The following is a 144,179-nucleotide window of genomic DNA, read 5'->3' as shown; positions in this document are numbered from 1 at the left end:
CATATTTTTTTTTTAAATTTTAATGTGGTTTTATGTATATGTCTTTTTAAGTTTATTTAAAGCCGTCATCGTTAAGCTCTCTAGAAGCCTGTTAAATAATTTATATATCCCCAAACAACCTATTTCCGACCACAACCTATTTTCGACCGCCTAAGACTTTGTATGATAAAAATCTTTACAAACGTGATTTATCAGTTGTGATTGTTTCACTGTTTACAGCAGAGACAGAACATACTAGGAACCTATTCTCCTTCAGTTTTGGTACTTGGAAGTTTATATAAATTCCTTTTATGTAGCAGTACCATGTTTTCATAGGTTTTTCTTATTACTTAAAAACCTGCATGTTTTCTTGGCTACTACCTATTCTTACTTAAACCAATATAAGTAATTATATATCTTTTGCACTAAATGTATATTCCTTAACACATGTTTCCTGCTAAAATTTTGAAGCAAACTATTAATAAATTATTTTGAAAATGCAATCCTGATGCCTGTCCATGCAACAGTTTTCTTCATTTTCTAAGCATTTTGAAATATTCGGAGTGTCAAAAGCTTAGCAATAATGTAAAACATTGTCATATGTGACAGCTATCAATGTAGCAGATGTAACACCTAGGTTCTCTTTACCTATTGGGCCCATAATACAATTCCTTAGATAATGCACTAACTATTGCCTGTCATTTACTTTACCCTACCCCCTGTAATCTAGCTGCCAATTCAAGCAAGTGTGTATACAGTATATTGATCTGCCATGTTGGTTATGATGTTTGTTATCAGACTTGATTTGTGAGTGTTATGTTTGCCGCGGTGAAATGAAACTACAGTAAAAATTTTGTGCAGTTTCTTTTTGTTGGAACGAAAACTACCACACATGGTCGGATTTAGGTTGTAAATTTTCAGCATGACCCAACAAACAAAAGACGTCTTTTTTGGTTCTTATGACGTCTTTTTGAGACGTCTTTATGACGTCTTTTTGGTTGTTTTTGAAAGGTGCGTTCAAGTCTTTTTGAGACGTTTTAAAGACGTCTTTTTGCAGACGTCTTCTTCCGTCTTTTCCCGGTTCTTTTTTAAAGGTGCGATCACGTCTTTTAGAGACGTCTCTTAAAAAACATCTTTCTCGATGTCTTTATGAAAGAAAAAATAAGACATCATCGTTTTAAAATGTGAATTTCAACCATAACCTAACGGATAAAGAACTAGTATTTTAGGCATTGATTTTTTTTTCTTCTCTAGCACTTGTAATCAGCATGTATGTTCTGATCTTTATTGCATAGATCTGTTATTGTATTTAATCTCAGTAACATAGTTAGTCCAATAGGTAATCCAGTAAGTGAATCGCAATTTAATAGCTTAGTTCTTAACATCTCCATCACGGCAAAACCACTGATCCTGGTATCACCTGAAATATATTAAATTCGTTTTAAAATTATCCTTCATCAGTGTCCCCTAAATTATATAAAAATGCAAAAACAGCTTTGATAAATAAAGTACTGATAAAACAGTTAATGGAACCATTTCAACTATTATCAACATTTTCTGATTAAAAGTTCTTATATCTATTCAGGGTTTTAAAACGAGATCATAGAATCAAGTCAAATAATCCTTGAATCATTATTTCAGTTCTAGAACCGAAAATCATTCATACTGACAATCGCTTTCGAATAGTGGAGCGTGCTGTAATTGTTCTTTTAAAACCTTTTACTTTCTTCTAAATGCAGAGTAACTTTGATATGCTCTTTTGGCATTCATGCCCCCATCTTTAAATACTGCTGAATAGGACAATGTTGAGAAATCTGCTTCTTACAGCAACATCCATGTCAAGCATATTTCGAGGGTTCTCGATCTGATACTTAAAGCTTGTAAGTTTTCTTTCTAGGTTCACAAGGGACAACTTTGAGAAAACATCTAGGCTTAAGAACACATAATGAGTGATAAGGACAAATAATCCACAAAAGAAGCCACACATTGATGTTGACGTTATAAGTAAAAAAAATCAACCTCCCTACTTGCCGACAAACCTTCTTTCCACAAACACATATGGTGCTGTTGTCTAGTTAGCTCAGTAGTTGCCGGATGCACTGCACTACCGGTCCAAAGGTTACGGGTTTGATCCGGTTAGCGAAGAAATTCCTTCCATGGTCATTTGCAATCTAACTCAGTTCATACGAATGTAGAGCTGTCAGTTCCTTATGAAAGTGTAATGGTAAGTCACTTAGGTTGCTTAGCTTGCCAGGGAGAGAGATCATTTGTTATCATAAGTGACTGTCAGTCATATATGGCAATGAAATTGTTGGAAATAGTGTTGAACCCAACTGAACAACATCAAGAACTGGTACTTGGTCTTTTAAAAGTCAAAGTAGCATTTAGCAGATTTCATGGCTGTACTACGTACAAAGTTTGAAAAAAGCATACTGTTTGTTATGTGCTATTTGTGAGCATGGTGAATTCAGTTATGTCATTTTAAACAAGGACATTTTTATTCAAAAAAGAAAAAAGAAATTCATTAGCATGGGGGTGGGGAATAGAGACAGCAGAGTTGAGCTTATTTATTCTCGTAACATATTGCTTCAATGAGCTTATTCATTTTCGTAACATATTGCTTCAATGGGCATGGCTAAGTGATATCAACGTTTTTGACTAAAGGTTGTGGATTCGATCACCTGTCAAGATATACAAAAGTAGTTGAAAATGGTCAATGTATCAGCAACTGCCCCTGGCATTCAGCTCAAATGTGGAAAATGGACTCACACCTGCGTGGCAATGGTTACCGTCCAGAGTGATTATTATGCCCAGTGTCCTATAAATGGGTCTTGGCAAACAGTGCAGATTGAACACCGCAAAACAGATCAAGTGAGCAGGGTCTCCACTGTTTCCTTAAATGAATTTCAGTCACAACAATGAAAACAAAGAAATACATTACCAACTTTTAGTAACATCGATATATTGGAAAATCGATAAATTTGCCTATATAAACAAAGAAGGAAAAAAATACTTAAACTTAAATAGAAAAAGTTCTATTTGGAAATCAAAAATTCGATACCCCACAAATTAAAGTTTAATTTATTCCGGATATTATGAATATTTTTTAAAAAAAATATTTTAATATTTGTTTGGTCCTTTTTGACATTTAATAGACCCACCTCAGTTCATATAGACTCTGAAGGAAATAGGTAAAAAAACTGACTTTTTCAAATATAACAGATAAAATGAGATATTTTCCGCAAAAAATAAAAAATTCGATACCCCTAAAAATGTAGAAAAATTATTCAGTTTTCGTTATGTGTAATTTATTTTAAATTTTAGAATGGTTTGTTTGGTCCTTTTTGCATTTTAGTGTGTACAGTGAACATTTCTTAAAAAATTCCGGCTTTTTCCGCCGTCATCCGTAAGTATTCGGAAGCTGTTACGGAAAATATTGTCGTCTGCTAGTCTGACTTTGTCGGTACAAATTGTTATAGCTCAAAGCCTATAAATTGTAGGCAACTTCACATTGACAAAAGAAAAACAAACAAACAAAAAAAAAAAACAAAAAAAAAACAGATTGTAATTAGACAATCTAAAACAAATTAATTGTTGAACTCAGAAACGCCGAAACCTAGATCCGCTGTCGTTTAAAATAACGCTATGTAGGATTTAGTATTCAATTCGCATTGAATATACAAATGCTTTTAATTTTCATCGCAAAATATACTTCTCATGTGTTTTCGTAAAATATAGACGGTCAGTAATTGAGTTTCAATAATTTCCAGATACCTATATTATTTTTTGCCGAACGATCTGGAGACTTTTTTTTATTGCGGTAGCGGTCTGGGTCCGATCCTCGACGCGGTTATCTTTTTTTCTTCATATGGGATTTTTTAATAAAAGTTTAAACAAAAACAAACAAAAAAATCATTTTCTATTATTCATAATATGACCGAACTTTAATTTGAAAGATAGCCTTGATGAACTGATAATTCTGCTTCTTTCCGAACCTCCTTTGTATATATTATTCTGTATTCTTAAATTAATGCATGTTTTTGGTAAATTCTTTAATCATTCGTTTTAAAAAATTGCGATATCTATTATTTGATTTAATTGTAACAAATATCTAAAAATAACCCTTTCAATTTTATTTAAGAAATATTCTAACACGATCCGCAGCAATTGCTATATAAACATACAGCAAAATCGCCTACACATGAATCTACGATAAAATATGGTTGGCTGTTACATTTCACCCCCTATGATTGTAACATAAGAGATTCTACTTCAGTTCCATTACATACGAATTATTTCAGGGCCAAACGGTTGAAAACAGCATTTCAAAAACATAAATATAATAAAAAGTCATACCGAGTTATGTGTAGGTCCGTAAAACACGTTCTGATCTCTACGAGCGAATTCAACTAGCTTAATTATGATTCAGCGGTGACGTCATAAATGTATGACAAAGTATGACGCCATAATGATGTGACGTCATATAAAAGTTAAGCTCGTCACTCGTAACACAGGGTCAACTCGCCTAATTTGATGGTTCTGTTCATAATTAGTTTGTGAGCTGTTAGATTACTAATTTATGAATACTTCTCAAAATTCTGATAAAAAAGAAACAAATATCTATACGTTCCATTGGCTGTGCAACACTTTCTAACCATAGGGAGTAAATTGTAACAGCATATGACCCGAATGACGTATTACGCTGAAAATGTAGTACTGTAAAATGCGAATTATTTGCGTTGTTAGAATCGAAATAATAAATATGTTCAAACAATTTTATCAATTAATAAAACATGGGCAGTCGTTTGGATGCGAAAAATTAAATCACTCGTGCTACGCACTCGTGATTTAATTATTACGCATCCAAACCTATTATTTCTTAAATAAATCTGTTCCTATATTTTATCAGTTAATAAAATATGGGCAGGAGTTTGGATGCGTAATAATTAAATCACGAGTGCGTAGCACGAGTGATTTAATTATTCGCATCCAAACGACTGCCCATGTTTTATTAATTGATAAAATTATTGGAACATATTTATTATTTCGATTCTAACAATGCAAATAATTCGCATTTTACAGTACTACATTTTCAGCGTAATACGTCATTCGGGTCATATGCTGTTACAATTTACCCCCTATTGTTAGAAAGTGTTGCATAGCCAATGGAACGTATATATATTTGTTTATTTTTTATCAGAATTTTGAGAAGTATATATAATTTAGTAATCTAACAGCTCGCAAACTAATTATGAACAGAATCATCAAAATAAGCGGGTTGACCCTGTATTACGAGTGACGAGATTAACTTTTATATGACGTCACATCATTATGACGTCATACTTTATGTCATACATTTATGACGTCACCGCTGAATCATAATTAAGCTAATTGAATTCGCTCGTAGGAATCAGAGCGTGTTTTACGGACCTACACATAGGTCAGTATGAGTTTTTATTATATTTATGTTTTTGAAATGCTGTTTTCAACCGTTTGGCCCTGAAATAATTCGTATGTAATGGAACTAAAGTAGAAGCTCTTATGTTACAATCATAGGGGGTGAAATGTAACAGCCAACCATATTTTATCGTAGATTCATGTATAGGCGATTTCGCTATATGTTTATATAGCAATTGCTGCGGATCGTGTTAGAATGTGTATTACAATATTGCCTAGGGGTAAACAATATCCGGTCAGTGTTGTTTCAAGGTGGGTCATAAAAAATATGTTACCCCATTTACTATAAGTGATAGGTATTTTTATGTTTTTATGGTTTTTGCGTTGTAATATGTCTTTCACTTTCTTCTGTCTTTATATAGTCTTTTCCCTTTCTTTCATGAAATTTGTTTTTACAGTTTTTACCCTTATTTCATGAATCGTATGACAGTAGAAAGAATCAGTACAAATTTAGAATTCACATCGTTAACAGTGTTGTTCCGTAAATATCTACTGAGTAAAGATCCTGGCCCAAATTTCACGAAAAATCTTAAGTTATTACTTAGTTAAGTCTGCTATTCTAAAATTGAGATATTGATGAAGTTATTGTTATTTAATGTTGTTGTTTTTTCCTGTAACAATATATTTATAGTTAAAGTATACTATGGTAGTAGTATTCATCAGCAGTACTTATCCAAGTCACGCAAATATGATAGTTCTATTTAGGCACGATATAAGAAACTTAATCCTTACCATACTAAATTACAATAACGAACTTGTCTATCTTTCAATTTGGACAGTACTATTAATCATGAAAAGGGTGCATACCAAAAAGTTACTGGCTGAATGGCAGACAGTGCAGATCATGATCAGCCTGCACGGATGTGCAGGCTGATCATGATCTACACTGATTGCAAAGGAAGAACCAATCGTGTTCAGCATGGTAAGGGTTAAGTATTTCCTTTTAAAAGTATAAGTCTTATTTCTATACTTCTTTTTCTTTAAAGCGACCGGCCTCCAGATCGATCAACAAAAATACTTTTTAGATATCTTGAAAAAAAATGCTATATTTCTTATGAAGGCTTCAAAACTTTATTACTGCTGGAACAACTGATACGTATTAGACCTTCCTGATTACTGACAAACTTTATGTTATGGAAATACATGAGAATTTGCTGTTTTTACTACCATTTACGATGAAAATCGAAAAACGTTAGTGGTTTAGAATTTTGAAAATATTTTAGAATCAAAAGCTCATATTCTAATGTGCATAATATGTAAAGAAAGCGCGTATAGAGGAAGTATAAACGCTTTCTAATATTTTAGATAACATATTCATATTCTTGAATATTTATTTTATTTACAGACAGTTTCTTGTGCGTAAATATTTCTTTTCTGTTCATAGATATACGTTAGCATGATGTTTCATGTATTAAAAAGAAAGTAAATCTATGTGTTCGATGTATAAAATGTAACGATTTCTAAATATTTTAGATAACATTACCAACTTTTAGTAACATCTCGAAACCGATAAAGCGGGACAGATCTACCTATCATAAAAATCAATAAAACCAATAATCCAATATCATCGCTACCGGACGGATTCGTTGATTTCCGTACTAATTGTTGTTGTTGTAGTAACACGGGGGGAAATCGATAATTAACATCTTTGGTCATTATCTGATGCATTTGCAGGCGGGCGGTTTGCTAAACGATATACTTGAATTGAATGAAGTTTTGATAATTTTTAAAGTGAAAATCTGAACAAGTCGAAAATTTATATAATACTTTATTAATTGTCAAATAAAAGTAATATTTAAGAATATGAAAATGTTATCTAAAATATTTAGAAATCGTTACATTTTATACATCGAACACATAGATTTACTTTCTTTTTAATACATGAAATATACCAAACATCCTTTTAATTTGAAATGGTTCGGGGTAGTAGAGTCATGTGTAGACATAAAAGGATTAATGAAAGTTGTAGCTCTTGCTTCTGTAATAATTTATAGTATAAATTAACATAAAATAGAAATATCTAGTCTATAAAATATTATGGGCTGAACATTTATTCCAAGTGTTACTTGATAATGCAAACATTATTTAAGATACACGCAGCGGCAATGTACTCAACTAACAACACTATATCGCATACATAAAACATATAGTCCACTAATTCAACATAATTTCTGATATGATAGTAAAGGCCATTTATGGCCGAAATGCCAAATAAAAGAAAAAACTCGCAAAGAATTGATTTTTTGTGTAAGTATTTTACAGGATGTATGTAACAACATATTAAAAGTATAGGAAAGTATCATGATGCAAAATGTCTATTTTGGGGTAAAAATGTTAAGAAAATAAATGAAACTGTGGATTTCTGGAATCGACCCATAGCACCAGAATTATGCATCTTAAGAGATCCAAATTTGGCACAACATTAGATTACTATATTGTACAAAATATAAATTAATTAGAAATTTTGTAAAAAGCAAGATGGCGTCCTAAATCCAATATGGCCGCCATAAAAATCGACATTTAAACCAGAATTATCATTGATTTTATGTCAAATTGTCTCATATCATTGCTTTTACATACAATAAGTTGATTATTGTTATATGCAGCTTAAGATGGATAACATACTGCCAGAAGATTCAATACGGGGCAATAGTGAAGTATACAGACAAACTTTTTGAGTCATTCAGCAGTAGAAATTGTCGTTAAGCAGCGGTTACAAAACTTCCTTATTAATTAACAAAACATGTATGAGTACAATTATTTGTTTTCTTAGTAGGATCATTTCCCATCTTTCTTAGTAGGATCATTTCCTATCTGATAATCATGTTTTTGAGAAAAATTACATTGAAATTGTTTACAGTTCTGTTTTCACTAAATAGAAAAATGGCGCGAAATAGATGATAGTTGCATAATGGCGGATTCAAATAGTCCTCAGGTTTTGTTTCATTATTTTCTTTTCAATTCTTGCTGAAATCACATGACAGATCTATGCTTGATCTGTAGGTAGCCTTTTCATAATGAAATAATAACATTACAGAATATGCCATGTATACTTAGATCATACACCACCTCTACAATCTGGAGTCTCGATCATTGTTAGCTAATTTTGTAGTTTGAGTGTTTGACTGAAAATATTTTCCTGCATCAAACATGACCCCGACTTTTTATATATCTTAATTCAGAACTGACAATATTCTTTAAGAAAATGTAAGTTGCAGACATTTTAAATTTTAAATTGGTCCTGGTGTGTGCTGCGGCCATTGCAAATACGTGAATTTTATATAGAATAAAGAAAAACAACTATTTAGTGTGTTGTATGTGGTTAATTACAGTGACAACTTGATTTCATCATCACACATGATGTTATATACAATAGTAAAAGGGAACCAACAATTTATTAGAAATACACCTCTGCTTGGTAAGTTAATAAGACAGATTACAATGAAATCATTTTCTATCCAGCGATTGATGTAAACACATTGAGGATTCAACTTATAATTTATCCAAGTACCTTAAATGAGCTATTAATTGCAGCTAACCTGAAATGGCAGATAAATTACATAAAAGAAGATTTGAGACTAAAAAAAGAGTTGCAATATTGTAACTAGGTTTCGAGCTTTAGGGCCAGCACATAGAAATTAAACCTTTATAGGATAGACGATAGCAAATACAGGCTGAGCATTGGAAAGTTGAGACAGAGACGTTTGGTTTGGTAATCTTCTGAGTCAGTAAGAGAGTTCCAGCTCACAGACGGGGTTCAACATTCATACCAATATGGTGGTTTAATGCTATATGTTATAGCATATAAACACTGAGCATCCAAGAGTCAGGGCAATCATACTGAGTTGCAACTTCAAGTAAGAGAACATTGGCTGAACATCTATGTGAAAACACATCTGTGGATGTCTCTGAATTATTTTTTTTGTACTTTTAGCATGTGCAGATGTTGAGTTCTGCTCAACCCGGGGCTAAAGAGCGTGGACGGTAGCATGCATTTTCACTACCGTCCATGAACAGGCTCAATCAAACCGAGCCTGCAACATTTTCGTGTTTGTTGTGTTGATCAACCTGTGGAGTTTCCATTTTTTTCTATTTTTGTATGTTGTCCATTCAAAGACATTGTCTGACGGGAACTTCAACAAAAAGACCTGTCAAATATAGCATCCCCAGCCTATAGAAGTTTGAGCTGACTATCATTAGTTGAAGGTTGTTAGTTTGAAACATTGAGTGATTTTTGCCTGATCCCTGAAATTATCTAGCTCATAACCAGGGATACAAATTAGCAAGGGCCCAGTAGACCATGGCTATATAGGTATTGGGCTGGGCCCCTAAATTGTTTGAGAAAATGCCTATATACCTAATGTTAAATATTTATTTTTGACAGTCTGGGTCCCTAAATAAAAATAGCTAGTTTGTATCCCTGATAACTGCAATTATTTATGAAATATTGGAACACAAATCATTTAGGCGAAATAGTTAGAGAAAAAAAATATATATGAGGTATATGGTTTCACTAGCTCTACATGTTTTAACAAAGGACATTCTACATAGTTTTTCAGTTAGTCTGTTACAAGGTTTAAGATACTAAAGGCATAGGCACTCTCCTGGGTCATATAACTCACATTTGACATACATAATATTGATATATATATGCTAGGTGGAAGTGTTGTTATGATATAGGTTCTTCTGCTTTTGCAAAGCATATTTTTGTAAAATGTTATCAATTTATGTTCTTGGTAAAGGTTATAACACACTTCATAGCCAATCTTCTTTATTCTTTACAAAATTTATATATTTCCAATGACTGTAGCACACATCAGGACCTATTTTAAATTTTTATAACTCGCATTGTTTTGCAGAATATTGTCAAATACTAAATATAAAGAAAAAGAAAAAAGCATGAGTCATGTTTGATGATGAAAAAATATTTTCAGTCAAACACACAATTTTTAAATCAGTTAAAGAATGAGACCCTTAAATTGTAGAGGGTGGTGTATGGTCTAAGTATACATGACAAGTACTGTAGTGTTATCATTCCATTATGAAAATGCTACCAACATGTCAAGCATAGATTTGTCATGTGATTTCAGCAAGAATTGAAAAGAAAATAAGGAAAATAGTTCTACAGAGCAAAAAATAAAATCGAGGACTATATGAATCCGCCATTATGCGACTACCATTTTTCGCGCCATTTGCCTATTTAGTGTCTTTTTGTCTATAAGATAAACTTGTTTCTCTAACATTGTGCAAGTTTCATTTGAAATATACAAACAACCCAGATGCATGTAAAAACACAAGGTTATAGTCTGATACCAACAGGGTCTAAGGTTTTATGGTAATTTCAGTTAACGTATGACAACTCGTCAAATTTTGGCAAAAATAGCTGTCACAACATAATTTTCAATCAGTTATCATAACTGTAGCCTACTTTTGCCCTGTTTTGTAATTTTCTACTCGGATCTGTATACAAATTACACATTTAAGCAGTAACTGTTAAATATGTTGGTTTTACCTCTGACTACTAGAAATCAGTAATATTTAGGATACCAATGTGCAGTTTTTGAGAAACAATACTGTACAATCAAAACATTAAAAATGTGATATTTTTTTAGTTGTATCAATATTTAAGCAAAATTGCAATAATTCTGTCATTTTCTATCAATTCTAGTCAAAGAAAACCTTTCCCATGTGGCCAGATTTCATTTTTTACCAATGTGCCCTTGTATGTTACAGCACACTAAATAGCTGCTGTTCTTCTTTATTCTAGATAAAATTGTCATATTTCCAATGGCTGCAGAACACATCTGGACCTACTTTAAGTGTCTGTAACTTACATTTTCTTGAAAAATATCCTCAGTCCTGAATAAAAATCGGAAGAAAAGCGGGGATCATGTTTGATGCAAGAAAAATATTTTCAGTCAAACCATTTTAGAGCCATTTTCCTATTCAGTGTATGTATTTCTAAATGATCTCTGGAGGCCATTTTGGAATCGGGAAGCCATCTTGAATTTGTTTAAGACTGAAGTTTGTGCGTTTTGAAATAAAATGTATGTATGTTCTATGATGCTAGTCATTTTTCACACTATTTGAAGTTTTTGAAATACCTAAAACGGTTTTCCCGTATAATGAAAATTTAATGGCGGCCATCTTGGATTTTGGCGGCCATCTTGATTTTTTTTAAATAATCTTGAGCTTAATTTTTTTTGTGTTATAATTCTCTACTAACATGCAAAATTTCGCTTTCTAAATAAAAACAATGAAATTATTATGGGTCGATTCCAGAAATTCATAGTTTCAATTATATTTTTTAACGTTTTACCCCAAAAAATGCATTTTGCACCATGATACTTTTCTATACTTTTAGTATGTTGTTACATATGTCTTTTAGAATGCTTACACCAAAAATCAATTCTTTGCGAGTTTTTTCCCCTATTTTCATAAAAGGCCTTTACTATGAGGGATACTGTCTCGTTTGATCAGCTGTTTATTTTGGAAAATGAAGTCATTATGTTTCAAAAGTAGCAACTATTCTTTTTGACTCTGGCCATTTCGCATCTAAGGCTGGAAACTACCAACTGCTACCTATGCTATCGCTTTTCTGAATATTTTAGAATGTATGAATATTATTATTAAAAGTAATTACACAATTTTGAAAATAGAGACAACAGCCTTTAAATAACAATTAAGAATATTGTCGGAAGTGCAAAAAAAAATCATTTACAAGTTTTAGTCCATTTTCATGAATTCTGGAACCCTAGTAAATACATTGTATTTTGGAAATACAATAAAATGCTCTACCCGTCCGTTCTGTTATTAAGTAAGGAAGTTATCGAATTTTCACATTGTATTTTGAAAATACAATAAAAATACTATACCCGTCCGTTCTATTAAGAAGTAAGGAAATGATCAAACTTTCGCTCCAATATACCGGTATATCTAATATCATTTTTTTTCTTAACAGTTCATGTTGTAAATGTTATTTCAGCTTAGAAGAACGAAATCTTGCATTTTCTCATAGATAAAGACGTTTTTATGACGGCTTTGAAACGTCTTTTAAAAGACGTCTTCATTTTGTAGGTAAAACGACATAAAAAGACGTCTTTTTCTGGTCACAAATGTCGTGACCAGAAAACAACCAAACAAAGACGTCTTTTTCTAGTCACAGACGTTTTGACCATAAATTCTAATATGACAAAAATGCTTTAATCATCACAACGATATAATGTTGACGTCACGTCGACGTGATTTTTAGCGCCATGTATACATCTAGGAATAGCGTTTTCAAATTTAATCAAATGTTTTACTTAATAGCATATGTTTAAAACGAAATGACACATTGAACAACTGTTTTGATTAATTTATTTACACACATATAAAGTTGGTAATTCGCTTTGTAGAATAATTCGTCATCTTTTGCGCCCCTACTGCATGAACTCTTCCGCAAGTCGTATTACCATTTCCGGTCATGGCGTGCATAAACAAAGAGCGTGACGACTAACAGTTGGCGCCATGCATGCGCGAAGAAACAGTTCTGTCATATATGATCTAGATTTTACAATAAAATTCATACTAGAATCGAAATAATTTATAGCAAAACGTTGTTTTATCTCTATTTATAGACTCGAGTTGTTATACGTCGTTCGAAATAATTCACTCGGGCTGCACCCTCGTGAAATTAATAGGGGCCTACTTAGGCGCCCGGCGTATAACCGTCCATCGTGGCGTCTTTTGTTTGCTGGGTACTGACGACTTTCAAAATTATAGATCATGCCATTGTTAAGCGCCATTGGAAACTGGTTGTGCCGGGATATCCCAAACAGCGATTTTTGTCGTTGAATAAGACTATTGTTTGTAGTTCAGCTGTGAAGGAATTACATCACATGGGCTTCTATACATGTCGAAAGTTATACTGAAATTATTCAGCAATGAAAGACATGATGGACGGAAAAACTGGGAAATGGGAACTGATATTATGAAATGCTCTTGCGTAAAAGTACACATTTCAAGTATTACACTATGTTTACAAAAACAAATGATAGACACAGCATTGGATCCAGTTTCATATTTATGAAATACATATATACAATATAATTGTTTATTGAGTGCCTATTTAACTGTCTTTTCACGATATTTTTCACAAGTTTAGTAATTTTTGCTCTCATTGACATTAAGCACAATATGCTTCGTTGTCTGTGAACTCACAAGTAAATGATACATCTAAAACATTCTTTTCCCCAGCCGAAACTGGTTCTCTTTAAAACCAAAACATGAAAATAAAACCGTCTACGCAGCTGAGCCAAAATGAAAAAAAAATCCATTTTCCTAAAGATAATCCATCTTTTTTCTTTTTTTTCTTTTTTTTTTTGTTTTGTTTGTTTTTGTTGTTGTTTTTTTGTGCGATATTGCAATGAATAAGATAATTACATTTTTTTCTTCAGTTTGAAAAGATATCTCTGCACATAACTTACATGTGCAGCATTTAATTAATGATATTCCTTCTACTGATATTGGCAATAGGGGTAAAATGACCTGAAGGGGAGGGGTGCAGTCATGACTGTAAGTTACAAAAGGGTTGTTATTGTTATTGTAATTATTAAATTTTTATAATAACTTTTTTTGTTATTATGTACAACGCCTTCGAATAAATCAGTTATATAAATGGCTGTTTAATCAAGTTATTCAGTTTCAGTTTTAGTCTTAATATTGCATATTTATGTTTTTGTGATTTTACTACATATCTGTGATATGTCACATGTTTAATGGTAAAGCAAGCTTGAACGTATATTTCATATGAAAAGTGTGCTCAACAAATCTGGTATAATAATAATAATAATAATAATAATAATAATAATAATAATTCCTTCTTTACATTTTGTATTGTATAAATTGATATACTAGTACGTCTGTTTTACATGGAATGGAAAATAAACGGATTATCACTAGATAGCTAAAAATGGATATCATATAATTACATGTATACCTTTCTTTTCTTTCTGGAAAAAAATGTTGCATTTTGAATTATTTTCGAATGTGCAGATCCTGCAATGCCTTATTTTTTTCGAATTCTGCTGTACAACAATTTTGTTGTTTAGATCTAGCTGAAAACCATATTTCTATTCTTTCTAAACATGGGATCTTTTCACATATTTTATTAACTATCTCAACAACAGTCTTTAAGTGCCGTGTGCAGCTGTAAAACGTCTCCCAGTACCAGGATTCAGTGTTGTTATATTTTCCAGTCCTTTGGAATCATAGAGAACATTCGTTTTTACCATACTTTAATCTCTTAAGCCGATACTAGGGGTCGTGAGAGGAGTTTTGTTCATTTCACACCTCTCATGAATAGATTCAGTCAAACCAAGCTCGCTATTATGTTTCTTAGTTGCGTTCTATGTTTTCAAAGGATCTTTTCAAAGATTTAATTAACTATCACTTAAGCTATCTTTAAGTGCCGTGTGGAAGCTGAAATAAAAGTCTATACGTTCTTGGATTGTCACGTGACATGGTGTAATGGTCAATATTTTTTCTGCTCTGGTAAAAATTAAAAAAAAATAGCTATTAAACGTTGGAAATGGACTAAATTTGTGTTTAAAAGAACTGTGACTTAAGATAATAAGTGTGGAATATGAAAATTTGATTCTATGGGGAAAGGAAATAGGAATAGAGACGGTAAAAGGAAGAAAAGTGACGACAGCGTGAACAATGAGTGCGAGAATAAGGCGGGAAGATTTACTGCAACCCCTGAAGATGTAAATGTTAGTGATATTTTAAGCCAAACGAATCAGGTACTTTATGATCATGATATCAATGATAAAAGTTGTGTCCTAAATCTTACTGGTGTCTTTGAAAAAGAATCTAAATCTCAGACAGAGTATACCCCCACCCACTCCCAGAGACCCAATATGGCCACCAGCGGAGAAGAAAGTAAATCACAGCCTACGAACTCTGATATAATAGCATATTTGGAAAAGATAAACGGAAAGATATCAAGTCTAGATAAACGTTTAATTTCGCTTGAGAAACTTGAAAGAAAGGTCGACAATTTTGATAAAGAAATGAAGAAACTATGGGTGTTTATAGAAGACAAAAGCAAAAAATCAGACGAAAGGATTGAGAAACTAGAAGATAGGACGGAAAGCACTGATTTTTCGTTGGGAATAGTAAACGATAAAATGGTCCAGCTTGAGAAAGAGAAGGAAAGTTTACACGAGGAGGTGATTTATTTACAATCGCAATCAATGCGTAACAATTTAGTATTTGGGAATATAGCAGAGGCCCCGACAGAGGGTAGCGACGAAACGGAGAAAAAACTGAGAGACTTTATCCAGGAAAAGATGAAAGTAGCGAAAGATTTAGCAGACTCAATGAAATTCGAACGAGTACATAGGATGGGTCCAAAAGTTGATGGAAAATGTCGGAAAATTGTGGCAAAATTCACACTCTTTAAAGAGAGGGAGTTGGTGCGAAAGCAATGGAAAACTTTGGAAAGCACACCGTATTTTGTGCATGAACAGTTCCCAAAGGAAGTAACAGAAAAGAGAAAGAAATTACTACCTAGGATGAAAGAAGCACGGAAGAACGGCAAGTCAGCATGGTTAGCATATGATACGCTCTATGTCGACGGAAGACCTGTGAAGGACTAGGGGTTCAGAGAGGATGAGCTTAAAATACTGTCATGGAATGTAAATGGACTTACTAGAGCTAAGCGTGAATGTGACGATTTTACCACAAGCATTGTAAATTACGATATTGTTTTTATGTATGAATCTTGGACAAATAACTTTAGCAATATTGAATTGTCAGGTTACCATAGTTGTAACTTCTACAGAAAGTTTCAACACCGCAATGCAAAGAGATGTAGCGGTGGCATAGTTGTGTATTATAAAGACTCTCTGGCAGCTGGTATTGAAATTGTTAGAAATCATTTTGACACTATAATTTGGTTAAGGTTAGACAAAAGCTTTTTCAATTTTGAAAATGATGTATACCTCTGTGGGTCATATATTTGGGGAGAAGACTCTCCTGCATATAATGTTGTAAATGTTGACTTATTCAGCGTGTTAGAATCCGATGTAAATGACTTCGACTCACAAGGATCCGTGTATATTTTTGGTGACTTTAATAGTCGTGTTAGTGTAAAAAGTGATTTTATTGTTTTTGACCGAAGAAATGATTATACTGATAATGATGACTATGTTCCCGATACACCCATAGCTCGGGCCTCCTTGGATAAATCATGCAATAATTACGGAGTAAAGCTCCTTGATCTTTGTAAAAGCACGAATTTACGCATAGTTAACGGTAGATTGGGTGATGATTATGATATTGGTAATTTTACTTTTGTTAATCCGATTGGAGCGTCCGTTATAGATTATTTGATGACAAAAGAATGTTATTTCAAAAATATTTGTAATTTTACTATTGGTAGCATGAATGAATGGAGTGATCATGCCCCAGTAACATTTTCTTTATCGTGTCAAAAGCAAATAACTAGCACACAATTAGAAGATGAAATAAGGATTAAATGGAACGCCGAGTGTCGGGATAATTTTCGTTCTGGTCTTATTTCCAGATTACCGGACTTAAACCATTTAACAAGTTCTATAGATATTACTCAAAGGTCGTCAATAAATAACACTGTTAACCGTTTTACAAACATTTTAAGAGATGTTGCAGATCCTATGTTTTTAAAACATATTAAACGTAACACACATAGTTCCTTTTGTGATACGCCCTTGGGTAAAAAGGCTGAATGGTTTGATACAGATTGTCAGAATGCAAGGGCACGTTATTTAGAATCTTTGCGATTATTTAATAATTGTAAATCCCCTTCAAATAGAGAGTGTTTTTGTTCACGTAAAAAAGAATATAAGGCAATTTCTCGCAAGAAAAAGAAGTGTTTCGAAGCGAGGAAATTAAAGGAGATCGAACAATTAAAGCATTGTCAGCCTAAGCAGTTTTGGAAATATTTTAGTAAGAAACAGAAAAGGAGCACAGATAGTGGGATTCCCTTAGAAGAGTTTTATGATTATTTTTTCAAATTTAGAAAATGATTTATTTCAATGTAAAAATGAGGAGGCGAAGATTTTTGTTCCACGCATAATTTTGATAATACTGATTGTCCCTTTGAAGAATTAGATTGTGAAATCACAGTTAATGAAGTTGTAAATGTTGTTAAACAACTTAAAAGAGATAAAGCCATGGTAGTGATCAACTGATGAACGAATATTTTTATGGAGAGTATAGATATTATTGCCTCTCATTTATGTGATATATTCAACGCTGTATTGAATTCTGGTATTTTTCCTGAAATAGGTACGATGGTGTTATTATAACCGCTGCAATAAAAAGGGTGACAGTGAGATGTCAAAAATTATCGCGGTATAACCTTAGTAAGCTGCTTGTCAAAAATTTTTACTGCGATACTTAATAATAGAATTGTTGCATTCTGTGATAACAATAATATAATATCTGACGCACAGTTCGGCTTTAGAAAAGGTCGTTCAACAATCGATGCTATTTTTGTTTTAATGTCTACCGTGCAGCATTTCTTAAATAATAATACACGACTTTATGCAGCATTTTTTGATCTAAAAAAGTGTTTTGATAGTATCTACAGAAACGCATTATGGTTGAAACTATATAGAAACGGAATACAGGGGAAACTGTTACGGATTATTAGGAGTATGTATGACAATGTTAAGTCGTGTGTAAAGAAATGTAACTCGTACTCTGATTATTTTTATTATGCAATAGGCTTGCGTCAAGGGAGGTAATGTCTCCTCTGCTCTTTGCAATGTTTGTTGAGGATTTAGAATTGCAATTACAGTCACCTGAAAACCCCGGCCTATGTATAAGATGATATAGCGTTGATTTTACTTCTCTTTGCCGATGATATGGTCCATTTTAGGGAAGACCCCATCTGAATTACAGTCAAGTTTAGACCTTTTATAACTTATATTGCAATAAATGGGGGTTGGAGGTTAACTCAGATAAAACAAAAATCATAGTGTTTAGAAAGCGAGGACGTGTATTATCAAATGAGTGTTGGACCTACAATGGCCATAACATTGAAAATGTAAATGACTTTAATTATCTGGGAACAGTGTTTAACTATACTGGCACTTTTGCATTGAATCAAGAACATTTGTCAGGGAAAGCCTTAAAAGCCTTAAATGTACTCTTAATAAAATGTAATAAGTTAAAGTTAAAACCTAGAATTTTATGCCACTATTTGATGCTTTTGTTGGTGCTATACTAAACTACTCGTCAGAAATATGGGGTTATACAAAATCGAAAGTAATTGAAAGAATTCATCTAAAATTTTGTAAACGTATTTTAAATGTTAGAACTTCAACATGCAGCGTAGGTGTTTACGGCGAGCTAGGGAGATATCCTCTATATATAACAAGATATGTAAGAATAATCAAATACTTGTGTAAGTTATTACACTCAGATAATATCATATTGCAAAAAACATACGAACAAGGTTTAAGAGATTGTAAAAATGGTCATACTAACTGGGTTTCAAATGTAAAAAAGTTACTTAGTGATTTTGGATTTGCAGATGTATTTTTAAACTCTAATATAGTAGATGTAAAACTGTTTCCAATTATCTTTAAGCAACGTGTCATTGATTGTTATACTCAAGAATGGAATGCTGCTGTAGCAAACAGTGCAGTACTTGATCATTACAAACATTTTAAGCAAGATTTATCTTATGAACCATATTTGGATATATTACCCTTTGATCTTAGAATGTACTACACACGATTACGGTTATCTGCACATTCTCTTAGAATACAGACTGGTCGTTATTCACGTAACAGAATACCTAGAAATGAAAGATACTGCTTACATTGTAATTTGATAGATTTAGAGGACGAGTTTCACTTTTTATTTAAATGCCCGTCTTATGAAAACTTAAGGAAGAAATATATTAAAAGATATTTTTACCAAAGGCCTAGTATGTTTAAAATGATACAATTGTTTACAAACACTAAACATGCTGTTATAAAAAACTTAGCAAAATATGTTAAAGCTGCTATGTCTGTAAGACTTTCACTGTTAAATAATTGATACTGTTGTTCATCCTCTATTCTTTGTACCTTTAACTTTGTTTTACTGTATAAAAATGTTTTGTGTTTTTTTGCAACAACCACATCATCACGTGATACAAAATATTTATATTTATGAACTATTTGTATGACGATGTACTATGTACAAGTCTTAAATAAAATTTCTGTTCTGTTCTGTTCTAATTATATAAATTGATGAAACAAAGCTAGGAATGGTAGATCCAGCATGGTTAGGTTACAATATTCAATGTATTTAAAAATGGCCGCCAATAATTCATAAGATGGCATGATATGAGTTTTGAGTTAGTTTGTAAAATGTTGATATCAGTAAATCATCTGCTATTTCAATGAAATATTTGATTGATCACGTAGTATGATATAGAAATATATGTTCACAACGTATAAAACAACTATATATACATAGAAGACGAATTGTGCCTTTCTTCCAAACATTTTATTATTCATGATACTAATACATGTCGTACAGACCATAGCAACAAAACCAATAATGGCTCCTTAAACGGAGTATCCAATGCATATTACTGACTACCAAACGTTGTCAGAATGTCAAAGCAAAATTGCATCTTTATGTGCCCATTCAATATGCCCGCGTGCATCATGTGCTCTAAAGTAGTGAATGGGGAAATAGTGCTTTAGCTTGCGACAACTGTGATGAGTGATGCAATATATCTTCGCTGGCTATGTCAGCAGTAGATTACAACCTCCTCGGGCAAACCTTCGACACCGTTAGAGGATATCACGCAAGATACAATGTGCTATAATCATCAGCTTTTAAACGCATCAAAAACAAGGTTCCTGGCATGAAAGTGATGTGTAGATCAAGATATTATCCTTTGTACAGAAACACGATTGAGTGCATTTTTTTACCCGAATTACTACCAAGTAGTCTTCTGGAAGCACCGGGCATTTGGAAGGACCAGGGCGGCTTCTACGGAGAATAAGTTTAACCAACTAGGAGCTGCAACTCCTCCGCGTCGAACTTCGGTCAGCATATTGATATACATCATACTGTTTTTATTAGCTAGCACTAAGACATCAGACGAACATACACAACTGCCTGTGAATGAACTTATTAGGCTTCGGCAAGAATATCAGAAGCGTGAGCTCTCTGGGAGTAGGGGATATAACGTGCACAAATTTAACTGGCCTTCCCTCATAGTCATCTCACATCATTATCCTCATAGTGCACACGTATGTCAAATATATATACTTTAGCATTCTAAGTTAATGTGAAGTAGAGTTAAAGGTCGCCACAGCAAAGAGCTAAAGAGAACCCCGGCCGCATCTAAACCAGCAACTCATCGTTAGCATTATCAAAGCTGAATGTGAGGAAGATGCTGTTCTAACTGACACACACACCAGAACAGAGTTAAGTCAACAAGAAGAAAAGTTAATCTTCGAAATAAAATTGACTTCAGTTGGGAAGCTGTGTTTTTGGAACGCGGCATTACCTGTTGGATATTCATCCTTGTCTTTCAATAGGCACATGCCAATTTGTAAACTGATTCACAAGTATGCAATTCAAAAATGTTAACATTATGTGAACCAATTTCAAAGACAGCCTTTTCAATATGGCGGTAATATATCCCCCCACAATACTACAATGAAAGCACCTGCTCAAGTCATTCTGATTATCTCTGGATGACTATTTCAACGAGACCTAAAAGGCTAAATCATTAGGCAATGTTTAGGACACCACACGATAGAAAGCAGCTGTTATCTTCTTGAAGAATGAAGACGGGAGATCTCTCTTTGTCTCAGTTTTGTAAACCAGACCTTCTTGAACGGAGGTGAAGCCACTAAGAATAATCAATTGATATATGGCCAATTCTGTTCCACTATTCAAGAAGAATGACAAAAGTAAATCAGCCAATATCAGACCTGTCTCAGTAACTTCCATAGTTTCTGAGGATTACAAATCAACTGAAGACTTTGTCACCACAGTGGTCCCGAAAGGAACAGGGAACTTTCCGCAGGACGTCAAGGCACCACAGGCATACAGTACACTTGTTCGATATGTCTTTTGATGAGTTTCATTAGTGTGAGATCATTGTGAAAGCTAATAAAAAAAAGGTAAGGGTTGGATTTCTCTGAAGCACAGAACACCCCCAAACACAGGCATAGAGCCATGCATCACAAAGTAGGCCAACAACAACAGAAAATATATATCAAACGGGTCGCTATGCATTTAACTGGGAAAGCCACGCTCCAACAACGCATCATGAGCATTACATGCCGAGTCTGAACTCACTGCTTCTTATAATTACCGGACCAGTAACGTGTGATCTCTTACCAAATGGAGCTGTTTTGGGTGATTTTTGGTAAGAAAAATTGTCTTTTTTTCAGTTATTTAGAAATTTTTGTCAAAGACAGAATGTAGCGCAAGATGTGCACCGAACATGAGGAATACTCGTTGCTATTCGTTTTCCAGCAAAGCTAAGCACTTTTCTCGATTACTTTAAAAAATCATGCGAAAATAGCAGGTAAACAATGCCGTGGTACAGAAAAAATATTTTCAGTACGTTCTCCGGCAAAAATACTACATTACCACTTCCATGATATCACTGACAGATTCTTGTAACATGTTTTTGTATGTCATAAATGATGAATTAAATTTCTTGGAAGACCGAAATGAGGCGATTCATGACCGAACTGATCGGTAACGCAGGAGAGCGTCTGCAAAATGCAGTAACGTTTTCTTCTGTGTTCGTTTTCATCACCTAATTTATATATCAAAACAGTGATAAATAGTCGCAAATAAGCCCCACTCTGGTAAGTCACCATAATATGATATGTTGCTACTAAATTAAGGTGTATGAAAATGAATAGATGAACAAGCAGAACGCTTCAACTTATGTAAGAACATGAAATCAGTACTGAGGTTTAATAATTATGCACATTATGCTGGCTGGAATAAAGAAAGCTAGAAGCGTTCCACACTGTGGACATACCACTTGGTTCCCTGTTCCATGAAGGTATCAGCTTGCCGGCTCAGTAGAATGATTTATTACATTTTTTAACTGGAGAATTTCGTCTTTGTGTCTGTACATGTCTGTTCAGGTTTGATTTTGTTGAGCATGTTTGATAGCATATGTAACAAATAAAGCCATATTAATGAAAGAATAAGTCAACGACTCATCCACTTTCTTTGCTTACATTTAAACTCGTATTATTCCAGTAATTAGCGTCGCCTTGGAAGTATCAGTGTTACGCGCATATAGCCAATCTGCGCATTTGGTAAATCGCGCAGCGCAAATAACCAATTTGTTATCTGCGCAACGATTTGTAAATCGGGCAACCTTATATATTTCTTCTATGCGCAGGGCAACTGTCTTGCGCGTTTGGTAAATGAGTCTGCGCTTTTAACATACGGATGATATCTCCCGATAAAATTGAATATCATTAGAGTGTTAGACTTGTAGGCCTACATAAAATTGTAAAGCTGACGGTGATCAGGCACGCGTAAAGATGTGAATTTGTAAAGAAAAAGAAAAACATTTTTTAAAGTAAATGAGCGTATTTATGCGGTAATTTCAATGAGATTCTCACGTCCCTGGTAGTTTATGGCCTATAAATTTCTGTTGACGACGGTATTAAGAGTCATTTGTCATAGGTGTTAAAAAACATTAAAATGATACAAAATATCCCAAGTATATTTAATAACACAAGTATTTTTTTTTATTTATTTTTTATACTTTTTTTAACTTTTAAACGCCGTAGCCTGTGCGGGATGTCGATCCTGCGCTAATAGAAAATCTGGAAATTACTCTGATAATATGCATATCTGCCATAAACCATGCTAACTTTTACATTGTTTAACAATTACAGACTGATATTGCAAATCTTGGTTTTAAAAATGTGTCATAAATTTATTTCAACATCATTAAATTCATGGGAGTCGGTCACCTGTATTCAATACCTGCAATATGATACAATATGCAATAAAACTCAAACATGCGTGAAGGTGTGATTTCCTTCGGATAGCCACACCGTCCTCTCTATTCTTTTTATAACTAAAGTATTTTACTTCATTCGATCACACGCAGTCATTTTATACCGAATATAGAACATAAAGGAGACTTACATAACAGACTGAATTGCCACACACTTACCACATTTCACCATATCGCTTTTCTTTTCATCATATTGAAAAAGCGCAATTCTTTTTACCGACGTAAGCATATCTCTTGACATGGCCAAGATTAAAAATAAAACAAAAATAAGCAGAATTAAAAGACGAACTTACAGATCTTTTATACTTATATAATTGTTTAATGCTTTATAGTGAGATAAATAGAATGAATAACTAATAAAATTCCTCAAAATGTGAACGAAATTTTACATTTTGTAGGTGTGCAAGATGTGTGTCCTGCGCTAATAGAAATCTGAAAATTACTCCAATAACTTGAATATCTTTTATAAACCATTTTAACTTTTACTTCATTTTTCGATTACAATCTAAAAATGTAGCTTTTGAAAATCTGAATATAATGTTTCATTCGTAGCCTGCGCGGGATGTTGTTCCTGTGCTAATAGCAATTTCTGAACTGACGTTGATCTTTCAAACATATTTCAATTCTAAAAGATACTATTTATGTAACTTCATAAAATTGTTTTCGGAGTAGAAAAAAAAATAGAAAGAAGCGTGATTTCCGTCATAACGAGAAAAACCTATAGTTTTAGTCTGTAATCGTAAATCAAAGTAAAAGTTAATATGATTTATAAAAGATATTCAAGTTATCAGAGTAATTTCCAGATTTATTATTAGCGCAGACACACATCTTGCGCAGATAAAAAATGTAATATTTCGTTCTCGTTATGACAGAAATCACTCTTTTTCTATTCATTTTTCTACAGTATTCATTTGAAAGTTACATAAATAGTATGTTTTATGAATGAAATATATCTGAAATACAGTGTAATTTCAAACTTTGCTATTAGTGCAGGACCGACCTGCCACGCAAGTTACAGGTGTAACATTATAGATCCATTTTGATTTGTAAAAAAACCTATAGTTTTAGTCTGTAATCGTAAATCAAAGTAAAAGTTAATATGATTTATAAAAGATATTCAAGTTATCAGAGTAATTTCCAGATTTATTATTAGCGCAGACACACATCTTGCGCAGATAAAAAATGTAATATTTCGTTCTCGTTATGACAGAAATCACTCTTTTTCTATTCATTTTTCTACAGTATTCATTTGAAAGTTACATAAATAGTATGTTTTATGAATGAAATATATCTGAAATACAGTGTAATTTCAAACTTTGCTATTAGCGCAGGACCGACCTGCCACGCAAGTTACAGGTGTAACATTATAGATCCATTTTGATTTGTAAAAAAACCTATAGTTTTTAGTCTGTAATCATAAATCAAAGTAAAAGTTAATATGATTTATAAAAGATATTCAAGTTATCAGAGTAATTTCCAGATTTATTATTAGCGCAGACACACATCTTGCGCAGATAAAAAATGTAATATTTCGTTCTCGTTATGGCAGAAATCACTCTTTTTCTATTCATTTTTCTACAGTATTCATTTGAAAGTTACATAAATAGTATGTTTTATGAATGAAATATATCTGAAATACAGTGTAATTTCAAACTTTGCTATTAGCGCAGGACCGACCTGCCACGCAAGTTACAGGTGTAACATTATAGATCCATTTTGATTTGTAAAAAAACCTACAGTTTTAGTCTGTAATCATAAATCAAAGTAAAAGTTAATATGATTTATAAAAGATATTCAAGTTATCAGAGTAATTTCCAGATTTATTATTAGCGCAGACACACATCTTGCGCAGATAAAAAATGTAATATTTCGTTCTCGTTATGACAGAAATCACTCTTTTTCTATTCATTTTTCTACAGTATTCATTTGAAAGTTACATAAATAGTATGTTTTATGAATGGAATATGATTGAAATACAGTGTAATTTCAAACTTTGCTATTAGCGCAGGACCGACCTGCCACGCAAGTTACAGGTGTAACATTATAGATCCATAATGATTTGTAAAAAAACCTATAGTTTTAGTCTGTAATCGTTAATCAAAGTAAAAGTTAATATGATTTATAAAAGATATTCAAGTTATCAGAGTAATTTCCAGATTTATTATTAGCGCAGACACACATCTTGCGCAGATAAAAAATGTAATATTTCGTTCTCGTTATGACAGAAATCAATCTTTTTCTATTCATTTTTCTACAGTATTCATTTGAAAGTTACATAAATAGTATGTTTTATGAATGAAATATATCTGAAATACAGTGTAATTTCAAACTTTGCTATTAGCGCAGGACCGACCTCCCACGTAAGTTACAGGTGTAACATTATAGATCCATTTAGATTTGTAAAAAAACTCTATAGTTTTAGTCTGTAATCAAAGGCCTACTCTGTATTCAATCGATTTTGTACTATAAAATAATAATAATAATATAGATAAGATCTGTAAGAATTTTCTTTTAATTCTGTGACTTTTTTATTTCATCTTTTATCTTAGACATGTTGAGAGATATGCTCCCGTTGGTAGAAAGAATATTATTGGGAAATTTCAAGAAATTTCAATATAATAAGAACGATATTTTGCTAAGTGTGTGCTCGGGTGAAGTAGGAAATTATCAAAATAGCATAAAACATACCAGGGGACGACGTGTGCAAGATGGAGGAAATCACACCTTCACGCATGTTTGGGTTTTATTGCATCTTGTATAAGATTGGAGGTATTGAAACCTGGTGACCGACTGCCGTGAATTTACTGATGTAGAAAAAAATTATGACACCTACTTTAAGTACCGAGATATTCAGCATTTGACATCTATATTTATTAATAAATTGACCAACTGCATGATTTATCAAACACGAAATGCAAATTTCTGATATATAAAGTTACATTTGTTATTTGCGCTGCGCATTTGGTAAATCGGGCAGGTTAAATTTATCCTGCGCAACGATTGGTAAATCGTTGCGCATATAACCAACGTACAAAAATTTGTTATATGCGCTGCGCGTTTGGTAAATAGCGCAGATTGGTTATTTGCGCTCAACATCAGTAACATTTTGTTTTTCAACTCACCCCATAAAAGAGGTGGAGCCAGTGTTTACAGGCTGTGATTTTGAGAAATTAACTCGTAAAGCAGTGATAATCTGTAATTTTAAAAAGTTTGCCAAGTCCGTAATTATTCAATTTAGATATTGTCAATTTTACCCAACGTAATATTCGTAGTTTGTAGTGAAATGTTTGTGATTGTGAGCTTTTGCCTTAGTCTGAACACGAAATTGTAACAGAATTACCAACGTCCCCAGCCTAGGGACATTTTTCACAAAACATACTGCATGCATATACATTATCTTCTCGGTACTAGTAATAGGGCAACATACTAACAATGTATATAAATCATAACTATATATCATATATAATTCATGAAGACATTCTGAATTTTGAAAATGTTTGAAAGTCTATATATTTTGATTTTATTTTGTTACTGGTAAGGAAAAATAAATAAAAATATAATGAAATATTTTGTATATTAAAGTGGGATAATTAATAAACAAATGGAATGCATGACATATATAAAAACCTTGTTTTTGTATTACACACACAAATTAATTCTACTGTTGCTCAATGCAGGGCTGCACTACATATCAACCTAATGTATTGCAGTCATAGTAATGCTACATTTATAGCTTTATAAAATATTAAGTGATGACTTGTGTCTAGGTTTGCATTCTACAAGTCTACAATTGTGAAATTAACAGCTTTTTTATCTATCAATACCAATCATCTTACTTAAATCATAATTTCAATTTTAAATTAGGTGGAAAAAGCTTAAGGAGGAACCACACTATAACTTTTTTTCAGAGTCCACGTTATTGACTGGTACCAACAAAAACTGGAGGATATTTCTGATTTAGATTTGTGTGTATTTTTACGTTTAATGTATCAGTGACGTTTCCATGACGTCGCAAACATGACTACTTCGCGCACTTTTGACGTCAGATATACGGGGACAAAATCTGCCTTGAAATTATTGTACCGGCAATATTTTTTGACGTAAACCCATAAATAATACATGAAATGAAAGCTGACATGAAATCCCAGACGATGATTTAATCGGAATTGCTCTACGTTTTCGCGTAATAAAATGAGAGCCAAAAAACGAGTTTTCTTTTTACTTAAATTTTCCACCAAAAATAGCTTCGCTCAGCATTAAAAAAAATCCATCCGTAAGTTTTTTACCAAAATTGAATATGTTTTACACTAATACGTCCTGTAAATATGTAGTAAAAACCAGAAAGTTTTACCGTGCCGTTTTGTGGCTATAAGAAATTTTTTAAGCATCACTACAGTAACAGTTTTCGACGCTGAAAAAAATGACGTGAATGTGAAGATATGGCCCTTAAGATTAGGCAAAAAAAGTTTGTTTCTGGTAACATGCTAAACAAATAGGGTAGGTAGCTAAAGTGCCGCCAGTTTTTATTTACACGTTTACAATCAACTATAATAGATTTTTTATTTAATGATGATTTAATCGGAATTGCTCTACGTTTTCGCGTAATAAAATGAGAGCCAAAAAAAACGAGTTTTCTTTTTACTTAAATTTTTTTCACAAACATAGCTTCGCTCAGCGTTAAAAAATATCCATCCGTATTTTTTTTACCAAAATAGAATATGTTTTACATTAATACGTCCTGTAAATATATAGTAAAAAACAGAAAGTTTTACCGTGCCGTTTTGTGGCTATAAGAACTTTTTAAACATCACTACAGTAACATTTTTCGACGCTGAAAAAAATGACGTGAATGTGGAGATATGGCCCTTAAGGTTAGGCAAAAAAAGTTTGTTTCTGGTAACATGCTAAAAACATAGGGTAGGTAGCTAAAGTGCCGCCAGTTTTTATTTACACAATTACAATTAACTGTAATATATTTATTATTAGGTATAAGGCCATGTCACGGCTACGAAGTAGGTTCGAAGTGGCTTTTTTGACCATGTCTGGAAGGTTTTCAACCCAGTTGGGTCCCTTTTGACCGGAACTTGTACCCTTTTAATACATGGTCGACTAGGTATGGGTCCTGGCTACGGATTAAGACCATGTTCGAAAACCTGGGTGAGCCATATGTGTCAGGGTAGGTAATACATGGAGGAATAGTATTGTATTAAATTCATACATATGAATTTCAGCTGATAATGACACTATGTAAGATTTTGACCCTTGTTCGAGTCTCTACAGCCCAGGTACCTACCTATACCATATATGAATATGTTTGTAGATGTCTTAGCTTTACATTTAATCTACTTACAAGTCCATATGATGCCATCGGAGCTCAGGACAGGTATCAGAAAATGACCAAACTTGTTATTTGCAGTAGGGTGCTGGCCAAGACTAAGCTCGCCCGTCCTGGGGAGCCGTGAGAATTGCTCCAATGGCGTCATTGGACTCAGTGATGGTAGTGCTTGAATATTTTAGGACTGCCTTGACTGCTCTGAAAAGATCATATTTTGAGAATATTACCGGAATTTGACACATGACCTTGACCCCTAGTCGACCGGGTTCGAACCTGACGTGGCCTGTTTTCTCTAGGTACTTGCTTGCCCTTCGCAACAAGGTATCATTTATTAAAATCGGACATCAGGTTATGAAGATATGACTCCTCTGACAAGGCCAGCCCCTCTATTTAATATATGAAAGAAGTATGCATATCTTCACGAAAAATGATACATTTTGAGACGGTCCTCCGACGAAATCGTCGGCGATAAAAATATACAAATTACATATCTGCTCAGACAATGTTTAGATATAATTTATAAAAGTTATTTCATTAAAATATCTTGTGTTTGGAACATTCTACAATTATGTGAAGTTAATGAAAAACTCTGCCTTTTATCGTACGGAAAAGTACGGAAATACAGCTTTTATCCTAAATTACGTACAGACGGACGAAAAGATGTTGTCTTTTTTGTCACAAACTTTCAAGTTTTGTCATTTTCTGTCAAAACAAGTTTTAATTTGCAGTTATTTCGCCAAAGTTAATATTTTATAAGCACTTTTTCCTTATTTTACGGCAAATATTTTAAGCCAAAAATGGCAAAGTTCAGCAAATGTTCCCGACGGCGTGCTCATCGGAGAAGACAATTGTTTTTCATATTCGATTAGACAAAATTTCCAACTACTTTTTAAAAGAAATTTCAGTTTGATATCTTACTCTTAACACATGTTATAATAAAAAGAAATTGATGAATTTTTCGAAAAAAATGCGACCAAGATTAGCGTTATACGATCCCTATAGCAAGTCTACAGATCGTACTGACGGACAAAACTTACCTTAAACTATTTATTTCCATAGAAATAATTGATATTCGCCAAAACGTGTTACTTAAGAGCCTTAGTTGATGTAAAATATTTCTTCACAAAAATAAAGTGTATTCTCGTAATGTTTTTGCTTTTTAACTCCCTGGGGCTGAAATGCGACTATAGGCGTTATATTTTCTACCCCTGTAGCGTCGATATGCGACTATAAACGCGTTATCAGGACTCCCTAGGACGGCGATTGACGAGTATAGTCGCGGCACCGAGATCATGATGATTGCGATAAGTACTTGTTAATTTTTGATAATCTTGACAAAAGAAAGATTACTTTGCATACTGGCTATTATTTCTTTGATGTAATAATTACTAGTTGTGCTAATAATTAGTTCCCTTGTTAAAATAAATGTCTGTAACTATGCGGTAATGTAAATGAAATAAAAAGACGATCTCCGCTGTGTTTCGTTCATACTGTATTTCAAAAGAGTAAAATAATGTCGTCGGCCAGAGATCTTTCTTAAAATGATGAAAATATTTATTTATTATCATGCTGATTCTGAAATATTAGTTCCGTCGGATGATGATTCCGACGATGCGATTCCATTATCAGATAAATGAATGGTCGTAAATTGTTAAGTTTTAGAAGGCTGAAATATTGGTACACTTACATTACATACGATACAAATGGATAAAAAAATAACACAACAAAGCATGTTTCATAAAATACAAAAAAGTTTATGTAAATAAACGCATGTTTGTAACTTTAATAATTATTCAAAGATGGATGTAAATATTACAACTTCACTGTCTCAGCGCGTGACACACAACAATTGTGTACATGTTTAGAAATAGATTATGCATCAAAATAAACCACTGATATTCACACAAAAACGGGTGTAAATTTATGTAATGCTGATGTAAATATTCAGTGTTAATGATGCATTTCTATTTATGGGAATTTAATGTTCAAATATCTATTAAACGCAGTAGCTGTGTTAAAATTATGAATATTTCGAAGTGAAAATTTCAATGTATATTTCAGTTTACACCCAAGTTAATCATGTTTCCCTGCATGATTTCAACTGACTGTATGCGAGTGTGATTATGATAAGGTTAGATAATGTTCTTCGACGTCAGGTGGTAATTCTTATCCCGCCGCAGCAGGTATGTTACGATATCGATGGCACCCATGTTCGAGCCCGGACGACCCTTGGGGTCGGGTTTGAGCCTTGCGCTATACCTTTATGAAATAGTTCTTGAATAGTTCTACAAATGAATGTAACTTTCATTAAGATATCTAGAGTAATATATTGTATACCTAGTAATAAAGAAGCGATAAAAATCGTAAAATATACGTCGAGAAATCCGTGCAGAACTTAGCGCTATTATCTGAGTCTACATGTCTTTTTGACCACACCAAGCACGTGATCGCGATCGGCCAATTTGCTCTGAACAAATGTGTAATATTTTATGCTATTATAGACAAATTTGGTCATTTCTGTAAAATTACTATATAAATATGGTACGCTTTATACAAAGTATATAAAATATGTTAATTATTTGCGTTGTTAAGGGGACGCATATTGCTACATTCACAGTTCATACAGCAATGCGGAAGGGGCGCATATTCAAGAAATCGATGGTGGGAAAATAAAAAACATATTCCTAAACTGATATAATACTGATGGACACCTGTAATATTCAGTATTTTGTGGATAAGGATGTGGTACTATGAATGTAATAGGAAAACAGAGGTCTTTGTGAAAGTACATTCAACACAAAATATTAAGCTTTTGTATAAGGAAAAAACAGGTTTTTTACAATAACAGTGTTCCAAATAATGTTGAAGGGATGAGATTTTCTTTCTAACACACCAGGTTTGCTTAAACATGTAAAAGTTTAACGCCACGTCAGTTCATCTCGGGATGGACACCATATTTCTCATTGATAAAAAATGTAAACAAAAAAAATCAGAGTGGGATTAGCATTGCAAGGGCATAACATGACATTCTACACAATGAATACCTTAGAACAGATATCTAAGATGCTACACAGGTCAGGCGGGTTAAATGCATAATGTCGATCACTTGAAATTCATCTTGAAAAGGTGGTTAATTTTAGTTTGTTTACATGGTTTTTAATTTTCCCACGACTTCTCGGCGATTCACTGCAAATGTATTACTGCGACGGACGAAAGGTAACTCTAATAAACAACGGGAGACAACTTAGGTGTCAGCACGTGTACGATTTTTAAAAAAAACATGTCGATGATTATAATTTCTTATCAAATAATGAATCCTATTCAGATAATCGTCTTTAATATTAGAAAATTATTAATTTCTGTGGACATTTGTCAAAAAATATTACTTACAGTGGACTACTTTGCGCATCAAACTGGTTTCCGCTTCAGTTGTGAGGCACTTCCGTTATACTTTTTGACAACAATAACAAAACACAAAATGAATCAATAAATTTATAAAGTCACTTATAAACCGACTGCTACTTAAATCAGTGTAAGTAAAGTTGTTGTTACAACATTATACATGTTCCATACGTTATGAGATAAAGTTTATCTTGAACTGCATAATCCATTAATTACGTTAAGATGATATTGCATTTACAATTTATTTGACCCGTTTTTTTTACGTGAATGACAGCGTTCTCGTGCAACTCGTGCAAACGTGAAAAGTATGGTGGAGAATTCAAGGACAAATTATAAATGACATTAAAGTGAGGATAACTGTATATTCGTCCAGTTTTGATCATTAACATTCCTGCTGTGTATTAGTAAGTTTTGTGAACAAGATAAGAATGTTACTTTTGCACATATACACATTGATTGGACCTCTCAACCAAATTTCATACCTTATTTTAGGGATTTTTAAGACAATACATTTTCAAAAGTTTGTTGAATGTGTTTTGATATTTAAGTGCATTGTAGTTCATGAATACCAAGTTAAAAATTAATAATGTCAACATTTTTAGGCCTTTATTGTAAGCCACTAGACTTCTGTAATGTTAATGTTTAATGTATTAAGGGGAATATACTCTTTCAGTTTTGGAATGTGGCATTCCTTGACCACCGTATCTTTTCTTATGCACTACTTTGTAAACAAACTAAATAATGTGTTTTAGCTCACATATGCGAAATGAAAAGCAATACAGTGAACTTATTTCACATTCTTTCTTTAAATTAGAATCTGTAGGACATTGATAAATGTTTGGACAAAGTGAAGCACTATTATTTTCGCACAAAAAAGTCTTAATTGTTGACTTTGAATGTACACAAGAAGTCTTATGTAATTCAACAATAACTTTCTTGTTTCAGTTTTTCTCATTTTATTTTAGTGAGCAATCCTTTGTGTACTTATAACAGTTGAAACAGTATTCATTTCATTTACCAAAACCTTGTACTTTTTTGCAGGTAAATTTTATAATACCCCACCCACTTTTTGCGTCCCCTTAAATAGGCTCAGGTCTATAACTCTCTTTTGCGGAAAATGTATTAGCAATAATTTTGTATATGTTAGAAGTTTCAAATAATACATGTTTATTACCTTGCATAACTTCGAATATGACCACGCAGATAATGAGGTCACTGAAAGGAAATTTACACTAGTGTTTCCACTGATGTGATAATTATTCTTATCACTATAAACGAATGCCATAGTCTCAGCCTATTCTTTAATTAGTACTTATCCTCGCAGAAACATAATATTTCCGTATTTCGGGTCTGAACGGTAGATATTCGGATCTGGCAGTATGTTAACTAATGATAGCGTTACCGTCTGTGTGATTACACATTCCATAAAAGCTATCACAATTACTAAAAAAAAATGAGATAACTAATGTAATTTCACGTTTATCTGAACGGTGCGTAACTTGTCAATTCTTCAAAAACAATTTGAAACGGTGACGTCGAGAAAACGTAAATTTGTTGACCTAGTATCAACGCATAACAGCTATTTACCTAAAAACGACACCGCAGAACTTTCTAAAATTTGACAGTTTTTCAGAAAACATACTAATGTAAAACATATTCAGTTTTAATAAAAAAATTGCGAATGGATATTTTTTTAATGCTGAGCGAAGCTATTTTTGTGGAAATTTTAAGTAAAAACAAAATTTGTTTTTTGGCTCTCATTTTATTAAGCGAAAACGTAGAGCAATTCCGATTAAATCATCATCAAATAAAAATCTATTATAGATGATTGTAAATGTGTAAATAAAAACTGGCGGCACTTTAGCTACCTACCCTATTTGTTTAGCATGTTACCAGAAACAGACATTTTTTGCCTAACCTTAACTCATTCTGCCCGCGCGACGCATTATTGCGTCGGCCGATTGTTATCTGTACACCGCGTGCCGCTTCTAGGCGGTGTTGTTATCTACATCTGGAAACCGCAAGCCGAATATATGCGTCTTTACAGTAATAGCTCTGAATTCCGCGTAACGCTTTCAGTCGTCACATTTCATTGGTCTTAAACAAAATCTTTTGGTTCTTTCTAACAAATTGGACCAATCAAAATATTTTTGGTGCGTAACATTTTTAGAACATAAATAAAACCGGACATTGTGAAAAAATGAATGCTTTCGCTGAAGAAAGCTGTAAAAGCTACCGTCGTTCAAGCTATAATTTATTTTTTCGAAGCCTGAAAATTACTGATGATTTTTATATGATCGAAACATGAAAAATATAAGTAAAAGATGAATAAATAAATAGATACCAACGAAGATTCACTGAGCAATGGCAATTGAAATTAACGCAACCCAAAAATATAAACTTTTTCGCTCGCCGCTATGCGGCAAATAATGCCATCTGCGGGATTAAACAATTTTACGGCTAAATCGTTCTTACGTTTTATTACAATAAAATAATCATTAAATATTGTGCCAACATTTCATTCAAATCTGTCAAAATTTAGCGGAGATAAAAAACAAACCCCAGCTACGGAGCTAGAAAAGGCGTTGAGTATATTCTTTATAAGTACGGATCTAAACATTTGAGTGCGGAAAAAAAATGTAAATAATTGGGGATTGTTATAAAACACACTTCAGTAAAGACAGACGTACATAATTACTGCACAAAAATAACGTGCAGTCATCATACCGATCAAAATGCAAGAAAATCTCATAAAATTATTTTATATTTTCATACCGCGTGAACTTTGTCAAGTGACGATGCACATTGAAAGGAAAAGAACTAAAATATTTTCTTTTACATATAAGATTAAACTATCTTGCACTCATGCACACCAGACCTTTCATTTTTACCTATGCGATATGACAATGCTCATGTGTGTACGAAAAAGTAAAATCATCTTCGTGAGTATCTATTTAATATTTATTTATTTGTTGTTAAACTTCAAAACTGTCTCTTGATCTATAGAATAAACTGTTAATAATAACTCAATCATTTTGACACTATAGAAACTCTACAAAATTGTTTCAAAATTCAAATTTTCATAAAGTACATGTTTTCTAGATATTAGTCCAAAATAATCTCATTTTCAGGCTAGTAGTTTCTGTCTAAAATAGTTGAAATATTTACTTATTTTCATTTTATTACATCTTCATATCAAATACATACACTACTTTTATGAGAAATAACTTTATTTTGATGCGTTTTGATTGCCTTAGTGCATATAACTGAGTAAAATCAGTGTTAGAAAATGACAATAATATGTATTTAAAATTATTTTTAAGAATTGTTCTTATTTGTTGTTTAAATCTGTGCATGATAAAATTTAGCATTTTATAAATGTTGTTTAGCCCAAACAAAATCTTACACAGCTGCATGAATTAGCTTTGTTGTGTAGCTACTTCAATTTACTTACAAAGAGTGCAAATTCCATACCTATTAACACATATTTGATGTGATATGTCATTAATTAATAAAAATATCCCAAGCAAAAAAACTACAAAATCAATGTTATCTCTCAAAACACCTCTAGGTATTCAGGGGCAGATTGGCTTATCAGCTTCCTAGGTGGCTGAAAGATAAATATCACCAGGGTAGAAGTGGAGATAACACTTTAGGACAGAATGAGTTAAGGGCCATATCTTCACATTCACGTCATTTTTTTCAGCGTCGAAAACTGTTACTGTAGTGATGCTTAAAAAGTTCTTATAGCCACAAAACGGCACGGTAAAACTTTCTGGTTTTTACTACATATTTACAGGACGTATTAGTGTAAAACATATTCAATTTTGGTAAAAAACTTACGGATGGATTTTTTTTAATGCTGAGCGAAGCTATTTTTTGTGGAAAATTTAAGTAAAAAGAAAACTCGTTTTTTGGCTCTCATTTTATTACGCGAAAACGTAGAGCAATTCCGAGTAAATCATCGTCTGGAGTTTCATGTCAGCTTTCATTTCATGTATTATTTATGGGTTTACGTTAAAAAATATTGCCGGTACAATAATTTCAGGGCAGATTTTGTCCCCGTATATCTGACGTCAAAAGTGCGCGAAGTGGTCATATTTGCGACGTCATGGAAACGTCACTGATGCATTAAACGTATAAATATACACAGATCTAAATCAGAAATATTTTCCAGTTTTTGTTGGTACCAGTCAATAACGTGGGCTCTGAAAAAAAGTTATAGTGTGGTTCCTCCTTAAAAACACATGTATTGTACTGTATCATATAAAAGGGAGTTAATTTTATGTACAAAAAAAGAAAGAAAATTAACCCGGGTGCCCGTGACCTTGACCTTTGTACATGCTACAATGTCTGAATATATATCCCAAGTTATTTGAATATAATCCAATGCATATAAAAGTTACAGACCTGACAAAAAGTCCAATTATCTCCAATGGTGACCTTGCCCTTGAAGCTAGGGGTCTCGGTCTTGCACAAGATACATCAACGCTTTATTGGGAACATTTGTGCCAAGTAAAATTAAAATCCCTTGATGAATGGCAAGGTTATGGAGTTGACAATAAACGGACTATGTTAACCTTTGACCTCTAAGTGTGACGATGGAGCTAGGGGTCTGATTCTTGTGCATGACATGTCGTCTGATTATTGGGAACATTTGTGCCAAGTAATTTTAATATCTCTTGATGAATGGCAGAGTTATTGAACGGACACAAAACAGACCCTGCTAACCTTAAACCTCTAAGCTTGACCATGCCCTTGGAGCTAGGGGATTGGGTCTTGCGCAAGACACATCGTTTCAATGTAGAAAACATTTATGCTAAATAATGTGAAAATCCCTTGATGAATGGCAATGTTATGGACCGGACACGAAGCAGACCTTGATAACCTCTGACCTCTAAGTGTGACACTGACCTTGGAGTTAAAGGCCTGGGTCTTACGCATGACACATCGTCTCATTATGGGAAGCAATTACGCCAAATAATTTGAAAAATGGCAGAGTTGTGGACAGGACACGAAACAGACCCTGTTAACTTTTGACCTCTAAGTGTGCCCTTGACCTTGGAGCTAGGAATCTGGGTCTTGCGCATGACATGTCGTCTCATTATGGAGAACATTTAGGTCAAGTTATTTCAGAATACCCTCATGGATGGCAGAGTATGGACCGGACACGAAGTGTGACGACGGAACGGACGGATGGACGCAGCGTATTTCTGTCTCCTTTTTTCTTCGAAAAAGGCGGAAGACAAAAAGGAAAATTTACGTATTACATGTAGTCTAAAGAAGGTAAAATCACCAGGGTGAGAACCATCTGAGTATACTTACGTATCGGTGGACCAGTTCTTATTTAAGAAATCCCTAGAGGTATGCGTGAGTGTTTATATGTCATTGCGAATGTTTTTTCAATTTTGGTAGAAACGCATTAATAAATTTCTGAAAAATAAGATTCGATTTTAGAATGAAAAGTAGTTCCAAGTCACATCATTTTAATTTAGATCTCAGGAAAAATCTGTCGAAAATACCTGACCCGCCATTTTATGACAGTTTTAAAATTATTTATATTTCAACACACAAGCAGAAGTCCAGCTCTTTAAATTTGATATAATCTTTCACTCATAAACACACATTCAGAACTACAAAGAATTATATATTTCTAAAGTCAACAATGTTTCTAAAATTCACTGTACAAATTCTGCAATGTTCTTCTGTTAACACACGTCTATATTGTGAGAACATTTCACAATTTGCATATGACTCTGTCTCAAATAAAGTTCATATAAAGTCCAGTTTAATCTTAGGCAACTAAAATTTAACGTACAACTCCAAAAATTTTATTAAGTCTAAAGTTCCTAAAATTGGCTTTAAATTTCCAGATAATTCCTATAATAAGTGATCAATCAAAGTGTAAGCTAGAAGAGAAAAGAAATAACAGAAAAACACATATTCGTTGACAATCACAAGAAATGCTAAAATCTGAATGGTAGGCCCTATATGACATTATCCCAGATATCCAAAACGTTTCACATCAAAAGCTTATAACAGAATAAAACAAGTGCAAAAAATTTACTAGTATATTTCTTATCACAAATAATGATTTTAAAGTATATAAATCAAGTGTCAAAGAAATGACATACAAATGACACAATTTATCCAAAAAAATCAACATTTCAACAAAGTCTTCTAAAAAATCAACAACTTTCAATATGTAGCAAAACATAAGTAACATCCTTGATACGACAGTAAACTTTCTTTATTTATTTTTTTCATAAATCGTTTTCATTGGCTAGCTTTAGTCACAAGATATTGACAAGAATGTAAACAAGGGAGTATTTCTAAAGATTTCCCAAAGACTTCTGAACGTCGATGTCCTCAGACTTCACATATATTTACAAATGTTGACGATAAAATATGATATGAGGCATTTAAGAACATGCAGTTGTTTTTACTGAACATCGTTCCGATTCAGGAAAATATGCAGTCTGTGTTTGCTTATAAATTATCAATATCAGTCTGATTAACTTGAAACTTCCGCAACAGTTGCGTAATAAGACTCTGTACAACGGTTCTTACAACAATGAAAAGAAGTAAATTTACAAATATATTGTATGTTCAAATAAAGCAATATTTATATATACCACAATGTTAAGACATGTCATCAATAAGATAACAAATCGTTCTAAGTGTTATTTCGGTTAAGATCATCATAATTCCGTCCGCTTGCCTTCGAAGATGCGTATCATACTAGTAGTTTTTAGTTTTATTTACAAAATGTATTTCCATCCAGAAGGTCTGAGGTCCGTGTGGCAATACAACAATACATATAAATATGGCGACATGTAAAAGAAGTATATATCCTAAAGACATATGTAAATTTCTCATAATAATATTATGATTTTACAACAATCTATCCAGTAAGACATTTTGAATATACATGTACATGCAAATACCAACGCACACGCAATTTAAATTTTAACGCTCTGTATATCACATGTACAAACATGTACAATAGCTCTATTTTCCAATAAAATGTTTTCATACATATTTCTTTCATCTCTTAAACTTCCAAAATTCCAGATCGACTCACGTCATATACATACGAATTTTCTGTCTCAAATACAACATGTTTTACTACTAATGAATACAAAACCCTGTATTCAACTCCCATCGGAAATGAAATAATATTAACTCGTTAAGGGATTTGCCAGGCGTCAAAAAGTTCGCCATTTCATACGCGTTCTCAGTTTTTATGTCAGTTTTTTACTGATATAACACGAGAAACATATATTTATATAGCAAAGGGGTAATCAAAACACTACCTTGATTGCAATGAAAATATACATGTGAATGAAAGAATATAGTGAAAACTGATTACATTAATTTGAAATTGATCAGGGTATGTAACTTGTTTTGCAATATTTCTAGGATATATTATTTTTGGAACGAAGTTTATAGCTCTTCTCATTTGCCGATACATTTCAGCTGGCTTATAAAAATTCGAGCTTCTTAATGCCCTAAAAGTCAAGTAATATCTTTATACAGTTTATGTTCTAATAGATGTTCTTATTAATTTTAATCACGATCATTACATGCAAACAATGTGACATCGTTCTGATGCCTCTGTACATGCTTACTTTGGCAACCATCTGACGACTTTCTCCACTGATTGGTTCTTTTTGAAAGTGACTTCTTTAACTTTGAATGCTTTTATACAATTTTGACGGACTTGACCAACATACAGAACATTGTTTGTGTTACAATAACATATAGACCTCGGCTGCCACGGATCCTCCGTGTCATCATCTATCAGTTGTACCTCCGAATTAGAGCGTCGGGGATGGAAGGCATGGACACGCCGTGTACCGCCATCCAGCACGTAAATATACCCCGAACTATCGATCGTCAACCCTTCTGGATGGTAGAATTTGTTAAAGATTTTCCTCACACTTGTTGATAGTATTGATAGTTTTGCTTGCTTTGTTGTCAAATAATACACAGTTTTGAGTTCAGATGCGTCGTAATCTAATCGCGAAGGCGGACTTTCAAGTAGAAAAGTATTTGTCATGTTCATACCTATCACCTATATGTAAATGCATGTATATTCATGCTTTTCTCATATTCTTTGTAATTGTTCAACACCGCCATACAGTACTGGCGATGAACATCGTACATGTTTTGTCAAATAAACTATTGAATTGAACTGAATATACAAATTAATAACCAAAATTGTTTATAGCAATATTGGCCAGAGATAAAATCAGGTTCAGTATTTGTTTCCAGCTTTCCTGCCAAAGATCTCGTATCTTAACCTTTAGCCTGCTGGTGGCAAGTGATTTTGCCTTTGTGACCAGTGCAGACCAAGATCAGCCTGCACATCCATGCATGCTGATCATGGTCTGCACTGTCTACTACTCAGTCAGTAAATTTTCAGTAAACACCCCTTTGAATCATAAGTGGTACTCTGCAAACTGAATATTGGACCAGCGCATTTTAGAAATTTAGCAGGGAAAAGGTTAAGTAAACACCTGTCATACAAATGTGTCATAACTTTGTCTCACATTTTTTATCAGTTCTAGACTCTCAATCAGTTGTTTGACATAATCTGACTATAAGCAGGGTTCCTTCCTTATTATGATATTTTCTTTCGATTTAAAAATATGTTTCGCAAGCAAAGTGCCCATAAGCGATATCTAGGCAACTGGACATTTTCGAAATCTACTGTATAATCATTGGACTTAAGTTAAATTCTAATTCTATGAAATAGGTATTAAGATACATACACATCTTAAAAAAAGAAAAGAAAAAAAGACATTTTGGCATGTTTGACTATTCGCAATGGACAACCTCAAACCAGACGTTAACGTATGTCTCCCACCACTATGTCCAAATGCCATTACTCCAGGGGAAATCAATGAACCATAACATTCCAACGATATACACAACCAGGTTTGGCAGCAGTAACTCTGTTATAATTACGGAGACGTAACACAGATCAAAGAATTTGACTGATCACTCGTGAGGTTTGGTGAAATCAAGTCTAATTGTATAAAGCAAGTAAAGTAAACACTGTAAATTACCACAAAGAAAGGGTCATGACTCTGCTGTTACAAATCACTGCACTGGAACATGCCGATGATATGTATAACTAGGTTTAGCACTGATAACTCCTGTAAAGATTGATGGAAATCTCCCCAGTGGTGTAAGAGAAGTTGCAAAAATATCATAAAATTAAATCAGAGGGCCACAACTCCCCTGAAAATTACCGAACCGGAACATGCCGATAATAAGACTTGGCACTGAGCACTCCTGTAAGGTTTGGTGGAAACCCGCCCAAACATATAAGAGAAGTGGTTAAAACATAATAAAATTTGACGAAGCAAGGGTAATAACTCTGCTAAAAAACACTGGAGCGTGCCTACGAAATGCACAACTTGGCTTTGCAATAATCACTTTTGTTATGTTTGGTGTAATTCCTCCTGATGGTATAGATCTGAGCAGTTACCTGGACAAGGTAAAATACAACAAATCAAGGGCCATAACTCCACTGAAAAAAAGATAAATAAAAATTCGAGATCTATAATATTCCTTAAATGAAATGTCAAAACCCCAAATAAAAAAGTCAAAGTTGCATATAAAACTTATGTTAGACCATAGTTAGAGCACTGTTCCACCATATGGCGTCCGTGGCAAAAATATCTAACCCTCAAAATAGAGCAAGTCCAAAAATCAGCAACAAGATATGTCTATAATGACTACAGTTACACCAGTGGGTAGTGATTCCAAAATGTTGAATGAACTAAACTAGCAAACCACAGAACAACGCCGTAAGACCAGTGCAGTTACAATGTTGTATAAGATCCAACACCACCTTGTTTTTGTTGACCACAGACACTACAGAAGAACTAGAGACCTGGATTATTTGATACCGTATTCAAAGACACATTATCATGCAAACTCCTTTTTTCCCTAGAAGTATACGTCTGTGGAACAGTCTCTCTGTTTCTTTGCAAGCTAGTCCGGCTTAGAAATATCTGCTGGCAGCTGCCACCTTCCTTTCAGTTAAATTCAACTTCCTGCTTTTACTTTTAACCTAGCCTTTACTTTATCTAATTTCTTTGTTTTTACTACTTTTAACAGTAATCCCTGAGTCATAATCGAAACGATTGCCAAGCAGTATTAAGATAGAAAGTCACTTTATCTATCACTGAACCGGAACATGCCGACAACATGCACAGCGGGGCTTGGCGCTGATCACTCCTGTAAGGTTTGGTGAAAATCTACCTATAACGTAAGAGAAGTGGCCAAAACATAATAAAATTTTATTAATCAAGGGCCATTTCTCCGCTGAAAATCATCAAACCGGAAAATGCTGGAGAAATGCACAACAAGGATTTGAAATGATCATTCTTCTGAAGTTTGGTGTAAATCCGTCCAGTGATTCGGAGGAGTTGCGTGGATAAACTTTGCGGTAGACAGACGGCCAGACAGACTGACAGACAGGCAAATGGACAGTACGAAATCAATATGACATAATATAAGTTCCTGTGTTGCAAATTGAAAATAAATTTTGAATAATTATAATTTGATGAAACTTCTGAATTTCAAGTAGTAATTGAGTCTACGAACGTTTTGGATGATACGAACTAAGCAACGGCACAAGGGAACGTATTAATCTGTACCGACAAATAAAGTTCCAAAATATATATGTTAATATGATTTTTGTCGACTTCTATCAGTATCTACAATACTTTTATTTGTCAAAGTCTAAAATATTCAAATGCAGAACACTTACCGAAGTAGTTTTTCCTTGTTTTTTAGTCCTTCGTGACAGGCATTTGTTTACATAGCAACTACATAACATGTAATTGATAGTCAACACGATCACCATTATCTAATTAAATCATATTCAAATACACGGGCTGTAAACACTGGCTCCCACTCTTTATGGAGGTGAGTTGAAAAAGAGCCAGTGATACTTCCGAGGTGGTGCTAATGACCGGAACTACACGAGAAATGTAAACAAAGACAAAGGGTGAGTTTATTTTTTACTTTCTGTAACAAATTTAAGTCTTTATTTCAAAAAAGGGACAATGCTATTCCACTCAGAATTGGTTAAACTTCTTATGTATGCAGATCGATCTGCAAAGCGAATGCATTTTGTTACGTGAGAACTTTTGAAAGTTGGGAAATAGGACCGAATTAAACCGAAAGTGGACATATGTCTATGTATTTCGCCCTAATTTACACAAGGCAGGGATTTCGAAGTCATCGTTCGGATGTTGTTTAAAAGAATGTCTTATCACTGTATAAACTACGTGATTTGTTGGCAGATTACTACTGTCTATGTGTATTTTTGGCTAACAGGAGGAGCCAGCGACATAGAGGAGGCGCTTAGAACCTGAGTGGGAGCCAAGGCACATTTAATATGAGGATGTTAACGCTTTTAAGTTATTAGCAAACAATCTGCTTTCCTTAAACTGCATTTAGATAGATATGTTCTCTGTTCTCTATTGTTACATGTCTACTAGCTCTCGAACATAGGGCCAATAGTTGTATGTAAAGGGAATATCTCATTCGAAAACAGTTTTCATGGCCAATGAATTTTGAAATTGATCTGAGTAGTGTAAAGTATGTCGCAGTGGTTAAATCAACCCTTTTTATTTCGAAGATTAATTTACTTTGTTGTGCGTTTAGTCAAGGGTAAGTTTTACTGAAAGTCTTATGGATGGACATTTTCATTACAGTATTCAAGAACAATTTGAATAGAGAAATATGAAAATAGGTAATATACAGCTAAAATTGGTATGACACATATTTAAAAAGATAACTATCAAATTGCAAATGTCATGTTTTGATGTATTTATTCTCCATTAGAATTTGTAGAGAATAGTTTTGACATTGCCCCTGTCCATTTCTCTGCCGTTATATAGCTGTATATACAAACGATAGCAAATTTTCAACTCAATATAACTTTTGAACACACAGCCATTGCTTCAGAACGACAGACGAACGGATAAGGACAATGACAAAACAAAATTCCTGCGATTTTAATCTGGGAATAAATATCACCAAAACATGCCAATTTGTTTGTTACCTTTCGAATATGTGAAATAAAAACTTTTAGCTGTAAAATTAAATGATGTTGTTTCATATTTTCCTATTAAAACAAGGCTTTTAACAAGTCCATCTGTAAAACTTTCAGTAAAACCTTTAACTTTAAAAGCGTGACTAAAATCACAGCAGCGCAAATTGTTTTCACTACTTAATTAAATTTTAAAGTTCGTTAGTCATGAAGGCTGTTGGCGTAAGGGAAAGTCCCCTCACATTGCAAATATCAAATGTATGCAACTAATGACGCTATGTTCGAGTTCCATTTCACATGTTACAATAGACAAGGGTAACATATATATCGTCGTTGACGTTCGAAATGGACGTATGTGCAAAATCTAAGTTTTTCAGTAGAAACAAAAAAATATATCTTGCTTTCAATAACGGCTATTTTAAGCTAAAATTTTGAATAAATACGATATTTATATATCTGAATACAGCCATACATATTAAAATAATGTGCGACGTTCCTGTATTTTTCAAATGCAGCTACGATACTTTCGCACAATTACGTAATTACGTTATTATTTTTATGCAGTTTATGCAGCAAAATGTAAGTGTTGTTAATATGAAGGATCATCGACAAAGTGACAGATTATGTCATGCATTGACGTAAGGAAAATGCGAAACTTAGGCTAACTGAGTATCAGGCCTAAAAATATTGTTTGTTTCCGGTAAAAACTGATTTACTAAAGCAACATTCGGTTCCATACATGGGTCAGTTATGGTCAGGCTTTCTTATGGGCAGGCTTCGTTCACAAGTGTGACTTATGAATTCCATACCAGAAAGCATTTTCCTTGATAAAGGCGCTTAAATAATGTAAGGACAAGTGTAGTATAAAGTAATCTTTATTCTAAGATTGCAACATCTGAAATAAAAGGAATATTCCTAATTCCATGTCAAATTAGAAAGAACATAACAACAGCTTACTGTGCATCCGTCGAATGCAACCACAGACACGTGGGGTCTAGAACTAGTAACCCCTCTAGCCCAAACTACTACGCACTTGTGTATATTCTTATCATCATCATCGTATATCCAGACCCAAACTATAATCACACAAGCAAACTTAAAACTTACTTGAACTAATTTGAAAATAATTATATATAACCTCTCACTAGCTTAAAAATACATTTTTAAGCTAGTTAGAGATTATATAATTATATTTTCAAATTAGTTCAAATAAGTTTAACATTGCATGTGTGATTATAGTTTGGGTCTGGATATACGATGATGATGATAAGAATATACACAGGTGCGTAGTAGTTTGGGCTGGAGGGGTTGGTAGTTCTAGACCCCAAGTGTCTGTGTATGCAACCAGTTAAACATTTTCTGTAGCGTGTAATACAATCAAGGTCTCAAAAACATCTGTCACTGAGTTATTTTGTAACTGATGAACATGTTTATACATAAGTTCGGCAATCGCTTGTTTTGTTCATTTACTCAATACCGAACTGTACCGTGTCAATTTAACAAGCACATACACATTTGTATAAATCTAAATCGTGTGAAACAATTTATTTGAAAAAAGAAGCTAAACTTAAGAGAAACCGTTACTCTCTCGAACCTAAGCAACTTTTGCCGAATCTCAGCGGTGTTAAACAGTCATTTCTAAAACACTTTTCTATGAAATAACAGTTACATATCACTGTGTTACGAATTTTAACAATTTTCTCAACTCGTGCTGAAATCATTAAACACTCTTCAGATTGGCGTTAAAGTAAAAACGTCAAAACACACACTTAATCAGAGTTAAAACATTTTAAACCTTTTAAGAAGTCTGAATATAAAATGACCAGTAACATCCGTGATTAAACAATTATCTAACAGTAACAGTAAAACAACAAACATACACGTCATCATGTTACCTGTAAAACCACGTCAAACATGTCCAACATATTACTTCAATTTCATCGCCTAGAATCAAGTTATCTTCTCGATTTTGCTGCGATTCATAAGTCGCTGTTTCCTGGTCTGAATCATCACCGTCGTCTTGCATTTCAAACCCACCAATTAACGGATCCAAACTTTTCCGTTTTCTCTTCGGAGGTCTCCAGTCTGGATCGATAACGTCGTCGTCGAAGTCAAAATCATCAAACGCTTCATTGACTTCTTTGAAATTTGGCTGAATGTCGAAAGATGTTGTTTGCGTACTGTCGCCTCTTATATACTCGTTGTCTATAATTGTATCGTCGCTTTCGTAACATGTAAAATCGATGTCTCTGTTTGTTTCTGAAACGTTTGCTTTATCTGGAGTATGTACCTGATTTGATGCTGTTTCTAGTTCTCGAGTTGTCTTACCCTGATTTAATGTTTGAAGACTTAGATTTACTAAATATTTACCTCTGGACAACATACAATTATTCATGTTAAAATTTTTGCAGTTTTCATGGAATTTCATTTCAATAGTTTTGTATTAGCCACCTTTATTTTCAATTACAATGTACCTAGGCGTTGTAACAGGGTATAAACTATAATACGAATTTGTTAAAAATCTAAACTGTTTTCCTTTTAGAGAATAATACCCAATTTCTCGCAAGTAGAGTGATTTTAACATAGGTTCATTTGTCCGGTGATTAAGATCTTCACTGCTTCGAAGCCACTTTGAAGTCGACATATTAAATTCTATAGCAAATGAAATTATTCGGAATCATATGCGCCTGATAAAAACATTCCGCATTTGTCACCACAGTAATAGTCACCATTTGGGATATCTCCTTCTTGAACAGATTTAGGCAGATTATCAACACATTTAAGATGGAAGCGGAATTTGCAGCCGCGGAAAAACAACCAAATTTCACTATTTTTGTCTTTAAGGAACACTTTTTCTCCTTCGATAAGTTGAAGTTCTAGATGTAATGCGTCGATAGGCTTCTTTAAACATAACACACAGTACCACTCGTCAATATACGACATCTGAAACAATATAAAGGAAAGAAGTTCAGACCAAGTTTGAACTAAACTAATCTCTGGACACCTGTTGCCGAATGATGCGAAAATGTCGTAACTGCGACATGACATATAAATGCCGTATTCGAAAATGTCGTATCTACAGAAACTATGGAGGTAAGGGTAACTAATGATTATAATAAGGATGGAATCCGCTTAAATCCAATGCAGCAACATTTAGCATTGATTCTGTGCTACTAATATACTGTTGGGGCTCAGAAAGTGACATTTTACAAGAGTGTTTTTTGATCTCCGTTCAAGATCATTTTAATCTTTCTTGTTTGCATTTATAAACATAGAAGACATTTATCATACGTAGCTTTATATCAAAATGAAAACAAACAGTCAGCACTTACGCTAATTTTCCAAAATATCCATAAAAAGAAGAAAAACTTTTCGCACTATCATGTCGCGCAGTTACGATATTTTCACCGTCAATTTCAAGAACCAATGATTTTACGGCGTTTTGTCACATGACAGTTTCTCAGTTATTTTATTGGCAAGTAGTTACGATATTTTCCCAGATAGAGCGGCAAACCTCAAGTAGGGTAAAAAATCGAAAATACAAATTTCGGAAAATTGCAGTTACGTCCTTTTCGAACGTCAACGACGATATCTAATTGCAGCTTAAGGAAAGAAGATCGTTTGCTAATAACTTAAAAGCGTTGAACACCCCGATATTGAATGTGCCTTGGCTCCCACTCTGGTTCTAAGCGCCTCCTCTGTGCCGCTGCTCCTCCTCTTGACCAAAAATACACATAGACGGTAGATCTAATAATCGGCCAACAAATCACGTAGATTATACATTGATAAAACATTCTTTCAAAAACATCCGAACGATGACTTTGAAATCCCTGACTTATGTAAATTATGGCGAAATACATAGACATATGTCCACTTTCGGTTTAATTCGGTCCTATTTCACAACTTTTAAAAGTTCTCGCGTAAAGAAATGCATTCACTTTGCAGATCGATCTGCATACAAAAGAAGTTTAACCAATTTTGAGTGGAATAGCATTGTCCCTTTTTGAAATAAGGACTTAAAATTGTTACAGAAAGTAAAAAGTAAACTCACCCACTGTCTTTGTTTACATTTTTCGTTTAGTTCCGGTCATTAGCGCCGCCTCGGAAGTATCACTGGCTCTTTTTTCAACTCACCTCCATAAAGAGTGGGAGCCAGTGTTTACAGCCCGTGAAATAAATATAGTATTTATTATTTAGTAGTTGTTCACTGTCGATATCAAGGGAGACAACAGTTATATACGGTGATATTGCGCCGTATGTGTTTATTGCCCCAACGGCGTTTTACTTTCAAAAATGAAAAAAATGGGTGTTCGGATCCCGATTCGTGACGAACGCCCCTAGTGTTAAGCTAGGAACGTGACTGACACAAAAAAACTATTGAAGATTTACATGTTTAAATGTATGCCGAATATTTACAATCAAGAGAAAACAACAATAACAAAAAAGAGAGAAAAAAGATACAAATGTGTGACCCCATCCTTCGAGCAATGCAGCTCCAACAATATGTAGGCTTAATTCTCGCGGAAGTAGCACAGTTCTAATGTCATTGGTCGTAACACCTAGCAACTGAACATAATAAGTGTTCGGCAATGTGTGTAAATAAAATGACCATAGAGTAATTTTGTTACAATAGAAGAGATACAACTGGACGTTGCACGTGCGCGATCCAGTTTGATTCAATATAATAAAAACAACCGGATGCGCAGGGGGCTTGATTTACAAATGTACAAGTTTTAAAGACCCACCACAACCTAATGACCTACTTTTTCCTCCCACAAGAACTTCGTGCGAAACATTCTCATAATACTATAGTATAATACAGCTATTCTACAAAATGACAGTTAGACAATTTAGGCCCTCCCTGAATAAATGTGTTTTCACAACATCATCTGCAAACTTATTCAGTCACTTTCTTTTCAGTTTAACTTTAAAACATAGAATGATAACTATCTTACACTGTAGAAACAAAGTATTTATTAAACTCACCTTAATCCTTTAAGAAATGTTCATAGTACTGAATTAATGTAATAACATATTTAGACATTAAACACATTTTCTTGGCCTGATATATGTCACCGACAATTTATAACGAGACACTTGTTATTTGTCTTTTTTTTTTTCATGCAAAGCATGTATAATTACCACCAAAAGAATAGTTATTTTGAGGCGCGTCTTTGAGATAAAGCATCAATGATCTATAAGGGTAGGTTTAACGGCCTATTTCACTACGATAAAAAGGGACATAAAACAAATTATTTTTTACTAAAACAACATTAATCCTAGTATTAAAACCATGTAACTTTTGTGATAATTAAAAGCACTTTTTATAGCCAAAAAATAACAAATGTAATATTTGCAACAAAAGTCATTTAACATTCTACATATTTTTCATTTAAAAACAATGTATTTTTAATATTATTTGTTTAACATACATTTTTACTCAAATTGTAAGTGGCGATGAACATGTCTGTTTTTGCCAAATAAACTTTGACTTCACTTGACTTGACTCAAATTGAGGCGAATGGTTAGCTTAGTCGGGAATTTCAGCTTTCTACAAGTACCTTTTTTTGTGTGCATGTCCTGACCTGACCGCTTTCTATTATCGGCTGTCCTGTCAAAATGTCAATATATTTGTTACTACCAGCTGGAACCTATGGTGGCTGATTTCTGCCATATCGTGTTGGCCATTACATATTCTACGAGAAAACTCGACATTTAGAGGGCATCGACAGGACAAATCAGATCTCTTTGCACGTCTTGCATATGTGTAGTTGTTGTATATATGTCTAACGGAAGACGCCAAAACAAAAACACAAAAGACATGAAAAATAAGATATTTGTTGTGTTTTCTTGTCAGAGGGACAAAAGCACGAAAACTCAACAAATAACGTATTTGTGATGTCGGCGGTTCGAGGTCACAACAACACGATAGTGCGACAAATAAAGGGTGCCAACACGACATATTCATACCTGCCAACACGAAAACTCAGCAAATAAATATGTCATGTCGGCGCCCTCTAAACGTTTTGTTTTCGTGTAAAATGTGTCGAGTTTTCGTTTTGTCGTGTGTTCGCCACACCAACATGACATGGCAGGAATCAGCCACCATAGGAACCAATAACAATGTTGTCAGTCAAGCACTGGCTGCATCGATGTTCCAACCATAATTACTATACATATTTTGTTTTTATCCTGTTTTTAACCCTACTAATATTTCTCTTTTCCTGCACAATAGCTTATGTATGTACATGTTTTATATTTAGGGCTATAAGGTGTTAGGTTTTGCGCCTTTTTTATCACCAACTGTCAGGGAGTACTAGGTGGACTGAGTAGCTTGGGAAACCTGGTACTAAGTAGTCTTTCACTTTTTAACCTCCCACGCATGGCCAAAATGTGTCATATATTAAAACAGATTACCGTTAGATGATACTAAAAACAATCCGCTTAAAGTTACATAATGCCCAAATTTCAGCAATTTCTGCAGCATCTAATATGCAAGCAGGACATAAACAGGTTTGTACTTATAAACATCATTGTGTGTTAGATTAAAACAATACAGACGCATGAATGTACCAACTAGCCATCTTACGAATATGTTACTAATGTTATCACTCAGAAATATTTGTCTGGGGGCACCAGTTTAGAACAAAGGTGTTACCGGCCGAAAGGGGGTAGGTACAGCGGGGTTGGTTGGGGTGGGGGGGGAAGGTGTGGGGTCTCTCCCGTAATTTTTTTGATATACATGTATGAAATGAGGGCCTCTGGTGCATTTTGGGGTATAAATATTTAGGTACTTGAGGGTATTTGCCTACTTTAGGGGGTGTGGATTAGGGGGCTCTCCCCCTCCCCCTGGAAAATTTTAAAATACAGGTATGAAATGCTGGGCTCTAGTGCATTTTCTTTGTCTAAATTTTGAGGTATGGGAGGGCGTATCCCAGTCATTTTAGGGTGGGGTCAGGGGCTCTCCCCATAGAAAAATTTGAAATGCAGGTATGAAATGGTGGGCTCTGGTGCATTTTGTGTTCTAAATTTTGAGGTATAGGAGGGTTAACCTCCGTCATTTTTGGGGGGTCAGGTGGCTCTTCCCCTAGAAAATTTTGAAAATCAGGTATGAAATGCTAGGCTGTTGTAAAATTTTTGGTCTAAATTTTGAGATCCTGTGAGTGGTATTCCTCCCATTTTAGGGGTCTCCCCCTGGAAAATTGTGAAATATAGGTGTGAAATGGAGACCTCTGGTGCGTTTTGGGGTCTAAATTGTGAGAAAAAATTATTCCTTTGCCAAAATAGTTGGGTGCAACTTTAATGAGTATCTATATAGGTCACTTCTCAGCCAACTGGGGTGGGGGGGGGGGGAGCACGGGCCCCCTCGGCCCGGCGGGCCTGACTAAAAAGGAACTGGAAGTGTTTTTCAAACCATGGCCAACATTCCAATACATTGACCAGTAGTTTCGGCAAAAGTAGTCTCCCTTGAATATACACGGATCGCGGACCCGATAACGTTTATCGATAAACAGTTTTACTACAGATTTGTATAGGAAAATATATTTCAAACATTAAAAACGTATTTCTATCGTTATTTAACAAAATTTTATAACCTCGTGAAGTAATCTTCATTTTTTGCCCTTTATTTCAATATATTTTTTATCGATGTGATACAAAAAGTTATTGCTTCCATTTTTGTTTGAAGTTGATGACTATGGTTTCTATGTATGTCTATATAGAAATTTTGAAAAGATCGATTATGTCAGGTTTTAAAAAGGCTATAAAAACATTTTCTATCAAAATGACATTATTTTATAACCTCGTGAAGTATTCTCCATTGTCTGAACATTGTCTGGGTATTTTTTATTTTAAATTTGAATAATGACAAAGCTTCCAATAATGAAAATGAAGTAATCGCAATCTTGAGCACGCTTTTCACAATATTTACTTGACGGTACGACGGTACAAGACAATGCTTATCAATGTGTTGCATATCTGTTCGAGCATTTTATTTATTTATTTATTTATTTATTTATTATGATTAAAAGTAAAACTTTTTTGAATTGGCAAATTTTTAGTCACATCTTTAATTGGAAAATAAATTGGTCTTAAAACGTCCGCATTAAATTAAAAAGGCAATTAGAATTAATTCTATGTAATTGCTTTACAAACTGTGTGCCGATATAATTTTTGACGATATCACAATAAACTGTTCAATAATTGAAACATTTCGCGAAAATTTTGTTATATATAAGCCCAAAATATTACATACAACCATGGCTTCTTTACGTTCACTTATCACTGCGTGAACGTTAGACTTACAAAGTCTGTTGAGATCAAATAGTCTGTAATAATATTAATTTCTTCACACTGACACTAAATAATTTTCTCAGAAAAACATTTTCTCTCTAGGCTCATCTCAACACGTTAGAGACAGAGGCAAGAGATATTGTAAAAAATTTTAGAAAGTGGTATCAGAGAGGATTGACTGAAATGACTGTTAACAGATGACATTTAATTGTGAAAAGAGCTCTACATACACAGTTAGTTTTAATATTAAGACAAGATGAATATATTTGGTGAAGATTTTTAAATATCTAAGGTTCAAATATTTTAGTGAAAAATTATATCGGCATAGTATATCTTTAAATAATAACTCTATGTATCGTTGTATGAAACTTTTAAAAACAACTCATTAACAGTCATAGTGAGAGAAAAATGAATTTCAAACACAGTTTGACAGAAAATGTATATTTGACATTGAGAAGTAACAACAAAAGTGATAACAAAATTTCAGTTAAGCGCAGTTACTCTGGTATTGTTGTGTAGATTCTAGCTACATTTGCTATAAAACATTTTCGAGTTAATATAAGTACAACTTCTCCAGAGCGGTCCTCTCTTAAGCAAAAACCTCTCATTAACAACATCATCAAAATTTCCCTAAGCTGAAATATACTATCAAATTTACCTCTCCAGAACAGCAACCTCTACACAACAGTCAATATTTGTATCTCCCAAAGGGTGTTGCTCTACAGAGGTTGCACTATATTACAATTTTATATACGATATCCACCATGGCAAAAATATCAGTAAATATTACCATTTTTACCTAATCATGAGCAATATCTCTGTTCACACAATTTGATTTTATAAAACATTTGCATGAACTTGCAATCGCATGAGTAAATCCAAAAACCATTACAAAGATATGGCACCGGATAAAAAATATTGCACGTTAACTTATTAAAGGACAATAACTCTGGTGTTTACTACGCAGATTCTGGCTCCAGTTGCTGGAAACATTACATGTTATTTATTCCTATAATAAAGAAATCAGCAAAAGTGATCATTTTAATCAAATCGGGGGCAATAACTTTTGTTATACTAGGTGGATTTTCATAACATTTGAAGGGGAAGCAGCATGCGGACGGACGGACGAAATACTATCAGACATTCCTGGTTTTGAACAATAGTAAATCATGGAGGTAATACAGAGATGGAGTGCGGACGAAGGCACTTCAAAGGTACACTGTGCGGCACCGCGGCTTTGTTATCCTCTGATAAGTACCTGTCAATCAGTAGTAACTAGGTGTTAATCGCATATCATGTTGTTCCTTACGGAGTTTATCGAGTGAGACCCGATGAACAGCCGGAATAGTCCGATAATGGGATCGGGATGTTCCGATATTTTCCGTTTAGTAACTACCTGACACTTCAAATACACATTCTGATGGCGTTTTGAAATATTGACATCTTGGCAATTACACGGGTACTAAACAGTGCCTGCGGTACTGACTGTGCCGACGAGGATTGAAGGCACCTCGCTTCCTGTACCGCAGGTACTTCGTCAATGTTTACAAAACGAGCGAGATCGGCGAGCGATTTTTGTCATTTTTTGTCATTTTGTTACTGCATGGAGTATTTTTTCAAAAATCGGGGAATGTAGCGGGGTGTAGATGTATCTTATCTACATATCCATGCTAAAATTTGTGGCAAATGATCAATTTCCCAGAAACGTAAGGAAAAATAAGTTGAGAATGAAACTTTGATTTTTTCACATCAGTGACTGTTTAGACTCGATTCTTTTCGCTGATTCAAACGATGTCGTCTCTGCCGTCGTAAATTGTATTTATAAATGACATGTGATCTGCTAAAACATAAAATGTGTCCAGAAAATTCCGAATTTGAACGTTATGCCATTTTTGGAAGAGTGCCGCAGGCATTTTGACGATGCCGCAGCCCCTTCGAGTGCCGCAGGCACTTTCAAAAAGTATCGGGACATAAATTTGGCCGAAATTAGACAAACAGACAAATGGAAGAACAGAGAAACAACATTTCCTTCAAGAAAACAAAAAGAAAAACGGGTGTGAAATAGTATGCAGTGGAATGCAAGTCAACTGGAGTCAGGTACCCTCATATTGTCGCATTTCAGAAAGCGGTCCGTAGAATAAAAACCTACTTTCGTTTTCACGTAAAACAACTCGAAACAAGCGAATATTAGCATGAAAAGTGTCCTATTTTATTTTAAAATTAATTCCACGAGTGGAATGATGCCCATTTGGCTCCCGATTTATGGGAAAATGCGCGAAAAATAGAAAACTTAAGATCTATTTATTAGGGACTTCTTTCGACTACACCTACACCACGGAAGCACCATTTTTGACCAGAATTACTGCATTATAACCTCTGCCACGAGATAGGTAGGTAGCTGTCAGGATACTTCAAGAAATTATCATGATAAAGCGAAGTTTTCTAATAAGAGTCTCAATAGTCAGAAGTTTCCTGTAAATATTATTGCGATGATTCACATTATAATCTCGATACCATTTGTGTAAGAGCCCATTGTGGACAGCTGACATTTACTAGCTAGACAGTTATTACGGTATAAAATCAGAAACTATATCGATGTTTGAAATTTTCTGTAGTTATTTTAATAGCCTAACGTTTCTAAAAATATTAAGTATATCTACAAAAAAAAAAAATTTAAAAATGTTTCAGAAAAATGAGAATTTAAAAAAGTATAGCTCATAAACGACCAAACGGGAAAATTTTTAATAGTTTTTACATGTACGTAAAAACCTATTTTATTTCTGCAAACAAAACTTTGAAAAAAAAAAAAACCAAACAACAACATATCGGCAGCATAGGGTTTTTATTCTGCGGACCGCTTTCTGAAATGCGGCAATATGAAGGTACCTGACTTCAGTTGACTTGCATTCCACTGCATACTATTCAACAACCCCTTTTTCTTTTCGTTTTCTTGAAGGAAATGTTGTTTCTCTGTTCTTCCATCTGTCTAGTTTCGGCCAAATTTATGTCCCGATACTTTCTGAAAGTGCCTGCGGCACCTCGAAGGGGCTGCGGCATCGTCAAAATGCCTGCGGCACTCTTCAAAAGTGCATAACGTTCAAATTCGGAATTTTCTGGACACATTTTATGTTTTAGCAGATCACATGTCATTTATAGATATAATTTACGACGGCAGAGACGACAATCGTTTGGGTCAGCGAAAAGAAATCGAGTCTAAACAGTCACTTGATGTGAAAAAATCACGTTTCATTCTAAATTTATTTGTCCTTACGTTTCTAGGAAATTGATCATTTGCCACAAATTTTAGCATGGATATGTAGATAAGATACATCTACACCCCGCTACATTCCCCGATTTTTGAAAAAATACTCCATGCAGTAACAAAATGACAAAAATGACAAAAATCGCTCGCCGATCTCGCTCGTTTTGTAAACACTGACGAAGTACCTGCGGTACAGGAAGCGAAGTGCCTTCAATTCTCGTCGGCACAGTCAGTACCGCAGGCACTGTTTAGTACCCGTGAATTAAAGTTGACGAAATACATGCATTTTCATGTCATCCACGGCCATGCAATTATAATTGATTTACATCGAATTTGTTCTTTTTGGAAAGACTTTATTGTAAGTGTTACTTATGGCAAATAATGATTAAGAAAACTAAGATTTTGAAGGGATTTTCTTTTCCAATGAATTAATTCAAGTAACAGGGATATGGAGTGATTCTGACAATGACTGTCCACGCGAACACCCAAACGATAGAGAAATGATTAATTGCGAACATGTAAAATGCGAATTTGAATGGTGCCACTATTCTTCACGCCATGTACCCGGATAATCTTAACTCTGTTCAGCGACCCTAACTCAGTGCCAACATGGCGGATGTAAAGCCGATACAACTTTGTTTTCTGTGTAATTACGATGTATAAAGGAATGTTTCTGTTGTTATATCTATCTCCATTGATCAAGTGTATATTTATTTCAAAATGTATCATGTTAAATATATCAGCCTTTGTGTATTCAGGTGGAAAAACGACGAACAAGGCAACTTTTTCAATGAAAACTTTTACAAAAAATCTTTAAAAATACTTCTATGCTTTTGATGCCTCGACTATTTGTTGTTCGAAAGCAAAGATATACTGCTTTATAGGCCCCTTTACACTATGTTGTTAACCCACTACATGTTGACACAATACATGTTCAAATGTACTGACAGCGAGAAAAGGGATAAAAACCTAACTTTGATTTGATAATAAACCCGAACTCAGTTTACATGAGGAATGGATAAAAACCTAACTTACATGAATTGTGTGACGGATAAACACCTAACTGACTAGTTTCTATAGAAATGAATGAGTTGACATGTACATGGTCTGATTATTGTAAACGTTACTTTATAAGCGGTATTGTCTTCAAACTTTGTCATTAATTTTAAAATGTTATATGTATGCCCACTACAGTCAAATATTTTTTCATAATTTTTAATATTATGCAAATAGCAAAGTTTGGAATAAACCCTAAAAAAAAACTCAGTATAAAAGTCAAAATTATTATATTTACATAAGAAATTATTTAATACCACCGATGTTCGAAGTTCTGTAGTCCCCAACCCTCCTTCCCTCCCCCCTCTCACACACACACACACACACACACACACACACACACACACACACACAGAGTTTCGGAAGAATTGTGTTTGTTTCACTTGTATATCGTATAGTGTAAGAGATTTTTATAGAGGTGCTAATGGAATATTTTTGATATTGTTTAAATGGGGTTAGATTTATGATTAATTATTAAATATGATATTTTTCAGACGGTAAATAGGGAAGAAAAGTGTGTGTGTGTGGGGGGGGGGGGGAGTGATGCATGGACTGACGGGACAGGGGTGTGGGTATCCTTACATTTTTCACTTGTCCACGGACACTTAAAATCCACTTGTCCATAGTCAAATTTCACTTGCTCTGATTTGTAATATTAAACCTTCATGAAAGCGCCAATAGACTGGAGATCGAGTTCCTTTTTTAGGACAATGAAAAGAAAAGCATATCACAGTAACTGTGGTAAAATATATGCTGTTGAAATATTTGTCTTTTAACGTTTATAAAAGTCTGAAATCGCGTAAGCAGTGTTCGGGATCTTTTGAGGTCATGCCCGAAACACTGCCCACGCAATGGTGCAAAGCCAGATGAATTCAGAGAAAGACTCTTAAAACGTTCCGACTTGTTTTAGTCATACTTGCGATCTCTGTGTGCTTTTGATTTTAATTTGGCTGACTACTGGGTCAAATTATGTTTACGTTTCTGATGTCTTTAACTGTCCTTTTAGTTCTCTGTGTGTAACCCTTGTTTTCCTTTTTATAGTTTTAGTTACAGAATGCTATATGCTGATGATGCAAATATTTTTCTTCAGCTACTTTAAGTAGTTCTTATGTTCCCTTTAGCATGTATATGGTTTCTTCTTTTATGTTTTTTTTTTTAATGCATGTTGTAAAATGTGACTCTTCTTATTTTTGTGTAGTGTCAGCTAATTTTTTATGTTGCTTTAAATGTGCTAAATCTGTATGTGGTAAATTACTTTTTCGTTTTATTTGCTAGTACATATGTGCTATTTTGTTTTAATGCGCTGTAACATGTATGTGATAATTTGTGATTGGTTTCTTATCTACTTAGAGCCAGATGCTTTATTTGCTTTAATATGCTTTAACATATTTGCATTTTATTACAGCTGTTTTACTTATGTTGAGCTTATTTTACATGTGTTTGTCGGAAATAGCTTTAAGCTAGTGTTATATGTTTATACTTTTCCGACGTTAAATAATTCTTCTTGTATCTAAATCTTCTCTGATATTTATCATAGTCACCGAGTTACAGTGTGCGCGAGACCTAGTCAAAGAACCCATTATCTTTATCACCTCCATACCCCTGAAGCAACACACAATCTAAATTATATTTTTTGTTTTCTCATTTTTTACCTGAAAAAGTATGCTTGTCCGCGGACACACAGAATGAAAAATGCACTTGTCGCCGGCAAAAAATCACGAGTCGGGTAAGTTGGACATAGGAATCCCACATCAAAGAACTTCGAGCATCAGCAGTCCATAAAAAAGCACAGACGAACAGCAGTTTTCGTTTGGTTAGGTGTTTATCTATTCTAAGTTCGTATTTATCCAGCACTGTTTCCTATACCAGTTAGGAATAACCGCAAATTTAAACGCACCTCATAATCAATACAATTTTTAAGCTATAAAAATCGATTTCAAACTCTGATACTGTTAAACATTGTCAAAGAGATATTTACGGAACTAATACATTTGATAAGTAAGGTCTTGCTGCAATTTCTGGTACTTTAAAACAGTTAGAAACATAAAACATGTTCATTTTGAAGACTTTTTTGAGTACATTTTAATGATTTCCAGCCACATAATGTGACATTTCGATTGAAATATTTAGTACACAAAACATGTTATCAATACAGGATATTATGACTATCAAAAGTTTTACGCTAACATTGCATACTCACACAAAAACACGAAAAAAGACAAGGAAATTAACTACATACATCGTCTTTCTGTCAGCCATGTTGGCACTGAGTTAGGGTCGCTGAACAGAGTTAGGATTATCCGGTTACATGGCGTGTTCTTGTGCCAATTTGAAAGCTAAAACTATTCCAGAATGTCCCTGGATATGTTCAGAATGTAAAGACAAGAAAGATATGAATACGAAATTTCACTTTATAATAAATGAGATTATAACGTAATATTACTGACCTACAAATCCAATTTTAGCTGTACAAAGCGTATATGGATATTAAAACATGTCTTGTCAATATGCTTGTACATCATAGTCTAGGCGAATAAGTGAAATGCAATGAATGCACATATTTTTAAAAAAAAAAAAAAATCATGTGCATCTTTACAGGCACTGACCTCCAGATCGTGCGACAAAATTGTAGAAAAATGTTCCACTTTAACAGTGAGATTTGACACCAGCTTCAAATCTGCGAAATAAATTAAATAATCGAATAAATAAATAGATATATAGATAAATACACGAAGAAGGCGTTTAGTAACTGTATAACTACTTAAATAAATAAAATTTAAGTCATATGAACGACTTACATAAACTTGTAATCAAGACCAATTATGTAAAATATGCATTCTAAAACAAGGTCATTATTTAAAATGCTCACAACTGCTCACGTTTTTAATACCCAGTTAATGAAAATTTGATACCTTAACTTTAATTTAGCATGTCTACATTTTTTAGGAAATTTTAGGAAATCTAGAAGAATTTAGTTTAAAATGGATAGATAGAAAACTGTAAACGCTTACTTTTATGAGTCACTGTTATCTGAAGAGTTAAAATATCACAGAAACGCAGGCTTTAAGAAATAGAACATTTATTCTACCGATGAATCCCCCGCAGTGCGCATTGTTTGTATTAATTAGTTTCAAAATATGACACGTGCGCATATGTCACCCACAACTTCCGTTTTGTTGAAATTTTGATGCATCTGCTGATTTACGATAAAACCGCGGTGCCGCCCAGTGTGTTCAAAGGATTATGTTAATTACATGTGAAATGGTGATAATTAAGTGACTGTGGTGATATATCTCGTAGGATTCTGAAAGGAGCTCAGCAAGGAACAACATGTGGTATAATAAATAATTATCACCAATTATCTCGTCCGCACTCCATCTCTATATTACCTCCATGAGTAAATGTAATTATATGTGTATAAGTAACAAAATGTCAAGAAAAATGTAGATCTAGTATATTTCAATAAATTGAGAATTTAACCAAACTTGAAAAAAAATCCTAAAGTATCATTAAAATTAAAACGTAACAGGACAAAGATGTTTATACAATATATATAAATGATACGGTTAATAGTAAGCAAATGTGATTGCGAGCCCCGCCCACCTTTTCCCGCGAAATGACGTTAACGCGATACAGTTCATAGCTCGTGTGCAGAAGGGAAAGTTGTGTATTGTAGAGTGTTGTAATCTGGTGGGATATTTTCGCAAAAAAAATAATTAAACATGGAGGATCAACAGCAGCCAGAAATTATGAGGGTTCATCTGTCCAGGCCCGATTCTGGTATGTCATGGGGCTTCAGACTGCAGGGCGGAGTGGATTTTAATACACAGTTATCTGTACAAGGGGTAAGCGGCATTCTTTTGATGTTTTTCAAGGTAAACAAATCGTAGGTATATAGATTATTGTACAAGGATACGCTACTGTATGTTTACACTATGGATTTAAAGTAAGGATTATACAGGTTGCTTGTGTATTGATTAAATTGGCAACGTAAACAAGTTAGATCAGATATCTAAGTTTATTTTGTTTGAATTTGATCAGTATGATTGACAGTCGATGTAATATAATATCTCAGGAAATAGGTAAATCCTAGCAGCCAGTATACTCTACCAGCCTCACTCTCATACCTGCCTCTCTATATATGGCATACTACCTGATTATAAATCCTAGCAACATATGAAAGTTGACTCCAGGTTTCCCCAGGTTTTTCCTACTGTACTAGTATATTTACACTGTATGCATGCAGTTGCATTTACAACATAGTGTTTTGCATGCCTGATCATGCAATTACATAACTATATACCAGGCCGTCATGTTTTATTTTCAAATAGGTCAATACTACAATGTTCTCATTATTGGAGTTATACTTGTAACATCAAAAGTGATGTACATGTGTTACCTAAGTGCATCCAGAGTTCAAATATATGTTAGTTTTGTTACAAACTTTAATACCTTGGGGATTCAAAAATTCAAATTCCTGTGATAGATAATGATTTCAAATCGATCTAGTAAAACTATTTCAAAATCACATAAAAATCTATTGTTTAGTTGGGCTTAAAAGGCATAAAAATAGAGAAAAAACTGTATATTAAACCTCTAATATAATTACCAACATTTTTAGCAACAAAACTAATGAATTTAAAAAGAAATTTTATGTACAGTATACCTGGTGAATGATAACTTTTTTTTAAATATCAAACCAGTAAATGTGTGTTATAATTGCAACATGTATGCATAAGATCAGATGATGTTTAATATCTTTATTTGCATAAATATAGTTATACAAATTTGAACTCCACTGCTACAGGTGTAAAATACATCTATAATGGTTACTGATCATGAAGTCATTTTCATTGCATGTCACAAGTACATTGTGTATTGAAACTCTCTTGTTTGGAAGAAAATCAATTGAAATTTTAATGTAAATTTTGTTTTAACAAATTCTTTTTCCCAAATTAGTCATTATGTTTTTCTTGTGAGTAAACTTTATTTTATGAAAAGGCTTTAATATGAAAATAAACCACACATTGTGAGGTAATACTCTTGGTTAAATGAATGTGTTCTGTTACATTTTAATATTTCCTGTCCTCTTGTTGGGGCTGGTATAATTTCAAGCACTGTGAATGGTGGTTTTCTCATTGCTAAGGTGTTTAAGTGATTCGGAAAATGTAAACAACATTCCAACACTCACAGCAATTCTGAATTGAATTTTAAGTAGCTAAATATGACAAACTGTTTTATTTGCTAAATTTACCTCAATAAATCCCCCCTAGGCACCTGCTTATGTTTCTGAAGTTGTGTGTATTCTATAATATTACTTTTTTTAATGTCTTTACATGAATTTAACTCTATTCTTCAACAATATATTAATTTTGTAATGGCACTCAGTTGCATGGACAATAATGCTGGATTGTGTACTACTACTAGTTTATTCTCCACATGTATTAAACCAACAACTTCCATAACTTTAATCAGAGTAGGAGAACTATATATTCCCTCCTGTCAAATTTTTTTTGATAAACATTTGTTTCTCCAAGAAAAAAAATCACTATAACGGGGTTGAATTCTCACAAAATAAAAAATATCATCTTTAAATACTTTTTTGCTAAAGCGTGGAAAACGTCTTTAAATGGAAATATTATTGGTAAAGCAAACTTAGGCTTTTGATTTTATAATAATGTCAAGAACTGATGAAACAGCCATCCAAATAGATATTATGCATAATTACAGGGTTAGAAAAGAGCTACTTTTAATATTACACATGAACTTTTACAGTCATAAAGGGAGGTAATCAAAAACAGTATATTCAATAAAAACATTCTAGTATGTTGATCACTATTCAAACCTTTGACAAATATTAGAGAAAAAATAGGATTCAAAAAGAAAATATATTTATGTTTAATAATGGAAATTGTGGTAGTCACTGGAAAATGTGGTAGCCACTGGATATATAAAAGTCTTACTTTACATAATATGATCTGCTTTAAATCGTCAGGTCACCTCTTCCAGGTCATTATTATCTCCACGAAATTAATTTCTTGTTAAACAGAGAAGACTGAATCTGTTACGTTATTGTGGAACAAAATCACTATTAATTTTGTATGTCACAGTAATTTCATAGCATCAGATGTCACAGAAGAAACCAAAAAAAAATTACAGCTAGGCAGATATTTGGTGACTGCCTTTTTTAAGATGTTGATAATAATCCTTGATATCATGTTAGAATGAAAATAATTTATTTTGAACAGTGGTTTTCTCCTTTAGATGCATATTATTATATCACTTGTCCTTGTGATATATATAGTCCTTCACATCTAAACTCCAGATTATGATTTTATTCAATGACAAAATCCTGCTATAAGGATATGTTATTTTTTTATAATCTGAAATTTAGTTCAAGGCATATGGGCTGTTTTCTTTAAATTGTTCTTTAAAATAATCATGGGAATTTTTTTAAAACCTGAATTATTCTCTTTTCAGACTAAAAATGGTACACATTTTGTAGTAAAGTTGATATATAAGTTTTGTAAACAATGTGCCACTACATGCTTTAGTTTTAATATGTGACTATGTAAATCATTGATATTTTATACAGAATAGAGATTTTTTTTCTTTTGCTCAAAATTTTGTATAAATATGGTACAAGAAACAGATGTGCTTTGTGACCTGGTTAGTCACTTCTGATGTAATTTTATACTCTAACTTTCCTTCACACATTTAAAGATAACTGGAGCGGGTTAAGACATTTCATGTGAACAAAAGTGGAACATTGCATTTTGACCAGGACCTGCAATACATGTAAAATGTACTGAGTGTATATGAATAAATTTTGAAATCTTGAAATATATAAAATTACTGTAGTGTTCAAAATGTTCAAAGTGCTTAGATGTTGTATAAAAATATGATTACTAACCAGCTATCATATTATTAAGAAAATGTATACACAGAGAATTTGACTGTTCTAAACACTTTTTATTTTGTCAAAATCTTAATAGTAATACAAAAAATGTATATCAAATCAGAAGCTTTTTTGTCAGTAGTAAATATATTCCCTATTAAATTTCCTAATTTTGTCAGTATTTCCCCCCAATGACTTGAAGTGTCTTGGAACTTTAACATTATATTATATGATACTTTCTAGTTCTGCAAAGGCCAAAGTTTTTCTAAAAGCATCCCTTGGAAGTTTTAAGTTGGAGATACTAATACTATCCTCTTGTTAACCTAACTTTTGAGCCATAAACCTATTTGTTGGAGGAAAAAAGCACTTCGTAGGTCCAGAATCGAATCAGTTATAAATAAGTGTTTCCACCATTGCAGTGTTGTGGGCCAAAATCTCTTGCTGCACTGCCAGTTTTATTTTCAGAATGTTATATATTTACCAGCCTTTAGGTATAATAAATCATTCTGGCATCTCTTTCAATCACCTACTTAACTCCCACATAATTTCAATGCAACTGTATGGATAGTGTTTGATGTACAAATACTATATGTTTGAAGACTCTTTTCACTCAGTGACTGCAGGCTCAAGAATAATCTCTATTGAAATTCTTTCAGAAATTTTAATTATTTCCTGTAGTATTTCACAATAGGAACCAGACAGTCCGCTCCCCTGGAACCCTCCACCAGATGTTTCATTATATTAAAAAGGACAAACCCCTTCCATGCATTTAATAGAATAATCATAATTATGCAAATTATTTATTGAATTAATTTTGTTTTTGAGTATCAGCATTCTGTATTTAAACCTTACCATAACACATATCTGTAAAAAATATACAATTTATGAGAGGGTTCAAAATTCAGTGGGAGGGCTGGGTTTCATGTTGGAGGATCGAGTTTCTTTCTACTGTCTTGCAACACCCTGATACTATCAACAAAGTCAAACAGAGCCTGGTCTAACATACCCATCAACAAATAATTCCATTGCTGTACATATACAGACCCATCTACTTCAGGAGCAGCAGATGCTTCCAGTGCTGTGCACATACATCCAATATACATTGGAAGTAGCAGATGCTTCCAATGCTGTACATACCGTATACAGACCCGTCTACTTCAGGAGCAGAAATGCTTCCAGTGCTGTACACATACATCCAATATACATTGGAAGTAGCAGATGCTTCCAATGCTGTACATATACAGATCCATCTACTTCAGGAGTAGCACGTGCTTCCAGTGCTGTACACATACATCCAATATACATTGGAAGTAGCAGATGCTTCCAATGCTGTACATATACAGATCCATCTACTTCAGGAGTAGCACATGCTTCCAGTGCTGTACACATACATCCAATATACATTGGAAGTAGCAGAATGATGCTTCCAATGCTGTACATTACAGACCCATCTACTTCAGGAGTAGCAGATGCTTCCAGTGCTGTACATATACAGATGCTGCTTCCAGTGCTGTACACATACATCCAATATACCTTGGAAGTAGCACATGCTTCCAATGCTGTACACATACAGACCCATCTACTTCAGGAGTAGCACGTGCTTCCAATGCTGTACATATACAGACCCATCTACTTCAGGAGTAGCAGATGCCTTCAGTGCTGTATACATACATCCAATATACCTTGGAAGTAGCAGATGCTTCCAATGCTGTACATATACAGACCCTTCTACTTCAGGAGTAGCAGATGCTTCCAGTGCTGTACACATACAGACCCATCTACTTCAGGAGTAGCACATGCTTCCAATGCTATACACATACAGACCCATCTACTTCAGGAGTAGCAGATGCCTTCAGTGCTGTAAACATACATCCAATATACCTTGGAAGTAGCACATGCTTCCAGTGCGTACATATACAGACCCATCTACTTCAGGAGCAGTAGATGCTTCCAGTGCTATACACATACATCCAATATACCTTGGAAGAAGCACATGCTTCCAATGCTGTACATATACAGACCCATCTACTTCAGGACTAGCAGATACTTCCACTGCTGTAAACATACATCCAGTATACCTTGGAAGTAGCAGATGCTTTCAATGCGTACATATACAGACCTTCTACTTCAGAGTAGCAGATGCTTCCAGTGCTGTACACATACAGACCCATCTACTTCAGGAGTATCACATGCTCCAATGCTGTACATATACAGACCCATCTACTTCAGGAGTAGCAACATGCTTCCAATGCTTACATATACAGACCATCTACTTCAGGAATAGCACATGCTTCAAATGCTGTACATATACAGACCCATCTACTTAGGAGCAGCAGATACTCCACTGCTGTATACCATACATCCATATAACCTTGGAAGTAGCAGATGCTTCCACATGCTGTAACATAATACAGACCCATCTACTTCAGAGCACCGATACTTCCACTGCTGTAACATACATCGAATATACCTTGAAGTAGCAGATGCTTCAAATGCTGTACATATACAGACCCATCTACTTCAGGAGTAGCACATGCTTCCAGTGCTGTACATATACAGACCCATCTACTTCAGGAGTAGCACATGCTTCCAATGCTCTACATATACAGACCCATCTACTTCAGGAATAGCACATGCTTCCAATGCTGTACATATACAGACCCATCTACTTCAGGAGTAGCAGATGCTTCCAGTGCTGTACACATACATCCAATATACCTTGGAAGTAGCACATGCTTCCAATGCTGTACACATACAGACCCATCTACTTCAGGAGTAGCACATGCTTCCAATGCTGTACATATACAGACCCATCTACTTCAGGAGTAGCAGATGCCTTCAGTGCTGTATACATACATCCAATATACCTTTGAAGTAGCAGATGCTTCCAATGCTGTACATATACAGACCCTTCTACTTCAGGAGTAGCAGATGCTTCCAGTGCTGTACACATACAGACCCATCTACTTCAGGAGTAGCACATGCTTCCAATGCTATACACATACAGACCCATCTACTTCAGGAGTAGCAGATGCCTTCAGTGCTGTAAACATACATCCAATATACCTTGGAAGTAGCACATGCTTCCAGTGCGTACATATACAGACCCATCTACTTCAGGAGCAGTAGATGCTTCCAGTGCTATACACATACATCCAATATACCTTGGAAGAAGCACATGCTTCCAATGCTGTACATATACAGACCCATCTACTTCAGGACTAGCAGATACTTCCACTGCTGTAAACATACATCCAGTATACCTTGGAAGTAGCAGATGCTTTCAATGCTGTACATATACAGACCCTTCTACTTCAGGAGTAGCAGATGCTTCCAGTGCTGTACACATACAGACCCATCTACTTCAGGAGTAGCACATGCTTCCAATGCTGTACATATACAGACCCATCTACTTCAGGAGTAGCACATGCTTCCAATGCTGTACATATACAGACCCATCTACTTCAGGAATAGCACATGCTTCAAATGCTGTACATATACAGACCCATCTACTTTAGGAGCAGCAGATACTTCCACTGCTGTATACATACATCCAATATACCTTGGAAGTAGCAGATGCTTCCAATGCTGTACATATACAGACCCATCTACTTCAGGACTAGCAGATACTTCCCTGCTGTATACATACATCCAAATATACCTTGGAATAGCAGATGTTTCCAATGCTGTACATATACAGACCCTCTGCTTCGGAGAGCAGATGCTTCCAGTGCTGTACACATACAACCATCTACCTTGGGAAAGTAGCACATCTTCAATGCTGTACATATACAAACCCATCTACTTCAGGAGTAGCAAAAGTTTCCCAAATGCTGTACATATACAGCCCCATCTATTTATCAGGAATAGCACATGCTTAAAATGCGTACAATACCCTCTACTTTAGGAGCAGCGAACTTCCACTGCTGTATACAACACCCAAATATACCTTGGAAGTAGCAGATGCTTCCAATGCTGTACATATACAGACCCATCTACTTCAGGAGCAGCAGATACTTCCACTGCTGTATACATACATCGAATATACCTTGGAAGTAGCAGATGCTTCAAATGCTGTACATATACAGACCCATCTACTTCAGGAGTAGCACATGCTTCCAATGCTGTACATATACAGACCCATCTACTTCAGGAGCAGCAGACACTTCCAGTGCTGTACACATACATCCAATATACATTGGAAGTAGCAGATGCTTCCAATGCTGTACATATACAAACCCATCTACTTCAGGAGCAGCAGATGCTTCCAGTGCTGTACACATACATCCAATATACATTGGAAGTAGCAGATGCTTCCAATGTTGTACATTATACAGACCCATCTATTTCGGGAATAGCCGTGCTTCAGTGCTGTACACATAACATCCAATATACTTTGGAAGTAGCACATGCTTCCAATGCTTTTACAATACAGACCCATCTACTCAGGAGCAGCAGATACTTCCATTGCTGTACACATACATCCAATATCCCTTTGGAAGAAAGCACATGCTCCAATGCTGTACATATACACAACCATCTACTTCAGGAATAGCAGTGCTTCCAGTGCTGTACACATACATCCATTACCTTGAAGTAGCATGCTTCCAATGCTGTACATATACACACAATCTACTTCAGGAATAGCAAGCTTCCAGTGCTGTACACTACTTTCAATTATACTTGGATGTCACATGCTTCCAGTGCTGTACATATACAGACCCATCTACTTCAGGAGTAGCAGATGCTTCCAGTGCTGTACACATACATCCAATATACCTTAGAAGTAGCACATGCTTCCAGTGCTGTACATATACAGACCCATCTACTTCAGGAGCAGTAAGCTCCAGTGCTAACAACATAAAACATAATATAATTATGTTGAGGTCGTATGTAGCAAGCCACATACACTTTGAATGCGGTCCTAATGTTGCCTTTTCGAAAAAACATTTTCGTTCCTTTTTTTCTTTTTCTTTTTTTTTTTGGATTTTCCAGGGGGGGTCTGCACATGAATGTTGTGATGTATGTGATGTAATTTGACCTAATTCTACTCGATTTGTGCAATTTGTGTATTAGATAACTAATACACTTTTGATTTAAAAGAACTGAGATGATTTTTATTGATTTACTGTGGAAGTGCTGTGAACTTCGTGCCTACCCAAGAAAATCTAAGGGGAACAACTCTGAACTGACCAATAAACTGAAGCCAAGGCTTAAAATTAAATTAAGTTTGTTTGACCTTTACCTACCGACCCGATAAAATTGCCCCGACTCAAATAATTTTATTGCATTCCAGAGAAAAAAAATTTTTTTATTTTCTTATCAGAGGGAAAAACTGATTTTGCTGCTTGAAACTGGCGATTACTTTATTTAACCCATTCCTCCATACAGAAATATCCATATTAGGTAATAAATACCTATAGTGCTATCACCTTATAGAAAATCAATAACCAATAGAGGACTTATCAGTTTCTGTACCCTGTACATATAGGGGTATATTGGGAAAATGCTGCATATTTATACATGGTCACTTTAAATCAAAATTTCTGTATAATACAGTGATCTGACCTTTTTGTTGTAAATATAAATTTTATAGAGAAATAAATTTCCTTTCCAATGGTACCAGAATTATATGTGTTTGTTAATGTGAAAATCTTGAAACAGGCTTTTAAAGAGAGGCAAAACAGTTTTAGTGAACATTTTTTTAATTTTCAAACTTTTTAGGTTAAATTTTCTTATAATTATTTACATTATACATGTACAAAACTTAACAAAAACATAACAAATAATATTATATAACATATTTACACAACATAACTGTAAACTATTTTTAAATTTATATTCCATCTCTTGCACGGTGTTCTATTGTCAGTTTTTGTCCATAAACTTTTGAAAAATTCCAAGATTTAGAATTAAATAAAATCCACAGATTTACTTTGAAAATTTCACTTCCAGAACCACACATCTAAAATTAATTTTCTAAATATTCCATTAGTACTATTCACAGTTTTCATAATACTCAGTGCTCTTGCGAATGGTACAAGACATGGCACCCGTCCTTACATAAATGCACATTACATACACCACAGCCGTAAACTGTTTCTCTTCTCTTGTTGTGTATGCGCATATGAAACTTACAAGTAGTGCGGCGACCGGGTAACCTAATGTTCACGTGAACTCCCCATGTTCTCCTGAGCAACAAGTGGAAAGTTCTGACCAAGCTGATCACCAACAGATCTCTTCCTTTTGGCGTATCCAGCTATAAGTTGACGCTGAAGTTCAACACGAAAGTCAACATGACGAAATCGCTTCTTCTTCGTCAGCCTTGTTGACACTTCCTTGTACACAATGTAACTGTTCACTACTGCACAGTTGAACAAAAACCAGAACAGGTACTTCCACCACTTTTTTCCATTGCGACCGATATTGTAGTTCACTCTCAACTGATCGTGCAGATCAACACCACCCATATATTTATTGTAAGACCAGACACTGTGTGGTTGCTGCACCTGAACCACTTCTCTGTTCACACGCCTGTTAGCATCCCTGACATCATTTGGATTGCTCAGTGTCGATACATGGTGAACATGCTTTTTGTCCATCCAAGCACTGCCAGTTACGTTAGAATCACCCAACTGCAGAATTTTCATATCACCCCGGTTCTTTACATCGCGTGGTTTTTTCAGTTCTGCAGGAAAGCCGAGTCTGTTTATCCTTATGGTGCCACAAGCGTATAGTCCATTAGCAATCAAACTTTGCAGAAGCGGAAGTCCACTGAAAAAGTTATCAAAAAAAATCCATCTATTTGTATGTTGAATGTGTGATGTGATATCCGTTACTACATTGTGACCAAGTCCGTGCTCTCTCTCGTTGTTAGTTTTCCCAAGATAAAATTGAAATTTTGAAAGATATGCATTGTTCGAGTCACACAACATCCACACTTTAACACCACGTTTTATAGGCTTAGCCGGCATGTATTGTCGGAATGATAGACGCCCTGAGTACCTTATCATGGCCTCATCAACCGATACTTCTCTACCAAGTGTATATCCCTGCATGAAAGTGTCAACAAGAACAGTCATTATTTCGCGTATCTTGAAAAGTCTGTCATACCCTTCCCGTCCGCGTACTGGTTCTTCTTCACGATTACTCACATGAAAGTACTGACTGATTTTCACAAAGCGGTTACATGTCATTGTCTGCTGAATTCCAGTATTGCCTACAAACGGATCGCTTGACCAATACATCTCCATCTGTGGTAGCTGCTGAATGCCCATTACCATGTTGACAGCTAAGAAAGCACGTATCTCTGGTTCAGTTACGTCTTCCCAGTACTTATCGTGACCCTCTCTTGCCTGCTTCCAAGCTGCATAACTGTTTGTGTAACGCACGATCATGGCTATCAGACGGACAGGGAACATAAGCCAGAAATAATCCAGGGGGGTTGCAGACTCAGTATCAAACCCGTCAGGAAGGTTTGGACCATGCTGCTCTACAAAATCTTCAATCTGAAAATAGAAAAGAAAACAAAATGTTCTTATTTCTATAAATACATTGTGGATTTTACTATTTTTAGTACATTCAAGCAGTAACATGTATCTGGCAATCAAAAGCACATGATCACATCTTAGACAATAAAAGTGCTAATTTTTATTATTTTATTTTATTTATTTTGGTTTTTTTTTTTTTTTTACATAACAAGTTTAGTTACCAAAAACTTGATATTCGGTCAAAAATGTATATATTGTAAGTTTTGAACTGTCATACAACGTACCACTGGATCAGTGAAATGAGATGTCCATTCATCATTTCTGACAGGCACATCATCATTGTCATCATCATCTGAGGATTCCTCATGTACCAAAGGAATCTCAACATCAGACCCAATATCCTCGGGGCCCGAAGCCCGAGAAATCAGACGCATCGGAATCGCTATCGTAAAGCTGTGCCATATTGCATACAGATTCAAATTGTGATTTATTGTAAATATAATGAAGTGAAACTTTTGGTGTTCTCACGCGAACTGAAGCAAAGCTGTTTTCGTTTACATGCGTTTTACAAACGTTGTAGACACTAGCCAATCATTAAAATTTAGTTACATGCCTAATTTGCATAGTCTCTCCATCATACTTCAATAATTTTACGCAAGATTACGTAACAACTTCCTGTCATAAATGCTATGTTCCTTACCTGCTAGATAATCCGTAATATACAACTCCATTTTTTTTGTTTTGACACAACTTCAAACACACATGCCGAACAGCCTCGGGTCACGCGCGTGACCTATGGAATTTACTATTTTCGATTGGCCAGTTAATTTTACTTACGACCTTGACTGTCTATTTTTGGTTTTGAGTTGGAAAACCCTGTACTAAAAGCGAAATTTTCCATTGAAATAGGCATGCGCAGCATGTGTGACCTTCATGACCGCCTGGGAAAATTACTGTTAGCCTTCGAAGATTATTGTTTATTTACGACAAAACTTTAAATAGTAACTACATGTTTTTTCTGTTTAGATCATTTTATAAATGAACAAAGCTTACCATATTACCTTTTCGGCGATTCCATTCGCAATATATTGCTTTTAATTTTGATTTGAAAAACGAGGTCCGAGAAAGGCGTATATATCGGGCGACTGATAGAAGCTAAGAAGAGCGTAGCCATACGGCGCCCGATAAGGTACAAACAAAGCGTATCTATACGGCGGCCGATAGAGTACAAAAAAGGCGTAGCTGTGGGGGAATGGGTTAACAAATGCATTAATAATTACGGCAAATAAGAAAGTAACCCGCGGTTAGCTAGTAGAAAATCGATAAAGCGGACTGTTTATTATCTCGTGTATTCCGAAAACGTGTCAACTTTGCCGATAACGTTGCCTAAGGCCATTAGGATGCAGACGACAATCAAACCGCTTATAACCGAAAGGCAATCTGACAAAAGGACATAATTTTACAAATCTAGTATCTAATTTACCCGCGAAACGTAAAGTATACCAAAACGTCATGCCGGTAATTTTCCATTCCACGAGCACGTGCGACCTATCGTAATATCTAATTTCCATCGCTCGACATTACTTTTGTTTACACATACACAAAAAACGCGCGTAGTGCATTCATTTTTTGTTATTATCCATCAATATTTTTAGCACCACTTAAGAAGTAATATAGTTTGAATTCTATAACGATTTTAATAAGATATCGACAGGAATGTAGGCAAAATTCTATAAAAACGGTCAAACTTAAATTTAGTTCTTTGTAAAATTTCAAACAGTGCGATCTTAATTATTTATTTATTTCTAAGGGTAAGTAAATGATAAATTCTATGTGCAGAAAGTTCAGACTTTTGACCAGAAAGTACAAAAAAAAACAGAATAAAAAAAACCTAAATAATGAAAAAGCGTCAGCAATTTAAATACATGGCGTAAAACGATTTTTGGCAAACAGATTTATGTTAGTGCGGCAAAATAGCTCACAGAGGTAGGATATCCACAATTATTGTTCGACACATTTACCTGTCAATTTATACAGGATATTGAATTCGCTTTAAAGAAGAAACTTTTTTATTGATTAATTTAAAGAACCGAGGCGGTACGATCATACAGTGATGTGTCATATGGCGCGAAAACATGACGTAATTCCATGACAGTCTTGGGCAACTATTCCACTTCTGATGCCATGATACCGACACACTTCTTTTAGCTCTTCAAAGGGGGTGTTAATTGATGATGAAAACAAGGACAATGACTAAGTTTATCAACAGAATAATTACCGATAATCGTTTACGCTTTTTATTTCGCTTTCAACCTTGGGTGGATTATGATTATTGTGTCCATATTTTTAGGACACTTTACAAAATAATCATTTTTCGGGAAATAAGTCTTGAGAAAGTGAAAATAACTAGTCCTAACACTTTTGGAAAATACGGTAGGGGCTAGACTTTGATTAATAATACTATCGATGCAGTCATTATGGAGAGCAACTAGATGGTGGAGATTACAAAAATACAGTGAAAAAAAATGTCTGCTGTAAAAAGGAAATTTAAGAAGAACAAATATGATTGATTACAAAGGAAACATAGTGTACATGAGAATATTAGTTAAATTATATTTGAAATTTGCTTGTACAAAATACTGCTTTCATAACAGTGACAGTATTGCAACAATTGACAGGCGAGTGGTGGGAAATTTAATTATCTGCGAAAATATATTATAAACTGACTTAATTGTTGATTTCAAAATGTCTTTAATCAGATATCGTTTTGAAATACATTTGTTCGAAGTGAGAAAATCTTAGTTTTTGAATTTCAAGAAATTGACAAGAGCGTAAATGTGTTGAAATATTACAGGCTAGATAGTTTAAATATTTTAATTTTGTTATGCCAGAACAAAGAGCTATAAAAATCTTATACTTCTTTTGCCAGGACAGTGGCATAATAAATGTCTGATGTCGGAAAACCCAATCTTGTTTCTGTTCTTAGTAACATGACCAATACGTGCAAGTAGCTTGAAGCTAAAAAATTATCACTTTTGCTTGCTTCTAAAACTCATAAAAAGTTATTATCTATTGAATTAAGCATCAAACACTTGTTGAAAATAAGCTGCAGTTCAATAGTGTGTTTAGATGCCAAATATCGCGTATTTTCGCGACTATATTGTTTTGTACTTTTAATTAATTTATTTATTTGGGTTTTACGGTGCACCAACACAGTATAGGTTATATGGCGCCAAACAGGACTACAAATTTTGGTTCCACATCTCATTTACATCGAAATAAAAACATGAGGTATGGAATCAAAATTTGCATACCTGCTGGAATCACAAAATTACTGCAAAACCAAGTGTTAAGACCCTATTAGTCGCCTCTTACGATCATGCAAGGGTAAGGCAGTGATTCCAATTCTTTTCATACACAGATCGTCCCAGAACCACATGGGGCTTGTACATTTAAGCGCAGATGTAGTGAAAACAGTCATGAAAACACTTTATATATATATATATAAAGAAAAAGTGTAGACATGAAAGATACTCAAAAACTTGGTGAACTTTGCCTTATGTGCAAACTAAGTCTGTGCCCATATTGTGTGTGCATGAATAGGGCTAGGGGTTTATATATTGCAAGCATACATTTAACAGAGCATCTTTAGAGATTATCTACAAGCAATAGGTATTAATAAATAGACTTTATTACTGAGACAACAAACATTTAAAAAACTAAAATATAATAAAATTGTTTACCTACCTACCTACCCACTGTAAAAATACTGGGTCGGTAAAGGTCAAACAAACTTAATTTTAATTTAGGCCCAACATAACACATTGGTCAAAAGTCAAAGAAAAATCAAATCGGTCCTTTTCCCAACAACTGATCAGGCAGACAAAATATGACCTACATTTGTTTAAATCTGTGGTATTCAATATACAACATGCACACTTTTCTCATGACTTACAGTGACAGTTATTTTATACCTTGTAGTGAGGCCCTGATAGAAAGTTTAGTAGTGCATGAAAATAAAGTAAAATAATGCATAAGTTCCATTAAGGTTTCGATGGAGGCCTTGAGAAACAAAAATCAAACAACACCAAATCATAAAGAAAGAGTTGTTTGACATGAAAATTGAACAGCATGTAAAACATGTATATTACTTTACGAAACAAGTGTCAGTATACTGATATAAACATTGAATTCCGGAAAAGGGCTGCCTAAAGGGGCTCCACTTCCGGACAGTTAAACGCCTTTAAAAACTCACCATTTTCAAAGAACAGTTACACATGTTCGTTTTGATGCATTTGCAATAGCGTGCGAGTGGTGAAATTTTGCATAACAAGGTGGAACACAGTTTTCAGCAATTGTTTATCTTTATTTCTTTACATATGGCATTCATTTTCAAAGGGAGACAACTGTTCCCGATTATTGTAAGTACAAATGGCATTCATTTTCAAAGGGAAACAACTTTTTCCGATTATTTTAAGTAATCTTTGAGAAAAAGTTGTCTCCTTTTGAAAATGAATGCCATTTGTAAAGAAAAAAAAGATAAACAATTGCTGAAAACTATGTTCCACCTTGTTACGTGAAATTTCACCACTCGCACTCTATTGCAAATGCATCAAAACAAACATGTGTAACAGTTCTTTGAAAATGGTGAGTTTTTAAAGGCATTTAACTGTCCGGAAGTGGAGCCCCTTTAGGCAGCCTTTTTCCGGAATTCAATGTTTATATCAGTATACTGACACTTGTTTCGTAAAGTAATATACATGTTTTACATGCTGTTCAATTTTCATGTCAAACAACTCTTTCTTTCTATGATTTGGTGTTGTTTGATTTTTGTTTCTCAAGGCCTCCATCGAAACCTTAAAGAAATTTTACAACATTAGGAAACGTTATTAAGTTTTGATCTTTTAGCCAAAGTTATTTATTGTTCTCAATGGTAATACATTGGTTTACACAAAATTTATATACTGAAATGTAAAATGTATATATCCAACAATGAGAAATTACAAAAAAAGTTAAATTGGTATCACATTTGTGCAACAAAGTAGCTAGACTGGTTATATTCATCATTTCAGTGAATCATTTTGAAAGTGTTTCTTATGCTTTAGTCAGCATTGCTCTTACTGTTCAAGAGTACTTTGCTGCAAATAATGTAACACAAAAAGTCATTGTCATCAAATGAAATTACAACATTTTAAGGTAGTGGTTGTAATTACAACATTTTAAAGTAGCTGATATGTAATGACTCTCTGCAATGTATTTTAAACAATACAACATTCTCTGGATGGAACTCTCAGGATCATTGCTTTCCATGAAAAACGAATAAATGCTGAAAAAGCATATGGAGATTACTTAATTTGATGATTTTCGTTACAGGTCAACTACCTTAAACAAACTACATGTATAAGGTGTTTTATTTGTTGTTGTAAACAAAGTAAGAGGGTAACTTCAGATATCAACATTAATTTTCAGCTTAAACTGTTTACACAACTTGAAAGTTTTTTTTGTTGGGGCCTCTCATTTACAATTATAAATATCAATAATTATCACCTGAATTGAGTGCATTCCTGAGTGGAAAATATTAATGGTTAAATGGTGTAGGGGTTTGTTTACATTATAAAATCTTTAATAACTTCTTTCATGCAAATTTTTGGTATGGTTTTGGTAAGCTTATAATAAAGAGCATGTCATTCTCTTTCACTCAGATTTTTTTCATGAGTTTTTGACTCTTGGCTAGTCTTGGATTTTTACTTTATTAAAAGACAAAAGGAAGTTCAGTATAGGTTCTTTCAGTGTTGAAAGTAGACTGAACTTACACTATACTCTATTGAATTTATTTAGCTGTGGAGACTTTTGATATAGACTATAATTTGGGAAATCCTAAAATCATTGAAAAACAGTCAATACAAGAGTTGTCCATTTTGCTTCAGATATTTTGAGAAAGTCATTTTTTAAATATTGATATTTCTATTTTTACATGGAGAGGAGGAAAATCATAAATATATTTAATAAATTGTTGCACTTAGCTATCATTTCGCTATGAAAAAAAATATGTAAAGATGAATTTGAATTTTTTAGGTACCATCGAAATGTACTTTGTATTAACTAAATCACATACAATTTGACATGCATGCAAATACTTCAACTTGTGCTTAAAGTGAAGCCTTTCAATTTTCACTAAACAGAAATAAAAAATTAAGCTTAAGAAGTTCCACAGCTGGTTAAAGTCACCCTCATCTACACAGACCTGGATCCAGGGGGGTGGGGGGAGGGGGGAGGCCAGTGCCGATTCCCTGTCCCTAGGGGCCTGAGAAGTGACCTACACTTACCAAAGTTTTGACTCAGAAATGCACCAGAACCCACCATTTCACACTTGTATTAAAAAAAATCATGGACCCTCTTCGATACCTACCCCAAATATTGAACTATAAATATAATGTGGTTTTTATATGCCTCCATCACCTCCTATGTCCAGATTAATAATATCTGGGTACTCGGATTTTAGACCGAAATATGTAACAAAGGCCACCATCACCATTTTATTCCTGTCAAAAGATGCAACAGAGGTCAACATTCCGGGCCCCCCACCTCTATCCCTGTCAACTGTAAGTCAATATATTTCAGCATTTTAAACCAAAATGACCATATGTGGTGATAGAGAATAGGTTTTAACGCATTTTCAGGCCGAGGCTATATACACAGCTGTGAATAGTATATTACAGACACTGCAGCCGTGTCCCTACTTCCATTATTGAGTTTATTCACAGACTTAGAAAACATCAAATTTCTTTGTTAAGTTCTGTGTTTAGGTCAACTTTTCTCCTTAACAGTCAAAGCTATTGCTTTAAAACTTGAAGCACTTATTGGCCATTAAAAGCTGACTTTGCACAGCAAGTACCGTAACTCTACATTGCTTTTTGCAAGAATTATGGCCCCTTTTGGACTTAGAAAATCAGGTTTTCTTGGTTAAGTTTTATGTTTAGGTCAGAGATCTTTTCTCCTAAACTATCAAAGCTATTGCTTTAGAACTTGCAACACTTGTTACCATCAAAAGCTGACTCTGTACAGCAAGAAACAAAACTCTATCCTGCTTTTTGCAAGAATTATGGCCCCTTTTGGACTTAGAAAATATCAGATTTCTTGGTAAAGTTTTGTGTTTAGGTCAACTTTTCTCCTCAACAGTCAAAGCTTTTGCTTTAAAACTTGGAGCAGTCATTCACCATTAAAAGCTGACTCTGCATGTAGCAAGTACCATAACTCTACATTGCTTTTTGCAAGAATTATGGCCCCTTTTGGACTGAGAAAATATCAGATTTCATGGTTAAGTTTTGCGTTTAGGTCAACTTTTAACCTTAACAATCAAAGCTATTGCTTTAAAACTTGGAGCAGTTATTTACCATTAAAAGCTGACTCTGCACAGCAAGTACTGTAACTCTACATTGCTTTTTGCAAGAACTATGGCCCCTTTTGGACTTAGAAAATGTAACAACTCCATGCAAATAGATACCTGCTTTGTATATACCAGAGGTAGGCAGAGTTTAGTACCAAAATTGATTATGCTTTCAAATCCATTGAACGGGATAATTACTACACCTGGACCGTAAGGCTTCCACGTATACACAAGTCTGTGTCGTGTTTTGACTGGTAAATGCTTACAAAATCTCTACCCGGTTAAACTAAACGATCACACTTCCAACCATCAAAGTCTCTCTCTGTTCATAAAACTGGATAAAAAAAATGTTTACTGCCTGTTATTAATACTAGTCTATTTTTGGTAAACTGTAAGGGCCATTTTATACACTTGTTTGATAATCGATAAGTTCCATTATCTCGACGGAACCTTACCGTGTAAGAAGGCTGTATAAAGTGCTAAATTTGATTCAGATAAAGTAAATTGTTCCATTTCACATTTTGAATCACATCAAACAGTGCCAAACGTAGCGCACAAACATCAAAACAACCTGAACTTGCGATAATGTTACCAAAAGTTACTGTGAATTTATGATATTTTGTCCTGTTTGATTTGAGATAATAATTGGGGTGTAGAATTCTTTTAGGAAGTAATACAGGTGGCTTGCGGAAGGTCCATGGTTCTACACATTTGCACATGTATGTCTAAAATAATTCTTAAAGCTGACATTAAACTAAACAAATCTATCATTTACCAGTAAATAAATATACATATGTATACTAGGTTAACATGATGGTAAAGATATTTTTAACAAACGGTAGATGTTTACATGCAGTGTAATTAGATGTATTATTAAACCATTCACTTCCCCATGGCATATATGATTGGTCTCTTATAATGAAATAAATGTTCTGTTTTTATTAGACCAGATACAAGACCAGGTTTACTGTCCAAAGACACTGCCAGAAAGCATGCACAACACAGGAAAGAAAAAGTTGCGAATGAGAAAAACAAGAAAAAACCACAGGCTGTACTTGAGAAGGAAAAGAGGGAGGAAGGATTAAGGGCCAGTATATCCAGTGAAAATAAAGGGTTCTCATTGCTGCAGAAGATGGGATATAAACCAGGAATGGCTATTGGAAAATCAGGTTTGTGTTGAAAATGTTGCTGATAGTGATAATTGTATATAAGGCCAGAGTTTTTTTATCTTTCGTTTTACGGGAGATTTTTGAAAAATGAGCAGGGGGAGGAGGGAATAAAAATAAAAATAAAAAGCTTGAAAGTGAGCATCTCGGAAAAAAATAAAAATAAAATAGAATTTTTTAAGATTTTTTTTATTTTGATGAACTTTCGTTTCAAGTTTTGTTTACTTGTGGTTGTGTCCAGTAATTAATATTGTGATGTATTGTTATGTTTTAAGACTATAAAAGCGATTTATACAGGATGAACAGTGAACAAAATTTTCATGCATGATTGTGAATAAACTGCTTCAGGCACTAACTCACACTGGCAAGTCTTTAAATTCAGAAAGCTTGTTTTACTTAATTTAAGTGGAAAAACAAAATTATTTATCTGTTACAACAGCCACAGTAAATTTCAGTGACAGCAAGTAGAGACTAAACACATCTGGTATAAAGTGGCTTAGTAGTGTAGTAGTTTTGATGGTTTGGTTTGCTTGCATCTTCTGCTGTGTAACCTCTGCTTTTTATACATAATATTTACTTATTGTATCTTTCACCAATATCATCTTTAACGAGCTAACTTTACAGTTTATGCCAGCTCATAATATACCGGATTTATCAGCAAAATAAAGTATTTAATAACTCTGAATAACAGTCACAGTGCAGAGGCAAGATTTTTTTTTCAGTGATGAAAAACGAAAGATAATCTAGCAAAAAGTAATCTGAAAATTTACCTCATTTAACTCTGGTAATTTGCACCTTTTTATAATACACTTAGTTCAAGTACTGAAGTTGCTTCTGTAATTTGCACCTTTTTATACTACACTAAGTTCAAGTACTGAAGTTGCATCACTTTTTGTCAAAATATTGTCTCCAATAAAAAGTATTCTTTATTATTCTTTATACATTTATGAATCTATTGAAGTTACAAAAGAAATGGACCATCTGTCTGAGATTTTGCCAACACTACCAGCTGCTTTATGCCAGACAGTCCCAAGCCTGTGTAAGTGTGAGGGGTCACCATTGAAATAAAAATGTAAAAAAATCTGCTGTTACAAACATTTATTTGTTCTGCAAACAACTAATGTTTTGAATAAAATTTAATGTCAACGCACCTTTGATATGTATTACCTTTCTAATGGCAACTTGTAAGTTGAATCTATTGAAACAAAATGTGAGTAAGACAATCTTTAGACAATTTAATACTTTTAATACTGTCACTTTTATGAAAGGAGTATTATGTACAATAGTATTATTTCCCGAAAAATATATATTTTGAAAAGTGTCTAAAAATATTTGGACACAATCATCGTCAATACCACCCTTTGTAAAAGAGAGAAAAAAAACGTTAAAGATTATCGTAATTATTCAGTGATAAACTAAGTAATGTTGACCTTGTTTTCATGATCAATTTACACCCCCTCTAAGAGCTAAAAGAAGTGTGTCAGTATCTTGACATCTGAAGCGGAGATCAAAGCGGTATTTTGCGGCTCGAGATTGTAAAGGCATTACGTCATGTTTTCGCGCCATGTGACATATCACTGTCTGATTGTACCGCATCGGTTCTTAAAATTGCTGAGAAATAGAAATCAATAAAAAATCTCTTCTTTAATTTGTTATCAAAAGCGAATGCGCTATATCCCGTATAAAAAGGGAATGTCTCGAACGATAGTTACTGTAGTGGATATCCTACCTCTGTGACCTATTTGCCCTCAAGGAATTTACATTATTGTTTGACAAGAAAAACTTTTAAATTGTTGGTCAAAAAATACATGTACACAAGATTCATTATAAACTTATTAAAAACCGCAGTGACACACATTGCTTTATTTTAAAATCGCATTTCTATTTACGTTCACGAGGTCACGTAACCTATTCTGCCGCACTAACAGAAATCTGTTTGCCAAAAATCGTCTTACTCCATGTATTGTAATCGCAGCCGCTTTTCATTATTTAAGATTTTTTTATTCTGTTTTTGTACTTTCTGGTCAAAAGTCTGAATTTTAAGCCCATAGTATTCATCATTTATTTACTTTTAGAAAGAAATAAGTAACTAAGATCGCGCTGTTTTGAATTTTTACAAATGATAATATGAAAATTCGACCGTTTTTATAGAATTTTGCCTACATTTCTGTCGATATCTTATTAAAATCATTATAGAATTCAAAAAGTATTATTTCTCAAGGGTGTTGAAAACTTGAAGCGAAAATATATAAAAATGAATGCACTACGCACGGTTTTTGTGTACGTGTCGATGTAAATAGATGTTACGATAGGTTACACGTCTTGTGAATGGAAAATTACCGGCATGACGTTTTGATATCTTTACGATTCGCGGGTAAATTCCAGTCAATCCAGGTAGCGACTGAACCATCTCAAAGTTTGTTGATGTTTTGTAGATGTAATTTCTGAATTTTGGTAAAGTAACGACGTAAAAAAACCACTTCGCCCGATCGGCCGAGTACACAGCGAGTCCACTCGTCCTACTCAGACTTAACTCGCCAATGCGAGCAGGCGAGTGGAATTTTACAAACCCCGTTAATGCCGATAAATGTACGGCAAAACACGATATTTTGCACGCGTTAAACTCCCTTCCTGTGAAATTACGTCCAGATGAAAATACACTAATTTTATTATCCCCCGACGAAAGTCGGAGGGATATAGTTTTGGCGTTGTCCGTCCGTCCGTCCGTCCTTCCGTCCGTCTTTTCCCCTCCGTCCGTCCGTCCTTCCGTCTTTCCGTCCGTCCGTCCGAGCCATATCTAGGAAAAAGGTTGGGAATATTTATTTAAAAACTTCATATACATGTTCACCACTATGAGTTCTTGCGGCCCGTCAAATTTCAGTCAGATTGCCCAAGTAACACCAGAGTTATGGCCCCTTAGAAGTTTTAGTATTAACTATAGGGTACTATAAATATGGCAATTTCTGCATCATAACTTTTGATATATTTGACTTAGAACTATGAAACTTAAACAGAATTTAGATCACCATAATGTGGTTGTGTACACACAATTTCATTCGGATTTATTTTGTAAATTAAGAGTTATTGCCCTTTAATTGTATAAAAATCCACATATTTGTACATAACGAACTTACCATTTGGTAGAATTTCATTAAATTTCTTTCATTCTTTTCCATGAACATTATTGTAAACATGTGAAGCTGTGTACCCACACCTGGTCACCCCCTTACCTTGATCACACACCTCCCCCTGACACCCCCCCCCCCCCCCCAAAAAAAAAAAAAAAAAATTCCTTATTTTAGATTTTTTTCAAACAAACTTCATATACATGTTCCCCACTATGAGGTTATGGGGCCCATCAAGTTTCAGACAGATTGCCCAAGTAACACCAGAGTTATGGCCCTTAGAAATTTCTAGTGATATGGCAATTTCTGCATCGTAACTTTTGATATATTTACCTAGAACTATGAAACTTTAACAGAATTTAGAGCACTATAATGTGGTTGTGCACAGACAGTTTTGTACGGATTCTTTTGTAACTTCAGATTTATGCTCTTTAATTGTCTGAAAATCCCATAATTTATTTGTACATAACAAACTTACCATTTGGCAGAATTTCATTAAGTTTCTTTCATTCTTTTATATGAACATTTATTATAAACATGTGAATTGCGCACCCACACCTGGTCACCCACTTGCCTTGGTCACACACCCTCCCCCTCTCCCCCCCCCCCCCCCCCCCCCCCCCCCCCAAAAAAAAAAATTTATTTTTTTCATTTCTTATTTTAGATTTTTTTCAAACCTTCCAAGTTGTACCATTCCCCCACCTCACTTCTCCACCCAGTCATGCCCACCACTGATCATGCATCCTCTCCCCCCCCCCCCACCCCCACCAACTTCACCCTTTTACCCTTTTTTTTTTTTCATGTTTTAATTTCAATCAATATTTATAATCAACATGTGAAATTTTGTTTCCCTCTCCCCGTTCCCCTGCACCCCCACCCCCCTAAAAAAATAAATATATACATATATGTATATATACATATATAATATTCCATTCCTTTTTTTTTTTTTAAATGTTCAAACCTTCAACATGTTAAGTTGTGACTGCACAAACCTTGCCCTCACCATGTTCAGATATCTTACCTGTGTTCTCTTAAGGAAACTGTCCTTTAAGTTCAAATTACATGTTAAACAGCAACACCTGGTGCCAAACCACTCGAAGACAATATTTCGTTCCAGTTAAACTTCAAGCTCATATTTCAATTAACTGCATTTAATTATAAAAGCTAAGCTTATTACAGTAAGCATATCCCATTCAAATAAAATTCTTTAGTCAGGATCAAAGTATCATACATTTATTATGTACTCTTTAATTAAACATTTGTTTTCTGTTAAATTGATTTTGACTAATGAAATTATTTGCTTCTTATTAACATCCTTTCACTTTTTGCCAGATATATCTTTTTGCCATTCCTCACCACAAACCCTTTCGGCGGGGGATACCAATTCATCGAATTTGCTTGTTTTCTTTGGGGCTGTAAACAACCGACCGGCGGAAAAAATAAAATAAAACTCGGGAAAATGAATTTTAATTTTATTCCACTTTTGCAATATTTAGGACCGGCGCTCCCGTAAAACGAAAAATAAAAAAACTCTGGCCTAATATTATGCAACATCATCTCAAACTATAATGCTGAATTTTTTTTTTTTAAAGGAATGTTTACCTTAGTCCATCTGAGCTGAATGATCACAGATGAGCTGTTGTGATTGTACAATGTTCCTCATTAGCTTTTTTAGCTCACCTGAGCCAAAGGCTCATGTTGAGCTTTTGTGACCGCTCAATGTCCGTCGTCAGTCGTGTGTCATGTGTCTGTCAACATTTCTAAAAAAAACTTTTTGAAAACCACTTGCAGAATTACAACCAAACATCGGAATGATCTTTGGGTGGCCCCCTTTCAAAATTATTAAAAAAATTGAATTCCATGCAGAACTCTTGTTGCCCCTGGCAACTGAAAGGAAAAACTTAAAAATCTTCTTGTCCAAACTACAAGGCGTAGAGCCTTGAATTTGGGATGTGATATCATCAATGGTCCTCTATGAAGATTGTTTAAAATTTTGCCCCTGGGATGAAAAGAGGCCCCACCACTGGGGTCACAATTTTAAAATAGACTTGTATAGGGAAAAAAATTAAAAAATTTCTTGTCTAAAACCGCATGACCTAAGCCTTTGATATTTGGTTTATAGCATTGCCTTGTGGTCCTCCACGAAAATTATTCAAATTATAACCCTGGGGTGAAAAGCGGCCCTGCCCTGGGTGGTCTTTAGTTTTACATAGACTTGCGTAGGAAAAAATAAAAATCTTTTCTGAATGTTCAAGGCCTAGGCCTTGATATTTGATATGAAACATTTCCTAGTGGATCCTAACAAGATTGTCTAAATTTGCCTCTGGGTGAAAAGAGGCCCTGCCCTGGGGGTCAATTGTTATATGAAGTATATAGGAATATTAAAAATTCAAAAGTTATCAGATCATATTTCCTTGACTATTTAATTATAATTACCTGATAACCCTAAGCAATTAGGGGTCACTTTACTGTGACCTTGACTTACTGACCTGCTTTCTTGTTTTTTAAAATACAGCCTTGAACTTTGGGTGACATGTACAGTTTTGCACACCGATCATAAAACTGACTTTCAGTGACCATGAATGTGAAACTTCTCATGCATGGCTTGATAGATGTTCTTCAAACTTGGTCAGTAGCATTCAGCATTCTGAGACTGAATAAAAGGGTTACTTCTCATAACATTTATTTCTTTATAAATTTCAGTTGGAACATTTTGAGCTTGACTGTTTGAAACTTTTCATGTAGTAGAGCTTTTGTAATCACCCTTTCGTCAGCATCCATGTCCGGTTACGAAGGTTTTGCATGTAAGCAGGTTTCTGTACAACTACTAGGGCAAATGCTTTCAAACTAAACACATGTCTTTTGCAACATTAAATGACCCCCCCCCCCCCCCCACCCCCACAGGATAAGTTTCATAACTCTACTTTTATTTTGTCAAAATTATGCCCCTTTTTCCCTTTTTAACGTAAAATTTCAGATCTATGCAGAGCTCCAGATAAGCTTTTGGTGCAATTGGGTATTTACCCATCACTTTTTGTCTGAATTGGGTATTGGAAATTTGAATTGGGTAAAAATAATATCATTACCCAGCCTTTTCAGAAGTAAATGGGTATTTGCTTAAACCAATTGGGTATTTTACCAATCTCGCACTGACAATTGAGTATTTTTTTGCTTACAGTATACATGGTATATATCATTAAACAGGACTGACTAAGTATTTTAATGGCGTCCTTCAATGTTTAATACAAAAATGTATTTAAAATTGTAATGAATGTTTCATACTGTTGTTTTCTTTTTCACTTTTAATGCAGTCTGAGATCAGTTCATCCACAATGTCCCGAACGATGTGGTCACCGCAATATGCATTCTCCCAAAAGATGTCATCCAGTATTGGTGACACTACATCGTCACAAACAGATAACTGTCATTGTTGAACAGCAAATTATCCCACTAATTTGTTTGTTTGTGCTGCAACAATGTTTTTTCCTGCAACCTCTTTACATTTTATCAGCGTAAAATTGTTTACAAAGCGTCCAAATAACACCGATCAGCCGACTGAATGGTCCTGTTATTTTTCCGATAAATTGCAACCTGTTCTGCAGTAACGTATAACCAGTCAGTCAAATCTAGCGTTAAAGTCTCGTACCCGTTCTAGTTATAAGCAAAATGCGATACGCAAGCTATTTTTAACGAATTGGGTATTAGGAATTTTAATTGCGTTTCAGTACGCACACTGTATCAATTTAATTGGGTTTTCTGCAATTTTAATTGCGTAAATACGCAGCTTATCTGGAGCTCTGTCTATGTTTTGCATGTAAGCAGGTTTCTCAAAACATTTCTAAGCCAAATGCTTTCAGACATCACATTGTGAGATTGCATCATGTAATCTGTTATTAGATGGAAGGGCCTAAGAGCACTTACACTGGTCTTATTTACTGGCCTGTCCCATTTAGAATGCCCAGTTAGGCAGAGGTCTTGTTAATCTAGGTAATCATCATTGTTACACTTGATAGTTCACATTCTGTTTCAGCAAACAGTTTAGAATATACTAGAACAACTTGGTATATTTTCATTTTTGATGTTTTAAGGTGTTGGAAGAACAGAGCCTATCCCAGTTGAAGTGAAAACTGTAGGAGGGGGACTTGGGAGTGAGACCGAACAGAAGAGAAAGAAAGATGAGAGGGTTCAAATGCACAAATATTGGAGTGCAAAGAGACAAAAGATGGAAGTTGAACATAAACAAACCTTCATGAAACGAATGAATGAAAAAATGAGGAATAGAAATGTTGATAAAGACTTGTATAAAAGTCAGAAAGTTTGCGAACAGCTTGATTCACAGTTGGTAAGGATACAAATAGTCATGGAGTGATTCCCCTTTGAAACAATGAGTATAAATATGTGAATCATTAACATTAACCATACATCTCGTATAAAGCATATCTCAGCAGTAAGGTTTCTGTTACATAGGACATCAGGAAAATGTTAGTTCAAGCTTTGATCACAAAATATCAAATGTACTGACATTTTTAGGCAGGATATTTGTTATTTTTTTTAGCTCACCTGTCACAAAGTGACAAGGTGAGCTTTTGTGATCACGCAGCGTCCGTCGTCCGTCCGTGCGTCCGTCCGTGCGTCCGTAAACTTTTGCTTGTGACCACTCTAGAGGTCACATTTTTCATGGGATCTTTATGAAAGTTGGTCAGAATGTTCACCTTGATGATTTCTAGGTCAAGTTCGAAACTGGGTCACGTGCGGTCAAAAACTAGGTCAGTAGGTCTAAAAATAGAAAAACCTTGTGACCTCTCTAGAGGCCATATTTTTCACAAGATCTTCATGAAAATTGGTCAGAATGTCCACCTTGATGATATCTAGGTCAAGTTTGAAACTGGGTCACGTGCGGTCAAAAACTAGGTCAGTAGGTCTAAAAATAGAAAAACCTTGTGACCTCTCTAGAGGCCATATATTTCACAAGATCTTCATGAAAATTGGTCAGATTGTTCACCTCGATGATATCTAGGTCAAGTTCGAAACTGGGTCACGTGGGGTCAAAATCTAGGTCAGTAGGTCTAAAAATAGAAAAACCTTGTGACCTCTCTAGAGGCCATATATTTCACAAGATCTTCATGAAAATTAGTCAGAATGTTCACCTTGCTGATATCTAGGTCAAGTTCGAAACTGGGTCACGTGGGGTCAAAAACTAGGTCAGTAGGTCTAAAAATAGAAAAACCTTGTGACCTCTCTAGAGGCCATATTTCTCAATGGATCTTCATGAAAATTGGTCAGAATGTCCACCTTGATGATATCTAGGTCAAGTTCGAAAATGGGTCACGTGCGGTCAAAAACTAGGTCAGTAGGTCTGAAAATAGAAAAACTTTGTGACCTCACTAGAGGCCATATTTTTCATGGGATCTTTATGAAAATTGGTCAGAATGTTCACCTTGATGATATCTAGGTCAGGTTCGAAACTGGGTCACGTGGGGTCAATAGCTAGGTCAGTAGATCTAAAAATAGAAAAACCTTGTGATCTCTCTAGAGGCCATATTTTTCAAGAGATCTTCATGAAAATTGGTCAGAATGTTCAATTTGATGATATCTAGGTCAAATTCGAAAGTGGGTCACGTGCAGTCAAAAACTAGGTCAGTAGGTCTAAAAATAGAAAAACCTTGTGATGTCTCTAGAGGCCATATTTCTCAATGGATCTTCATGAAAATTAATGAGAATGTTCAGCTTGATGATATCTAGGTCAGTTTCCTAACTGGGTCATGTGTGGTCAAAAACTAGGTCAGTAGGTCGAAAAATAGAAAAACCTTGTGACCTCTCTAGAGGCCATATTTTTCACGAGATCTTCATGAAAATTGGTGAGAATGTTCACCTTGATGATATCTAGGTCAAGTTTAAAAGTGGGTCACATGCCTTCAAAAACTAGGTCATTAGGTCAAATAATAGAAAAACCTTGTGACCTCTCTAGAGGTCATATTTTTCAATGGATCTTCATGAAAATTGGTCAGAATTTTTTATCTTGATGATATCAGGGTCACATGTGCTCAAAAACTAGGTCACTTTGTCAAATAATAGAAATAACGACGTCATACTCAGTTCAACACTGGGTCATGTGGGGATAGGTGAGCGATTCAGGACCATCATGGTCCTCTTGTCTAACATCTTTTCAGGGTATAACAGAACCACATGAGCCATTTTTCTGGCCAGAAGCATTGTTGCCTAAACAAGCAGAGGAAGATGATGACTATGGGGTCGAGTCAGATGAGAGACTTGACCGTCTGCAACCAGGTTACAGTGGGTACGTACAGGATGATGTCTCGGATGATGATGATACTGATGATCTAGCAGAGACTGGTGGAATGCCAACAGCAACCTTTAGTGTATGTACTTATTTTTAGCTGGACTATTTAAAGAAAAAAGAAGAGCTATTGACCTTACCTTTTCATCATCATCTGCAATGCAATTTGGTTCAGTTTTTCACTCACTTGATCAGGAAGTACTTAGTGTGAGCTTTTCAGATTGTTGTTGTACCCCCCGACAACAAAGTTGTAAGGGGGGGTATACTGGTTTCAGGTTGTCTGTCTGTCTGTCTGTCCGTCTGTCTGTAGACGCAATCTTGTGCGTACCATCTCTCCTTATCCCCTTGACAGAATTTAATGAAACTTCACACAAGTGATCAGTACCAACAGTAGTTGTGCATGGGGCATATTAGGTTCTTTTAGAAAAAAAAATTGCAGAGTTATGGGACTTTGTTTTTTTGTTACTATACTATATACATAGACACAATCTTGTGCGCACCATCTCTCCTCATCCCCTTGACACAATTTAATGAAACTTCACACAAGTGATCAGTACCAACAGTAGTTGTGCATGGGGCATGTTAGGTTCTTTTAGAAAAAAAAATTGCAGAGTTATGGGACTTTGTTTTTTTTTTGTTACTATACTATATACATAGACACAATCTTGTGTGCACCATCTCTCCTCATCCCCTTGCACACAATTTAATGAAACTTCACACATGTGATCAGTAACAACAGTAGTTGTGCATGGGGCATGTTAGGTTCTTTCAGAAAAAAAAATTGCAGAGTTATGGGACTTTGTTTTTTTTGTTACTATACTATATACATAGACACAATCTTGTGCGCACCTTCTCTCCTCATCCTCTTGACACAATTTAATGAAACTTCACACATGTGATCAGTAACAACAGTAGTTGTGCATGGGGCATGTTAGGTTCTTTCAGCGACAAAAATTGCAGAGTTATGGGACTTTGTTTCTTGTTAACATACTATGTACATACAGTCTGCATATGCAGTCTTGTGCGTGCCTAATCTACCAAACCCTTGCACACAATTTAATGAAACTTCACACAAGTGATCAGTACCAACCCTAGTTGTGCATGGTGCGTGTTACATTCTTTTAGATAAATATTCTGCATAGTTATGGGACTTTGTTTTTTGTTACTATACTGTATACATACAGTTTATATACATACAGTCCACATAATTATGCAGTCTTGTGTGCGTCAAATTGCAATGTACTGTGTCAGTGCATGCTGGGGGTACATTCATCACCTTTAGTGATAGCTCTAGTTTGTCCTGTGCCTATCTGTTTGTTGTCTTGTCGGCAGTTGCTTTAAAGAACATCTCCTTAAAACCACCAAGCCAATTTCAGTCAAACTCTTGAGTGATTGGTCCTTGGTTTTTGTGCCCCCACAATTTTTTTGGGGAGCACTTTAAGTTGCCATTGTCCATCCATCTGTCCATCCATTCAAATTTGTGTGGTTCATATCTCATAAACTGAAAGAAGAAATAATGAAATATTTCATGTAAAAGAAAGTATGAACTGGACTGTTCAGAATGTACTAAATGTACTGGCTTGTAATGGGTGTATTGAATATTATATTGGTCAAACAAAAGATAATCTCAGAAATAGGACAGTACATGACCAACAGATTAGAGACCCATCTACAAGACAATTGCCTTTAAGTACACAATTAGATATATGCTCAAAATTTTCAATATTTCCTTTTTACAAATTTCATAGTAATAAATTTTTAGCTAGATTATCTAAAGAACGCTGTTTCTTGCACACCGGACTGGTGTTTCCGCTGATTTTACCCATGCTGGCAAAACCCATCTGGCACCCCCCATGCCAGATGACTCTCGTGCTGTTAATGACAACTAGTGGTTCATGCACTGATAATATATTGTTAATGTAAAAAATTACTAAAAATACGAAAAAAAGCAGGTACCATAATTTCCCACGCTCTACTACAAGAAAGAGTGCTACAAAGGAAGTATTATTTGTAAAATACGGTATGCAAGAAAAATAATCTGCCAGAATAAAATGCTAACATGTATACGATATGCAAGAATAAATATCAGTCGTGTTTACGAATCTGATAGAAATATCCGTCCCTCAGTCACTTGCACATGGGCGGTAATTCGGCAAGCCTCATTACCTCCCAATGCGCAGTTACCCTCGGGATGGATATTTCTATCCGATTCGTAAACACATGCCAGATATTATTATTCATTGACATTTTTAAACCGAAACTTAATTACTCAGAATTGATGATGTCACAATATTTATAATGTGTATGCTAAAATAACTTTGCTTAGCAATTACACATTTTATGATGCCATATTGTGTTATTTGCGAAACTGGTAGGCCAATATCAAGTAACTCGTGTAATGTTGTTTACTTTTTCTTTATGAATTAATTGATCCAGCACAGATTTTTACATATATATATACATGTATATGTTATGTGTGTTTACAAAATCATACCCAATTTTCAACTCGATGTTCATTCAGGTAACTTTTTTAGTGACAAGGTTGTTGAATGGTTAAGCATTGCTTTCCTTTGACAGCTCTTGTTTCTACCCCAGATATTATAACTTTTGGAATGGTTCTCTTTCTGAAAGCTAGGTTTGAAGAAGTAAGTCAGGTGAGCAATATGAGGCCTTATGACCTCGTGATTTTTGGTCTAGTGAACTTTCTTCAAGATTAGCTATTAGTATAGGTGGATGGTCTGGCATCTGTCCTTTGTCTTCCATCAACCTGAGTCATCAGTTTAACTTAAATGTCTTTTGTTAAAGTACTGGTCAGAATTACACGTGTCTGTCAGGCCACATTTAAAAAAGTCTTTGCTGTCTCCCGAGCCTACTCTGTGAAGTTGGGTATAGGTAGGTAGGCAACATTTTTTTTTTTTATTCCAGTGCTACTTATAAGGTTTCGATGGAGGCATTGAGAAACAAAAATCAAACAACACCAAATCATAGAAAGAAAGAGTTGTTTGACATGAAAATTGAACAGCATGTAAAACATGTATATTACTTTACGAAACAAGTGTCAGTATACTGATATAAACATTGAATTCCGGAAAAGGGCTGCCTAAAAGGGCTCCACTTCCGGACAGTTAAACGCCTTTAAAAACTCACCATTTTCAAAGAACTGTTACACATGTTCGTTTTGATGCATTTGCAATAGCGTGCGAGTGGTGAAATTTCGAATAACAAGGTGGAACACAGTTTTCAGCAATTGTTTATCTTTATTTCTTTACAAATGGCATTCATTTTCAAAGGGAGACAACTGTTCCCGATTATTTTAAGTACAAATGGCATTCATTTTCAAAGGGAAACAACTTTTTCCGATTATTTTAAGTAATCTTTGAGAAAAAGTTGTCTCCCTTTGAAAATGAATGCCATTTGTAAAGAAAAAAAAGATAAACAATTGCTGAAAACTATGTTCCACCTTGTTACGTGAAATTTCACCACTCGCACGCTATTGCAAATGCATCAAAACAAACATGTGTAACAGTTCTTTGAAAATGGTGAGTTTTTAAAGGCGTTTAACTGTCCGGAAGTGGAGCCCCTTTAGGCAGCCCTTTTCCGGAATTCAATGTTTATATCAGTATACTGACACTTGTTTCGTAAAGTAATATACATGTTTTACATGCTGTTCAATTTTCATGTCAAACAACTCTTTCTTTCTATGATTTGGTGTTGTTTGATTTTTGTTTCTCAAGTCCTCCATCGAAACCATAACTAATTATTTTATTAGCTCACCTGTCACATAGTGACAAGGTGAGCTTTTGTGATCCGTCCGTGCGTGTGTGCGTCCGTCCGTCCGTCCGTCCGTCCGTCAAAAATTTGTCTGCACGATAGTGGTTTCATTTATGATTTTATTTTAACCAAACTTGCATACAACTTGTATCACCATAAGATCACAGTTCCTTTCTTGAACTGGCCAGATCCCACTATGGGTCCCAGAGTTATGGCCCCTGAAAGGGCCAAAATTAGCTATTTTGACCTTGTCTACACAATAGCAGCTTTATTTATGGTTTGATATTTACCAAACTGGCACACAACTTGTATCACCATGAGATCTTGGTTCTTTTCTTGAACTGGCCAGATTCCGTTATGGGTTCCAGAGTTATGGCCCTTGAAAGGGCCAGAATTAGCTATTTTGACCTTGTCTGCACAACAGCAGCTTCATTTATGATTTTACTTTAACCAAACTTGCACACAACTTGTATCACCATAAGATCTCGGTTCCTTTCTTGAACTGGCAAGATTCCCTTATGGGTTCCAGAGTGATGGCCCCTGAAAGGGCCAGAATTAGCTATTTTGACCTTGTCTGCACAATAGCAGCTTCATTTATGATTTGAATTTAATCAGACTTGCACAAAACTTGTGTCACCATAAGATCTCGGTTCCTTTTTTGAACCGGCCAGATCCCTTAATGGGTTCCAGAGCTATGGCCCCTGAAAGGGCCAAAATTAGCTATTTTGACCTTGTCTGCACAATAGCAGCTTCTTTTATGATTTGATTTTAACCAAACTTGCACACAACTTGTATCACCACAAGATCTTGCTTCCTTTCTTCAACTGGCCAGATTCCATCAAGGGTTCCAGAGTTATGGCCCCTTAAATGTCCAAAATTGGCTATTTTGGCTTTTGCAGCCATATAGGGACTTCATTTATGGTTTTATTTGATACAAACTTCCAAAATATCTTCAACATCAATAAATCTTGGGTTCCATGACAAATCAGATCCAATCATAGGTTCCAGAGTTGTTTTATATCAGATTACCTCCCCTGATTGGAATAAAAATGGATTTATATCAGTAAGTACTTACAGAACTTATTTGAAATTTCATTATTGTTATTAGTTGGACTGAGACAACCAGGGTAGATAACTATGGACTGATTTTTTGTCAAATTACCTCCCATTATTTCAAATTAAAATTGTTATATCTCCATAACTACTGAAGATACTGATCTGAAATTTCATTTATGTCAACAGATTTATTTGGCAGATCCTTCTTTTGTCCACTTACAATATTTTTTTTCTAATTACTTCCTTTTTACATTACTATAAATACTTTATTTTTAGTAACTTTTTTATTATTGGCCGTAGGGAAAACAAGAGACCAGTTTTCTGTGGTACAACATGGATGGTACCTCCAATTTTTAGGTGTATTTTAACATATCTATACCTTGTAAGATTTTTTTTCTTTTTGGTTAAATTTCTTCCCATTGTTGTTCCTGTCTTTTGGACTTACATATTTTTTCTGAGGACCTTCTTGTCCTCAAGTGCAATGATAACAGGTGAGCGATCATGGCCCTCTTGTATTTCTCATGAAGATAAATGAATAAAATATGAAAAGATATCTTATGTCATTTTATATCTGATTTGTTGATACTTTTGCGAATATTTGAAAAAAAAATCTAAATTTTAAATGATACAATTAAACTTCTTTCTGCTCTTCTACAACAATGACTAAAATTCTAAATTGTTGTTATCATTTTATGTGGGAGAGGTGGACCTCAGTCTGGGTAGGATGTGTGGTGGTGTAAAACGTATTTCATTTCGTTTGGTTGAGTTTTGTTTTTGTTTTTTTTAGCTCACCTGTCAAGATAGAGACCACATTTTGTAAGCAATTTTGATCAAACTTGTACAAAACTTGTATTGGCATGATATCTCAGTTCCTTTCGAAAACTGGCCGGATCCCATCATGGGTTCTAGAGTTATTGCCCCTTAAAGGGCCAGAATTTGCTATTTTTGTGCGTCAACAATTTCTTGTCTGTACGATAGTAGTTTCATTTATGATTTTATTTTAACCAAACTTGCACACAACTTGTATCACCATAAGATCTTGGTTCCTTTCTTGAACCGGCCAGATCCAATAATGGGTTCCAGAGATATGGCCCCTGAAGGGCCAAAATTAGCTATTTTGACCTTGTCTGCACAATAGCAGTTTCATTTATGATTTGATTTTTACCAAACTTGCACACAACTTGTGTCACCATAAGATCTTGGTTCCTTTCTTGAACTGGCCAGATTCCATTATGGGTTCCAGAGTTATGGCCCCTGAAAGGACCAGAATTAGCTATTTTGCCGTTGTCTGCACAATAGCAGCTTCATTTATGATTTGTGGCTTACGGAAGGTCGGTGGTTCTACCCAGGTGCCCGCTCGTGATGAAATAGTGCACGGAGGGGCACCTGGGGTCTTCCTCCACCATTAAAGCTGGAAAGTCGCCGTATGACCTAAAATTGTGTCGGTGCGACGTTAAACCCAACAAAATAAATAAAATAAAATCATTTATGATTTGAATTTAATCAAACTTGCACAAAACTTGTGTTGCCATAAGATCTCCGTTCCTTTGTTGAACCGGCCAGATCCCCTAATGGGTTCCAGAGTTATGGCCCCTGAAAGGGCCAAAATTAGCTATTTTGACCTTGTCTGCACAATAGCAACTTTATTTATGATTTGATTTTAACCAAACTTGCACACAATTTGTATCACCACAAGATCTTGGTTCCTTTCTTAAACTGGACAGATTCCGCCATGGGTTCCAGAGTTATGGCCCCTTAAATGTCCAAAATTGGCTATTTTGGCTTTTGCAGCCATATAGAGACTTCATTTATGGTTTTATTTGATACAAACTTCCAAAATATCTTCAACAACAATAAATCTTGAATTCCACGACAAATCAGATCCTTTCGTAGTTTCCAGAGTTATTTTATATCTGATTACCTCCCCTGATTGGAATAAAAATGGATTTATATCAGTAAGTACTTACAGGACTTATTTGAAATTTCATTATTGTCATTAGTTGGACCGAGCCAATCAGGGTAGATAACTATTGACTGATTTTGTGTCAAATTACCTCCCTTTATTTTTGAAATTAAAATGGGTATATCTCCGTAACTAATGAAGATACTGATCTGAAATTTCATTTATGTTAACAGATTTATTTGGCAGATCCTTCTTTTGTTAACTTACAATAATTTTCTTTTGAATTACTTCCCTTTTACGTTACTATAAATAGCCTATTTTTAGTAACTTTTTTATTATTGGCCGTAGGGAAAAACCGAGACCACTTTTCTGTGGTACAACATGGATGGTACCTCCAATTTTTAGGTGTATTTTGACATATCTGTACCTTGTAAGAATTTTGTTTTTCTTTTTGGTTAAGTTTCTTTCCTTTGTTGTTCCTGTCCTTTGGACTTAGATATTTTTTCTGAGGACCTTCTTGTCCTCAAGTGCAATGATAACAGGTGAGCGATATAGGGCCATCATGGCCCTCTTGTTTGACCTTTTCTGCACCATAGCAGCTTCATTTATGATTTGATTTTAATCAAACTTGCACAAAATTTGTGTCACCATAAGATCTCAGTTCCTTTCTTGGACTGACCAGATCCCATAATGGGTTCCAGAGTTATGGCCCCTGAAAGGGCCAAAATTAGCTTTTTTGACCTTGTCTGCACAATAGCAGCTTCATTTATGAATTGATTTTAACCAAACTTGCACACAACTTGTATCGAACCAAGATGTTGGTTCCATTCTTGAAATGGATAGATTCCATTACGGGTTCCAGAGTTATGGCCCTTGATAGGGCCAGAATTAGCTATTTTGACCTTGTCTGCACAATAGCAGCTTCATTTATGATTTGAATTTAATCAAGCTTGCATAAAACTTGTGTGACTATAAGGTCTTGGTTCTTTTCTTGAACTGGCCAGATCCCATTATGGATTCCAGAGTTACGGCCCTTGAAAGGGCCAAAATTAGCTATTTTGACCTTTTCGGCATAATAGCAGCTTCATTTAATATTTGATTTTAACCAAACTTGCACACAACTTGTATTACCATAAGATCTTGATTCCCTTTTATACGCCCGAAGGGACATATTATGTTACCGCCTCGGTGTCTGTCAGTCTGTATGTCTGTTGGTTAGCAATTTCCCTTCCGCTCTGTAACTGTTGAACCCCTTTAAGGATTTCAAAGAAACCTGACACAGATGTTCACCTCATCGAAACAATGTGCGGAGTGCATTTGGATGGCTCACTTCAAGGTCAAGGTCACACTTAGGGGTCAAAGGTCATATGACTTTGTTTTGTATATTAGTCTGCATTTGCGTCTATTGCCGTGCTCTTGTTTTTATTTGGCAGATCCTTCTTTTGTTGACCTACAATATTTTTTAGCTCACCTGTCATATAGTGACAAGGTGAGCTTTTGTGATCACCCTTCGTCCGTCTTCAGTGCGTCCGTGCGTGCGTCAACAATTTCTTGTCTGCACTATAGTGGTTTCATTTGTGATTTTATTTTAACCAAACTTGCACACAACTTGTATCACCATAAGATCTCGGTTCCTTTCTTGAACCGGCCAGATCCCATTATGGGTTCCAGATTTATGGCCCCTGAAAGGTCCAAAATTAGCTATTTTGACCTTGTCTGCACAATAGCAGCTTTATTTATGATTTGATTTTTACCAAACTGGCACAAAACTTGTATCACCATAAGATCTTGGTTCCTTTCTTAAACTGTCCAGATTCCATGATGGGTTCCAGAGTTATGGCCTCTGAAAGGGCCAGAATTAGCTATTTTGACCTTGTCTGCACAATAGCAGCTTCATTTATGCTTTTTTTTAACCAACCTCACACATAACTTGTATAACCATAAGATCTCGATTCCTTTTTTGAACTGGCCAGACTCCATTATGGGTTCCAGAGTGATGGCCCCTGAAAGGGCCAGAATTAGCTATTTTCACCTTGTCTGCACAATAGCAGCTTCATTTATGATTTGAATTTAATCAAACTTGCATAAAACTTGTGTCACAATAAGATCTCAGTTCCTTTATTGAACCGGCCAGATCCCATAATGGGTTCCAGAGTTATGGCTCCTGAAAGGGCCAAAATTAGCTATTTTGACCTTGTCTGCACAATAGCAGCTTCATTTATGATTTGATTTTAACCAAACTTGCACACAACTTGTATCACCACAAGATATTATGATGTCTTGAACAGGCCAAACTCCCATCATGGGTTCTGTAGTTATGGCCCCTGATAGGGGGTTGGGGTTTGTTTTCCCTATTTGGCTATATAGAAAACTTTGAAAATCTTCTTCTCAAAAGCTACTGGTCCGTTTTCAAAATAATTTTACACAAATGTGCCTTGGATGACCTTCTACCAAATTCCTTGAGATAATTTTGATTCTTCGAAAAACATGGCGGCCCGCAGGAGACACTCATTGTCCCTATATGGCCATATAGAAAACTTTAAAATTAAATCTTCTTGTATGAAACTTCTGGTCTGATTTGAGAATAATTTTACTTTAAGAAAATTTCAACTATATTTTCTCATAATTCTTTTGATTGATCTTCATTATGATCTTTTGACCTTGAAGACTTGTCCTTAAGTACAATGATAACAGGTGAGCGATATAGGGCCATCATGGCCCTCTTGTTTTTTTTTGATAATTTATTTTGCTCATGTTTGTTTTAATACCCCCGAAGGGAGGCATATTAGTTTTCAACTGTCCATCTGTTCGTTAGTTTGTCACAACATTAACTTTTTGCATGAAGGCACTTTACTTGCGAACCACTGCACCCAGGAGCTTCAAACTTCACATGCTGATAGTACTTATTGAGTACACAACCCCTACTGACTTTGGGGTCACCAGGTCAAAGGTCAAGGTCACAGGGGCCAATGTTAATTTTTTGCATGAATGCACTTTACTCGCGAACCACTGCACCCAGGACCTTCAAACTTCACATGCTGATAGTACTTATTGAGTACACAACCCCTACTGACTTTGGGGTCACCAGGTCAAAGGTCAAGGTCACAGGGGCCAATGTTAATTTTTTGCATGAATGCACTTTAATCGCAAACCACTGCAGCCAGGACCTTCAAACTTCACATTCTGATAGTACTTATTGAGTACACGACCCCTATTGACTTTGTGGTCACCAGGTCAAAGGTCAAGGTCACAGGGGCCAATGTTAACTTTTTGCATGAAGGCACTTTACTCGCGAACCACTGCACCCAGGACCTCCAAACTTCACATGATGATAGTACTTTTTGAGTACACGACCCCTATTGACTTTGGGGTCACCAGGTCAAAGGTCAAGGCGCTGCAGGGTGCATTTGTCACAATTAGTGACAGCTATTGTTAACAGACGAACTTAATGTATGGGGAGAGAGTGATATCTGTCAGATGAGGCTACGGATCCATGGTAATGTAGTTTAACCCTTTCCCACTTGGATACGTTTATCACCGTATCTATCGATTACCGAACAGAAACGTATTGACCCGAGTCTATCGGTTCCCCGATAGAAACGTATTATACCGATTAACGGCCATTTGAACAGAATCGTTTTATCCCGTGTCTCATAATCAATCGCTTTATTTTCGTTCTTTTCCTAAAGAAACAAATTCCGGATGTTTACTAACTCAAAATATGGGATTTCGTCATCATTATTTACGTACAAGATCATGTGGTTACTATTTAAATTTATCGAGTACTTTGCAAAAGAAAGACACCGGGGTTTTTTTCCTACATGTGCACGACGCTACGTCATGGAAAATTACTGAGAAAACTGCTTGCAACTGGCCGGTTCGCGGGCTTTCCTCGTTCTAAAAATAACAACCATTTAACATCAAAGTATTTTCAAATGTGTTAGGTCATGAAGGTCACGCGTGATACATGCGGATTTCCCCTAAACAACAATTTGTGTATACGATGGCTTGGAATTTATGGCCTTACATAACGGGAAGTGTTAATCAAAACAGAAGGACCGCGGCTTTCAAATATTTTATGACACCCCAAGAGTTAATTGCTGCGGAAGTCACCCGTGATGTACCGACGTTTGATCATCAAAATATTACGTAATATTATCTTAAAATTTTTAATTTTTAGCACAAGAATACTGTAGTCGGTTACGAGTCTCGATCTCAGCGATCTTTTTGCACTTTCAGAAATTTTATGATCCGTTATTTTTGTAGTGTTATTCAGTTAGATGGTTATTTTTTTTTATATAAATACTTACCGATTCCGATTCGGAAGATAAGTCTATTAACTATAAATCAAACTTTCAAACATCAAAATGAAATTGTATATGAATTTCAATGTGAAAGTAATCCAAAACAGAATTTTATGCCTAAAAATATATATTCCCGTACTTTAACACTTTATAACTTCGAAACTCAAAGAGAAACTACAATAAATTTTGTATCATCGGAAAGAGAATTTAAATTGCTACAAACTTTATATTGACAAAAATAATGTCAAACTTACAGAAAATATTAAAATAATGACATTTTTAACATAAGTGTGTGTAATCACAAAATAATGCCAACACCTCTGTTCAGATAAGACAGTCACCTTTATCAGCCATATACCGATTATTGATTATTGATTATCACTTATCAGTGTTATGTAAAAGAGGTTACTTTGGCTTCTGTTCTGTGTGGTAAAGGGTTAAAAAAAGGATTCACTGAAAAAAGCCACACTCCCAATCTTCGGATGTCGATCTAAAAATTTTCTTCTGTAAATACGGTGTGCTAAGACATCTACATTTCTGAAACTTTACTAAAAGTAATTTACTTAACCCTCTAAATATTGAAATCTATTTGCAAATGTTACGAGGAAAATATGCACACATTTGATTAACAGAAAACATATGACATGAAACGCATGTATATTGTTTTCCCGCCAAAATATAATACAGAGTGCTTCAGCAATAAATTCATTTTAGTAGAGTTCAGGATTTTTGTTTACCGTCTGTATTTTAAATCATGAAACGTGAGATTCTGAGCTATTTTCATATTAACATCAGATAAATTGATGAATTTTGCGTGGCGGCATCGAATAAAAATGGCGGCATACATAACGCCTACGCAGGGTTAAATGCTTACTTTTTTTTCTAACAATCCTGGGGGGATTCCTCCTTACAAATTCAGCTGTCCCTCCCTGATTTCAGGAATCCCTCCCATTTTCAGTGATTTTATCGATTGTTAACACTATTTAAAAAGATTCAATAAACATACATAACCAAAGCAAATACATCTTTCTTTTATTTACAAACTTCACAATACATTTCCTGTTTATCTACATCGTGTGAGAGCCATTTGTAGTCCTTCAGCCATGAACTTTGAAAATCACGCTTACGTTGGTTTTTTTCGTAATCACGTTGTGTTTCCAAACGCTGATCTTTTGTTTTTGGCTTTTTAATGGCTGGTTCCGTAACGCCATCGACAAATTTCCACATGACTTTTTGACAGGTAAACAAATAATCGCGAAAATATAGGACAACCGAAAGCGAGGCTACATGGTAAAACTCCGTACCCGGACCGTACCGTACATGTTAGACTGGTACCCGCTGTCTCTTCTGTGATTTCACACTATATATTTTATTGGACGCGTAACCAGTCTACGTACATGTATGTATTCGAGAGTAAACATCCGGACTGTGGTTAGAACAGATGTCGACCTCGAAAATCGTTTCAAAGCAAGGTTTTTCTGTCATTTTGGTATTTTTGATAAGTTTTTTAGCTATATTGAACTGAAAACTTACTGTCCTGACGGGACAGCCAGCTTCCAAGTTCAGGAGGCCCTCCGCTAAAATAGGTGTCCTCGGGATCACGGGACTGCGTTAAGATCGAACCCTGCCTACGAGTTTAATCGGGAGAGGTGTATTGAATGAATAAGAAAGGTAACCCTTCTCAGGACCAGAAATGGACAGTAAATAATAGTTCCTGCTGTAAATATTCTTTTGATTTATATTGACCTGAAAAAGAGACTGGAGTAGCCCTTCTGCAAACACAATATCAGTCATGAAACGCACGTGCTTCTTTCCCGCTTTAATTATAATTACGTACCCACAAAGTAATTATTTTAGCAATTGTGCACAATCGATCTCATTTCAAATTTACCAAAAGTATCCCAAGATGTTGAACAAGTGGTTCTTACAGTTTTGTATATAGTTTTTTTGTGGTTCAATATTTTTTTTTTTTTTTTTTAAGAACGGACAGCAATATTCAGGGTTCCCACGCTTCCTGGAAAACTGGAAAAGTCCTTGAATTTTTCATTTTCTTTTCAAGACCTTGAAAGTACTTGAATTTTAAAGAAAGCGCAAAAAACCCTGGAAAAAGTTTGGAATTTTGTTCTTTCTGTATACTCACAATATTGTCAGTGTACATAAATAGCAGACATATTTAAATAGAGAAACACCACCGGCATTGCTGTCTCTGTTCTTGAAAAATTCGCGTCTTCAGCTCTTCACATCAGTTGAGATTTTAGTGGTGTTACACCTACTTAAGTCTACGGAGTTGTCTTTCTTTGTAAAGCATCTGGTGATTAAGATGAAAGAAAAACTTGGCACACTTTGAAAAATGATTTCTTTCCTACAAAGAAGGGAAATTGGCAAAACTAGTGTAAAATATGACCTCAGAAATCTGACGATTGACAATAAATCGGTATTGCCAGATGACTGCATTGTCCATGCTTAAAATCTGACTGAAATACATCTGACAAATTGCAGAACACACTTAAAATTGAATCACAAGGTGAAGAGATGCTTATCAGCACAAAAAGTCAATCTAAAAAGCAACCTACTGACAACTTTGAAAAGTCTTAAACGCTTGGTGAAAATTGAATCCTGTTTTTTAGTTTAATTAAATTTACATGTATTATACCCTCACCGATGAAGTTCAAAGAGGGTATATTGGAGTATGTCCATCTGTCCATTTATGTCTGTCCATGATTCTTGTGAACCTAACTCTAAACTATTTGAAGGGTTTTGTTGAAAGTTTACAGACTGGTAGTATATGACACTGACACCAGATCAGAAAGAAAATGCCTCCGTACGTGTTATACCCTACCCCTAGGTATTCTATAAGAACCATGGTCATGAACCGGAAAGTGCACTAACCCGTTTCAATCGTACGTTTCTCAACTTAAACGCGCAGTTCGGTGAATGGGTACCTAGTATATTGAACAAGCGATAATTTATCTTCCATCGTGCACCAGTCACATTGTCTCAATATTCCATATTGCTGAGATTATCAACATATTTTATGCTTTCGTCAACGTTACAGAAAAAACTTGCTTGAACTTCCCTAATGAACATCCGGTCTAGAGGTCACGGCAGTGCGCACATGTTTGGCGAAACGTAAACAAACAAAAACAGATTTTTAAAAAATCACAATTTTACACTAAAACTCGAAATGATGAATGAAATTCATCTTGTATATGATCTTTAATTTGAAATCATACATTGGTCTGCATCTGTTCTGTATATTTTATTCATTTTGCACATTTTGCTGCATTTTCACATTTTAGCGAACACGTGTAGTAAAATGACGATTGACATACATTTTCACAACAGCCAATCAGAATGGTTTTGTAATCTAGAACGGAACTTCACCAGGGAAGTTCAAGCAAGCTTTTTGTGTAATGTTGAAATTACTGTAAACTACGCGTTGTTTTTCTAAGATAAGATGTATTGAAAAAATGTGACCGGTACACAATGGAAGATAAATTACCACTTGTTTGATATCCATAGTACACATTTACCGCACTGCGTGTTTTAGGTATGAAATGCGCGATTGAAACGGGTTATTATATTTTCCCGTTCACGACCATGGTTCTTACAGAATACCTAGGGGTAGGGTATAACACGTACGGAGGCATTTTCTTTCTGATCTGGTGCCAGTGGTATATGACATGAGGATGTTCATATTACATTATTAATCTAGCAAAGGGGAGATAACTCGGACCTAGATATTTTCCATTATGTCTCTTAAACAGTACTACTTTAACCAAGTAACAGTGGGCGAGGCAGAAGTGTTCTTCCCCATAAGGGATAGCTCTAGATTTTTTTTAGCTCACCTGTCACATAGTGACAAGGTGAGCTTTTGTGATCACCCTTCGTCCGTCGTCCGTCCATGTGTCCGTCAACAATTTCTTGTCTGCACGATAGTGGTTTCATTTATTATTTTATTTTAACCAAACTTGCACACAACTTGTATCACCATAAGATCACGGTTCCTTTCTTGAACTGGCCAGATCCCATTATGGGTTCCAGAGTTATGGCCCCTGAAAGGGCCAAAATTACCTATTTTGACCTTGTCTGCACAATAGCAGCTTTATTTATGATTTGATTTTTACCAAACTGGCACACAACTTGTATCACCATAAGATCATAGTTCCTTTCTTGAACTGGCCAGATTCCATTATGGGTTCCAGAGTTATGGCCCCTGAAAAGGGCAAAATATTTTAACCTTGTCTGCACAATAGCAGCTTCATTTATGATTTGATTTTAACCAAACTTGCACACAACTTGTATCACCATAAGATCTCGGTTCCTTTCTTGAACTGGCGAGATTCCTTTATGGGTTCCAGAGTGATGGCCCCTGAAAGGGCCAGAATTAGCTATTTTGACCTTGTCTGCACAATAGCAGTTTCATTTATGATTTGAATTTAATCAAACTTGCACAAAACTTGTGTCACCATAAGATCTCGATTCCTTTCTTGAACCGGCCAGATCCCATAATGGGTTCCAGAGTTATGGCCCCTGAAAGGGCCAAAATTAGCTATTTTGATCTTGTCTGCACAATAGCAGCTTTATTTATGATTTGATTTTAACCAAACTTGCACTCAACTTGTATCACCACAAGATCTTGCTTCCTTTCTTCAACTGGCCAGATTCCATCATGGGTGCCAGAGTTATGGCCCCTTAAAGGTCCAAAATTGTCTATTTTGGCTTTTGCAGCCATATAGAGACTTCATTTATGGTTTTATTTGATACAAACTTCCAAAATACCTTCAACAAGAAATCTTGGATTCCATGGCAAATCAGATCCAATCATAGGTTCCAGAGTTATTTTATATCTGATTACCTCCCCTGATTGTAATCAAAATGGATTTATATCAGTAAGTACTTACAGGACTTATTTGAAATTTCATTATTGTTATTAACTGGACTGAGACAATCAGGGTAGATAACTATGGACTGATTTTATGTCAAATTACCTCCCTTTATTTCAAATTAAAAATTGTTATATCTCCGTAACTAATGAAGATACTGATCTGAAATTTCATTTATGTCGACAGATTTATTTGGCAGATCCTTCTTTTGTCCACTAACAATATTTTTTTTAGCTCACCTGTCACAAAGTGACAAGGTTAGCTTTTGTGATCGCGCAGTGTCCGTCGTCTGTCCGTGCGTTCGTGCGTCCGTCCGTAAACTTTTGCTTGTGACCACTCTAGAGGTCACATTTTTCATGGGATCTTTATGAAAGTTGGTCAGAATGTTCACCTTGATGATATCTAGGTCAAGTTCGAAACTGGGTCACGTGCCATCAAAAACTAGGTCAGTAGGTCTAAAAATAGAAAAACCTTGTGACCTCTCTAGAGGCCATAATTTTCAATGGATCTTCATGAAAATTGGTCAGAATGTTCATCTTGATGATATCTAGGTCAAGTTCGAAACTGGGTCACGTGCGGTCAAAAACTAGGTCAGTAGGTCTAAAAATAGAAAAACCTTGTGACCTCTCTAGAGGCCATATATTTCACAAGATCTTCATGAAAGTTGGTCAGAACATTCACCTTGATGATATCTAGGTCAAGTTCGAAAGTGGGTCACGTGCCTTCAAAAACCAGGTCAGTAGGTCAAATAATAGAAAAACCTTGTGACCTCTCTAGTGGCCATATTTTTCATGGGACCTGTATGAAAGTTGGTCTGAATGTTCATCTTGATGATATCTAGGTCAAGTTTGAAACTGGGTCACGTCCGGTCAAAAACTAGGTCAGTAGGTCTAAAAATAGAAAAACATTATGACCTTTCTAGAGGCCATATATTTCACAAGATCTTCATGAAAATTGGTCAGAACGTTCACCTTGATGATATCTAGGTCAAGTTTGAAACTGGGTCACGTGCCATCACAAACTAGGTCAGTAGGTCAAATAATAGAAAAACCTTGTGACCTCTCTAAAGGCCATATTTTTCATGGGATCTGTATGAAAGTTGGTCTGAATGTTCATCTTGATGATATCAAGGTCAAATTCGAAACTGGGTCACGTGCCATCAAAAACTAGGTCAGTAGGTCTAAAAATAGAAAAAAACCTTGTGACCTCTCTAGAGGCAATATATTTCATGAAATCTTCATGAAAATTTGTCAGAATGTTCACCTTGATGATATCTAAGTCAAGTTGGAAAGTGGGTCATGTGCCTTCAAAAACTAGGTCAGTAGGTCAAATAATAGAAAAACCTTGTGACCTCTCTAGAGGCCATATTTTCCATGGGATCTGTATGAAAGTTGGTCTGAATGTTCATCTTGATGATATCTAGGTCAGGTTTGAAAGTGGGTCACGTGCCATCAAAACCTAGGTCAGTAGGTCAAATAATAGAAAAACGTTGTGACCTCTCTAAAGGCCATATTTTTCAATGGATCTTCATTAAAAGTTGGTCTGAATGTTCATCTTGATGATATCTAGGTCATGTTTGAAACAGGGTCATGTGCGGTCAAAAACTAGGTCAGTAGGTCTAAAAATAGAAAAACTTTGTGACCTCTCTAGAGGCCATACTTTAGAATGGATCTCCATAAAAATTGGTCAGAATGTTCATCTTGATGATATCTAGGTCAAGTTCGAAAGTGGGTCACGTGCCATCTAAAAGTAGGTCAGTAGGTCAAATAATGAAAAAACGTTTCGACCTCTCTAGAGGCCATATTTTTCATGGGATCTGTATGAAAGTTGGTCTGAATGTTTATCTTGATGATATCTAGGTCAAGTTTGAAACTGGGTCAACTGCGATCAAAAACTAGGTCAGTAGGTCTTGAAATAGAAAAACCTTGTGACCTCTCTAGAGGCCATACCCTTGAATGGATCTTCATGAAAATTGATCAGAATGTTCTCCTTGATGATATCTAGGTCAAGTTTGAAACTGGGTCACGTGCCTTAAAAAACTAGGTCAATAGGTCAAAGAATAGAAAAACCTTGTGACCTATCTAGAGACTATATTTTTCAATGGATCTTCATGAAAATTGGTCAGAATTTTTATCTTGATAATATCTAGGTCAAGTTCAAAACTGGGTCACATGAGCTCAGAAACTAGGTCACTATGTCAAATAATAGAAAAAACGACGTCATACTCAAAACTGGATCATGTGGGAAGAGGTGAGCGATTCAGGACCATCATGGTCCTCTTGTTTTAATTACTTCTCTTTTATGTTACTATAAATAGCTTATTTTTAGTAACTTTTTTTATTATTCGCCGTAGGGAAAACACGAGACCAGTTTTCTGTGGTACAACATGGATGGTACCTCCAATTTTTAGGTGTATTTTAACATATCCATACCTTGTAAGATTTTTTTTTTCTTTTTGATTAAATTTCTTCCCTTTGTTGTTCCTGTCCTTTGGACTTAGATATTTTTTCTGAGGACCTTCTTGTCCTCAAGTGCAATGATAACAGGTGAGCGATATAGGGCCATCATGGCCCTCTTGTTTTTAAAGTTTAGCACCTATTAAAGATCTTAGAGGCAGTGAAAGAATTTCACTTCTGACAGGACTTGAACCTACAGTGTCTGGATCAGGTTTGGGCGCTCTACCTTTGAACCACGAGGCGCTGTATTAGTCCTTGAATTTTGTGAAAATGTCCTGGAAAAGTCCTTGAATTATTTCCACAGAAAAGAGTGGGAACCCGGAATATTGCAGCAGACGACTTTGTGCATGTGAATAGTTGTTTCTTTTTCATGACGCTTTCTATAAAAGATTGTTTTTTAGCTTGACTATTCGAAGAATAGGGGAGCTATCCTACTCCCCCCGGCATCGGCGTGAGCGTGAGCGTCACACAAATGTTAAAGTTTGCGTACCACCCCAAATATTTTCAAAGTCCTTTGAGATATTGCTTTCATATTTTGCATACTTGTTAACCATCATGACCCCAGTCTGTAAAAAGGAGGAGACAACTCTATCAAGCATTTTGACTGAATTATGGCCCCTTTTCGACTTAAAATAAATGTTAAATTTTGCGTACCACCCCAAATATTTTTCAAAGTCCATTGAGATATTGCTTTCATATTTTGCTTACTTGTTTACCATCATGACCCCAGTCTTTAAAAAGGAGGAGGCAACTCTATCAAGCATTTTGACTGAATTATGGGTCCTTTTCTAGAATATGCTTATTGTAATGTTAAAGTTTTACTCATTGCTTATTATCCCCCGCCAATGAAATCAGGAGGGGGGTATTGAAATGGCGTTGTCCGTCCGTCACGTCCGTGCATCCCTCCATGCGTGCGTCCGTCCGCAGCCATTTCTCAGTAACTATCAGGTAGAATTTTATGAAACTTGAAACAAACATGCACCAACATACTGCGATGATGCCCGTCAAGTTTTTTTTTTTGATTGGTCAATTTTCCTTAAAGTTATTGCCCTTGATTTATTAAAAATACCAAAAAATGTCCGTCCACAGCCATTTCTCAGTGACTATTAGGTAGAATTTCATACAACTTGAAATAAAGATGCACCAATATACTGCGATGGTGCCCGTCAAGTTTTTTTTTTTTTTTGATTAGTCAATTTCCCTTAGAGTTATTGCCCTTGATTTAATGAAAAATCCACATCTGCAGCCATTTCTCAGTAACAAGCTGGTAGAACTTCATGAAACTTCAAAATAAATATGAACCAACGTACTTTGATGATGCCTGTCTTTTGTTTTTATTAATTGGTCAATTTTCCTTAGAGTTATTGCCCTTTAATTGTTTAAAAATCTACAGATTTGTACATAACAAACCAACCAATTGGTAGAATTTCATTAAACTTCTTTCATTCTTTTTTCATGAACATTTATTATAAACATATGATGTTGTGTACCCACACCTGGTCACCACCTTGCCTTGGTCATCCCCCCCCCCCCCCCCCCCGCAAAAAAAAAAAAAAATTTTTTCATTCCTTTTTATTACTTTTTTTTTTCAAACCTTGATCAACATGTGATGTTTTGTACAGTCACCCCCCCCCCCCCCCCCACCACCACCAATTTTCTGTTAAACTGATTTTGACTAATGAAATTATTTGCCTCTAAAGTAACATCCTTAACTTTTTGCCTGATATATTGTTTTGCCATTCCTCACCACATACCCTTTCGGCTTGGGATACCAATTCATCGAATTTGCTTGTATTATACTATCAAGCACTGAGAATACTCGAGCGCGCTGTCCACTGACAGCTGTTGTTTTTTAGCTCACCTGTCACAAAGTGACAAGGTGAGCTTTTGTGATCACACAGCGTCCGTCGTCCGTCTGTGCATGCGTCTGTCTGTGCGTAAACTTTTGCTTGTGACCACTCTAGAGGTCACATTTTTCATGGGATCTTTATGAAAATTGGTCAGAATGTTCATCATGATGATATCTAGGTCAAATTCATAACTGGGTCACGTGCAATCCAAAACTAGGTCGGTAGGTCTAAAGATAGAAAATCCTTGTGACCTCCCTAGAGGCCATATTTTTCAGTGGATCTTCATGAAAATTGGTCAGAATGTTCACCTTGATGATATCTAGGTCAGATTTGAAACTGGATCACGTGTCATCAAAAACTAGGTCAGTAGGTCAAATAATGAAAAACCTTGTGACCACTCTAGAGGCCATATTTTTCATGGGATCTGTATGAAAGTTGGTCTGAATGTTCATCTTGATGATATCTAGGTCAAGTTTGAAAGTGGGTCATGTGCCATCAAAAACTAGGTCAGTAGGTCAAATAATGAAAAAACCTTTTGACTTCTCTAGAGGCCATATTTTTCATGGGATCTGTATGAAACTTGGTCTGATTGTTCATCTTGATGATATCTAGGTCAAGTTCGAAACTGGGTCACATGCCCTCAAAAACTAGGTCAGTAGGTCAAATAATGAAAAAACCTTGTGACCTCTCTAGAGGCCATATTTTTCATGGGATCTGTATGAAAGCTGGACTGAATGTTCATCTTGATGATATCTAGGTCAAATTTGAAACTGGGTCAACTGCGGTCAAAAACTAGGTCAGTAGGTCTAAAAATAGAAAAACCTTGTGACCTCTCTAGAGACCATACTTTTGAATGGATATTCATGAAAATTGGTCGAATGTTCATCTTTATGATATCTAGGTCAAGTTCGAAACTGGATCATGTGCTTTCAAAAACTAAGTCAGTAGGTCAAATAATAAAAAAAACGTTGTGACCTCTCTAGAGGCCATATTTTTCATGAGATCTTCATGAAAATTAGTGAGAATGTTCACCTTGATGATATCTAGGTCAAGTTCAAAACTGGGTCACATACCTTCAAAAACTAGGTCAATAGGTCAGGTAATAGAAAAACCTAGTGACCTCTCTGGAGGCCATATTTTTCAATGGATCTTCATGAAAACTGGTCAGAATTTTTATCTTGATGATATCTAGGTCAAGTTTAAAACTGGGTCACATGAGCTCAAAAACTAGGTCACTATGTCAAATAATTGAAAAAACGACGTCATACTCAAAACCGGGTCATGTGGGAACAGGTGAGCGATTCAGGACCATCATGGTCTTCTTGTTTTGTTTTTTTTTTGGTTGGGTTTAATGTCGCACTGACACAATTTTAGATCATATTGCAACTTTCCAGCTTTGATGGTGGAGGAAGACCCCAGGTGCTCCTCCATGCATTATTTCATCACGAGCGGGCACCTGGGTAGAACCACCAACCTTCCGTAAGCCAGCTGGATGGCTTTCTCACATGAAGAATTCAACGTCCGAGTGAGGCTCAAACCCACATCCATGAGGGACAAGTGATTTGAAGTCAGCGACCTTAACCACTCGGCCACGGAGGCCTTTTCTTTAAAAGATTGATTCTTATTTGCAACATAATAATTGAAATGTATGAGCAAAAATAACATTTTACATCTAGAAAAATATTATAACAGTCTGATACAGTATGGTATTTCGCGCTTTGAAAATTAGCTTTTTGCACTCGTCGGCAACATGAAACTAATTTTTGTAAGCTTGTCAATGCAGCAATTATCAGTTATCTAATATATTTTTCACACCTTGTGATGCAAACACACTGGCTGATGTACACTCGAAACCCGTTATAACCCTACTCGATATACCGCGGTCCTCAGTATAAGGCTGTATGGCCTTGGCACCCAAATTTTAGAGGGTAAAAAAAAAATTAAGAAAAAGAAAAAAAAATCTGCGGATGTTACTTAATTTGATCATAACCAGCGTTAAAACTACAAGTATGTGTACTTAAACACCTTTCCATGACAACTGTCACAAAAATCAATAATCATCTGCTAGCTTACTTGTTTGCCTATCGCCTCTGTTAAAGTTTCAATACATGTAGACATGTGACAATTAGGCAATCAGTACCGTGTCAAAATTAGATTGTTTGCCTAACAAACGTGTAACATTGGTCAGCCAACTATCAAACCGTTTCAGTTTGCACCAATTAAGCAGATGACATGATCACTTGAGTGAATAAAAAATCGAATTTTGTAATCATCACACTTAATTCATTGGAAATAACGAAGATTCGACACACTGAAAGCCTTACTGAGAATGTGCTCCCTTTTTAATATCGTATATCAACGACGGTGATTTAAAAAATTTCTATCTTATTTATCGATTTCCTTCATGTAAATCTATTCAAAATTAATTTTTTTAAGACTGTCCGCGTTTTTTCTCTTTTAGTTACATAAACCCCCAGTGCAATTGCAGTGCATATGTAATTTTCACGACCGCGCACTCCTCACACAGCATTATATATGTTTACTTCCGGGATACACAAATACAATTTTCTTTTATAATCACGACAAAATGAGAAGATGACACAGCGTTATAATTCTTTTAATGTATTTTTCAGTAGCATTTAAGGTAAATAAATGTCTCGTTTATACGATTCTTATTTCTTATTAACATAAAACAGCGTCCAAAATACGTTACCGTTGGGTGGGGTATTGCATATACCGCTGATACGATCAACCCGCGTTATAAATTTAACCCCGCTAGATCCGCGGGTCTCGAACCTTGGACCCCGACGACAGCGTTATAATGGGGTCCCATTGTAATTATAATAGTGCTGCTCTGTCACGTGATTGCAGTTTGGGTTAATGTTCTGCAGCTGATCTGAACTTATAAAAAAATATTCTGCTCTGTGGGCCAATAAAAAAATTCGGAGCGCATTGTTTTTCGCAGGTCGGTCGGGAGACAGCAAACAAACCTAATTTAAATTTTGGCCTGAGTAGCATCTTTGCATGAACCTCACTCAAGTTGATTTAGATTGTTTTGCTTGGCACATGAACTACTAGATGGATCTTCACCAAACTTGATCTTAAACATCTTTATATGGACTTACCTCTGTTTTGTTCAAATTTACTCACTTGACCCATTTTAGGGGCCTCAATAGCTAAAACTGTAAAAAAAAAATCAAACAAATTTTAACAGCTTTTACTTATGAACTGCTTGAAGGATCTTGATGACACTTGATGTGTAATATCACAATTTGGTCCTCTCTAAGATTTATTCAGACAGATGCACTTTGACTCTTAAAGTTGCTGCAAGAGTTAGAAATAGAAAAATTATGAAACAATTGGTCCTTTTATGGACTTTTCACAAATTTATTGAAGTGGTTCTGCTTGGCTTCTTTTAGGGAGCTTCAGAGCTAAAAAAATATAAGTACTTCTTAAATAACTCTTCATAAACCACTTGATGGATCTTCATCAAATTTGGTATGCAGCATCCTTGTAATTACTACTTCAGAATTTGTTAGTGAAAGTGTTGACGATATTGATGAGGTGATCATTTAGGAAATTGAAGGCTCAAACATTTGAGTTGTGACCTTGACCTTGGCTTGAGTTTGCATGGGTAAATTTTGAGTCTGCACATCGTCTTAAGAAGGCCAAGTTGTATTGAAATCCTTTTAAAGGGTTAAGGAGATACAGAGCAGACACAAAATGGAAGGCTCAAACCTTTGACCTTGAGTTGTGACCTTGACCTTGAATCAACATGGCTGACTCATTAGTTCTACACATCGTCCTGATGATTATTTGACCGAAGTTTCATGAAAACTTTCCAAGGGGTAAGGAGATACAAAGCAGACACAAAATGGAAGGCTCAGACTTTGACCTTTAGTTCTGACCTTGACCTTGAGTCAGCATGGCTTACTCATAAGTTCTGCACATCGTCTTGATGTGGTGATCATTTGATTGAGGTTTCATGAAAATCCTTCAAGGGGTTTAGGAGATACAGAGCTGAATCAAAATGAAAGGCTCAAACATTTGACCTTGATTTGTGAACTTGACCTTGAGCAAATATGACTGACTGATGAGTTCTGCACATGATCTTATTAAGGTGATGATTTGACCCAAGTTTCAAGAAAATCCTTCAAGGGGTTTAGGTTACATGGAGTGGACACAATTGTTATGAACAGATGGACTGAGACCATTCCTATGACCCCCCACCAGTCGTGGCGGGGAATTAAAAAGAGGCTTTTGAACATTTTTTCCTGATGAACAGCTTGAAAGATATTTGCTTAACTTGGTCTGTAACATTCATGAACGGACCTTTCTCAAATGTATTTGTTTGTTTTTTCTTGACTGCAGAACTGAAAATAGAAAATCTTTGGACAAATTCTTCTTATAAACCCTCTGAAGGATATTCACAAACTTGATGTGGAGCCACCTTGGTTTGACCTCTCAAGTTTGTAAAAAAAATTATGCATTAAGGGCTGTCGCAGCAAAAAAAAAAAAACATAAAAAAAATAGAGAAGTTTTTAATTTTTAATGAACTGCTTAATGAATGTTCACCAGACTTGGTCCGAAGCAAGATCAAAACATCAATATCCTTCCAAGGTGAGAGACTAAGGCCTCTTATTAAATTATCTTTACTTTGATCAAGCTGAGATAAAAGTACTGCTATTAAGTTTCTTAAAATGGTTCCAAGAGAGGATATTGTTTTGATGATTGTCGGGTCAGTAGATGACCCCTACTGTTTTAGGGTGGTAGCAAGTCAAAGGTCAGGGTCATGTTGACATCTTGGCTAGAAAAGAATTCTGATCAATAAATAGAGAATGCTTTCGGCAAAGACTCGAATTTGTTAGGATGATTGCCTCTGATCAGTAAATGACCCCTTTTGATTTGAGGTAAGATCAAAGGTCAAGGTTTCTGTGACATTGAGACAAAATGTGGTTTCTTATTATTTGCTTGTTCTTGCCTACTACGCAGAGAAAGACAAGGTTATCCAGGTTGCAGATCACTTCCTACGAAAGAGATATTAAGCAACATGTGTGTGTATATATGTCATAATTTCATGTCTTATTACATCATAGTGTATGACCGATCAATTTTTAGCTCACCAGAGGGTGAGCTATTGTTACTGGTCATTGTCTGGCATCCGTCGTGCATCAACATTTGCCTTGTGAACACATTAGAGGCCACATTTGTAACCCAATCTTTATCAGTCTTGGTCACAATGTTAGTATTGATGATCTCGGGTCAAGTTTGAAACTGGTCATGTGGAATCAAAAACTAGGTCAGTAGGTCAGTTTGAAACTTGGTCAGAATGTTTGCCTTGATGATTTTTAGGTCAAGTTTGAAAATGGGTCATGTGGGGTCAAAACTAGGTCAGTAGGCCAGATGAAAGGAAAAGCTTGTGAACACTCAAGAGGTCACAGTTGTGACCCAGTCTTTATGAAACTTGGTCAGAATGTTAGTCTTGATGATTTCTAGGTCAAGTTTGAAACTGAGTCATGTTGAGTCAAAAACTAAGTCACTAGGCCAGATCAAAGGAAAATCTTGTCAACACTCTAGAGACCATAATTTAAGTTTGAAACTTATGAGAGTTGATCAGAACGTTTGTCTTGATAATCTATATGTCAGGTTCGAATCTTGGTCATGTAGGGTCAAAAACTAGATCACACTGTCAAATCAAAGGAAAAGCTTGTGAACACTCTAGAGGCCACGCTTGTGACCAAATCTTTATGAAACTTGGTCAGAATGTTTGTCTTGACGATCTCTAGGTCAAGATCAAAACTGGATCATTTGGGATAAAAAGCAAGGTCACCTGGTCAAATCAAAGGAAAAGCTTGTGAACACTAGTGGCCACAGTTGTGACTCAGTCTTTATGAAACTTGGTCAGAATGTTAGTCTTGATGATTATTAGGTCAAGTTTGAAAATGGATCATGTGGGGTCAAAAACTAAGTCAGTAGGCCAGATGAAAGGAAAAACTTGTGAACACTCAAGAGGTCACAGTTGTGACCCAATCTTTATGAAACTTGGTCAGAATGTTAGTCTTGATGATTTCTACTCTTGATGATTTCTAGGTCAGGTTTGAAACTGGGTCGTGTTGGGTCAAAAACTAGGTCACTAGGCCAGATCAAAGGAAAATCTTGTCAACACTTTAGATTAAGAGACCACAATTAAAGTTTGAAACTCATGAGAGTTGATCAGAATGTTTGTCTTGATAACCTATAGGTCAGGTTCGAATCTGGGTCATGTGGGGTCAGAAACTAGATCACACTGTCAAATCAAAGGAAAAGCTTGTGAACACTCTAGAGGCCACGTTTGTGACCAAATCTTTATGAAACTTGGTCAGAATGTTAGTCTTGATGATCTCTAGGTCAAGTTCAAAACTGGATCATGTGGGATCAAAAACTAGGTCAATAGGTCAGATCAAAGGAAAAGCTTGTGAACACTAGAGACCACAGTTGTGACCCAATATTTATGAACCTTGGTTAGAATATTTGTCTTGATGATTTCTATGTCAAGTTCAAATCTGGGTCATGAGGGGTCAAAAACTAGATCACCTGGTCAAATTAAAGGAAAAGCTTGTGAACGCTAGAGGCCACAGTTGTGACTCGATCTTTATGAAACTTGGTCAGAATGTTAATCTTGATGATTTTCAAGTCAAGTTCGAAACTGGGTCATGTGAGGTCAAAAACTAGATCAGTAGGCTAGATCAAAGGAAAAGCTTGTGAACACTGAAGAGACCACAGTTGTGACCCAATATTTATGAACCTTGGTCAGCATGTTTCTTTGTCTTGATGATTTCTAGGTCAGGTTCAAATCTGGGTCATGAGGGGTCAAAAACTAGATCACCTGGTCAAATCAAAGGAAAAGCTTGTGAACACTAGAGGCCACAGTTGTGACTCAGTCTTTATGAAACTTGGTCAGAATATTTGTCTTGATGATTTTCAAGTCAAGTTCGAAACTGGGTCATGTGGGGTCAAAAACTAGGTCAGTAGGCTAGATCAAAGGAAAAGCTTGTGAACACTGAAGAGGCCACAGTTGTGAGCCAATCTTAATGGAACTTGGTCAGTATGTTAGTCTTGATGATTTCTATGTCAAGTTTGAAACTGGGTCATGTGGGGTCAAAAACTAGGTCACAAGGCCAGATCAAAGGAAAATCTTGTCAACACTCTAGAGACCACAATTTAAGTTTGAAACTCATGCGAGAGTTGATCAGAATGTTTGTCTTGATAATCTATGGGTCAAGTTCGAATCTGGGTCATATGGGGTCAAAAACTAGATCAACCAGTCAAATCAAAGGAAAAGCTTGTGAACACTATAGAGGCCACAGTTGTGACTCGATCATTATGAAACTTGGTCAGAATGTTTGTCTTGATGATCTCTAGGTCAGGTTTGAAACTGGTCATGTGGGGTCAAAAATTAGGTCAGTATGCAGATCAAAGGAAAAGCTTATGAACACTCTAGAGGCCACAGTTGTGACCCAATATTTATGAAATATTGTCAGAAAGTTTGGCCTGATGATTTCTATGTCAGTTTAGAAACTGGGTCATGTGGGGTCATAAACTAGGTCAGTAGGACAGGTCAAAGGAAAAGCTTTTGAACACTATAGGCCACAGTTGTGACCCAGTCTTTAAGAAACTTGGTCAGAATGTTAGTCTTGGTGATATCTAGGTCAAGTTTGAATCTTGGTCATGTGCTGTCAAAAACTAGGTCCGATGGTCAAATAAAAGGAAGAATTTGTGAACACTCTAAAGGCAACAGTTGTGACCAAATCTTTATGAAACTTGGTCATAATGTTTGTCTTGATGATGTCTAGGTCAAGTTTGAAACTGGGTCATGTGGGGTCAAAAACTAGGTCAGTAGGCCAGATCAAAGGGAAAGCTTGTGAACACTCTATAGGCAACAGTTGTGACTCAATCTTTATGAAACTTAATTAGAATCAGGCTTGGGGTTATCAAATACAGTAATTGTAATCACCTGTAATTGATTACTCAAATACAAGTATTCAAATGTATTTGATTACACACCTCAGTCTGATTACATGTAATGTAATAGCTCTAGGTCAAATCGAAACTGGGTCATGTAGGGTCAAATACTAGGTCAGTAGGCTAGATCAAATCTGGTGAGCAATATAGAGCCACCATGACCCTCTTGTTATTTTACAGTACCTTTGTAAATGTTGCAATAATATTAATGGTAGGCAAGTAAAAGGATCTAACATGTCTGCCTGAGTAAGGCAGGTGTTTTCCCAACCCCCAGGACAATGTGGATAAAAAAGTCACTAGAGCTGAGATTTCTATTCCTTAAACCTGCAGGCATGTAAGATCCTTATAAGCCTACCACAATGAAACTTCATAGCATGATTGTCTATGATCAGTAATTGTTTTTAGCGGCTTTAGGTCAAAAGCTCAAGGTTGCAGTATACTTGAGATTAAATATTGTACACCCAGTTACCTCTGACTTTTTTTATAACCATATTATGAGACAGATGCATTTTATAATCAGCTATTGTTTGATCTATTCTTCCTGCCTCGGATGAAAATAACATGAAATCAAATAATTATTTCCACTTGTTTGTTGAAATCCTTATAAATTGTTTTTCTTACAGACTGAAGAAAAATTAGATGTGTTGACTATATACCTACGGACTAAGCACAAATACTGTATTTGGTGTGGTACTAAATATAATGGTAAGTATTGCGTGGAGTTTCTTTTCAGTGGAATATCTCAGAATAGCTTGCATTCAAATGCAAAACCAAGCTTACCATGCATTAATATATTGGAACATTGGGAGTATAACAGGTTGGTCTGTAGCCTAGGAGATGGTCCCTTGAACTGCATGCAGTAGATTTCTAGTAAATTTCAGAACAGGCAGCTCTGAGCAACCACCAAAGATATTCAAATCTAAGTTACCAGCTGACTTTATAATTGAGAATGTGATAGTTGAAAGAGCTGATATTTTTCGTGAAGCAGTTAGTAAAAACACTGATTGTTGTATTATAAACGATACATAAAATAATCACTTCAGAATTATGTCTCTTCCCCCCCATACCCCCCCCCCCCCCCAAATGCCCATATTGTTTTTGCCCTGTCCGTCCATTCTTCCATCCGTATGTCACACTTCATTTCTGACCAGTATCTGGAGAATCATTTGACCTAGCACCTTCAAACTTTATAGGATGGTAGGGCTTATGGAGCAGACGACCCCTATTGTTTTTGGGGTCACTCCATCAAAGGTCAAGGTCACAGGGGCCTGAACGTGGAAAACCATTTCCGATCAATAACTTGAGAACCAATTGACCCAGAATGTTGAAACATCATAGGATGATTGGACATGTAGAGTAGATAACCTACCGTTATATATTGCGCCAAGTGTAGGCTGCATTTCATTTCGCTGACATTTATTTGATTATGTCTCGAGAATTACTACACATATATATGTGGAAGTTGTCTTGTGTTTGTATTGGTTGATTGTGGGAAGATTGATGTAAATAGTTCTGTGAAATGTTGTGAAATACTAGCATTTTGTTGGTATTTTTTCAATTTATTTGTGCATTTTTAGCTCACCTGTCACATAGTGACAAGGTGAGCTTTTGTGATCACCCTTCGTCCGTCGTCAGTCCGTGTGTCTGTCCGTGCGTCTGTCTGTCTGTCAACAATTTCTTGTCTGCATGATAGTGGTTTCATTTATGATTTTATTTTAACCAAACTTGCACACAACTTGTATCACCATAAGATCTCGGTTCCTTTCTTGAACTGGCCAGATCCCATTATGGGTTTCAGAGTTATGGCCCCTGAAAGGGCCAAAATTAGCTATTTTGACCTTGTCTGCACAATAGCAGCTTTATTTATGATTTGATTTTTACCAAACTGGCACACAACTTGTATCACCATAAGATCTTGGTTCCTTTCTTAAACTGGCCAGATTCCATTATGGGTTCCAGAGTTATGGCCCCTGAAAGGGCCAGAATTAGCTATTTTGATCTTGTCTGCACAATAGCAGCTTCATTTATGATTTTATTTTTACCAAACTGGCACACAACTTGTATCACCATAAGATCTTGGTTCCTTTCTTAAACTGGCCAGATTCCATTATGGGTTCCAGAGTTATGGCCCCTGAAAGGGCCAGAATTAGCTATTTTGACCTTGTCTGCACAATAGCAGCTTCATTTATGATTTTATTTTAACCAAACTTGCACACAACTTGTATCACCATAAGATCTTGGTTCCTTTCTTGAACTGGCGAGATTGCTTTATGGGTTCTAGAGTTATGGCCCCTGAAAGGGCCAGAATTAGCTATTTTGACCTTGTCTGCACAATAGCAGCTTCATTTATGATTTGGTTTTAACCAAACTTGCACACAACTTGTATCACCACAAGGTCTTGGTTCCTTTCTTGAACTGGCCAGATTCCATCATGGGTTCCAGAGTTATGGCCCCTTAAAGGTCCAAAATTGGCTATTTTGGCTTTTGCAGCCATATAGGGACTTCATTTATGGTTTTATTTGATACAAACTTCCAAAATATCTTCAACAACAATAAATCTTAGATTCCATGACAAATCAGATCCAACCGTAGGTTCCAGAGTTATTTTATATCTGATTACCTCCCCTGATTGTAATCAAAATGGATTTATATCAGTAAGTACTTATAGGACTTATTTGAAATTTCATTATTGTCATTAGTTGGACTGAGACAATCAGGGTAGATAACTATGGACTGATTTTATGTCAAATTACCTCCCTTTATTTCAAATTAAAATGGGTATATCTCTGTAACTAATGAAGATACTGATCTGAAATTTCATTTATGTCAACAGATTTATTTGGCAGAGCCTTCTTTTGTTCACTTACAATATTTTTTTTTAATTACTTCCCTTTTACGTTACTATAAATAGCTTATTTTTAGTAACTTTTTTATCGTTGGCCGTAGGGAAAAACCGAGACCACTTTTCTGTGGTACAACATGGATGGTACCTCCAATTTTTAGGTGCATTTTGACATATCTGTACCTTGTAAGAATTGTTTTTTCTTTTTGGTTAAATTTCTTCCCTTTGTTGTTCCTGTCCTTTGGACTTAAATATTTTTACTGTGGACCTTCTTGTCCTCAAGTACAATGATAACAGGTGAGCGATATAGGGTCATCATGGCCCTCTTGTTCTTATTTTCGTCAGAAAAGAACAAGCATAATCCCTAGTCTATTTCCACACATCACACAAATATAAAACTTGATCATTTCATTTAAAAGTGTCATATTTTCTGTCATTTGATCTAGTTTTTTCTACAACTTCAAATAGTTGTTGTATATATTTTTATCAGACTTGAACGACATCTATCATGAATTCTTAGGGGATGCGGCTCCTTGTCACAGAAGTTGCTGTTTTAAGTAATATACCGGAAATAATTGTGTACTATTAAGCAAATGACATGATAAAACATAGATCACCTCGTTTCTTTGAGGATGTCATAGAGGGAATCATGAAAGTTATTGAAGCAAGTTGGCTTTGATGTAACTTCGGTCATTATAATTCCATAATAAGAACGCACTCGAATTAATATATCATGCGGCGGGGCTGTTTTGTATATCAAACTTCAAGAAGATACACATTTCCCTGTTAAAACATATAATTTTATTTATAAAAAAATCTAAATTCGTAAGATCTTGATCAAATCAAGGACTTCAGTTTCATATGGAAGGAAAATACCTAATATATATATCTCTAATTTTTAGCTTGACTTTTTGAAGAAAATGTAGAGCTATTGCACTCGCCCCGGCGTCGGTGTCGGCGTCGCCGTTGGTTAAAGTTTTTGATAAAGTCAAATATCTCTGTTACTATCAAAGTTATTGACTTGAAACTTAAAATAGGTATTTACTATCAAAGTCTACACCAGGAGAAACAATCCCCGTAACTCTGATTTGAATTTTGACAGAATTATGCCCCTTTTTAATTTAGAATTTTTTGTTTAAGGTTTTTGATAAAGTCAAATATCTCTGTTACTGTCAAAGCTATTGACTTGAAACTTAAAATACTTATTTACCATCAACATCTACACCAGAAGAAACAATCCCCATAACTCTGATTGAATTTTGACAGAATTATGCCCCTTTTTAACTTAGAATTTTTTGTTAAAACTTTTGATAAAGTCAAATATCTCTGTTACTATCAAAGCTTTTGACTTGAAACTTAAAATACTTACTAACCATCAAAGTCTACACCAGGAGAAACAATCCCCATAACTCTGATTTGAATTTTGACAGAATTATGCCCCTTTTTAACTTAGAATTTTTTGTTAAAATTTTTGATAAAGTCAGATATCTCTGTTACTATTAAAGTTTTTGACTTGAAACTCAAAATAGTTATTTACTATCAAAGTCTACACCAGGAGACAATTCCCATAACTCTGATTTTAATTTTGACAGAATTATACCCCTTTTCAACTTAGAATTTTAAAAAATTTTTTTTGATAAAGTCAAATATCTCTGTTACTATTAAAGCTTTAGATTTGAAACTCAAAATAGTTATTTTCTATCAAAGTCTACACCAGGAGACAAAATTCCCATATCTCTGATTTTAATTTTGACACAATTATGTCCCTTTTTAACTTGGAATTTTTTTTTACTGGCAAAGCTCTAATTCAGATTCAAGCACTGAGAAAATTCGAGCGCTGTCTTACAGACAGCTCTTGTTATCTTTTATGTTTACATGTTGGATCATTTTCATATTGAAAATGCATCGTGCGCAGAAGTCATTAACCTTTAATTAATAGAATAATTATGATAAACTTGAATTCCGCAAAAAAATAGAACATTGTCTAACAACAGATAAAGAATGTAAGTGTAGAACACCCCTCCCCGCTACCTGCCCTCTCTATTTAATCAGACCGCTGCATTCGCCATCCCAGCCACTTTCATATTGTCAAATATTTTTTTTTTAATTTTAAAGAATCAGTTGAAACCCCCAAAAAAACAATTTTAAGATAATAATTACCTTTTCGAACACGGAATTAATTGAACCCCATTTTGGTATAATTGGACTTTGTCCATGTTTGTTAAATTTAGCATTGGGGACGTTATATATGTGCATGTGTGGTTGAGGGAAGGGTACATCAGTTGGAATGAATATGTAATCCAGTTGAAAAAAAAAATTGAAATCCATACTTCATATGTTAGGAAATCAAACACAAGCCTTTTCAATTCATGGAAAATATCTTCTTCTTTTTTTTAAAAATTCTTAACCTAAATTTGTCGGGATGAAAGATTTAAATTGCTGAAAAATTGTTCAGTATGAATCCAAAATCATCAATTATAATGCACATTAGTTAAAGTATCTCATTTTGAGCAAGGCAGTTATGGGTTTGCAAAGATCTACATAATATTTTCCTTTGTCTTTTGGTGGTAATTTACTATCAAACAGACTCATTATTGATCGAATAGATTGAAATGCTATATAACTTTAACGCAGTTTATATTGTGCGGTCATGTCTTTTTGCCCTATGTAGAGTGCGCATGCCCGAAAATTTACTCCCGTTGCTAAGGGAATAGCTGTCTGTAAAAAGGTCTATAGAAAGTCATATTGAGTCTATTGTTTCTGATTACCTCCCTTTATAAATCTTACCAGTATAAGTTCATGTATCTTATTAAAAGTTTGTTTTACTACCATCTGAACAATGTGGAAGATATTAATGTCTACCTGGATTCCTTTGCAGTAATACTTTGAAAAGGTTCATAACATACGATCTGACATATAAATGCAGGGTGTATAATTGAAGTTAAACTGCACGCAGAAGTTGCTTTCCTTCAACTTCAGAAATCTCTGCCTATAGGAAAGGTAGATCAATACGTATTCTGATTTCTTTATTTCTAAAGAATCAACTTCAAATACTTATGCAGCATTACAGCTAATTTAACACATTTAGATGCACAGCAATCGAAAATTGCTTTTATAAAACATTCACCAAAAACACACTTTGTACAGTAAGATGCGCATAATGCCACTTCAAACTTCGAGACAGGTCTACAGAGTGTTTGTTGTAACCGTAGGATATGATACCCTTCAGAGACCAAAAATACTATGATAGGATATTGTACTTGATTGTACAGTTCGTTGTTCTTGTTATGCAGTTTCAGTAACTTTAAAATTATGCAAATTTCCATTGCAGATAAAGAAGATCTTATGAAGCATTGTCCTGGAAATTCAGCTGAACTTCATGAAGATTTGTGATACTGTTCAATTTTGTTAATTAAAAAATGATTACTGTTCCAGTTTATTTATTTAATTTATAAATTAGTATGTATTAGTTCATGAATTACCATTCCTGTTTGCAGACCTGTCTTTTAGATTTATATTGTCTTGTTTATTGTTAGCTAAAACATCACAAAGATCGGATAAGTTTATAAACAATTAAAAAAAGAAAAAGTTAACTAATTCTACTGTGAAACAAGAGATCACAGAGTGATCTTGGCGCCCACCATTGAGCCATTTTTGAATGTTCCAAATTTAAAGACTAGCTCAAGGTCAAAATCCAGGTCAAAGTTCATTTCGGTACACAAAACTGTGCATATGGCCCATGCATGTGGTCCAGATTTAGAAGTTGTAGCTTGAGAAATGTGAAAGTAGGTCACAAGATCAATTTCAAGGTCAAAGCTCATTTCAGTAAACAAAACTGCATGTGCTTCAAATTTGAAGGCTATAGCTTGAGAAGTGTGAAAGTAGGTACTAGATAAAAATAAAGGTCAAATTTCAATTTAGAACACAAAACTATGCATGTGGTCCAATTTTGAAGACTGTAGCCTGAGAAATGTAAAAGTAGGTAATTAGGGCAATCTCAAGGTCAAAGTTCATTTCAGTACACACAACTGTGCATGTGGTCCAAATTTGAAGGATGTAGCTTGAGAAATGTGAAAGTAGGTCACTAGGTCAAAATCAAGGTCAAATTTCATTTCGGAACAAAACTATACATGAGGTCAAAATTTGAAGCCTGTACGTTCAAAAATGTGAAAGTAGGTCACTAGGTCAGTGTCAAGGTCAAAGTTTATTTCGGTGCACAAACCTATGCATGTGGTCCAAATTTTAAGGCTGTAGCTACAGAAATGTGAAAGTAGGTCACTAGGTCAAAATCAAGGTCAACTCGTGTCAAGGTTCATCTAGCCACTCAAAACTATACATGCGATCCAAATTTGAATTTGAATGGACAAGAAGATTATAATAGTTTTTCCCTATACAAGTCTTATATAAACCATGTGACCCCCAGGGTGGGGCCATATTTGACCCTAGGAGGATAATTTGAACAATCTTAGTAGAGAACCACTAGATGATGCTACATTACAAATATCAAAGCCCTAGGCTTTGTGGTTTTGGACAAAAAGATTTTCAAAAATTTTCCCTATATGTCTATGTAAACCACGTGACCCCCAGAGCGGGGCCATATTTTACCCTAGGGGAATAATTTGAACAACCTTAGTAGAGAACCACTAGATGTCACATACAAAATATCAAAGCCCTAGGCTCTGTGGTTTTGGACAAAAAGATTTTCAAATTTGTCCCTATATAAGTCCGTATAAACCACGTGACCCCCAGGGCAGGGCCATATTTGACCCTAGAGAGATAATTTGAAAAATCTTGGTAGAGGACCACTAGATGATGCTACATACCAAATATCAAAGCCCTAGGCCCTGTGGTTTTGGACAAGAAGATTTTCAAAGTTTTTCCCTATATAAATCTATGTAAATTATAAAAATAAACAAAGGGCCATAACTCACTCAAAAATTGTTGAACCAGTCTGATTTTCAGGGGGACACAACTAGGGTACCAATACATCTTTCTGACAAAGTTTGGTCAAAATCACCCCAGTAGTTTTTGAGGAGATGCGGTAACGAGAAATTGTTAACGGACGGAAGGACGACGGACCTTGGACGCAGAGTGATTTGAATAGCCCACCATCTGATGATAAAAGTAGTTTGTTATCATCAGAGCTTGCAGGAATGATATTCATGCATTAGTTCATGCTACCAAAAGTTTTTACAGTTGATATTTTTAGCTCGACTATTCGAAGAATAAGTAGAGCTATCCTACTCACCACGGCGTCGGCGTCGGCGTCACACCCTGGTTAAGTTTTTCGTACCAGTCCACATTTTGACAAAGTCTTTTGAGATAAAGCTTTGAAACTTTCAACACTTGTTTACCATCACCATGTCCAGTTATAGGCAAGAGTACATAACTCTGTCAAGCATTTTGACTGAATTATGGCCCCTTTTGACTTAGAAATCTTGGTTAAGTTTTTCGTATCAGTTCATTTTTTGACAAAGTCTTTTGAGATAAAGCTTTGAAACTTTCAACACTTGTTTACCATCACCATGTCCAGTTATAGGCAAGAGTACAGAACTCTGTCAAGCATTTTGACTGAATTATGGCCCCTTTTGACTTAGAAATGTTGGTTAAGTTTTTCGTACCAGTTCATATTTTGACAAAGTCTTTTGAGATAAAGCTTTGAAACTTTCAACACTTGTTGACCATCACCATGTCCAGTTGTAGGCAAGAGTACATAACTCCATCAAGCATTTTGGTTGAAATATGGCCCCTTTTTGACTTAGAAATCTTGGTTAAGTTTTTCGTACCAGTCCACATTTTGACAAAGTCTTTTGAGATAAAGCTTTGAAACTTTCAACACTTGTTTACCATCACAATATCCAGTTGTAGGCAAGAGTACATAACTCCATCAAGCATTTTGACTGAATTATGGCCCCTTTTGACTTAGAAATCTTGGTTAAGTTTTTCGTACCAGTTTATGTTTTGTGTAAAGTGTTTGACATATGGCTTTGAAACTTTTATATCTATTTCAGTATAATAGTCTCTATCAATAGGCAAGAGTAGGTAACTCTCTCGTCTTTTTTGGCTGAATTATGGCCCTTTTTGAACTTGGAAACTGGTTCTGTTTTGTATATGTCCATGTTTTGTCAAGACTATTTGACATATGTCTTTTAAACTTTAAACACTTGTTTATCATTATGATTTCCATCTCTAGGCAAGAGTACATAACTCTGACAACTATTTTGACTGAATTATGGCCCTTTTTGGACTTTCAAATTTGTTCAGTTTTTTTTACAAGTCAGCATTTTGTCAAAACTATTTGAACTGTGGCTTTGAAACTTTTAACACTAGTTTATCAACATGATTTCCATCTGTAGGCAAGAGTACATAACTCTGTCAACTACTTTGACTGAATTATGGCCCTTTTTGGACTTGGAAATTAGTTAAATTTTTCATATAAATCCATGTTTTGCCTAACATATAACTTAACATATTTGCCATCATGGTCACACATTGCCATTTAGTGCAAGACTAATCGAAATCCACAAATAAAGGAACATTTTTTGTTTAATCCATTTTTTTGTTTAGTCTGAAAATCTGTGGAAATATTTTGACCCCATTCTTCAATCAATTCTTCGAATAGTCGAGCGCGCTGTCATCTGACAGCTCTTGTTAGTATCAGTTGGGGCTGTCCTCATTAATTGTCATATCATTGTGTTGGTTATTCGGTCATGTCAGTGATGTAATGAAACAGCATTTTGGAATAATAATGAAATAAAAAATGAACAAGAAGTGAAACAAACAGGAGAGATAGATAACATTCTAAAGAAAGTTGATAAAACATAAACCAGATTTATAATTATTTAAACTTTGTACTGAACATCTTAAGATTCCAAAATGTATTTTAAGTATGTTTAAGAGTCTCGAAATTAACTTAGATGTATCTTTATGTACGTCATACATTGTTCTTAAATTAAAGCCTTTCCCATAATTATATTGATGTATTGTCAGTATTTGCCTTACTCCGTTTACAGCCCTAGTTGCAATTTTTACAGTTTTGAAAAGTTGTTGAATATGTTAATGTAAAGATATACATTGTGGTATTAGTGATATGTATTTTAGTTAAACTGTTACAAGTTCCAGAAAGTTGTGATGCCGAGGTCATTCACCCGAAAATATACTTAAGCTTCTTTTTAAATGCATAAAATACACAACTTTTTATCCCTCGCCGATGAAATCGGGAGGTGGGTATTGAAATGGAGTTGTCCGTCCATCATGTCCGTGTGTCCGTCCGCAGCTATATCTCAGTAACAAGCAGGTAGAATTTCATGAAACTTGAAATAAACATGAACCAACATACTGCGATGATGCCAGTCAAGATTTTATTTTGATTGGTCAATTTTCCTTAGAGTTATTGCCCTTGATTTAATGAAAAATGCCCAAAAATGTCCGTCCGCAGCCATTTCTCAGTAACTATCATGTAGAATTTCATGAAACTTGAAATAAACATGAACCAACATACTGCGATGACGCTCGTCAAGATTTTTTTTGACTGGTCAATTTCCCTTAGAGTTATTGCCCTTGATTTAATGAAAAATCCATGTCTGCAACAATTTCTCAGTAACAAGCTGGTAGAATTTCATGAAACTTGAAATAAATTTGAACCAACATACTTCGATGATGCCTGTCATTTTTAGCTCACCTGAGCACAAAGTGCTCAAAGGTGAGCTTTAGTGATCGCACTGTGTCCGTCGTCCGTCTGTCCGTCGTCAGCAATTTGACTGTTAACACTCTAGAGGTCACAATTTTGGCCCAGTCTTAATGAAACTTGGTCAGAATGTTACCCTCAATAAAATCTTGGACGAGTTCGATATTGGGTCATCTGGGGTCAAAAACTAGGTCACCAGGTCAAATTAAAGGAAAGCTTGTTAACACTCTAGAGGTCACAATTTTGGCCCAATCTTAATGAAACTTGGTCAGAATGTTATCCTCAATAAAGTCTTGGACGAGTTCGATATTGGGTCATCTGGGGTCATAAACTAGGTCACCAGGTCAAATAAAAGGAAAAGCTTGTTAACACTCTTAGAGGCCAGATTTATGACTGTATCTGCATGAAACTTGGTCAGAATGTTAATCTTGATGATCTATAGGTCAAGTTCAAATCTGGGTCAGATGGGTTCAAAAACTAGGTCACTAGGTCAGATCAAAGGAAAAGCTTGTTAACACAAGAGGCCACATTTATGACCATATCTTAATGAAACTTGGGTCTGTATGTTAATCTTGATTATCTATAGGTCAAGTTCAAATCTGTTTCAGGTGGGGTCAAAAACTAGGTCACTAGGTCAAATCAAAGGAAAAGCTTGATAACACTCTAGAGGTCACAATTTGGGCCCAATCTTCATGAAACTTGGTCAGAATGCTGCCCTCAGTAAAATCTTGGATGAATTTGATATTGGGTCAACTGGGGTCAAATCAAAGGAAAAGCTTGTTAACACTGTTGAGGCCAGATTTCTGACTGTATCTTCATGAAACTTGGTCAGAATGTTAATCTTGATGATCTATAGGTCAAGTTCAGTTCTGGGTCAGGTGGGGTCAATTGTAAAGATACAATATTTTCTGTCAACACCATTCTAGTTCCTTTTGCAACCTCCATGAAGGAATAGTGTCAAACTGTACAGATAAGGGGAAGTAACACTGTTTTGGAGTTCAGTTCCTTTTGTAGCACAACTTTCTATGCATAATTGTGTATTGATAATATATACTTTTATTTATGGGGACATGCATGAATTTGTTATGCTGCAAAATAAAAATGTTGTCATAAATTACTTAACCTGTTGTCCCTTTCATTCTTTTTATCATTAATAGCACAGGCATTAACAGAAGATGCTGTGTACTAACACATTTTGTTTGAGAATATGTTCTACCTAATTATAAAAAAGGTAATCTTGTTTCCAAGACATTGTGTAAAAAGAAATCCTACATCCGAGTGTCTATCATCAGTCTTGTACAGAAATGCAAGGCTGTCCGTTTAACTCAATAGGGAGAGCTTTGGTCTACGGATCGCGAGGCGTATGTTCTTTGTGACGGTTCGATTAAAGACATTGAGTCTGAAATCATTCGTCCTCCACCTCTGATAATTCATGTGGGGAGGTTGACAGTCACTTGCAGAGAACAGGTTTGTACTGGTACAGAATCAAGGAACACTGGTTAGGTTAACTGCTTGCCATTTCAGTAATTGAAAACGTCATTAAACTCAAAACAAACAAACAGAAATGCAAAGTATTACAAGTTCACAACGAGGAACACAGCTAGGCAGTCAGGCAAAAAGTGCTTTCAGTTTCAGTTGTCGGTAGTTTGTAAATGTTGCGATTTCGTGACCTCAGCAGTACTTGTTTATGTGGAGGAACAGCTAAACAATAATTATTAATGATATTCGTTCCCCAAACTTATTCTGTCAGTGATATGTTTTCAAAAACTTCTGAGATAAACCTGAAGGCCTTAAAAAATCGTCCAAAGGAATGCATGTTTTAAAGAGGAGTGTCCTATATTCATCCAGCTATTTTGGCAGTAATATTTTCTCAAAATTTAGACCAGAGGCCACCATTACATATCTATTTTCAAACATTTGCCGGGAGAGAACACCCTGAAACCTACTCCCAATCGGAGCTATGCGTCTTGCTGGTGGCACATTCGTTCTAAACTAGAGCCTAACCCCATCAAATAAAGATATTTCTGGATCCGGACCTGCCCTTAGGCATGACTAAGGCCTTTTAGGTCACTGTCTAGTGTCCGAATTGCTTCTTCTAACCTCAAGTGTCGGAGACGCTATTTGCAATGTAGAATATATTTCCTGTGAAGAAGCTATCCAACAGACTCCTGGAAATCGTAAGGTGCACTAAACTGTACACAAAATGTTCAGACAGGCACTCTTTCATATAACTTGGACGAGGGATCTAGCAAAGTTTTACAAAATTTTAGCTTATCAACGAAGTCAGCGGAGATCATAAAGTCAATCTGTTGTCAGGCTTAAGATGCAGGCGTGCTGAAACCCCTAAATGAAGACCTTTATTGACATAATTACTTTTATAATGTTTTATTTGATATAATAGAGCTCCATCAGGTTTGAATAGTTTAAATGTCTGCGATATGTATTTCTGCGTACAGACTGAAGGTTTAAATGACTAGTCTGGTAGTCGAATTATTCAAAAGATGTAATGGTCTTGAAAGTAAGAAATTTTACAAAGCTTGGAACAATAACGCTTTTATTAAATTAAAAAAGACCATTTGAAAAAAGTAAAATAGTTCTATGAAGCAGATGATTTAGATTTGATTTGAGGTTGTAGAATATTTTGACAAAAAATATATAGAAAAACCTGTTATTTATTCTTGAAATATTTTTTGACTGTACTATTTGAATAGTGTTATTGGATCTTTCACACTTGTCTAGAATGATTATCGGGATAAAGAACTCTCCCTTAAGGTAAATATTGTGAAGAACTATCCTTTATTATATTTGGCGAGAATCGAACACGATATCTCAGTGCAATTTTCATATTTATAGCAACTAAAAAGTAGTCAGTCATGTCAACAAAGGACGATGAAAACAATCGTTTTAAGCATTCTAAAGTGTATTTTTAAACGTAAATCGTCAGCCTTTTGAAAACAATTAGGGTAATTTAAAGGGTGGCAGGAACTAGATACATGTCTTGTCAGTCTATAAATACATTTAAAACGGATTCCGCACATATTTTGAAGCAGCCCTTGATTTTGAAAAAACATGACCAATTTTGTTATCAAATTCTTTATCGTACGACTTATGAAAGAGTCGTAGTCGTAGTTTGATTATCTGATCGTAAACTTTGTTCCAAGACGAATTCATTGGTATATACTTTTTAGCACACCAGTCACATAGTGACAAGGTGACCTTTTGTGATCACCCTTCGTCTGTCGTCCGTCGTCAGTCCGTGCGTCCGTCAACAATTTCTTGTCTGCACGATAGTGGTTTCATTTATGATTTTATTTTAACCAAACTTGCACACAACTTGTATCACCATAAAATCACGGTTCCTTTCTTGAACTGGCCAGATCCCATTATGGGTTCCAGAGTTATGGCCCCTGAAAGGGCCAAAATTAGCTATTTTGACCTTGTCTGCACAATAGCAGCTTTATTTATGATTTGATTTTTACCAAACTGGCACACAACTTGTATCACCATAAGATCTTTGTTCCTTTCTTGAACTGGCCAGATTCCATTATGGGTTCCAGAGTTATGGCCCCTGAAAGGGCCAGAATTAGCTATTTTGACCTTGTCTGCACAATAGCAGCTTTATTTATGATTTGATTTTTACCAAACTTGCACACAACTTGTATCACCATAAGATCTTTGTTCCTTTCTTGAACTGGCCAGATTCCATTATGGGTTCCAGAGTTATGGCCCCTGAAAGGGCCAGAATTAGCTATTTTGACCTTGTCTGCACAATAGCAGCTTCATTTATGATTTCATTTTAACCAAACTTGCACACAACTTGTATCACCGTAAGATCTCGGTTCCTTTCTTGAACTGGCGAGATTCCATTATGGGTTCCAGAGTGATAGCCCCTGAAAGGGCCAGAATTAGCTATTTTGACCTTGTCTGCACAATAGCAGCTTCATTTATGATTTGAATTTAATCAAACTTGCACAAAACTTGTGTCACCATAAGATCTCAGTTCCTTTCTTGAACCGGCCAGATCCCATAATGGGTTCCAGAGTTATGGCCCCTGAAAGGGCCAAAATTAGCTATTTTTATCTTGTCTGCACAATAGCAGCTTCATTTATGATTTGAATTTAATCAAACTTGCACAAAACTTGTGTCACCATAAGACCTCGGTTCCTTTTTTGAACCGGCCAGATCCCATAATGGGTTCCAGAGTTATGGCCCCTGAAAGGGCCAGAATTAGCTATTTTGATCTTGTCTGCACAATAGCAGCTTCATTTATGATTTGATTTTAACCAAACTTGCACACAACTTGTATCACCACAAGATCTTGCTTCCTTTCTTCAACTGGCCAGATTCCATCATGGGTTCCAGAGTTATGGCCCCTTAAAGGTCCAAAATTGGCTATTTTGGCTTTTGCAGCCATAAAGAGACTTCATTTATGGTTTTATTTCATACAAACTTCCAAAATATCTTCAACAACAATAAATCTTGGATTCCATGACAAATCAGATCCAATCATAGGTTCCAGAGTTATTTTATATCTGATTACCTCCCCTGATTGTAATCAAAATGGATTTATATCAGTAAGTACTTACAGGACTTATTAGAAATTTCATTATTGTTATTAGTAATAGTTGGACTAAGACAATCAGGGTAGATAACTATGGACTGATTTTATGTCAAATTACCTCCCTTTATTTCAAATTAGAATTGTTATATCTCCATAACTAATGAAGATACTGATCTGAAATTTCATTTATGTCAACAGATTTATTTGGCAGATTCTTCTTTTGTCCACTTACAATATTTTTTTTTAATTACTTCCCTTTTACGTTACTATAAATAGCTTATTTTTAGTAACTTTTTTTATTATTGGCCATAGGGAAAACACGAGACAGGTTTTCTGTGGTACAACATGGATGGTACCTCCATTTTTAGGTGTATTTTAACATATCTATACCTTTTAAGATTTTTTTCTTTTTGGTTAAATTTCTTCCCTTTGTTGTTCCTGTCCTTTGGACTTACATATTTTTTCTGAGGACCTTCTTGTCCTCAAGTGCAATGATAACAGGTGAGCGATATAGGGCCATCATGGCCCTCTTGTTATAACTTTTGTTCAGTAACAAATCCGCAAATCTAAATTATTTAGACCCACTCTTTTTCCGATAGAATGAACCTTAACACAACACCTTATTACATACTCGTTTCTATTCCCCGTGAAGTTATACTGGTACTGGAAACGTCAATATTTTTCCATACGCTGACGCCTGAATTTCATATCGGGTGCATGACGTAATTCAGTGTGTGTTGTTGCACTATTTTTTCTATTTTGTGCAGTTTTGTCAATCCTGTTCAGGCTATTGAACAAATTTATGATATTTACATTATATTTATACGTGTAGATGAGTATGTAATAAAAAGGTTATTATCTTTGCATCGGAAAATATGCACTCGTTCTTCAGCGGATAAATATTGCGCTCCTAAAGTCGCGCAATATTTTCGCTGAAGAACTCGTGCATATTTCCCAATACAAAGCTAATAACCTATAATTACTTCACTGTACATAGATCTTAATATTTTTAGTATTTTACCATCAATTCCTTTTATTGCTACAACAACAGTGTACTAGAAGTGAGCTAGGATTTTTTTCAAGAATTGGTATCTTTGAGGAAATTTACATCAAGTTACATACAAATATTACATAATTTACATCATGAAAAATATATAAAAAAAATATATTATAAAGGCAATTAATGATCATGATGATTAAATACTCCTTTAGCTTTGTGTTGCCCATAAATAATTTGAAAATGTTTGATTCATTAAAGAAATAAATTATTCCATTAGAGAAGTAAAAACATTGGTAAAAAAAAAATGTCATACCCAAAACGTTAAAAAAAGTCGATTAAAATAATAAAACAAGATGTTTTTTTTTATTATTTTCTGACTGTGTCACTGCTTTGTGTGACATAATATTATAAGGGTCACTTCAACTGTGTGTCCCACTATATCATAAATATCAAAAACTTTTATCTAAATCATTCAATATAAAAAATATCTCCTGCAAATTGGTTTGTAGCCATAAATAACATAATCATTAAACACCTAAACACCTGTGTGTTTAATCACAGGTGTTAATTTAATCAAAAGGTGTAAATCACAGCTTTTGATAATTTAAGTGCTAAAGTGATTAAAAAAGCATACAGAACAGGAACTGGAGTAAAAGATAATTTTTTTTAATATATAATATGAAAGCTTTTAACCATATCCAATGAGGCCATATCTCAAAATAAATGATGAAATTAAGGGATAAAAGGTAGACTCAACAAGAGCTATATTTTTCTTTGAATGTCCAACTTATATCACTAAATACTTGCTGCAGTTCATTACAAATGTACACTTTATTTCAATACAATCCAAGATTTAATATCAAGGTGAAATTGTTTAAGAAACAAATTATTTAAAAATTGGGGGTGAAACGTCTTGGTTATAACTAAATTGGGGGGGGGGGGGGACGTCTTGGGAGGGAACGTCTTGGGGGGGAAATGTCTTAAGGGGGAACTGTCTTGGTGGGGAAACGTCCTGTATTCAAAAACAACAGTATGAAACATTGATTACAATTTAATATACATTTTTGTATTAAACATTGAAGAGCGCCATTAAAATACTTAGTCAGTCCTGTTTAATGATATATACCATGTATACTGTAAGCAAAAAATACTCATTTGTTAGTGCGAGATTGTTAAAATACCCAGTTGGTTTTAGCAAATACCCAATTACTTTTGAATAGGCTGGGTAATGATATTATTTTTACCCAATTCAAATTTCCAATACCCAATTCAGACAAAAAGTGATGGGTAAATACCCAATTGCACCAAAAGCTTATCTGGAGCTCTGCATGGTCTGTATGTTAATCTTGATTATCTATAGGTCAAGTTCAAATCTGTGTCAGGTGGGGTCAAAAACTAGGTCACTAGGTCAAATCAAAGGAAAAGCTTGTTAACACTCTAGATGCCACATTTATGACTGTATCTTTATGAAACTTAGTCAGAATGTTAATCTTGATTATCTTTAGGTCAAGTTCGAATCTGGGTCATGTAGGGTCAAAAACTAGGTCACTGGGTCAAACCAAAGGAAAAGCTATTTAACACTTTAGAGGCCACATTGACCATAATCTTAATGAAACTTGGTCAGAATGTTCATCTTGATGATCTTTAGGTCAACAGGTCAGGTGAGCGATACAGGGCCTTCATGGCCCTCTTGTTTTTCAAACCTTCCATGAATATTTAGCAACATGCAAAGTTGTACCATTCCCCCACCTTACTCCTCCACCCAGTCATGCGCACCACCCAAGCGTGCAGCACACCGCCCCCTCCTCCCCCCCATTTTTTTTTTTTTCAAATGTTTATTTTCCATCAATATTTATAATCAACATATGATGTTTTGTACCCTCACCCAGTCACCGCCACCCCCCACCCCCCCCCCCACCCACACCAAAAAATAGCATTCATTTTCTGTTAAATTGATTTTGACTAATGAAATTATTTGCCTCTTGGTAACATCCTTACTTTTTTGCCGGATATACTGTTTTGCCGTTCCTCACCACAAACCCTTTCGGCGGGGGATACCATTTCATCGGATTTGCTTGTTCACAACTGAAATAATTCATTTACAAAAACATTTCCACATTTTTCAGTAAAATTATTCTGTAATTAGAAAACCAAATCATGATATTGGAAAAGGTGATAGGTCAGTATTTATTTCTTCCCCCTCCCCCACCTCCTGGGGGAGACGTATTGTTTTTGCCCTGTCTGTCCATCAGTACGTATGTCACATTTCATTTCCGGTCAGTAACTGGAGAACCATTTCATACTTCAAACTTCATAGGATGGTAGGGCTTATGGAGTAGACGGCAGCTATTGTTTTTGGGGTCACTCCATCAAAGGTCAAGGTGACATGGGCCTGAACATGGAAAACCATTTGTGATCAATAACTTGAGAACCACTTGACCCAGAATGCAGATCCCCTATTGTTTTTGGGGTCACTTTGTTAAAGCTCAAAGTCACAGCGGACAGAACGTGGAAATCCATTTTCAGTCAGTAATTTGAGAACTGTTTGACCTAAAACCTTCAAACTTCATAGGGTGATAGGAGTTACAGAGTAGATTCCCTAATGTTTTTGGGGTCACTCCATCAAAGGTCAAATTCACAGGGGGCTGAACATAGAAAACTCTTTCCAGTCAATAAGATGAGAACCACTTGACCCAGACTGTTGAAACTTAATAGGATGATTGGACATGCTGAGTAGATGACCCCTATTGATTTTGGGGTCTCTTTGTTAAAAGTCAAGGTCAAAGGGACTTGAACATGGAAAGTCATTTCTGATCAATAACTTTGGAACCACTTGACCCAGACTGTTGAAACTTAATAGGATGATTGGACATGCTGAGTAGATGACCCCTATTGATTTTGGGGTCTCTTTGTTAAAAGTCAAGGTCACAGGGACTTGAACATGGAAAGTCATTTCTGATCAATAACTTTGGAACCACTTGACCCAGAATGTTGAATCTTCATAGGATGATTGGACATGCAGAGTTGAATCTGATGACCCCTATTGATTTTGGGGTCACTTTAGTAAAGGTCAAGGTAACAACAGACAGCATATGGAAATCCATTTTCAGCCATTAGTTTAGAAATACTTGACCTAGAACCTTCCAACTTCATAGGACTTAAAAGAGTTGATGACTCCTAATGTCTTTGGGGTCATTCCATCGAAGGTCAAGGCCACAGAGGGCTGAATGTAGAAAACTTTTTCCAGTCAGTGACTTGAGAACCACTTGATCCTGATTTTGGGGTCACTCGATTAAAGGTCAAGGTCACAGGGGTCTGAACATGGAAAACTTGCCAATTCATTACTTGAGAACTTCAAGGCCCAAAATGTTGAAACTTAGTAGTATGACTGGACATGCCAAGTAGATGATCCCTATTGCAGCCATCAATGTCTCTTTGACTTTCGCTCCTGTCCCCTATTGACTTCTTGCCTATACGACTATGCACTGGGGGAGACCTGCACTTTTTTACAGAAGCATCTTCTAGTTTTTAGTGAGAAGTAAGGAAGTGAATTCTTTTTTCGCATTTAACTAGTTGGCAGAAAATTGTTGACGAAAGAAATGTTATTATGTTCTAACACTCCCTGTATATTCATCTTTTCAATTATGAACGGAGTTAATGTCCCAGAAGGCTTTTAATTTTATTTTGAATACAGATACAGTAGTTGTCTGAATTAATTAAGAAAATGCATAATAACATCAGTAGGAAAATGACCATTTTCTTCTATTTTTATCAAATATTCAAACATTTGACCAATCTGTGAGAAAATAATTATCTCTAAAATTATGTAACAAAAAATTAATGTATTTTACATTTTGTAAAGTTTATATTCATAACAAAAATATGGTGGCCTTATTGTAAACAAAGTCGGGGCACTTTAGATAATATGTTATTGTCCAAAGTTGACTCTTGAAGCATGTTATATCCTTTACGCGGCCATAACATAATAAAACATATAAGCGTCTGATGACTAGCCAAATCGGCCCAGGCACTTCAGAATTATGGCCCTTGAATTACCAAAAATCGCTGTGTACACACTTGGCCGCACACCAAGTCGAACATTTCTCATCTGATCTTCACCAAACTTGAACAAAATGTGTTTGCCAATAAGTCCTCGGCCAAGTTCGATAACTAGCCAAATCAGCCCAGGCACTTAAGAATTATTGCCCTTGAATTACCAAAAATCACTCTTTACACAGATGCCAGTGATACATGTATTGGTGCATGGTTGACTCAGATACATAAATATTCAGATGATTAGGCAGTTGTGGGAGACATGCGCTTTTCTCAAAAGCAGCTCTAGTTTTTACCTATTAGCATAGGCAATCTTTTGTTCACATTCATAGCTTTTTACTTCAAAATTCATGATAGGTGCTTCAGTTTGTGAATGTCTGAATTTGTACAAATGTGTAAGTCATCAATGCTGCTTTCAAACTACAGTGAAATATTCACTTAGTCTAATACAGAATGATATAATTATGTAGAGTCTAATTAATAAAGGAAGTATTCCAGCTGTGCTGTAATGGTGACATATATTTGTCTGATTTTGCTCATTTTCATTAAAAAAAGGAATTGACTCAAACAGCTGTAACATTGCTGATACTCTTATCCTAGATCCTATTTTATACTGTGTCACCTATTCACACCATTGGATTCTATACGGTGTCACCTATTCATACCATTGGATTCTATACTGTGTCACCTATTCACACCATTGGATTCTATACTGTGTCACCTATTCACACCATTGGATTCTATACTGTGTCACCTATTAACACCAGTGGATTTTATACTTTGACAGTGTAAACTACTTTGAAATAGAATATCTCTCCAGAAATTATATTTATTTAATTTCCACTGCTGGGACAATACAATATCAGTATTTAATATGACAATTAAGGGGATTTAATGTAAATATGCAATCACAGAGTTCGAAGTCTAGAAACCATCATATTTCCTTTCTCCAGTACAACTGAGACAAATCATGGAAAAAATAGAAACTGTTTTGTCAAAATTTGTTATATAAATGTCAAAACATAACAGAACACAGGACAGAACAGAACATTACATATATTCTTTTAAGCATTCAAGTTCCTGGTTTGTACAAATAAAATTGCCAACTGATAACAATTTCAAAGTAGCAGATAACTAAAAATTATACTCAGATCAAATGACAAAAATATGGTAAGGCCAGCATTTTTAGACTATTCGAAGAATAGGGGAGCTATCATACTCGCCCCGGCGTCGGCGATAGCGTCGCACAAATGTTAAAGTTTCCGTACCACCCCAAATATTTTCAAAGTCCATTGAGATATTGCTTTCATATTTTGCATACTTGTCTACCATCATGACCCCAGTCTGTAAACAGGAGCAGACAACTCTATCAAGCATTTTGACTGAATTATGGCCCCTTTTCGACTTAGAATAATTGATAAAGTTTGCGTACCACCCCAAATATTTTCAAAGTCCATTGAGATATTGCTTTCATATTTTGCATACTTGTCTACCATCATGACCCCAGTCTGTAAACAGGAGCAGACAACTCTATCAAGCATTTTGACTGAATTATGGCCCCTTTTCGACTTAGAATAAATGTTAAAGTTTGCGTACCACCCTAAATATTTTCAAAGTCCATTGAGATATTGCTTTGATATTTTGCATACTTGTTTACTATCATGACCCCAGTCTGTTAAAAGGAGGAGGCAACTCTGTCAAGCATTTTGACTGAATTATGGCCCCTTTTCGACTTAGAATAAATGATAAAGTTTGCGTACCACCCCAAATATTTTCAAAGTCTATCGAGATATTGCTATCATATTTTGCATACTTGTTTACCATCATGACCCCAGTCTGTAAAAAGGAGGAGGCAACTCTATCAAGCATTTTGACTGAATTATGGCCCCTTTTCGACTTAGAATAAATGTTCAAGTTTGCGTACCAATGTCCATTGAGATATTGCTTTCATATTTTGCATACTAAAAAGGAGGAGGCAACTCTATCAAGCATTTTGACTGAATTATGGCCCCTTTTCGACTTAGAATATGTATATAGATTATATTATACTATCAAGCACTGAGAATAGTTGAGGGCGCTGTTAACTGACAGCTCTGTTTTATTTTCTGGTTTACGGGAGCGCCAACCCTTTTTTATGACAAAACAAAATAAAAATAAAAGTCATTTTCAGTACTTTTATTTTCATTTTACCCGCCGACCGTCCATAATTGCTACTGCCAAAAATAAAAGTCTATTTTAACTACAAAATAGATACATACAAAAACACAAATAATACATGGTGACTTTGAAAATTGCATTATGCATACAAGCTACACATGTATAAAGAAAACAACAATATACTGAGATGATGAGATATAAACCAGTTCAGAATAGTTCATTTGTGAGTGTGTATGCAATTTAAGCTTGCAAGCTTTTGTTTTCTATGGTGTACAAAAAAAAAAAAAAAAAATAGAGGACATTTGTTTGTTTTGAGTGAATATGGAATATATCTCACTGAAAAGTGAGAAAATTTTAAATATTTTTTTTGAAAATGTGAAAATTTTCTCAATTCGAGGTCACAGGTGAGATATTCCATATTCGCAAAAACAAACAAAATTTCTTTTTATTTTATGCTAAATTACGTTGAGATGTGAATTTTGCAACAATTTTTAGTCTCAGCACGGGAAACAGACGCGCGTAAACAGACATGATGTCAGACGTGTTGTGACATTATGACGACGCACACAAGCTAAAGTTCCATTTTATTTTATTTTTTGCTGCATAACATTATGAAATTCTCATTAAGTAAAATGATTTGAATCGAGAAATATACTATAAAGAACAAAGTGCGACTACAAGTTTCATCCTGTTTTAAGCAAATAATTCAAAATTCATGAGGTGGAGCTATATCTCTCACAGTGTGAAAATATAGATTTCATATTTTCAGTGTGAGTGATGAGATATGAAAATATTTAACTGATAGAATACAGTATTTCATTAGTTAGCACAAAATAAAATTGTGCACATTATGGCAGTATAGTACAAGTTTAAATAAAATTTTAGACTTGAGATTATTAGCAATATATCATGAAATAACTCAAGTTCTTTATCACAACACCAACTTTTAAAGAGGTATGTCATATGGCGGCTGAGTTTTGCTATTTCCTGTCTTCGGGATAAGCAGACCAACACATAAGGACACACCTTCATGTTCTTGTCTGTTCAGGGCAAGACAAAATGGCGTGACAAAGGGAAATGACACAATGTTTTATACCCGCCGCCAATGTAATATTGAGTGTGTTTGTACACAAAGTCTCATTATTTAGCCTTAAATTTTTTTGTGTCCTTTCTTGTCCTTGCGTCTTTGTGTCCTCGCCCCAGACACGAAATGGCAGAAATGAGCCATAACAGAAACATGTGTAAAATAAAACAAAATGCTAACTCATTATAAATGTTCTTGCTGTATGACAATGTTCCAATATACAGTTCAGTCTTCTATTTTGCAAAGATTTACTGTGTGACACTGTAGTGGATAACTTACTTTACTTTACATTAATTTTGTCAGGGGTGTAGCTGAAGCGAAAAGAATAATACACCATCGCTAGTGGGGTCCAGGAGCATGCTCCCCCAGGAACTTTTTTAAGCTATATAGGTTAGGTGACTGTTTCAGTGCATTTTTTTAGCTCATCTGATTTTTTGAAAAAAAATGATGAGTTATTGTCATCACTTGAGCGGTTGTCGGCGTCGGCGTCGGCGTCGGCGTCTGCGTCGGCGTTGCCTGGTTAAGTTTTATGTTTAGGTCAGCTTTTCTCCTAAACTATCAAAGCTATTGCTTTGAAACTTGGAATACTTGTTCACCATCATAAGCTGACCCTGTATAGCAAGAAACATAACTCCATCTTGCTTTTTGCAAGATTTATGGCCCCTTTTGTACTTAGAAAATATCAGATTTCTTGGTTAAGTTTTATGTTTAGGTCAACTTTTCTCCTAAACTATCAAAGCTATTGCTTTGAAACTTGGAATACTTGTTCACCATCATAAGCAGACCCTGTACATGAAGAAACATAACTCCATCTTGCTTTTTGCAAGATTTATGGCCCCTTTTGGACTTAGAAAATCAGTTTTCTTGGTTAAGTTTTATGTTTAGGTCAGCTTTTATCCTAAACTATCAAAGCTATTGCTTTAAAACTTGCAACACTTGTTCACCATCATAAGTTGACCCTGTACAGCAAGAAACATAACTCCATCCTGCTTTTTGCAAGATTTATGGCCCCTTTTGGACTTAGAAAATATCAGATTTCTTGATTAAGTTTTATGTTTAGGTCAACTTTTTCTCTTAAACTATCAAAGCTTTTGCTTTGAAACTTGCAACACTTGTTGACCATCATAAGCTGACCCTGTACAGCATGCAACATAACTCCATCCTGCTTTTTGCAATAATTATTGCCCTTTTTGGACTTAGAAAATAATTTTCTTGGTTGAGTATTATGTTTAAGTCAACTTTTCTCATAAACTATCAAAGCTATTGCTTTAAAACTTGCAACAGTTTTTCACCATCATAAGTGGACACTGAACATCAAGAAACATAACTCTAACCTGCTTTTTGCAAGAATGATGGCCCTTTTTAGACTTAGAAAATCATGGGTAGGACAATATTTCTATTACACAAAAAAAAATCAGATGAGCGTCAGCACCCGCAAGGCGGTGCTCTTGTTTATATTTCTACTAGATCAATGGCTCATTCTACGAAACATTTTATTCACAAAAATATGTAATAAGAAATCTGCTCTTACCTTTTATTAGCTCACCTGTCACATAGTGACAAGGTGAGCTTTTGTAATCACCCTTCGTCCGTCATCAGTCCGTCCGTGTGTCAACAATTTCTTGTCTGCATGATAGTGGTTTCATTTATGGTTTTATTATGCCCCCCTTTGAAAAAGGAGGGGTATATTGTTTTGCAGATGTCGGTCGGTCGGTCTGTCGGTCGGTCGGTCTGTCGGTCGGTCGGTCGGAATGTAGACCAATCCGTTTCCGGATGATAACTCAAGAACGCTTGGGCCTAGGATCATGAAAGTTGATAGGGAGGTTGGTCATCACCAGCAGATGACCCCTATTGATTTTGAGGTCTGTATGTCAAAGGTCAAGGTCACAGTGACCCTGAATAGTAAAACGGTTTCCGGATGATAACTCAAGAACACTTGGGCCTAGGATCATGAAAGTTCATAGGGAGGTTGGTAATGACCAGCAGATGACCCCTATTGATTTTGAGGTCAGTATGTTAAAGGTCAAGGTCCCCAGTGACCCTGAACAGTAAAACGGTTTCCGGATGATAACTCAAGAACACTTGGGCCTAGGATCATGAAAGTTGATAGGGAGGTTGGTAATGACCAGCAGATGACCCCTACTGATTTAAGGTCAGTATGTTAAAGGCAAGGTCACAGTGACCCTGAACAGTTTAAAACGGTTTCCGGATGATAACTCAAGAAGGCTTAGGCCTAGGGTCACGAAAGTTGATAGGGAGGTTGGTAATGACCAGCAGATGACCCCTATTGATTTTGAGGTCAGTATGTCACAGGTCAAGGTCACAGCGACCAGGAACAGTAAAATGGTTTTCAGGCAATAACTCAAGAACGCTTGGGCCTAGTGTCAGGAAAATTGATAGTTAGGTTGGTAATGACCAGCAGATGACCCCTATTGATTTTGAGGTCATTAGGTCAAAGGTCAAGGTTACATTGGCCAGGAACAGTTAAATGGTTTCTGATCTTCTTGTCCAAAGCCATAGGGCCTAGGGCTTTGATATTTGGTATGTAGCAAAATCTAGTGGTCCTCTACCAAGATTGTTCAGATTATTAGTCCCCTACTGGTTGAAAACCAGTTTTGGGGACTATAGGAATGCTCTTTTCCGTCATTCCGTCATTCCGTCTTTCCGTCATTCCATCTTTCCGTCATTCCGTCATTCTGTCATTCCGTCATTCCGTCCGTCCGCAATTTCGTGTCCGGTCCATAACTCTGTCATCCATGAAGGGATTTTAATATTACTTGGCACAAATGTTCCCCATGATGAGACGACGTGTCATGCGCAAAACTCAGACCCCTAGCTCAAAGGTCAAGGTCACAATAGGAGGTCAAAGGTCAACAGGGCTTTTTTCCTGTCCGGTCCACAACTCTCCCATCCTTGAAGGGATTTTAGTATTACTTGGCACAATGTTCCCCATGATGAGATGATGTGTCGTGCGCAAATCCCGGAACCCCTAGCTCAAGGTCAAGGTCACAATTGGAGGTCAAAGGTCAACAGGGCTTTTTTCCTGTCCGGTCCATAACTCTCCCATCCATGAAGAGATTTTAATATTACTTGGCACAAATGTTCCCCATGAGGAGACGACGTGTCATGCGCAAAACCTGGACCCCTAGCTTAAAGGTCAAGGTCACAATTGGAGGTCAAAGGGTCAACAGGTTTTTTTCCCTGTCCGGTCCATAACTCCCCCATCTATGAAGGGATTTTAATATTACTTGGCAAAAATGTACCTCATAATAAGACGATGTGTCATGCAC

The 144,179-nt window shown here is 35.3% G+C and overlaps 2 protein-coding genes across 2 annotated transcripts; one reads left to right on the top strand and one right to left on the bottom strand.

The window, feature by feature from the left end:
- Positions 1 to 69,189: 69,189 nt before the first annotated feature.
- LOC128555253 (piggyBac transposable element-derived protein 4-like) lies at positions 69,190 to 71,606 on the bottom strand. Its single transcript, XM_053537068.1, has one exon. It carries the CDS (start codon positions 71,405 to 71,407, stop codon positions 69,974 to 69,976), a length of 1,434 nt encoding a protein of 477 aa, XP_053393043.1. The 5' UTR covers positions 71,408 to 71,606; the 3' UTR covers positions 69,190 to 69,973.
- Positions 71,607 to 73,437: 1,831 nt separating this feature from the next.
- On the top strand, positions 73,438 to 125,823 carry LOC123564424 (G patch domain-containing protein 11-like). The gene is made up of 6 exons (XM_053526956.1): positions 73,438 to 73,442; positions 79,635 to 79,858; positions 87,069 to 87,322; positions 89,151 to 89,360; positions 118,129 to 118,210; positions 123,679 to 125,823. The coding sequence occupies exons 1-6, from the start codon at positions 73,438 to 73,440 to the stop codon at positions 123,738 to 123,740; spliced, it is 837 nt and encodes a 278-aa protein (XP_053382931.1). The 3' UTR covers positions 123,741 to 125,823.
- The last annotated feature ends 18,356 nt before the right edge of the window (positions 125,824 to 144,179 follow it).

This window comes from Mercenaria mercenaria, chromosome 2 (genome assembly GCF_021730395.1).
Source record: "Mercenaria mercenaria strain notata chromosome 2, MADL_Memer_1, whole genome shotgun sequence".
In the NCBI taxonomy this organism is placed as follows: domain Eukaryota; kingdom Metazoa; phylum Mollusca; class Bivalvia; order Venerida; family Veneridae; genus Mercenaria; species Mercenaria mercenaria.
Note: the sequence above shows the minus strand (reverse complement) of the source record. Positions and strands in the feature narration are given on the sequence as shown.

Bases quoted from the DNA above. Each gene is read 5' to 3' on its own strand.
- LOC128555253 (XM_053537068.1), bottom strand. From the start codon at position 71,407: ATGTTACTGCTTGAATGTACTAAAAATAGTAAAATCCACAATGTATTT.
- LOC123564424 (XM_053526956.1), top strand. The intron at 79,859-87,068 runs GTTTGTGTTGAA...TGATGTTTTAAG, and splicing joins AATGGCTATTGGAAAATCAG to GTGTTGGAAGAACAGAGCCT. The intron at 118,211-123,678 runs GTAAGTATTGCG...TTTCCATTGCAG, and splicing joins GTGTGGTACTAAATATAATG to ATAAAGAAGATCTTATGAAG.